Raw genomic sequence first — 144,179 nt, 5'->3', positions numbered from 1 at the left:
AGAGATGTCTAACTTTTTGTCTTTAAGCACAGTAAATTCCCTCTATACTGTCCCACACCAATAGAAAGTATAAGTAGAACCCTCCTCACCACATAGAAAAATTTAAAAGGCAACAAAAGCCAGTCTAAACTGTGTTTTCAGCACCTGTGATGAAGAGCAAATATTTTAAACTTAAATAATACAGGGACTAAAGAGGTTCTCAGTGGTTAGGGGCATAGGGGCTACAGAGGATCCTCAGTGGTTAGGAGCATGGGGGCTAGAGAGGTTCCTCAGTGGTTAGGAGCATGGGGGCTAGAGAGGTTCCTCAGTGGTTAGGAGCATGGGGGCTAGAGAGGTTCCTCAGAGGTTACGGGCACCGACTACTCCTCAGGAGGACCTGGGTTCCTTTTCTAGCACCCACATGGTTAACTCCAGTTCCAAGAGATCCAGACCCAATGTTCTCTGACTTCCATGGGTACCAGTAATACATGTGCACAGATATACATGCAATAAACACTCATGTACATAAAATAAAATAAATAAATCTGAAAAAAATACAGAATATAGCCAGTCTGTGGATCTGTCACAAAAGCTATCACAAAGAGGAATTACACACTAAGTCATGATATCTGAGATCCCAAAAGTCTCCACAAAGAGGAACCAGGCATAACTGTGTCACAGTCTTGGATGACAGTTAAATTCTAAAGTTAGCACTTAGAACTAAAATTAAATGCCATCAAGGTTACCCTTGAAAGTCCTTTGGAAAAGCACCATGTTGTATCTCTCTGTTGGGTCTAACACATCGAGTGTGCCTCTAATGGAAGAACTAACTACTATGGGTTTGGTGAAGACCAGGCTTTAGTTTCTGCTAAAAGGCTATATGGTGAGCTGAGAATGGCGCTCAGAGGTAAAATGCTTCTCTAGTGTGCATAAAACCCAGCTCAATCCCAAGCACTGTAAAATGTAAGTAATTAAATAATTGGTGGAGGTATGCCTATGGTCCCAGTTACTTGGAGGCTGCAGCAGGAAGGCCACTTGAACCCAGTTGTTCAGAGTTCAGCCTATACAATGCAGCAAGAGTCCATCTCTAAGAATGAATAGAGACTAGTGGTAACAACAGTGTTTTTTTTTTAATAAAACAAATATTAGAACCATACTTTGTGTCATGGGCAACATTCATACTCAGAAGAGCACATGAGAACTGAATTCATTTGCAAGCTTCGGCAAATACGGTGCAAACAAGATTAAGATTGATCATATTTTTCGTTTTTTTTTTATAGCTAAACATTTTATTTTATGGAATTGGACTCAGTTCTCAAGAGGAAAAGAGTGGGAAAGAAGTGGCCACTGTGACCCTGAGGTTGGTATATCATTCATTTGAAGGTTATTTGGGTGTTTGGCTTCATCAGCAAATATATTCAGCTTAAAATCCAAGGAAACCTTTTTTTTCCCCTTAGATTTTCAGAAACACTCTAAAGATGGAGAGAGGAGAAGCTACCTCCAGAGTAGACAGTGCCACAGAAGAGGTTAACTAATGAAAATAACTAAAAATGCCCTCAGGTTGTTTCTCCCTGATTGAGTAGATAGCTTGGGGCACACGAAGAGTACACACGGCCATTGTGATAGACAGGATCCATATTTGGAAACACTGAGAAATTCAAGAAGGACCCTTCCCAGCTCCAGAGGCAGAATGGCTTATCCAGGGATGCAGGCTACTGGGACTGGGGCATCCAGAGGGTGCGCTGTGTGTCAACATGCAAAGCATCCAGAGGGCAACTCCCCTGGAGCACTAAGCAGCCATTCTTCTAGAAAGCCTGTTGGCCATGACTGCACCAGCATCAGAACCAGCCCAGGGTAGAAGAAGGTGACAGAGATCTGCTCTAAGCAGCCTCCACAACCTCCAGCTGTGGTCAGCAATACCTAGCACTGTGGTCCACGAATGAGCCTTCCCTTCCCTAGGTGAGAGACCAGGCATCAATGGGGCACGGCAATGAGCAAGAACGTGTGCATGTGTGCATGTGCGTGCCTGTGCAGAGCTGCAGTCTGGAAAGTAACTACAGCTAGAGACTGCAGCTAGGTGGGAATAGCGTGAGCCACTCCCCTGCTGAACCTGTGCTTTCAACAGACGGAGTGTCTGAGTGTGCTCAACTTTGTAAGCATTTCTCTTATGAGACTACCATAAAGGGGAATCTCTTTCCTCATCGTGAGAAGTCAGCATGGGCTGTGGAAGGTCAGACCATTTACCAGGCAGCCTGTGGTGAGAGGCCCCTGGAACTAGGGGCTGAGAAAAGGAGAACTCCGGCCCAGCTGGAGGTCAGGGTAATTGCTTCAGATTATGGTCGGCTTCCAAAATCAAAGCAGGGGTAGGTTGCATGCTGTGTTTAGTGGTAAAACAATCTCTCATTTTCACTGTGGATTCCTGGAGGGACATTTTTAAAATAGAAATTTGAGAACACTTGAATTATTCACTAGAGAAAAAAATAAAAAGGAAACCAATGAGGGCAAATTATGGTATTACAGGAGATTTCCAAGTTTAGGGACCAAAGACAAGGACTGCACGACCCCACAGAACAACATGAAGAGAGTGAGACAGAGGGACAGTCCATTTTAGCCTCCTCTTCATTTCTCCAGAAGACCTTATTCTCCTTGTAGCTAGGCAAATGGAGAAAAGGTCACTCCAAAGCCATATAACTCATTTTTTGACTTGTTCAAGCAAACATGTGACCAAACATGATACTGAAGACTCTAAGTAAATAAATGAATAAATAAATAAAATAAGTAAACAAGATGATAGTCAGCAAGATAGAGATTTGTATAATACAAACCTTAAGACACTGGAATAAGAAAGTGAAGAAGGTATCTGAAAACAGAAAAACCTGCTGTGCTTATGGATTGGTAGAACCAATCTAGGAAAAACAGCCATCCTACCAAAGTCTGCAGATTCAACATAATCCCCATCAAAAGTCCAACACAATCCTTCTCAGAACTTCAAAGGACAATTTTCAGCTTTATATGGAAATACAAAAAAAAAAAAGGATAGCCAAAACAAACCTGAATAATATGCATAATAAAGGAGCTAATGAGCTATTAGCATAGCAGATTTCAAGTTGTTCTAAGAGCTATAGTAATAAAAAAAACAACATGGTATTGACATAAAAACAAACATGTTGATCAATGCAATAAAAATGAAGACACAGACATAAAAGTCCACATACATGTGGATACCTGCTTTTTGACAAAAAAACAAATACACACTGAAAAAAAAAAGACAACATCTTCAACAACTGGTGCTGGTCAAACTGGGTGACTGCATGTAGAAAAATTGGAACATATCTATTGTATAACCCTGCACAAAACTCAATCCAAATAGGTCAAGAGTCTCGACCTAAGGCCAGATACCCTGAGTCATAGAAGAGAAAGTGGGGTGGGTAGTCTCGAACACATTAGCAAAGGAAAAGACTTCCTAAACAGAACACAAAACACAGGCACTGTCTTAGGGTTTCCATCGTTGTGAAGAGACACTGTGACCAAGCCAAGTCTTATAAAGAACAATATTTAATTGGTCTGGCTTACAGTTTCAGAGGTTTAATCCATTATCCTGGTGGCAGTAAGCATGCAGCATACAGGCTGGCTTGGTGCTGGGAATGGAACTGACAGTTTCTACATCTTGATCTGAAGGCAGCCAGGAGGAGACTGGAATGCCACAGTGGACAGAGCTTGAACATAGAGGACCTCAAAGCCTGCCCCCACAGTGACACACTTCCTCCAACATGGCCACACCGCCTAATAGTACCACTCCCCATGGGCCAAACCTATTCAAACCACCACAGTCACTAAGACCAACAACTTGTAATGGGATCTCATGAAACTGAAAAGCTTCTATATGGTAAAAGACACAATCACATATCTAACATATATAAAGAACTAAAAGAAAATTGAACATCAAGAAAGCAAATAACTCAATTAAAAGATGGGGTACAAGCCTGGTAGTGGTGGTACATGCCTTTAATCCTAGCACTTGGGAGGCAGAAGCAGGCAGATTTCTGAGTTCGGGGCCAGCCTGGTTTACAGAGTGAGTTCCAGGATAGCCAGGGCTACACAGAGAAACCCTGTCTTGAAAAACCAAAATAAATAAATAAATAAATAAATAAATAAATAAATAAATAAAAGATGGGGTACAGAATTAAACAAAGAACTCTCAAAAGATAAAACTCAATGGCTGAGAAACACTTTTGGAAAATGTTCAACAAACTGGGGGGGGGGTGTGGTGCAAGTTTACCCCATCACTTGGGAAACAGAGGAAGATAAACCTCTCAGTTTGAGGCCAGCCTGATCTACAGAGAAAGTTCCAGGACAGCTAGTACCACAAAGAGAAAGAAAAAAAAGAGGAGGAAGAGGAAGGGGAGCAACATGAGGAAGAGGAGGAGGACAAAGAGCAAGAGGGGGAAGGAGAAGGAAGGAAGAGGAGAAGAGGGAGGGGGAGAAGAGAGGGGGAAGAGCATATTCAATATCATCAGGGAAATCACAATTACTTTAAGATTTCATCTTACACCAGTGGGAATGACAATAAAGCAAATGACAAATGTATTAATCTAGTGAGGCTGTGAGAAAAGAGGAGTACATCCTGCTAGTGGGGTTGTCACCATGGAAATCAGAATGTCCGTTCTTCAGAAAGCTGGGGATTGATCTACCTCAAAATCCAGCTATACCAACCACTCTTGGGCATTCCAAAGGACTCTACACCCTACTACAGAGACACTTGTTCATCCATGTTCAATCCTGCTCTATTAATAATAGCCAGGAATTGAAAGCAGACCATATGTCTATCAGCTGATGAATGGACAGTGTAAACGTGGCACATCTACATGATGGAATATTTTCAGCTGTTAAGAAAAATGAAATTATGAAATTTGCAGGTAAGTGGATGGAGATAGAAAAAATAATAACCTGAGTAAGATAATCCATATACAAAAAGACAAATATTATATGTTTTCTCTTATATGCATGCTTCAATATGTATAACCACAGAGGTTAGATATCAAATAAGGAACTAGGAGAGGGGAGGGTCTCCCAAGGAAGTGGAAATAAATATATAGTTATGGAGAGATGGACTGGAGTACCAGAGCAGGAGGATTAAAAGTGGAGGGGACGAAAGAAAGGGTTAAGGGAAGGAATGTGGGGAGAGATAGTTAACACTAAGGACCATTTGAGGGGCCATATGGAAACCTATTACTGTAGAAGCTTCTAAAAATATATACATATACAAAAGAAATCTAAATGGAGTCACCAAATAATGGGGAGACAATGCCCCAAACTAGACATCTCTTACCATCAAATGAAACCTCCAGTGTCAGAAGTGGGTTACATCTGATTGAGTTGTTGGCCAAAGGGGACCATGGAAACTCCAAAACAAACCAGACTATTGCCAAGGCTACTATTTGTTCTCCACAACTTGAGGGCAAAGCCCTATTGCTGAAGACAGTACTTATATATGTCATCAAACATGGAGAAATTTAAACAGTGTCTGATTTGTGTCCACGGTACTGGAAGCAGCTGTGCCTGCTATCAGGAGGTAGATACTTACCCATCTTCAAACCCTCCAGTCTACAATAGTCACCAGCCTGCAAGATATGTTGGATGTTAGTGGCACAAATGTTGTGGAAATAACCAACCAACCACTGTCCAATCAGATTTAAGGCTCAGTCCATGAAATGGTACCCATATCTGTTACTGCTCAGGTAGCCAAGAACCTGAGAGTAGATAGGCCATGGACCTAAAGGAAAACCAGAGCTATTGTTCTGCTAATGGAAAATAGTAATAAAATGCCTCCTAAGGACATTCTGATAACGCATAGATGAGTGCCTTGCTCTGTCCTCATCAGAGAAACGTCCTCAATGCACGGTAGTTAGGAACCACTCTGTCTTAACAGAGGCCCACAGCTGGACCATGTGCAGAGAGTGGGGGATTTCGAAACACTCTGTACTACATGGGATGTCTTCATCAAAGTCCTCCAGTTAGGGCTCAGGAAGCTATGCAGAATAGGAGGCAGAAAGAGAGGATGGAGGACTCTGGGGAAGCAGTGTCTTCCAGATATAGTAGGGCTGGGGTATATGTGAACTCACAGAGACTGTGGCAGTGTGCACAAGGCCTGCACAGGTTTGAGTTCCAGCACTGAGAGCAGGAAGCAAAAACAGGTTCCCATCCCTAATACAGAAGCCATCTGTAACTGACACTCGCTTGCAAAAGGAAAAGTTAGTTTTCTCCAATGGAGTCTCAGCCACACAAAAGGCAGGCTCCATGCCCAGCAGTCAATGGTCAACACAAAGCTAACTCAATGGGGATTGTTTATGGTTTTTATTTCCTGGGTTTTGGTTGTTGTTGTTCTTGTTGTTAGTTTTCCGGGGTTTTTGTTTTGGATTGGTTTGGTTTGGTTTTTGTAGACTTTTTGTCTCATGATGCTTTATTTGGTGTTTTGTTTTGTTTTGTTTTGTTTTGTTTTGTTTTGTTTTGTTTTGTTGGTTTGGGGGGTTGTTTTGTATTGTCCTATTGATCTTGGCTTATATATTATGTTTTCCAGCTTTGTGGGGTTTATATGTCTGTGTTCTCTTGCATTTTGTTTCTTTGTTTGGGTTGTTTGGGGAGTTTGTTGTTGTTGTTGTTTGCATGTTTTGTTTTTTATTGGTGTGGGGGCGTATTTTTTGGGAGGAGTGGCTAAAGTGTGTGGAGGGTGAGGAGGTGGGTAAGATCTGAAAAGAGTTGGAAGAGGAAAAGCCATGATCAGAATACACTGTATGAAAACATTTTTTTTCACTATAAAACTTTTTTTTTTAAATGCAGCCACTCCTTTCTGAAAGCTTGCCTTAGTCTTAATCCTGGTCACTGACTGGCTTTCCTTAATACTGTGTATTGGTCTGTCTTTCTTTTCTATGACATCTGGAAGTAAGTACACTCGAAAAACCAAAAGAAAAAGAAAAAGGAAAAAGAAATGAAAGTAAGTACAATAATGAAAATAATACTGTAATACCACTGTGCTTTTGTGAGAAAATGGTGTGAGAAGATGGACAGTGAAACAAGTACCCAGACTCAGACTCCAGGGAAAGTCCCACTAAAGTAGAAAGCCACAAACCCTGAGATTGCCAGTGTGGCTCATGCTCCAGTCGTCTGCTTCTAGCAGAGAAGGATTGGACTAGCCTTAGAGCCTGAGGCATGGGGTGAGAGGAAAGAACTTTAGGATAAAGGACAAGAGCTTCCCACACCTCATATATGGCTTTCCAGCAAAGCACAGCTGCAACAAATGCAGGAAATTCCGAAACAGAAAGCAATGAGGACACGCCCAGTCAGAAATGTCCAGGGCATTCCGGATGCACATTCAAGGCGCCAACTCCTGATCTTTAACTCTACCCCCACCCACTTCCACTTACAGTTCTTTCCCACAAGCCATACCTTCATTGAAGGTACAGACAGACAATAGGGTAGCTCTGCTAAGGGACTTACCTCCCAGGGCCCCGCAACACAAAGCTACACTATGGACAAAGTTCCTGACGGATGAAGCAGAAGATCCGCTTCTTCATCTTTCTCTGAAGCCCGTTCCTCTACATAGGGGATCACCAGAGCCACAGTCCAAACTCACATCCCATGTAAATGCTGTCAGTTCCTGCCATCTGCAGGAACTGTGCAGTTCCCAATACCAATTTTTGAGAGATCACACGTGACCTATGGCTTCATTATTAGACCATAAATAAGAATGCAGCACTGTCTACACAAATGAACAAGCCAACTTCACCAAGCCCTTAACCAGGAGCACTATGTCCTGGGGAAATCATACTGGCTCAAGATGATGTGCATGGCGAGCAGCCTCCCTCTTCACAAGCCTGTAGTTTTCCACACACTAACCGAAAGGTAGGCTTATAAATAATTGGCTGACAGTAAAGTTATGTCATTTGTATTACTATAGTCATATACTACAATTAAATATCATGTTAGCTGATGAAGTATGATAACAAAAAGAGAGACTTCTTCAAAGATGCAATAAAACTCTTTCAAAGAACCAATAAACAAGAGTTGCTAAAAACAAGAGTTGCTAAAAAAAAAAATCTGCTGTTAAATTGAGTGTGAAAATAACCTAGATGATAGAAAATACTATTGATATTGATGATAGAAAATAACTAAATGCATAAAGATGTTCCAAGTGTTGTTTCACAAGTGTCTATAAGATCATGCTCCTGTTTAAAGAAACTAAAACCACCAGATTTGGCAGTACATGCTGTAATCCCAACACTCAGGAAGTAGAGGCAGGAGGACAGAGAGTTCAAGGCCATCCTCAACTACTTAATGAATTCAAGGGCAACATGGGATGTGTAAGACTCTGTCTCTAAAACCAAAACAGAAATCAGAAATCTCTAGTGGTTCCACTATGAGCAACACACACACACACACAAACACTACAAACATCCTGATCATTGATATTGTCATCATTTATTCAGTCATTCAGTAAATGTGTATAAAGAGTTCACTGTAGATCCAGATGCAAAATTAGAATACCAAGGGCAAAGCTGCCTGTCTCAGACATTGGAAAACCTTAGAGTCTCAGCAGGCAACAGGCAGATGAAGGGACACAGGACACTAATGCTCTTCTCTAGTTTCCTGGGGTAAGCCCCTAGGACAAAGACACATGCAGTGTTTACCTTAATCTGTAGACAGACTTGATTACAGCAGCAGTTGATTACACAGTACATTATTACATCCAAGTGTTATGGCTTTGAACCCCAAAATAATAGCATTTATTTAATTCAGTAGGAATTAGCTCTATGAAGAAAAATAGGTGATAGAAATTATCAAGAAAAAAATGAATGAGTGAATTCCAAATAAGTTTGAAGTGCCTACTGAAAGGTGTAGAACCAGCACATAGGCATGGCAGAGTACCCCATTAATCACAGCTCTTGGGAGACAGAGGCAGCTGGATCTCTCTGAGTTTCAGGTCAGCCTTGTCTACATTTGAAGTTGCCCACAGTCAGGGCTGTATAAAGAGACCTTATCTCAAAACAAAAGCTGGTCCACTGTGCACAGACTCCTCAGCCCTCAGCTGGAAGTTCTTCAGTTTGTACTATCTTTAAGTCCAGCAGGTTATAACGACCGGTTGCTTTCGTTTATGACACAATTATTTCATGAATGTAGCCTGTTGTCCTCAGGTGTCATACTAAGTCCTTAGGGATAAGAATTGGTTTTAATAAAGAGAAGGAAATACACACAAAGAACATTATGTTCTTACATGAAGTTTACCTTATTTGATCCAGAATAATGAAATAACAAGGTTTAAACAACCTTTTTTTCACCTTTCAGGCCCTCTGAGCCTAGAGTAGGTCTCAGTAAGCATTTGCTTGATTTACTATAAACAAATTAAGTATGTGCCTTGGACCCTGTGCCAGCTAGGGAAGACTACGGAACGTGCCCAGATTATAATTAATCGTGGCACCACTGGTTTATAACACAGGGTTTCTTCATTTTTTATTGCTTTTTTAATATCCAAAGCTCTACCTTTCTCTCTCACAGCCAGCTCTTACAAATTTGTTGTATTTTCATATTTCCATAATGACACCTGCTGGTAGCAGGAGAGTGAGCCAACACAGAAAGGAGGCTCAGAGATGCGCCTGTGTGTGCACAGTGCATCTCAAGGACGCCAGACGCCCGAGTGCTAAGAGCCGATGAAGGCAGGTGCTGCTCCAACAGTTTTTCAGCCAGAATTAAAACTGTGTCCTGTGACCTCAGTCTAAAGCACAGCTGATGCAATGAAGTATTTATTATTCAGGACCTCAAAATCATCAATTCACCTGCTACATATCACGTTCTGCTTCCAAGTTGGCATTCAAAAAAAAAAAAAGAACCCAGCAAATTAAGCAATTATCTTTCTGTTAAACTCTTCCTCTTCTTTTATATAATCAATTACTGGATCAAGGTTGAAGTGGCCCAAAGGACAGTGAATGGGGTACTTGTCTCACTGGAAACCTCCAGGTCATCTCACCCTAGGGAATTTCCTTATTAGGAAAGAAATGCAGCAATACCATCCACTCTAGCTATGCTGCTGTGTGTTCTGCAGTGCCAGCCACCCTATACCGTAAGCTTGAGGATGGGCAGTGTGGTTCTCCCTTCTCCTGGGGCTCATCACCACCAGCCCTCGAGGACAAAGGAAGCAGAGGTGGTGAACGGAGTTCGGACAGCTGTATGACAGACGGACTTTCAGAAACTGCCGCATGACAATTGTATTGTCCCAGGAATAGGGTATGTAAGGGCCTTTAGAGGTACAGGTGGAAAGACCTAATTGGTTGTCATCATACAGTACCTAATTATCATGTGGGTGGGAAGCTGGAGCGGGTCTCGTGTGCTGTCTTATGCAGCTCTGCACAAGGTCTCTCTTCAGACACCGCCAGGCCCCTATGTTCAGGACACTCTCCAGACCAAGTTGGGCAGAGAGAGGGAAGTCTCACTGAGAAAGGAAGGAGTCCTCCATTTTGCATGAGCCATCCAGTCATGGGGACTGTGACCTTAATAGTGGGGTTCTCTAACAGGGCAGCATCCAGCCTGCCTTCCCTCCTCAGGGTGCACAGGCAGGTACACAGGAAGTGCTGCTGAATATGTTTAGTCACACAAGTGGATCTGAGGGGTTCACATGCGTGCCAAAACATCACTGAGTAAACCTTGCCCAGACACCAGGATGTTCAGCAGATAGAGTGGGCTTGCTTGACCATACTTAAGTATATTCATTTAACTAGGTAGCTCAGGAGGCAGGAAAAGTCACCAAATAAGCTGTGTGCACACAGGATTCTTCAAGAGTTAATAGGTAACGTATCGTTTATTAGGACAAATTATACAGACATTTTCTTGTTTAACCAGCAATCAGTCTTGAATAAAACCAGTCATGTGTGCCAGTGATAGGGACAGAAGCAGGCTCAGAACATTTTTTTTTCCTCACAAGTTAGAGACCACGGAGACCTTCACTCAGCTGATGTCCACTTGTGGGTTTTGGGGTTTGTTTTATTTCTGTTTCTATTTTTTGCCTTTGTATATATGTGAACTTCTTAGACATTCCTGGACTTTCTTCACCTTGATTCCCTTCACACGGACCAGGAATGGCTCACAGGCAAAGTAGAATTTTCTGATTCCCCATTTCAAATTTATTTCCCTTCCCTCAGAACACTGGGGTAAGAGACAGAATTATTATGGGTATTAATCAGAAGCTGCGATTTGCTTTCAACAAGGAAAACCCTTTGGGCACTTTAAAAGGCTCTCTTTTTACTCCCACTGACTGTAGATAATAAATCAATTCAACAAATGTGACAAACAACTACTGTGCCAACGCTGGCCGACGCTGTTCTGCAGACCTCGGGGCCTCTCCTCAAAGAGTCAAGTTCATGGTCTAGGATTAGATGTGTCCTGCACACAAGTCACCACAGCCCTGATGTCGACTTCCATGCCCATCCCCACCTCACTGGGGCTACCTCTGTAGCATGTGACAGAGACTCGTGTGGCAGGAAGAATGTGCTATTCTGGGGTCCCATAACACTGTGGGATGCCCTCCAGTAAACCATATTTCTCAGATCCCTGCTATTCATGGAAATCCATAATCTGCTTAAGCTTCCTTCATAATCTTGGGATCATTCATCAGTGATTCGAATGGAAAGATGAAGCTGAATATGAAAAAAAAAAAAAAAGTGGTTCAGGGTGATGGGCCTCAGGGGCCGTATCACATGATCATGACTAAGCGCATGCTCACAGAGGACACACTGAGCTGGAGTTTATGCAGTCACTAGGAGCACCTCAGTCTTTGCTTGGCAATCAGGGAAAATACTGCAGCCATGCATTCTTGTCTGTTTAGAGATAAGAATCGCCGGGGGGAAGCCCCAGGTATTCTCCTAATACTCATATCAAAGTTCATTTTCAAAAGGTCAATATTTCTTTGCCTGGGTCTCTGACCTAAAATAAGCTTTGTAAACCATCATAGCAAAGCCGAGGAAAATAATGTACCTTTAAATCTCAAGACGATACATAAAGTATCATCATCAAGACTCCGCAGCTGAGGGAATAAAAAGTTCAGAGAGGCTGAGGAGCTTGCTGGTGCCCCACTGCTCATAAATGGTAGAGTTAAGGCCACACCTCCCCTAACAGCAAGCTGCCTCCTCTACACCAGGCAGGACAGTGGCTGCTGCCGAATGGGGAGGGGGCTTTATGGAGCCTAAGATTACACAGACCTTTCTGCCAGTGTGTGTGTGTGTGTGTGTGTGTGTGTGTGTGTGTGTGTGTGTATTCTCATTCTGTGTCTGGATCTATAATAGTAAATTCTTTCATACATGTTTACTGAATGGCTGTATAAATGATAACAATATCAATGGTCAGGATGTTTGTAGTGTTTCAGTGTGTGTGTGTGTGTGTGTGTGTGTGTGTTGCTCATAGTGAACCACTAAGTGATTTCTGGTTTCAGTTTTGGTTTTAGAGACAGAGTCTTACGTACCCCAGGTTGTCCTTGAATTCATTAAGAAGTTGAGGATAGCCTTAAACTCTCAGTCCTCCTGCTTCCTTGAAAATTCTTTACAGGACTTGTTCCCGTTGTTTCTGTCACTTTGTTCCCAATAAAAAGACTTTATCCTAGGATATTTATGCTGGGTCACACTGCCAAAGCTCTGTGTGATGTGGCTGCAGACATATTCCCAGGGCAGGATCTTCAGCTTTCCAAATTCACTGTTAACGCTAGCCTCACAAAGAACTGGTTAGTAAGCCTGGCAAACATGGTGAGCGCTACAGAAGCACACAAGCATTGTCCAAGCCCTGGATACCATGTTTCCTGCTGTTCTTCCTACTCCTGACAGCAGTGACCAAATCATACCAAGGAAGAAATTTCAGAGCTTAAAACTAAGGACTAGAAAGGAGAACCAGGAATCAAAGCGGCCGCTGACAGCCCTGCCTGCTCAACACTCTTGTAGTCTGCCATTTTCCTGGAGCTGTTCTACATCCATTTCAGCAAACCAATTTAACCATTACTTCAGAATCAGGGCCAGGGTGCTCAGTAAGTGAGCTGTTAGCCTTGTTCAATCCAAGGCTAACCCAAGGACCTGAGTTCAATCCCTGGAACCTACCTTAAAACAAACCAAAAGGTAGGTATAAGTGTCAGTGTTAGGAGTTAGAAATGGGCAGATCCCCGAGACTGTTTGGCCGATCAGACTATTCTACTTGGTAAGCTACGGGCCGGTGAGAAAGCCTACCTAAAAAAGAAGAAAAAAAAGGAAAGAAAACAAGATGGGAGACAGATAAAGGTGCTTGCCATTAAACCTATAGACCTGAGTTTGATCCCCCAAAACCACAAGGTAGAAGTAAAGAACCAAGCCTTCCCAGCCATGCTCTGACCTCTGACCTCCACATCTGTACCATACCACTCATATGCATTCACACATGTACACATACACACATACTAAATAAGCATTAAGAATAGTATTTTAAAAAATAGAAATAAGGTGGATAGCACCGGCCATTGTTTTCTGGCTTCCACATACTCTCATGCATGTGCACATGAACCCTTGTATATACACACATATCTGCATGCACACAAACAATCACACACACAAATAATATGAAACTCTTCCTATAAAAAGTTATAATGACCAGGAAAAGAAATGTCTAGTTTCTATAGGCCTCTGAGCACATAGTACTTGGATAAATCTGTACATCAACACACCACCACCACAAAAGAAAACAAAATCCCCCTACAACCATTAACCTGGTACCTTCCAGACGATGAGTAAGTCTTGCAATGCCCCTTGGAGTGGGTGACTTCACATTTCTACCAGATCTGAGTAGGTTCAGACAACAAGGAGAGGCTGGGGATGGGTGTTTTCACCTTTTTCCTGAGCCCTATCCTCTGTGGACTGGCTGTTTCTTAAACTACACACAAGAAAAGCTTTAGACATCGGCGTTACTCTTGTTTGAGGAGCACTGTTATTCACTTTCAATAAGGGAACAAAAAAGAGACCCGTGGGATTATAAGCGTGTGGGATAAAATGTCTATTTCAATCCAGTGGCTCTTTAGCAAAACCATGAGCACCATGGACTGCAACCCTGTCCCATGGCAGAAGACTGTCAAACCCATTTGCATGAAACTGCAAGAAACGGGTCTGGGCAAGCCCCTTATCAATGTTTCCCTTGCCCATACAGCATAGGACACAACATTAAGGCTCTAATAACATTGAAGTAGTTTTCTGATTATGAAATGTGCTTTTTAAGTTAGTTCAACACAATATTCTCTTTCCCCATACATATATTAGGATAATATTACAAGAGCTGTTCCTAGGGGGACACAGTCAAAGAAACCACTTGCCAATCAAAATTTATACATTCCAGTTAAAGCTAGAGAAAAATCCTTGATGAAAATTAACTCCTGAGACATGATTTAAGAACACAAAATCTTCCAGACATACTGCTTCATCCAGGGCTGGTATGTCCTGTATCATTTACCTCCTTAGATACTTTTTCCAATCAAGACTATACAAAACTACTGGATTAACTAATAGTGAACACAGAGTAAGTGAACAAGAAATGTTTGATAAATGAATGAGTGAGTGAATGAATGAATGAATGAATACCATCACAAAAATACTAAGTAGTTATAATTCAAAAGGTTTACATATAGAATCATACCTGACTTCCCTCAAAAATACCATTCCTGGAGGCTGAAGAGATGGCTTGGCAGTTAAGAGCACCAGTTGCTCTTTCAGAGGACTTAGGTTTGATTCCCAGCACCCACATGGCTCCTCATAACCGTCTGTAATTCCAATCAACGGCATCTGATGCCCTCCTCTGGTCTTTGCAGGCACTGCATGCACACGGTGCACAGGCAGCTACGCTGGCAGAACACAAAACAAACCAAAAAATAAAAAATAAAAAAAAATACAAGTTAAAAAATACCATTCGTTTATAGCTTCAAAATATTTTAATATATTTATTGTCAAATCAGCTAATGAATAGCAGTTAAGGGTTATAGATAACTTGGTGATTAAAAGTACTGACAGCTCTTCCAGAGGACCCAGGTTCTATTCCTAGCACCAATATGGCCGCTCATAAAACTCTGTAACTTCAGTCAGAACAAGGTCCAGTGCCCTCTTCTGGCCTCTTCTGGTACTTCATGCACATGGAGCACAGACATGCAGACCCATACACATAAAATAAATAAAATTTTCAATTAAAAATGTACGTAGTCAGAGAAGCTACACTCAAGAAGCATGTCTCACCAGCATGGTTGCCTAAACAAGAACTGAACAGATGACATCAATAGGAAGCTAGTGTGGGAGGGGGGAAAACTCACAAGCCCTCAAGCCTAAACAAAGAACGAGAGGCAACTGAGGACTCCTCAGTTCAGAGTGAATAGTCTTCCCAAGGAAGAGCCCACCAAGTAGTTGTCCTATACCAACTGGTCAGCCCTGAAATCATACACAAAGGTAGCATCAGACGAACTGAGTAGGTTATATGTATAAATTTAAGAATCTATGCATGTATGCAATAACTAAGAAAAAGAGGCCATACATTTGAGAGAGAGCAAAGGGCTCATGCAAAGGTTTAGAGAAAGGAAAGGGGATGGGGAAATTATATAATTGCATTATAACCCAAAAACAACAACAATAATAATAAATATATAAACAGTACTTAAACATCTGCACATCTGTCCAATTTAAATACCATTGCATGGTGTCTAGTTTATGAATTTCATGAAATTAAAAACACTGTGTAAATCCTGCCAGGATCAGGCACTAGGAGACAGCAATAAAAACTCATGGGCTTCTGCTTTAAGTTATTCCACATTCTCTTTATAACCAAACCATTCACAAGACATTCTTCCCTATGCTGATGTGTTGAGCTTTTTCTTTTCGACTACAATCGATTTGACCAAAATCACCATATTTGGGGAACGTTTCCCCTCCTGTTGCCCTCGGCTGTGGAATCCTCTGCTATACAGTTCAGTTAGATGCCTTCACACTTCACAAGTAGCCTGTCTTTGCAAGAGTTTGGAAATGTTTTTGAAAAAGAATTATAACAATGTTCTCACTATCTACAGAAAACGCTGGATTGCTTAAGCCAGACACAGCCACTCCATAGAGCTGACCTTCTGATCCTGGGAGCCTTTCATGTCTAAATCTTCATCAGAGTCAATGGCAGTGTTGTGTATGCAGAGGCTGCAGGGTCAAGTTCAGACGCTTCAGTGCTCTGTAGCCAAGTGGGATAGCCAGCTGAATCTGGTTGAGTTTTTTTGTTTTTTGTTTTTTAATCTTTTCTGATGCTTTGAAGTTTGGGAGAGCAGTGTAATAGTGTCAGGATTTGTGGGAGGGGTCTTTGCATAATCCTTGATAAGATATTCATATGGCTCCAAACATTGGCAAGAATCTCCAGCATCGTGTATACATATATATTGGTGGTGTTTTCCTTTTTTTTTTTTTAATGTAGAAACTATTCAAAATGTATTTCAAGACAATGTAAACTTGTAATAAGAGCAGGCTGTATGCCCAGGTAGGATGTTCCCAAAACCATTGCAGATAGATATATCTTTGTCTTATTTTGAAAAGAAAAAAATTTTAATTAAAAAAAATTAAAACAAACAAACAAAAAAACCTCATAACAGCCCTCAGCATGGAATATAGAAGGGTGGTTATCAGTGGCTGGGAGGGGAGGGTTGGCTGCAGGTTTAAAGGGGCATTGTCTCATTTTTAAAAGATGAAGAGAGTTTTGTGGTGAATGGCAGTGAATGGTTGCCCAGCAGTGTCGATAGCCTAACGCCACTGCATGGGCACTTAACCAGTCAAAATGGTAATGTTCGCATTTTTTTTTTGTTTTGTTTTTTGTTTTTCAAGACAGGGTTTCTCTGTATAGCCCTGGCTGTCCTGGAACTCACTTTGTAGACCAGGCTGGCCTCGAACTCAGAAATCCACCTGCCTCTGCCTCCCAAGTGCTGGGATTAAAGGCGTGCGCCACCACACCCGGCTGTTTTAGACATATTTTTTAAAAGGTTTACACAATTTAGAATCGGGGGGGTTAGAAGTCTCGAGGCTAGACAGCCCCCACATGGTTCGCCTACATCTGACATCTCTTCACCGTTTCCCCTTAACTGAGTTTGTGAAAAGAAGCTAACTAGAACACCACCTTGCCTCACCCTACCTGACAGGGCAACTCCCTCGGTGGAAACGAGTAGAAACTCGATCCTGGTTCCTACAGACTTAGTCTTAGCATACTAATCCCACAAACACTTTTCAAGGCAAGGATAACTGCCATGCCATCGTCGCCATCAGGGCCTCTGGAAGAGAGGTGGTCCAGCTGTGACCCTGTGTCACCAAGAGCCTCCACTGGATGCCAGCTCCTTACTACTAACTGGAAACTGAGATTCATTTCCTGGGGTTTTGACCTGGGCATGAAGAAGTGACAAAGTGAGCGAGGAGTGTGGTCGTAGGAGGAGTTGGGGGAGTAAAAGGAAGAGAGGTGATCAGAGCTGTAACTAGGGGGAGGGAGCGGTATGCCATTATGCCGTGAGAACTAGGGCTGTGGAGATGGCTCTCAGTTTGCAAAGTGCTTGCTCTAGAAACCCAGGGCCTGATTTTGATTCCACATAAAGCTGATCTTAGTGGCACGATTTGTAATCCCAGCACTGGAAAGTCAGGGACACAGAAGAATCCCAGGGGTTCACTGACCAGCCAGCCTAGCCGAAATGGCAAGCCCCGGATCCCAGTGACAGGCCCTGTCCCTTAATTAATTAATTAATTAAGTGGGGTCAGTGTCTCCCAGGTGCTGGTAGGGCCTTCACCAGAATGTAGAACAGTGAGTGATTCTCAAATCTGTGGGGTGCAACCCTGGACCCTTTCACAGGGGTTACCTAAGAACATTGGAAACATCAGATATCTACATTATGATTCTTAGTGGTAGCAACAAAAATAATCTTATGGTTCAGGGGATCACCACATGAGGAACTGTATTAAATAAAGGGTTTGGGTGCATCCTCTGACCCTCAGCACCTTCCCGGCTATAAGACTAAGAAAGTCAAGAGGGAAGCCACCACACACACACACACACACACACACACACACACACACCTGTAAGAAGCTGAGAGGAACCTGGAAACGGGTTCTTCTGCCCCTCTACAACCGTGAGAAGACTGGTGCGTCTCGGGAGTCATCTCCTTCCTGCATAGGTGTGCCTAGAGTTGTTCCACAGGCCCACCGGGTATTATCAGAACCAGAGAAGGTGTACAGCGATTGGGAAAGATGTCTTCAGAGCAGATAAAGCCGAACAATGCCAAGGACACACCCTCTTGGCAGCTACCAACCCCCACCCCATGACCCAGAGTCTACCTCCACAGCCACCACAACCAGCTGGATACCAACCCAGGGACATTCCAGCAGGGTGCAGTTCCAGGGCTATGACTGCCTTGTATGTGTGAACTGAGCGTGATCAGAGGGGGTGGGTATGGCTGATGGGGTGGCCCAGGCTGTGGGCATAGGTGACATGGAGGTGAGGTGATGCTGGGTCTCACCATGTATTCCAGGGCAGCCTCATACTGGAGAACTTTACGCTTTACTTAGCTCTGGAAGAAATTGAGCTACTCTCTTCTCCAGCCTCCGTGCTCACCCCTCAAGCTTGGGGTCCCGGTTCCTCTCGGGACTTGGGCAAGCTGTGGTTGCCTGACCTCATCAGCCTCCGTGTTCCTCAGCACGGTATATTCAAGGAACTAGACTCCTTTCCCACTTCCTGGCCTCACGATGTCTGTGGCCTGGGAGTCGTCGGGACTACCAACCCCCAGGTCATAGAAGGGCCTTTGCCCCAATTTCTTGTTAATTTGCTTTGTAGAAGAGTTCTGGGACAGCAGCCAATCACAAGCCTCTCATTAAATCAGTCAGTACCAGGAGGGAGGATTGAGGACAAGGTAGATGGCTCCTGAGGAGCAACACCTGAGGCTGCTCTCTCTAACCTCCAGAACTACACGTTTGCTGAGGTATTGTGAAGGTGGAACAAACAGAAGAAATGTAAACACGGTATTTACTAGCTGGGAAATGAAGCCCGCCGTTTGAACCATATGCATGGTGGGCTGATTGTCCCAACCCCCACCCCACACTATTAGAATTCAGACAACCTCTGTTGTCCAAATAACTATTGCTTTTTAAAAGAAATCTCTTGATTTTAGCAGGATTCCTGCAGACAAAGAGACACTGAATTAAGATATAAAAATCTCTAAATTCTCTCCTTTTTGCTATTCTGGCAAATGAGAACTGAGGGTCAAGGCCTTCATTTGTCGGCACAGCCAATCCAAAGAAGTGTTTTGGGCTGGAGGTCTTCCTGGTAGACTGCTTGCTTAGCACCTGAGTCCCGAGTTCAGACTCCTGCATGGGATTTAGGGAGAGAGGCAGGGCAGTATTTTGTACTTTTAGGATTACAAAATGAAATGATCTCATTAAAACAGATCTCCAGGGTTTCAAGTGAAAAATCATTGGGCAAACAGCAAGAAATTTATATATATATATATATATATATATATATATATATATCAGATAAATACAGGAAGAGATAATGGTCTTGCTTGTAACAGCAATAACATAAGGAAAACTAGTAAGTGATTTTCTTTTTTCAGAATGACAAATTCTAAAACGACTGACAAGAGTGATTCCATTGGGGAGAATGTATTGAAACAGACACCTTTTGTTAATAATTGTGAACAGGTGGCTTGGGTGTATTTGAGCATTCACCAGCGGTCTTAGTTAGGGTTCCATTGCTGTGAACAGACACCATGACCAAGTGTAAAAGCCAACATTTAATTGGGACTGGCTTACAGGTTCAGAGGTTCATTCCATTATCATCAAGGCCGGGGTGTGGCAGCATCCAGGCAGATGAGAGACTGGAGGAGCTGAAAGTTCTATGTCTTGATCCAAAGGCCAACAGGAGAAAACTGACTTCCAGGAAGCTAGGAGGAAGGTCTCAAAGCCCACCCCAACAGTGACACACTTACTCCAACAAGGCCACACCTCCTAACAATGCCACTCCCAGTCAAGCACATTCAAATCACCACACCAGTAAACTCCACTGTTTCCAGCTGTGGAGTCAACTTGAACAAATTTTACTTGAACAGAAGGGACAAAGGCATGTTGTGTGGTCCTTCATAATGAAACCTCAGAGATCACCCGTGTCCACAAGTAGGAGATTGGGGTCAGGTGTCTTTGTTTTGGTTTTCTGTGGTGCGGCAATGGTACCCAGGACCTGGAAGGCAAAAACTTTACCCCTGAGCTACATCTCAGCCCCAGAAGTTGAGTAAATAAGCTATTGTTTTCACTCATTTGACATTACTGATTGAAGACCTGCCCAGTGCAAGGTTGTATTTTAAATATAATACCGACAATGCAGGCATTAAGACAGTGATTTAGGCACACAGTTATTAATTAGTGTGGAGAAAGGTTACAGGAGAGCTTGTATGGAATTTCCATAAAATTATGTTTATATTTAATTTTAGATCCTTACGTCACATACATTTATATGTAAATACATATGCATAGAGAAACCTATAGGAAAGATTGCCAGCATGCTATCATATTACCAATGTTAATTCACTAGGGGTTTGACACTGTTGTTCCTAATATTTCTATTTTTTTTCCATAGCTTAACTATTTCACAACAAACCTGTGTAACTTTTATGGTCCTGCAGTATTAGGGAGATATTTATCTTGAAAGGAAAGAGAGAACCCTGCGTGCAACGTAATCATCTTAATATGCAGAAGAAAATACCAGACAGCCACAGAATCCCAGAAATCCAGCTGCTGTTCTAACAAGACAGAAAAGCAGATGTTTGCCCACAAGGATGAGGTAAATAGGAATGAAGCACAATGTCTCCATAGAACAGTGCACAATGCAGCTGGCTGCACTCCACTAAACGAGAAACCCGCGCCAGCAAAGTCCCCAAAGACTGCAAAGGCTAAAAACTAGTAACAAGCGACCCATCGCGCACAAGGCTGTTACAGGGCTTGTGTCGCAATGCTGCTCCTTTAATAGTGTCTATGGTTGCTTTCTAAACTCTAGATAGCATTCTATTTTCCTTCAAAAATAATTTCCCATGCACCCCCCTGTCCTCTTAATCCTGGAAGACAGGATTCATTAGCACAGGTAGTAAAGACATATCCTTGTTTAAAAGCTAAAATATACTTGGCTTTGCCTGCCTTATTATTATCTTGGCCAAGGTATCTAGTACATATCAATAGCATGAGTGTAATCCACAGATACTTTATTATTCTGCCGTTATAAATAGAATCAACAGGATATGCACCACAGAGACAGAGAAACTGCAACGCAGACATAGGCCAGGATTCTGTGAGAAACTCTCCCATGTGCCCTGTGGGTCCAAACACATGAGGTTCTGGTCAACATGAACCTACATCAACAGACCATCTGTCGGACCTGACACCCGTGCCAGGAAGAAACATTCAGATTTCCCATGTTAAAAGTTGTAGAATGATTACTTAAAACCAGGGGTCCCTGTCATAGGAGCTAAAGTAAGTCTTGGGGTGAACGGCTTAACTTCTGTTCCGTTGTTTACGCTGACGTGATCCATTTCCATTTCCCACTCTGCTCTGTGTCCATCCTTAGACAGCAGCTTCCATAATCCCATATAGAGCTGCAACTCTGGGTCTTTAAGACAGACAGATCAAGACAGAGAAGTAAGCAAACACCTCGCTTTCGTGGTTTTTATGATAAAAGTTAAAAATTAAATAATGACATTGAGTTCAGTCAAACAGAACTAAGCAAGGACTGGAGTCTTTCGTTGGGCCAACTCTGAGTCCTGAACTCACTCTCTCTCTCTCTCTCTCTCTCTCTCTCTCTCTCTCTCTCTCTCTCTCTCTCTCTCCAACATTGCAGCTCTGAGTAAATGTCCTGTGCACAAGACAGAACCTTCCCATGGACCTGTAGGATGCATCAAGCGTTCTAGATTTGTCCTTTTGAATTTCTTTTAGGCATCAGGATAGCCTGCCAGCAGATTGTTTAAAGCCAAGGTGGGGGGGGGTGGATATTCTGTAACACATGAGTTTTCTGGTTCTAAGAAGAACAAGTAAAGACTGTTGCCCACACCAAGCATCATGTGGCCATCCTGAGCAGAGCCAGAAGGCTTGTATTACCTGTACGAGAAGCTCCTGACTCTCTCCAGCTTGTTGTGTTCTATAGATGAAAAATGCAATCCCCCAGCAGATCCCGGAAGTAGCTACAGGTCAGTGAGGTAGTAAAGGAATATAGGAAGTGCCAAGAAGAGCAGACTGCATATCTCGGGTGTGCAGGTTAAAGCATGCAAGTCCAGTTCCCTCTACCAGGGGACAAAAAAGCAAACCTGGCCCCAAAGAAAACTGAACACCAGGCCCCCACTTGGCTTCCAAAGCGTGTTCTCACTGTAGCCACCTCTGTGTTTGAATGGAGCACTACAGGAAATGATTTAAAAAGGAAGACCATTTGCCTGCCAGTGGTGGTGCACGCCTTTAATCCCAGCTCTCAGGAGGCAGACACAGGTGGATCTGAGTTCAAACACCAGCCAAGTCTACAGAGAGAGTTCTAGGACAGCCAGGACTACACAGAAAAAATCCTTGTATAAGATAAAATAAAATAGCATACTTGACACATTCATTAGAATAATGTTGCACAGTAAAAGACTACTTTCATTTTTTTTAAACCAGGCATCTTTTCTTTAGAGTGTTCATTTTTATTTTATGTGCATTGTTGTTTTTCCTGCATGCATGTCCATGTGAGGATGTTGGAACCCCTGGAATTGGAGTTATAGACAATTATGAGCTGCCATGTGGGTTCTCTAGAAGAGCAGCCAGTGTTCTTAACCACTGAGCCATCTCTCCATCCTTACTTTCGATTTCTTCAGTGATACTTTTGTAAAATAACATGTGAAGTAAAGTTTGTAACTGTTTTAGGACTGGGACTGTAGCTCAATTCATAGAGTGCCTGACCAGCCTATCCAAGGCCCTAGGTTCCATACCCAATATGTCCCCATGTGTGATAGCATAGGCCTAGAACTTCAGTTGAAAGGTGGGGGCAAAAGAAGCAGAAATTCAAGATCATTCTAATACTACATACTACTGAGTTCAACACCAGCCAAAGCTGCAAGAGCCTGTTTGTTTGTTTGTTTGTTTAAGTAAATAGGTAGGTAGGTAGGTAGGCAAGTAAAATGGATGGTTAGATAGACAGAATAATCTCAAACCATTTTTAAATAGTTGGAATAAAAAAAAGTCTAAACTAAAAGTTAAGGTAGGGGGATGAGAAAGATACCTCAGTGTGTAAAGTACTTGAGCTCAGCTCCTCAGCTCCCACACAAAAGCCTGGTTTGGTAAAAAGAAATGAGAGATGAGGAGCTGAGGAAAGAGGGGCCCTTAGTCAGCCAACCCAGCTGAAATGGTTCAATTTCAGTGAGAATCTCTCTCTCTCTCTCTCTCTCTCTCTCTCTCTCTCTCTCTCTCTCTCTCTCTCTCATACACACACACTATTGTTTAATTTTTTCTGAAAGTCTACAAAAGGCAACAAGTAATAAATATATGCTTGATGCCACTAATCAAGAGTAATACCAAAACCATAGTAGCTACAATCTCACACCCACTAGGATGGCTGCTGCCAAAGGAATGGAAAGGAAGGGCTAGCCAGGAAGGGGAGAAGCTGAAACTCAGGTGCAGTTACTATGGACAACTGTATGGAAATTCCTCAAAAAAAAAAAAAAGAAAAAAAGAAAAGAAAAGAAAATGAAAACTAGAACCATCATAAATCCTAAGCATTCCACAACTGGACCAAGATGCACAGGAAATGAAATCAACATGTCGAGGAGATAACAGGGCTCTCATGGTCACTGCAGCATTGTTTGGCAATAGTCCCGAGGTGGAGGCAAACCAAATATGAATATGAATGACAGATAGACAAAAAAGTGGTATTTTCATACAAATGGAATATTAAACAACCTTTGGGAAAGAGAGAAATCCTGTCAGATTGCACAGCATATATGAAGCTGGCAGACATCATGCCAAGTAAAATAAACCAATCATGAAAAAAACAAATACCACATGATTCTGTTCACATGAAGTATTTTAAGTGGCCAAAAATCATAGAAACAAAACGTTGAAGGGGAGTGGGCCAAACACTAAGGGGAGGGGAGAGAGGGAGTTAGTACCCAGAGGGCTGAGCATACTTACACACAGTTAGGAAGGTAAATTTAATATTAAGATTGGGATATTGTGTGAGTGTGTGCTGGGGATATACATGTTGGTGTGTGTGTACACGTGTACATAATTGCACTGAACCTGGAGATCCTGGTTTTCTCCCTACTGCTGTATCAAACATCATAACCAAAAGCTACTTGGGGATGAAGGGGTTTATTTGGCTTACACGTCCACACCACAGTCCATGATGAAGGGAAGTCAGAACAAGAACTCAATGAAGGAATCTGGAAGTCAGAAGTGATGCCGAGGCCATGGAAAAATTCTGCATACAAGACGGCAGGGCCACATCAATAAATTTAGACGTGCTACAGACAATCCAACCAAGGCATTTTCTCAGTTACAACTCCTCTTTCTAGATGACTCTAGTTTGTGTCAAGTTGAAAAGCAAATTAGCCATACCACTGGAGTGCATCAAGTTGGATAGACTAGCTGGCAAATGAGCTCCACAGATCTGCCAATCCCTGCCTCTCGGTCGTGGGTGGGAAGGCAGATGCAACTCTCTGCTGTTGGTGTCTCTTGTGGGCCTTGTGGCTCCACACTCTAGTCTTCATGTGCATATGACAAGCAACTGACCAGCTGCTATGTCCCCACCTCTGGGGGATTGCTGTGCTGCTGTTGTCTTGCTTTGTTTTGTTCACCATTAAAAATGCACAAACAGGGCTAGAGAGATGGCTCGGCGGTTAAGAGCACTGACTGCTCTTCCAGAGGTCCTGAGTTCAATTCCCAGCAACCACATGGTGGCTCACAACCATCTGTAATGGGATCCAATGCCCTCATCTGGTGTGTCTGAAGACAGCGACAGTGTACTCATATACATCAAATAAATAAATAAATAAATAAATCTTTTTATAATGCACAGACCAAAAGAAAAAGAAAGAACACCTCCTACCATCTCTACAAAGAAAGAAAGAAAAAATGTTGAAACATTACAGCTTATGTCTAAATGACATATCTTCTACAATTTCCAAAAGAAAAACCGTTCTTTAAAATGTGAAGATCTCTTAGATTATGTGTTGGGAGGTTGAAGGCCCTTATCCCCATGGAAATCAAGAACATTAAATATTCAGGATCGTCCTCTCAAAGGAATGGACATACAACCTGTTCTTTCATCAGAAAGCTAGGAATTGAAAGTGGTTAATAGCCTAGTTCTCTGCATTATCGTATGAACCAGGCCATATCAAGCTCCCACAATGAGGACCAGAGATACCTAATAATCTAAATGACCCTTACATTATCTGTACAGCCAGAGGCTTCCCCAAGCTCCCACAACCAGAACCAGAGGTTGCTAATATCCCAAAAGACCTCTAAGCTATTTATATGACCAATACCAGGTGAGGTCCTTCCTTGGGCCTTTCAGCTAGTACGGGTAGGCTATTTCCAGAACCCATCATCTTGAAAAAAATGACATGTATCCTGAGTTGAGTTTCAGTGTAATTTATGCTTTCTTATTCATTGCAGAATGTATTACAGCAGAACATTTTTTTCCAAATTATATTGTGTTTAAATATAGTGGCATTAAACCCCTGGTATCAGACTCCCCGAAGTTTAATCAACATTAATAAATCAATCTGGAATAATTTTCATTCTCACCTCTTTGCAGATCCCTGCCTGCCTTTACACCTGCAAAGACCCCCTCAGTTGTATATAGGAAATAAACTGAACTTTTTTTTTCCAAGGTAGGCTTTCTCAGTATAGCCTTGGCTGTCCTGGAACTCAGAGATCTGCTTGTCTCTACCTCTCAAGCTCGGGGATTAAAAGCATGTGCCATTACTATGCAACCAAAAAAATAAGCTAAATTTTTAAAAGCAAGATCTCCAATACACAGTGGGATGTTTTAGTTTATGCAATTATGCTTACCCTCTTAGGGTACCATTTACATCTATATATTTGTCACTATTGTGCTAACACAATTTGGGGTTGTCAAGAAGACTAGAAAAACTCCTTCATCCCATTACACTAAATAAGCTCTTTGAGATCTCACCTAGCTCAGCCTGGAAATACAGGTTTGTATTTCCAACTAACATAGAAGCTAAGGATTACAGGTTCGAGTCCAGCCTGAGCAACTTAGCATGACACTGTCTTAAAATATGAAATGAGAAAAGGGATTTCATGTGGCTCCAGCATAGAGCAGGTGTGTAACAGTCCCACATATGTAAGACCCTGGGTTTAATCCCAATGCCATATAAAAGAAAAAAAAATCAGTAAAAGTCATTGGTTATCTGGTGTTGTAGATACACACAAGAGACTCATACACCCTCCTTCAAAATATTTGTGTTGGCACGGATGAGTCCTATAAAATGAAGAATACTTTATTTTTCTTTTCTGGAGTCCTCAAACACTTTTCTTTTCCATTTATATAGCTTATTTGAATAATAAAAAAGTACCTCTTCCGGTAAGTTTTTGAAAGAAAAGGGCATGTGTGGGTCAGAAAGAATGGCTATTCACTGTTTCATTACAGAAAAGGCAGCAGTGTGAGATTCAGAATCTACATATTATCTTTCATTAATTCTTTCATTCACTAAATACTTATTGAGCACAACTTTGTGCCACTTGAGTTTGCAAATGGAGAAGCCAGGGTAGGGGGGCTGAGAGATAAGAACAAGGAGTTCCCTTCCACCCGAGTGGTCCAGGGCTGGAGCAAGGACAGAGAGTCCAGAGGAAGCACAAGACTGACTGCAGCTCGGATGTATGCCAGAAGGATATGGCTGGGGGGTATCCAGGTGTAAGAAGAGGGACTAGTAAGCTCTTCAAGTACATGAATTGGGTTATGGTATAGAGACTGGTGACCTGCTGAGCTCTGGCCATGGTCGCTGAGGACAAAGGGAAATGACCTTTAACTTGGATGGGGTCATCAGGGGGGTTTGTTAGACCCAGAGACCAGCAAGGCAGAACAGGTAAAGAAAAATCCCTGACTCCTAGCCCATGTGGTGGAAGGAAAGAACCCTCTGACCTCCACATTCATCACACACAATTTTTAAAGAATAACGTTATAAAAAATAATATAATAAAAATAATAATAAAGTAGTACAAAATGTAATAGGGGAAGAACACACCAATGGAAGTGAACTCTGAGCTCAGGCTGGAGTCACAGGAGCCTGGAGGTGGGAGTGAGAGCTGAGAAGCAGCTTCTAGGAGGGGGAGGCAGGGGGATGACTGAACGCTGAGGATCAGTACAGTGAGAGAGTGCGTGGAGTCCAGAGCAACTTGGAAGTAGAAATCTCACTCTGAGTTTCCCACAATGTCTCGCTCTTCATTATACTTTCTGGACGGCCATTGGATGACATCACACTCAACTGTACATTTTGTGAAAGTCTGTCTTGTCTGATATTTGGAAGGCAAGCTGTCCAAGGCACCCATCAGCCGTGATGAAACAGCGGGTCGCGCTGGCTGACTTGGAAGGACACACATCTCTAGTCATTCATCAGCTAACCAGTGACAGATGCAAATACTACAGACGCACTTCCAACGCTCCCAATCGTTCATCAAGCACAGCACGTAGTACTCATTCCTTATCCCGAAGAGGGTCTGACCCAAACTGGCAGTTTCTATTTAAATCCCAGGCAATTGGAAAGACCTCCGAATGCCAAAGTGTTTAAGAACAGCTGGGTTCCCATGCCTTAAAGAAATAGGCATGGGTACCACACAGCAGTTTTCTCTGAAAGTGTTTGTGTGGGTTTTTTTTTTTCTTCAAAACATATTACCTAGAAATCTTATGATAGGGACTAGAGAGGTAGCTCAGACGTTGAAAACACTGGCTGCTCTTGCAGAGGGCCTGGGTTTGACTTCTGAGCACCCACACAGATGGTTCACAACCATCTGCAACTTCAGTTCTAAGGGAGCTGAAGCCCTCTTCTGGCCTCCAAGGGCATCCTACATAGAAATGATGCACAGATATAAATAAACAAACAAACAATAAAAAGAAGTGTTCTTCAAGACCTTGTTTCCCAGATACACTCTTGCCCCGTGGCTTTCCTTCCTGAACGCATGCCTTCTTCAAACACATACTTTACTTTTATGTATCTCAACTGCAGGTCAAATTCTATTCTTAAGGACCAAGAAGAGTGCTGTGGTGACAGACGCATGCATGTCCCTGCATACATTTGTGAGTTGAGTGTAGTTGGAACATGTCTTTAATTTATCATCGTATTGCTCAGAGACTGGCCTTAGCCACTGATTGAAGAGGTATTTTGAATCCGTTGTCAAGAACAAATTGTTGCCATCTGTAAAATAAACGACTGAAGGTATGGCTAACATAACGAAAGTCAAGAATCCAGATGGGTCAGGAGAGAGATACTGTCAAAATCAAAATCTTGCTTTTGTCTCTGTCCAACTTCCATGAATGGAGAGACAGTTCAGGCAGCAATGACAGCGCAGAGAGGCTTTGCCTCCCACTGTGGCACCAAAAGGAAGAGTCCCATGGCGCCTTTGCCTTGCAATATAGGATCCAGGAGTGTCAGATGGAGGGTGGATCCCCTGGTCTTGCCCCCAGCCTGGCTCCTCCAGCTCCAACAACTGTAAACTAAAGCAACACAAAGTCATGTCCAATTCACTGAATGAAGAGAAGCCAAAAGTGCACATAATCGGAATCTTACCGTACTGGCACCAACATCTTCTTATAGCTGGGGAAATTCAGATGACAGGAATAAAAGGTCTGTCTACTCAGCATAAATTGAACAGGGATTGGTCTTTTTTTTTTTCCGTCTGGCTGAATTGTGATTGGAAACAATTATGAAGTGTTGGAACCTTACACCGAGCTGTTCCTTTATTCTGATATTTACAATACATATGCTGTCGGGACCCACATTGCCTGCTGAGGGTAATTCTGGACAGCAATTAATAAGTACATTGCCAGGAGTCAAACACACGCCATCCTGGTTGCAGGTCGCTCCTGCCCAGCACCTATTGCTGCTCTTTTATAACTAATTACTGCTGCATACTCTCATCATAGACTGAAACACACACACACACACGGTGGAGTGCTACATGTCTGTCTCAAAACACTACCTATTAGTAAGCTTTGTTTTCTAAGAAAAGGGCAGAACAGTTCAGCTGATACTCACAGAAACTAAAGATTAGATGGACTGTCAGCTTTCCAAACTGTTTCAGAATAAAATATATAGAAAATAATTCATGTTTTCTAAAGTGAAATAAATCAATCAAAGTAGTTAATAGAAGCACTATAATCCAGGCACCTAAAACATAAAAACCACATACGATATAAAATAAAAGAGAAACACAGAGAATTTAAATGTATCAATCAAAGTGTTAGTGGTTTGTTCTAAAGTCAAATTGAAGTCTTTTTTCCCCTGAATTTTGTAAAAATTTTGGAATGAACGTGTATTTTATAATATCCTTTTACATGTATTTTACATGTCCTTATAACAAGACAAGAAGACATGAAATGCTATCCTTAAGACACACAAATTTTTTAAAATTGTGCACTTGGTTAAGACAAGGGATTTGTTTTTCACGTCCTATTAGCACTTAGCTTACTGTCAGAGGCATCCACTTTTTCCTTTCTTCCCTCTTTATTTTTCAGTGCTAGGGATTGAACACGGGGCCTCACTTGTGCTAGACAAGCCTCATTCCCAGACAGGCAGTCACTTTTAACTGCAAGGCAGCGTTGCCCTGAGGCTTAAGATATTCAGTTTCTAGAGATGCACTCACATCAAGTCCTGCTTGACCCTCGTGTCTCCTAAAGACTCGGAGCGTCTGACAAGAGGAAGGGCCACATTTCCCAAAACGCTAGTGGATGATCACATATAAAAACTGATTCTTCTAACTGCCCTATCTAGTGTTTTCCATGACTCAGTGCTGCTGTGTTTTGAGCAAGAATCGCTGAAGCCACAACAAAAACAGTACTTGAGGAAACTGGCAGGCAGGAAAGGAACACACAGATGAAATGTGTGCACGGCTCACAGCAAACTGTAAAATCCAGCACGAAGCCAGATTCCACTCTCAGAATGCCACAAGCCTTTCAGAAAATCCTATCTGGAGGAATGATTAGATTGCGTTTAGCGAGATACTTCAGCTTGATTTTTTTTTATTTTAATAGTAACACAATTCAAAACTTAAATGAAAACATCTGGTTTCGTTTTCTTTACTGATTAGGATAACAAGAGACTCTGAGACATGAGCATAACCCTGCCATTTATTTGATATGCAAATAAAGTTCCTGGCTTGTGTGCAAGTTTTATACTTCGACTATGCCTTCAGAGCTAATTACTTCTCATATCCCCTCCTGGATGCAGAGCAGGCTTGAAGAATAGCTATTCATTAAGAAACTAACTCATCGTTTTTTGCAAAAATGGCTACAGGCAGAGCCACCCTTCCAAGTATACTCTAATTAATTAAAATCCAGATGGGTGAGATAGACGTCAGTTCTGATTCTTCCTCTTCCCTTTCCCCAAAGGCTGTGACCCAAACCCAAAGGTCAAAGGTCAATGGAGAGGAGGAGGGGACTACGTGGCTTGCTTGGTGGCATAAGACCCATTTCTATCACTGATATAAAGTAGGTCCAGACTTCCCCCGAATCTGTCTTCACAATGCCTTCTCACCAACCATGCCCATTCACTCCCCCCAAGACAATGAAAAAAAACAAAAAACAAAACCCCACAATCCTTATCCTTTCATGGAGTCTGCTGTGACAGGGGTCAGATATTTCCATCCTTGCTAATGAAAGCCTTGATTGGACTCTGCGTGTCTCGAAGCCAAATGCCATTCTGGATCTCAACAATGCTCAGGGACCTGTTCTAGCGCAGCCTCTGACTTAAAGCTTCTCTTCACAGGGTATGACCTCCTGGGTGAGTCGTGAGTGGTCACTGACCAAGGCAGAGCACCAGCCCGCTAAGTGTTCATCCACGTCAGGCAAGTTGACACTTCAGAAAATGAAACTTCATCCAACTTGATTTGATCAGGCACAAATATACTTTAATTATGTCTGGACCAGCAGGAGATGCCGAGACTGACAGAGTGGTAGAGCATTTACTTAACATGCACGAAGCCCTGGGTTCCTTCTCTAATAGTGCAAAAATAACCCAAGACTGAGAAAGAGAGAGCCCAAATAATGGGTCCCAAATGTATATTTTACAGTCAAGTGTCATGGTTTCATTTCACAGTATTCCTAAGTTTGAAGTGGGAGGAGGCAAAAAACACAACATATACCTTCACTTATTTAGCAAAGAGTAAATAACTAGAGGGGAAAATGAGCTGTAAATCACAGTCAAGTGAGCGTCAAACAATAAACGAGCCAGTTCAGCAAGCCAGGATTCAGCATGTTGTGTAACACACTCAAACTGACAACCGATTTCATTTCGACAGAGGACACAGCTTACACCACTAGATTTGCATTCCTGCACAAGTCTGCATTCTCTCCCCTCCCAGAACTGCATAACAGCAACTGTGATTTCTTTTTAATTTTTACTTTTATTATTCTTTAATGTGTGTGTGTGTGTGTCCGCATGTGGGTGAGTGAGGTGCCTGACCTCAGAAGCCAGAGGCTTTGGGTCCCCTGAGCTGGAGTTGCTGGCGCTGGGGACAGAGCTCTAGTCCTCTGCTGGAGAAGTTCACACTCTTAACTGCTGAGCCATCTCTCCAGCCCCAACCATTGTTATTTATAACCCATCTACGTTCATAGCGGCCAATAACATCATAAAATGCCTGCTAAACAAATCAACTAGATTCAGTTCTCTTTCAAGTACTCACCAATCAACCTAGCTCGTACTTTAGCCGGTAATAAACTGGCAAATCACATGTAAAAAACACAGTTTCATTAGTGAAAAACAGTCCCGTGCTGAACATTTAAAGCCACATCTGTTTTGCTTACCATAACTATAATAAGTAAAACAGAAGAAAAAAAAAAAAAAAAAGAGGCAGAGGAACAGTTGAGCTGCGACAGTCCCAGACATGATTGACCTATTGAGCCGCCATCACCCTCACATTTTCCCCCACTTAAGGCCCATCATGACGAGGAAGACAAAAAAAAAAAAAAAGAAGAAGGAAGTCTAGTGAGTTCTGAGACTCTGAAAAGGAGAAAGAAAAGAACGGTTTTGCTTAATTCAAGTATTGAGTAAATAGTGTTGCTTAATTATTTTTAAAAAGAGACACTAATGGCTATTCTTTAGTCATGTGTTTAATTTGTAAGAATGAGGCTACACAATAAGACACTTGTCCCACATGGAAGCTGCTTTGCTCGTCAAAACCAAACAGCACCATCCACCTACCCCAGCTCCATCACAACACTGGTAATAAGGTCCTCACCTGACTTCTTAAAGGCCAACCAGTGGAAGCAGATGTCAAGCCTAAAACCTGCCAAGAGGGAAAAGCACAAGGTGAAAATGTATCCCCATTATAGAAATAAGTAAAATATATATTCAAGAAATAGATGATTCTGGAAATAAGAGTATTGATACATTCTCAAATGGTTGCTCTGTTGCTTTGCAAGGACAAGTGTGGTGGGAGGTGCTTGTAATCCCAGCACCTGAGAGGCAGGAAGACCAGGAATTCAGGGTTCTCCTTAGCTACCCAGCAAGCTGCTGCTGGCCAGAACTACATGAGATCCTACGTCAACTAAAAATAAATAACTAGAAAAGGAAAACAATTTTTCATTACTGCATGAGCCCTCAGTCATCAAGTTCACACTCCACCCCAGGCACCAGGAATGTTCCAAGAACCCACAGGAAAAAAACAAAACAAAACAAAACAAAACCCAGATTTGTAAACATGTCTGGTATTGACCTCCCAAGCGGTGAGTCTATTTATGTATCCATGATTAAGTGGATACAAGAAGCCCAGATAAAACCGTATTGCCTATTTCTCCAATCAATATTTCAAAACAATTAAATCAGTGTTCATTAATATCGACAGTCTAGCAACAATGACCAAAGATCCCCAAGCTGGCCCTGGCCACCACCTGCCTTCTCCAGGAAGCTGTAACCGACGACGCTGACCGTCCCGGTGAATGCAATTAGAAATCACGCAGAAACAACAGAAATATGTACAAATGGCACAATTTTCCCTGCAACTGGGGGTAGGTGGGGAGGGGCCTTTAATTTTCACCCAATTTGGCTTTTCTTGCCTATAATTTGCAATACTGCCAAGCTACAAGTTAAAGACTGTGCCAGGTTTTCAGTTTTGTAAGCAAAGAAAGAAAAGTCAGCACTCTCTCTTTAAGTGGGGCGAGTGTGTACGTGTGCCTCTGTGTCTATACCTGATGAAACCAGTAACATGTGAGGTTCTTATTAAAGATTCCCCAAATTCCCCACTTCTCACTTGTGTGCTCGGTTCCTGTCATCCTGATGAAACTGAGAAGGACACGGAGAAATGCTGTTTTCAGTTACAAATGCCGGGATCACAGCTGCGCGACTTAGGCAGGAGCTCCTGGCCGCCTGCCCTTCTGGGTCCTCATCCTCACATGACTCACATCACAGGGACAGCAAAGTGAATACCTTCATCCTGCACAAGAATAAACCTCATGTCTAGAAAGGGCCCCAGAGCAAACTGACAGTCAGAGGCAGCTAGCTGCTCAGAGGCAGCAGAGGTCACAGTGACACTGGTGGAGAGCTGGGGTAGAGGCTGAGTCCCTGAGCTCAGGAAGGCTTTCCAGAAGCTCTCTGCCAGCATTACAACAGGAGACAGGCCAGTCAGCCCTCCCCAGACTTCACTGCTCTGTAAGGAAAACAAGATACTGAGATGGACTTTCAACTGTAAATTCTGGAAAAGGTACGCTGGGCCTTTTAAACCTCAGCTCTGTTCCCAAAGCCTGGGCACGGGGTAGCGGGGCAGCGATAGAAGCAACCACATGGAAGCTAGCTTAGGTGCGAGGAAAGAGATTCAACGTACATTGTCTGTACAGTCTACTTTGGTGCAGCCATTCATGAAGACAATTTGACCCCCTGAATTAAAGGTCCGAAGAAGTATGCCTGCCATAGTACTCAGACAAAGACACACACAGGTACTCAGTGCAGCATTACCTATGATGGAAAAAGGCTGGAAAGTAGCCCAAATGTTTAATAAGAATTTTATTAAACCAAGTATGGAAGTGTGGTGTATATATATACAAATATACATTCATATATATAAACATATATACATATATACCCAAGTATAGTACACACACATACTGTGCATATATATATATATATATATATATATATATATAGTGGCACATGCTTTTAATTCTACCACTCTGAGAGGTCAGTCTGGCCTACCTAGCAAGTTCTAAGCCATCAGAGCCACATAGTGAGACTCTGTCTGAAAATAAGTAAATAAAAATGTGGTGTCTTCTTTCCTAGATTATGGCATGTAACTTTAAAAAAAAAAAAAAACATGTTATTGACCAATATTTAGTGGTATAAGTAATATTCAAGGCTATAAAAGTTAAAAAGCACTGGGCATGGTGGTGCACGCCTTTAATCCCAGCACTTGGGAGGCAGAGGCAGGCGGATTTCTGAGTTCGAGGCCAGCCTGGTCTACAGAGTGAGTTCCAGGACAGCCAGGGCTGTCTAGAGAAACCCTGTCTCAAAAAACAAAAAAAACAAAACAAAAAAAAAAAGCATATTTGCTTATACTTCATTGTAAGATACAAAGGAGAAGATGGTACCTAGCATGCAGGTGGTCCTGAGTTTGATTCACCACAGGGGGGCCAGGGGTTGACATCAATAAGAGCATTCATTACCTCTAAGTCAGAGGTTCCCAACCTGTTCGTGGAAACCCCTTTGGGGGTCACATATCATACATTATGATTCATAAGAGTAGCAAAATTACACTTATGAAGTAGCTGCGAAAATAAAGTTTTGGTTGGGAGTTAGAATAACATGAAGAACTATGTTAAAAGGTGGCAGTATTAGGAAGGTTAAGAACAACTGGTCTGGAAAGATAGTAAGAGAAGCAAACTTGGAGTCCAGGGAATTGGTTCAGTGTAAGTGCCCACTGCACTGAAAAGTGAACCAGGATCCTGTACCGCATTAGGCAGCTCCATGGGACCCACTTTCCTGTTTTGTTACCTTGAGCATCTGCGCACATACTCATACCAACATACACATGAGTAAAAACAAAATTTTAAAGCAAAAGTAAATTTTATTTCCTTTTTTATGACTTTCTGTATTTTTCAAACTTCTTACAATGAAAATATATTTGCATAAGCAGGTGAAAAATGAACTAATTTTTAAAAATCAGCCACATGAGTTATTCTTGCAAAGAAATGGCTTCTTCCATTTTGCCTTAGCGATGCAACTTGACTGCCTCCCAGCACCTAAAAAAGCCAGCCTGAACTTCCCCAAGTTCTCAGTCTTCGTCCCCAAGTCCTTTTCCTGAGTTAGCATTGGCAAAGAGTTATAGAAAATTAGACCATAAGAACCAAGTGTCTCCTAAGTTTCAATTTAAGTAAATGAGAATGTGTGTGGTCCAAGAATTTGTTAGTGAAAATGAACACCCAGGGGGGATTATCTTGCCTTTGATCTAAGCTGATGAAAGTGTTGGTGTTTCATTCCTTGATTACAACTGGATTCAAAAAGGATGGTATTCTGTTAGTTTATCCATTCAGTTGTTAAATGCTACATACCTCTTGTGTGGTGACATGGTGCCAGGTCTGCAATACAAAGAAGGAAGGGCTAGTCTCTCATAGGCCAATGATACAACTTCCTTACGGTCACCTTCAGCTATAGCTGTTCTCCCTTACTTACTAGCCTTTTGGTCAAAGTTTTATTTGAAAAGGCTGGGGAAAAATGGCTCAGCAATTTTTTTTTTTTTTTTTTTTTTTTTTTTTTTTTTTTTTTGGTTTTTCGAGACAGGGTTTCTCTGTGTAGCCCTGACTGTCCTGGAGCTCACTTTGTAGACCAGGCTGGCCTCGAACTCAGAAATCCGCCTGCCTCTGCCTCCCAAGTGCTGGGATTAAAGGTGGGCTCAGCAATTAAGAGAGCACATTGCCTGTGCAGAGGACCCAAGATGAGTTCGGTTCCCAGCATTCATACTAAGCAGCTCACAACTACCTATAACATCAGATCCCGAGGACCTGACGCTCGCTCCTCTGGCCTCCAAGAGACAAGAGATTTAGGGCCTTGTTTCTTAATGGAAAACCCAGGCTCCACCTCTAGTAAATTTCCCTCTAGAGGAGTGATGTGAATTGTACAGTTTTGGATTTTTTGTTTTTGTTTTTCAAGACAGGGTTTCTCTGTGTAGCCCTGGGTGTCCTGAAACTATCTCTGTGTACCAGGCTGGCCTCAAACTCAGAGATCCTCCTGCCTCTGCTTCCCAAGTGCTGGGATTAAAGGTGAGCACCGCTACTGCCTGGCATGAATTGCTGTTTTAACAAGTTACCTTGATGTCTTCCAGGTCTGAGAAACAGGAAAAAAAAAAAAAAAACCTGGACAGATGCAGCTCAGTATATTCTTAGATCCAAAAAGACTTTGGACACCTGCTATGGCACATTTTATAATATGCTGTAACCTATGTCATCCATGGCCGCTCTGGAGACTTCCCATCAGATTTGCCCATACCAGGGTTGATTCCCTACTTGGTCATATGCTCAGACTCTTACCTGTCTTTGCAGGCGAATGACACCACATCCTTTTAACATTGTAAGGGACCATGAAGCTGGCGGGTGTTTGGTTTGGAGGCGTCTTGTCTTGTTGTTTGGTTGGTTGGTTTGGAACATGCTGTGTTTTGAATGTGACATATACCCATGCTATAGCTACGTGCTCGAGCATTTGGGGGGCCCTTGTTCCCCATCTTGTGGCTATACTTTGGAAGGTTATTTATTGAACCTGGAGGAGGAGCCTCCCTGGAAGAAGTGAGTCACTGGAGCCTTGGGTTTTCGTAGCTCACCCCCACTTCCTGTGCACTATCTTTTTTTTTTTTTTAATCTGCTGAAAGGTGACCGGCTGCCTTCCTCACACTCCCACCAGCAAACATCTTTGTCCTTTTGACACAAACCTAGACATTATCTGGAAAGAAGGGATTTTTTTTTCAATTTTATTTTATTAGATATTTTCTTCATCTACATTTCAAATGCTATCCTGAAAGTTCCCTATACCCTACCCCCACCCTGTTCCCCTACCCACCCACTCCCACTTCTTGGCCCTGGTGTTCCCCTGTACTGGGGCATTGAGAAAATGCCTCCATAGCGTTGCCTGTAGGCAAAGCAACTGTGGAGCTACTGTGGAGCATTTGCTTGATGATTGACATGGAGGGCCCAACTCCTTGTAGCTGGTGCTGCTCCTGGTTAGGTGGGCCTGGGTTCTATATGGAAGCTGAGCAAGCCAAGGGGAGCAAGCAGGACAGCAGCACTCCTCTGTATCCGTTCCCACCTTGGGCTCCTGCCTTGTCTTTCCTCAGTGATGTGCCTCAGTGTTGGATGATGAAATGGACCCTTTCCTTCCCAGGTTGCTTTTGACCATGGTGTTTATTACAGTATTAGGACATACACCTCTGGGTACCATGCAATACCATGGCTCTGCATGCTTCACTTCCCACGCCAGTGGAGAGATTCCAAACTAATCCCCTCCCACATTTCCACTCTGCTCCACACACAGTTCCTCTGCTCTCTGTGTTCCAAGGATACCATCTTGTAATTAGCCATCCTCACTTCACCCTGGCCATGCACAACCTCCCCACCCCACCCCCACCCCCCCTGTCTGTCCCCCATTAGAGCATCTCTCCACTGTTTCTCTATAGAAAACAAGAATCTGGATTGTAAACTCTATGGGGACAAGAGCTGTCTTGTTCACTCTCCCAAGCCTGGGTTTCACATGCAGCAGCTACTTAATAAGCAACATAATTGTTAGCTGAATTACCTTCTTCTGGCAAGTGGGGACGAGAACAAACACTTGACCAAAGGATGAATAGAAAGGAAACAGGAAGAAACTTAAATACAGTATATTCAGTCAGGAGAATGTGCACTTCGATCTGAGCTTGGTCTCAGCTCTGGTCCTGTACTCTCCACTTCTAGATGGTCTTACCAGCCTTCCTCTGACACTGGGCAAGAACTACCTTAATGTCCCATACACACACACACACACAGGGTGGGGGGCTGTCCTGTCTGATGGATACATTCATGCTTCTCTTAGGGTCACATGGTACTCCTTTCCAAGTGGGCCACAGCAGTCTCTTACCACAGGGTAGTCCACTTGCCCAACACAGGCAAAACTTCTCCTAGTGACCCAGCATGTGATCAACACCCTCTCTCCCAAAAAAGGTGAGTACCCTTTCATGTATTTCTCAGGGAATGTAGGCCTCACTAGAAGGAGAGAACAAAATTTTAAATGTACTTGGACAGCCCCACACTCGGACTACTCAGAAGGCCATGGGCCTTACGTTCACTGATTACAAATTTGGGAAACTTAGGTAATGCTTGGTCAAAGAAGAAACAGGAGCTAACTTCTGCCCAGAGGTTAATGGGTCCTGGAAATACCCTTGTGAATTCTCTACCTAAATTTAGTCTGGTGTCTGAGGCTTCCCTTCAACCCTCTTGAGGTAATCCCTAGGGGATCTTAGGCAAGACCTTCTCCAGTGCCTAGAAGGCCTAGGCCTCTGAACTTCCTTGTCTAGCAACTTTGAGTCAGGCAGGATTCCCTTCTCCCAGTGGGCTCCAGGGCTTCGGGGACCCTCACTCTGAGTGCTTCTGCTGACTGGCCATTACTGGCAGGATACAGAGAAAAGAGTTCTTCCCTTCTCCTTACCCGAATTGTTTGAGCTCTGAAGTTTGAGAAGCAGTTTCCCCTGCGAGCCCCTCGCTCTCGGGCCAAGCCGCTCAAATACCTGCGGCTTTGCCGCTGCGTGGGAGCCCGCGTGGGTTTTTCTCGGCTGTCGCTTCTTCATTCCCCTGGCTCCGTCCGTATACCTGCATAGCTGCGGAGCACCCAAGGAGCCAAACAGGGAGGTAAGGACACTGTCAGTTCCGGCAGACGCGACCGAGTTGGACCCCCATGTACTCAAATGGGAAAGCTCTACGAAGGCAATCCGGGCTGCGGGGGTGCGGTGGAGTCCAGGGCCGAGCTCAAATCTCAGTTCTCAAAAATAAGACTATATCCTGGTCACGCTGACGCAAAGACCCCAAGTGACCGCAAGTAATCGTGCGCTGGCCCTCCCTGCGCTGCGTCCAGTTTGAACTAGACACAGGGATCCACGATTCTCCCGCAAGGAGGACTTTGACCGGGCTCCGGCCTGAGCCCCAGACCACAGCTCCCAGAATGACTCAAACGTTTCGGGTTTTCCCCCCCCCACCCCCCAATTGCGAAGCAGACGTGCTGCTCTGAACTTCCCATGACCTCCTCCGCACCGCGCTCACCGCTCCGCGCAAGAAGGAACCCGGCGCGGGAAGTCACGGGCGAACCTCAGGATTGCAGACCATTGGGATGGAGACTGGAGATAAGTGCAGAAAACTTGTGTGTGGTACACTTTTCTAGAACTAGCGAACCCATCAAAAGAGATGGTCCTAGGGTTGCAAATGCGTCCCTCTATATGTAAAGAGATGTCTTAAGGGCACGTGTGTGCAAACATTGACACCAAGTTCTTATCACGCATGACGCTTAAATTTTGTTGTAGTGTTGGAGATAAATGGCGCTGAGTCCAAGCACGCATCTCTGAAAGAGTTCCACACTGATTAGGTGCGACTCTTCTTTCCCGAGTGGATAGCCTGAATCCAGGGAACTGAGACCTGTTGCAGTGAGAGGTCACCTGCTATACTCACCCAGTCGTTTGGAGAGAGAGAGAGAGAGAGAGAGAGAGAGAGAGAGAGAGAGAGAGAGAGAGAGAGAGAGAGAGAGCAGTGTTAATCCTCTGCTATTTAGAGAGCAGTGCAAAGTTGTCAGGAAACTCACTTTCTGTTTACTCCCAGTGAAAGGGCCACAAAGAAAAGAATCCAGGACTAGGTGACGCTGAGCAATGTCACAAAGTGGCTCCAGCCAGCTCTCAGCCTCCAGTGTCTCCACACCCAGGACAGGAGGAGGGCGTAGGTGGGTTTTCCCAGCTCGTGGGTGTTAAACGCTTTCTCCAGTTTCCGATTTTATGCTTTTAAAAATGCACTTAAACCTCTATCAAAAAGAAAATCGGGCAAATTGCTTAGAAATACAAATTGCGCTCTGATCGATACAAGGTCAAGATAGGTCAGCAGTGGGCAGAGGCGGCTCCACCAGAGATGTTAGAAATGAGTAACAACCCACAAATTTCGTTCTTACTAAAGAAGTGGGTAAAGGGAATCAAAGGGTAATAGTTACTATTACAGTCACTGAAAAACTCCAATTAATTTAATGTGTTTCAGATTTATATGTATGTAATCACAGTACTTTTATTCTGCCTAGCTATTTCCATTAAGTTTTAATATCTTATTAAAGTTCCCTGGGTAAATTTTGAGTTTTTATGTGAGCGGAGATTACCTTAACCAGAAGCAAAGTTTAACATAATTTCCTTAGACACGGTTAAGTCTGTATCTTCTGCCAACATTTTTAAATGCAGGAAGAAGTGAAAGGAGGTGAGGAGACAAAATTCTAGGTAAGCACCTACTACGTGCAGGCACCGGATAAGACTAGCTTAAACGTTTTATTTCACATTAATAACTGTCTATCCGTAAAAGATCTTTTTTAAAAACCTGAAATGTCCATCTTCTTCCTCCAAACTAAAGTGTACAGCTTACATAATTTTATTTTATTCGCAAGAATTTCGTTTTTAATACTTCCTTATTGGAAGTGAAAAACAGCCAAAGAAAATGAAAAGATCCATACTTAGTAATATTTAAGGTTTGGTTTTTTTTTTTTTTTTCAAAAAACGGACTACACCGTTTAGCATTCGTATTTGTCCAACAACAAAAAAAAAAAAAAAAAAAAAAAAAAAAAAAAAAGCGGAGTTGTGGCTTAGCTCATGGTGATTTTCTCCTAACTCTTTCAGTTCCTGTAAAAATAAAGCCCTATCAGTATTGGGAAGGAGACCGGGCTTGTAATTAGGAACACATCCTTGTTGGGGGCGAAGGGAGGTACGGAGGGAAGAAAGGTGAGAGACAGAGAGACAAGAGACAGAGAGAGCGCTGCTCACACACAAACAATGCACAATTAACTGTGGCTGTACATTAAAAGGAACTAAAAACTTTGTTTTTGCGAGGGTATGTAAACTGCGGCGTAGAAGCTAAGGTGAGAGGGTTATGCATTGTTGTAGGAGATATGATTAAAGCAAGTACCTGAAAAAGAAAAATAAGACAGAAAGTAATAGTGAAGAAAGGGGAGGGGGAGAGGAGAGAATCAGGTGAGAACAAGAAACAGCAGCCGGGAGCTGTGGGAAGCCGTCAAATCTCCAAATTTTCAGTTCTTTTAATTAATGGGATGGGGGGAGGTCTCACTATAATTGGGAATAAATGGTTGTCTGATGGAAGTCTGTTAGTTATTCTATTTGTGCTGGGGAGGGGGGGGGTGTTTGTTTTTCCAGATTCTCAAAAAAGTTATTTCGAGATACAACCAAATGTTTTGACTGGGTGATCGAAAGCCAGGAGAAGCATTTCCTGCTGTAATTCCCGGGAGGTGACCAGCCTTGCACCCAACGCACCCCACGCCCGGCAGCCTGAGGAGTAGCGCCCTGCAACCCACGCCTGGGCAAGCGCGATGGGGAACACAGAGTTCAGTTCGGAGGCCTGGCTTTAGGCTTGCTTTGGTTTTCTTCGGGAAGGGGAAATGGGCGTAGTTGTGTGTGGATTTTCACTTTACAAACTTGGGAAACTGGGTGGTTTTCAACTGGGCTTCTGGTGGCCGAGGCTCCCTTGCCTCTCCGGGTGTCACAGGAGCGCGAGGCGAGAGGCGCTACTTTCGACGAGCCTCCCTCTCCCCAGCCTTGAATAGGGACGCGCCTCCGCCGACTTTGAAGGCGACTTGGCGACCTCAGTGCCCGGTGGCTCGGCACCGGTCCAGCCCCGCTCAGGGAGAAGCCCACGTGGGAGTCTCTTCCCTCGAAGCGAGTCAGTACCCAAGCACTCCCTGGACGCCGAGTTCAGGGGCTCCCTGCTGCGGGCCCCTTCTTTACTCACTCTCGTTTTCTTTGGAAGCATCCTCCCCCCCCCCCCGCCCCTCTCCCTGTAGCAAACACTCTGACCTGCAGCCTCCGCTTGCTCCCTGCTGAACCCACCGGCCCCCCATCCCCGGGACCCTACCCCGACATCTTGTGAACTGTGTCAGCGTCCCCACACCCCACCGCGTCGCGCCTTTTTTTTTTTTTTTTTTTTTTTTTTTTTTTCCCGCTTCAAGGTTTCCTGGACTGAGTGGGCGGAAAACGGAGGCGGTTCGGCTCCTGCACCTCTTTGCAGCCCCTAGCCCACGCCGCCGAACCCTCGCCAGAAACCCGCTGGATTGTGAAAGAACCCGGTGGTGGGCGGGGGTGGAACGCTACCCGGGGACTTGGGGAGTGTTTGGCACAGTCTCGGGTACACTAACGTTTCCCCCAGGGGAGTTTTCTTCGCCTCGCAGCCAGCACGAGGTGTCGGAGGTTTTTAGTAACTAACCGCGAAGGCAGTCTCTTGTCCCTTTCTCCAGCTTCAGGACATCTGATCTACATCCTTAAACTTTCTCCTTTTGGTTGAAGTCAGCCGCAGCTTAGCGACCTCGGCTGAGGCCGCGGAGAGCTCGCTGCTGGAAGGTTAACTCAAAAGCTCGGCGCCCAGAGGTCGCCTGAGGCCCTGTGGGTCGAGGCCAGGCGCGCTGTTTGCAGGAGGAATTCCAGGACGACTCTAGCAGGGCACGCAGCCGGCTAAAACAGGCGTTCCCTTCTCCAGACCATATTCCTCATAAAATCTAAAGCCAGATGCATCGCTTGGGCCATGCTCCCATTTCACCTCGAAAGGCGTGGATTTATTTCCAAACTGGACTCCACAACAAGGTGTCTGACGCGGGTTTCAGTGGCGAGCGCAAAAGACAGGGGTTTTGATGGACTCCACAAAGGGATGGCAGTTTGGGCATTTAAGTCTTAACTTTAGCTCAGGCAAAACATTAGTTATGAATGCATGGATTTTTTTTTTTTTACTAAAAAACGTAGAGTGTGTGTATGTGTGTGTGTGTTTTAAAGCGCGTGCTTTTTGTTTAGAAAGAATGGAGGGCAAGACCAACTTCACAATCACAGACGCCCACTTTAACAGCAACACCCCTGGAACCCGATCACGAAAACACGTCATTTGCAAGAGTAAGAAAACTAGTCATATAATAAGACCAAAAGACGAACTTGTTAAACGCAGACCTTTTTATAATCTCTTGAGTCAAAACTAGCTTTTGTGCTGGATATTTTTATTTTATTTTATTTTATTAAGAAATGGGGGAAAGCTAAAAAGAGAGCGTCAGGGTCTATTTCCTAGGTAGCTTGCCTCACTCATATAGAGGGAAAAGAGGATAGAGTGGGCCTTCCCTTTCAGTTAGGGCTTTCTGATGTTTACCAAGAGGGTTTGGGGGTAGAAACATCTGCCTTTCCAGGTTTCGACCAAGAGAACTTCACACGACGCGGCTCTGAAAGGCAAGGCCATTTTTTTTTTTTTTAGTTCTGTGGTTAAATTATTGGCGAAGCCGAGTCTGAACAATGCAAATACGCACAGGACTCCTAGTTTTGGGTTTTACAGAGCAAATGACCTCAGTGCGGAAAGCAAAGCGCCTCTGAGCAGCTGGAAGGGTAATGGCTGTCTGCTAAGTCCTTAGTCAGGTGTGGGTGAGCAGGGCGAGCACTCCAGCAAAGGGTTTCCACTTTCAACTCCCCGAGACTCTGCCGGTCTTTCTCACACTTGCCCAGACCTACAGATACTGCTGCAACAAAGGTGTTACTAAACAGAATAAAGTGTGTGGTAAAGAAAGTATGGGGGTGGGGTGAGAGTGGAAGCTGTTTCAAGGCAGTGTTGTTTCTCTGTGGGGGAAGAAGGGGAAGCGAGGACAGATTTTAGCTGACTAGATTGACACCAGCTGCCATTCCTGAGCGCCCCAGTTGTGTTTGGTTACCTTCACCTCCAAAGATGCCTTCCCTGAACTGCTAAAGTCGGCCCACCCGCCTCTTTGAAACTTGCGGGAGGCCGCCTTTGTCACTGCAATGGCTTCTATGAGAGAAGAGGGATACCACTAGTCTCGTGAAGTCTTTTAAATTGTATAGAACTTTGGTTATTTGCGTGTGGGCGGGATGCTTATCCAATTTCAGCGGGGCAAGAATTCCGTGGGCCTCAAGTCCCAAGAGGCCTTTGCGCGCCCTCGCCTGTGCTCCTGCCTGATACCCTGCTAAGACAACTGCCACTAGAACCCAAACTCGCTCCAGTGTCACACTCCTTTACTTCTGCAGGGTATCAGTCTTCAACGTCGAGACCCAGACCAAACTCTCCATGCAAGATTGATGTACTATCCATGTTCGCTTTTCCGGAGATGGGAGTTTGGGGGGAGGGGGAACCTTCGCAACCTAGGACAGATCCTGGCAACTCCTGGGCTTCCTTCGGGAACAGCTCCCCCACCCCCAACCCCACCTCGGTCAATCTTTGCGACCCTACACTTAGGTCTGCCACCGCTGCCCTGAGGGAAGTGGCTGTGGCTGCTGCGCCTGAAGTGGTTTCGTTTTGATTCCCTTCCCTCCTCTCCGCAGCTAGGAAGACCGTGAATGAACAAAGTGGGGGCGGAAAGCCGGTGTCTTAACAAAATAGCTGAGCCTCTGAGCCTTAGTCTGAGGACCGGGTAGGGCAACCATGACCACGCCTTGACAAACTCTGACCCTTGCAAGGGTGGGAAGGACCAGGAAGCCCTGACTTGTTTACTAAATGCAAAGAATCGTAATTTGTAGCTATTGCTGCAACCAAAGTGTCAAAGAAACGAATTTGCATTCATAAGAGGTTTGTTTTCTAAAGGCTGAGAAAAGAACAGGGTACAAGGACGGGGAGGTGAGTAGCTAGGGCCTTTGGATAAATTGCAGAGGATGGGGAAGAATGAGCTTCTGCCCTAGGCTCTGCACGCCGCCAGGTGTGGGCGACCAAAGCCTACCAGGCCTGCAGTCCCAAACTTTAGAAAGGAAGCAAGTGCTGCAAAAGTTCACTTTACATTGTCTCACTTCCCTCTTTTAGCAAGCACACACACAGCAAACTTGGAAGCCACGTTCTAAGCTTTAGAATCTAAAGTTTCTCCTTAAAAAAAAAAAGAAAGAAAGAAAGAGAGAAAGCAAGAAAAGAAATAGAAATAGAAAGAAAGCGGGCCTAAATCTGGAAAGGTTTCTCAACTCTAGGCAAATCTATTTCCTCCCCAACTCACTCTTGGAAAAGCTCTACCAGGTTTGGACCCACCCTTATACCTAACTTCCAAGCCCCTCACGGGCACAGTAGGTGCCCGTGCTGAGGCGTGGTGGTGGTCCGAACTTGGGGCCGGGGAGTGGGATGGGGGGGAGTTCTTCTAGACTGTTTACCCCTTTCCAGTTGCCGGGAAAGGTCCGACGCGTTTCCTGTTCTCATCCGAGCTTAGCCTTTTTTCCTGAACCAGTGATCTGGTAGCTAATTTATATTCTGATCCTGAAAAGTACAACTGCGTTCTGAAATCAACTACTTAGGAAAGGGAGTAGAAGCTACGGAAGTTAACCACGCTTAGACTAACCACTTATGTTTGGCTTAATTGTAAGGCCTTCCTTTGGTGTTTATCGCACTTTTTGTTTACACCGAGCCCTCCGCCTAGGCTTTAGGCCAGCGGGGCGCTCAGTTTCACTTCGGGGTTTGGAGGGGCCTATCACTTCGTCTTCAGGGTTTAAAGGCAACTTGTAATGGTTTGCCCCAATCACTCCTGTAACCAAAGAGTAAGTCCTCAAGAACGGCGTTCCCTTGTCAAGGGGTCGGATGCGCAAATGCCTGGGGCTTTAAGCAGCTGGGAAAGCGAGAAGGAAGCTAGCGTGAAGCTAGCTGCACCTGCGGATCCAGAGCGTCCGCCCCGCGCTTCCCGCGCCCCGCGCTTTTGCCTGGGAGCTGCTGCGAGCCACCCCCGCACCCCTCACGCCCGTTGGCCAGGGGAGCGAGGCCTAGCAAGCGGACGCCTGCGGGAGCCGCCGCACGTAGGGGGCACAGGGTCTTGTCCAGGCCGTGGGCTTCAAAGCGAGGCCCAAACGCGCGCGCTCTCTGCAAGTAGGGCGGTGGCGCTCCCAGAGACGGAGGGGGGTAGAGACGCCCGAGCGAGCGAGCGGCACGCTCGGGGCCACTCCGCGCGCAAGGCGCGGGTCCGGGGGAAATTCCGCCCCCAACCCCCGTCGAGTGGTCAGAGCGCGGGTCCCCAGGTCGTGCACACCACCCGGGCATGCGACCCCAGCCACGAGCAGGGGAGCGCCGCAGGGCGGAGGCCGCTGCCACGGAACCAGGCGAGCGGCGCACAGCCCCAGGGAGCTGGTTTTCCCGAGAGGGCACGTGACGGGGTTGGCAGCGCTCGGGCCCGGGCGGGGGGAGGGGGAAGTGGCGAGCAGGAGGCCCGGGGGCGGGCGGCTGGCGCGCTGTGTACTTAGGTCGTGTGCTGGGGCTTTTCTCTCCTGGGAGCGGGCCGAGGGGCGGGGGAGGGGCCACCGCTCCGCCTTCTTCTTTTCGCAATGTTGACGCAATCTATAAATAGTGGAACAAAAGGACCAACTTCCTCGGAGCTTTGCTGAAACTGCACAAAAAAATCGAGCTGGGGGGTTCCCTGGTCCCCGATGTTGGGGCGGAGAGCGCGGCGCCCAGGGAGGGGGCGGCGCAGACCGGCCTAGGGGACACCTGGTCGAGCGCAGCCGCCGCTCCGCTCGAGCCCTGCGCTCCAGTGCCCCCACTGGCTGGAGAGCTCGCCCAGACCAGGGGTCTTCCTCCGTCGCTGACAGGTCAGTGCGCACCGCCCCTTTCGACTCAAGGCTGCTTTTCTCCCTCCTCCAGCCTCCACTTTTAGAAGGGAACCGGGGCGGGGGGCGGGGGGTAAGGAAATAGAACGAGGAGCAGCAGCGACAGAAAAAAAAAAAAAAAAGCAAAGCTGTAACCCCGGCGTGCACGGAGCGACGAGAGTGAGGGGCTCCAGGAGGCGATCTGCGCGTGGCCCCCACGGGAGACGGAGCTGGCAGAGCAGGCGGGCAGATCGGGCCACAGGGTGAGAGGAGGGGGCTCCCGGGAGGCCGTGCTTGTCTCTCGGTCCCCTTTGAACGCAGACTTGCAGAGTCCGCCTGGTCCACGGTGGGAGGAATGAGTGGAGAATTGTCGCCGCCGCCACTGCACCCCCGAGGCCCACGCACCCTGAGCGCCTAAATTTGGGGACAGGGTGGGAGGGGGGGCACCCTGCGCCCAGGGAGCAAGGACCTGAACTCGGGAGCCCGCTGCGTCGCCGTTGGGGAGGGCGGAGCTGGCGCTGTTGACAGCGGTGAGGGAGCAGGGAGGGCGAAAGTTGGGGAGAGGAGGCGGGAGAGGTGGGAGTCTGGTTGAAAAGGGGGGGAGGGAGCGCGCGCGCGGGATTCTGAGGGGCGTGGATCACGTGATGGGCAGCCACCCCCGCTACAGGCTGGCGGTAGGGTGACGTCACCACCCTGCCTGCAGGGGGTGGCACTTCCGTTTTCTTCCCCCCCCCCCCCCCCAGGCTGCTGCTCCCAAGCTTCTGCACCCTCCTGAGGGTGGGCAATAGTCTGAGGTCATCAGGTGCTTTGGCAACAACCGGGGGTCGAGCAGTGAGGGCTAGGTCTGAAGCTCGAGCCGGGCTGCCCCTCGACGCGCCCCATTGTGTGTGCAGTGGGCGAGGGCGGTGCCGGGTGCCGGGCCCCCCGCGGCTCCCAGCTCCAAAAGGGCGGAGTCTGGCCACTAGCTGGTTCCTGAGTCCAGACTTCGAGATCCCAGCGACTAGGGTCTTACACGCCTGACTAGCCCTCTGGGCGCCTGGTGGTTAGAAGCCAGTTCTATGGCTCTGGTCCATGGCCCAGCTTGATGGGTGTGTGGTCAATCTGTCACCACTGGAGCGACTCGATTCCAGCAGTCCTTAAGAGCTATTTTGAGTAAACTCTGGGTTTTGGTGACTCAGCTCGGTGAGCGGCGCTATTTATAGGTAGATGAGTTAAGAGCGGGGAAATACGCTTCACTAGGATCGGTCCGCCCTATTATAGCAAAGATCTCTATTAAGAAGCAACAATTTAAAGTCTTAGGAAAGAAAAATACTTGATTCTTAGAATCGTGTTGTAAGGAGAAGACTTAGAACAGTGAAAGTGGAACATTTCCCGGAGTAAATGGAGAATTTGGGGACAGTCATGACCATTAACTGGCTTTTGGGTGTAGGTTACTGTCTCTCCTAGACACCTGCAACATAGAATACCCATATTAGAATGATACAAGGGAAACTAAATGCTGGCAAAGTCCCTGCACTATATTCTGTAACAGGAAGGAATGTGTGATATTTATCTAGTGTCAAAAGTCTGGTCTGGTGGGAATTTTATGTTTATCACCCAATTTCTTCCAAGAAAGTACAACAAAAACGTGTGCTTTTCTTCCCTGGTGTATAAATGTACCACTAGTACGTTATTACTTGTTGGGGTGTTATGATTTTAATTTTTACATTCCCACATTCCTTCAGCCTCCGCTTTAGAAATCCAAGAGGCATATGCTATGAGAAAGAGTGTGGGGTTGTCTGTCGGGTGGGCAGAGTTGAGTGAGCTCTCCTAGCCTCTGCAGCTTTCCATAGGTAGTGTCACCTGGGGTGTCTCTTGAAAGAAAGATGGTGACTTCCTCGGTGGTTAGGTCAGCTAAGAATAAAAGTGTCCAAAAGACTACAGAGTACACACTGGGGCCTGCAAGATAGATGTGGGTACTGGTACGGGTGCTGGGTGGGAGTTGAAAAGAGGTGAGAGGGAAGCTGGACAGATGATCAGGGCCTTCATGATTCAGAATAACCATGCTGAGGAATTTGTATTTGTACCTGAATGGGCATTTTTATTTTTTTAGCCTTTTAGGATGAGCAGATATGCTTTGAGAAAAAAAAAAAAGCAATAGGTGGTGGTTATTTTTTGTTTGTTTTTTCCTCCTACAAGTCAACAGAAAAAGCACAGGATTTCAAAGGGTTGCTCTGCTTTGTGATGCCTCAGCTCAAAACCTGCAAGAAGGGAAAACCTCCAAAAGATGTCTGATGGATGTGACAATTGGTCACATAGGCCTTGTGAGGATCTGGGAGGCTTAGAGATGGGATGTAAAAGGATTGTGAGCTAAGATAGAACCTGTTAGAACCACCTGCTATGTACCCAAGAGAAGTCATTAGCTGTTTGAGGTCAAGGGATGCGCAGTCTTGTCTTTGGGTGAGTGGACCTCGGGGTAAACACATTTTTTACACTATGGGGGAACCTTTCCCAGGGAGGTTGGTGTAAAGTCCGGATCTCTGAAGTCACCAAAATATAAGTGGTAGCTAAAGCCATGGGGGAGGCTAAGAGGACCGGGAGGCTAGTTAGCCAGGAACTCCAAGGAACACTCACACTTAGTGCAAGTCTAGAGCAGGAGGAGGCTTTAAAGGACAAGGCTAAGTAAAAGAAATAGTGTCCTTAGTGTCTGGCTGTAGTCCTCCATGGCGCTAATCCTCGGTGCATGGCTATAGTTCTGTAGGCCGTCCATCCTGCTACCCAAAAATAAAGAGAAACCTGCTGCTTCCTTCATAAGACCAAAAAGAGCCAGGCATGATGCTTAGTGCCTGTAATCCACTCAGGAGGCTGAGGCAAGAGGACTACTGTGATCTCAAGACCGGCACGCAATACAGACTATGACTGTCTCAAAAACAATGGGACTGGAAAGACTTCCGCTCTTAGTGGAGAGGAAAGCGTAAGAGTTGCATGTCCTTTTCCCATTTTCACAGTAAATGCTAAGTCAACACTTACCAGGTAAATGATTGGCTTCATATATCTAAAGAACTAAAAGTAACACTCATATCAGGGTAAATAAAATGTCCTTTATAACCTGGCATCTCTTACAGTTTGCCTTAAGCTTCTATTACTTATGTATCTTTGGTGTTAGATTAAATTTGCTTCTCTTTTAGAGATAAAAATAGTGACTGGGCTATTTTAATAATTAATATTTCTCTTAAGGCAACTCAGATTACTTTTCTAGTTGCATAATTATATTTACGAGTCAAAGCCCTATACAGTCATGCTACACACATTTTAAAATAAGTACATTGCAGGGCTGGAGAGATGGCTCGGCTGTTAAGAGCATGTGTAAGGTCTTCCAAAAGACTGGAGTTTGCCTCTCAGCACCCATGCTGGGAAAATTGCCTGTGACTCTGATTCCAGGGACACCTGGTACCTCTGGCCACTGTGGCACCTGCACGCACATATGTGCACACTCGCACACACACACAAATACAAATAATTGAAAATAGCAAAAATCTTTAAAAAATAAATACACCCATATAGTGAGAAAATATGAGTCTTTTGTAGATCACTTGATGGGTTTTTTTTTAAGTAGCTTCTTAAAAAATCCTTTTTAAAGTTTCGTATACAGCAGTGATTTTTATTTTTTAATGGACACAGCATTCGCATTACATTAACATACTTTGTTATCAGGCCCCAAACCTTCTGACTTCTCTGTGATGTCACAGCTGCCATGGAGGCAGCCCAGAGGAACTGAAGTAAACACTTTCAGATGACATAATGCAGCCCTGAAGGAGGAACAACCTCAACCAAACCCTACCCTATATGCAGCTTTTCCATGTGCTGGAGTGCTTGCAACCTTGGTGTGATGGCTAGTCTTGGTTGTCAACTACACCTGGAATTAACTAAAACCCAAATGGCTGGGAACGCCCGTGAGGGATTTTTTCTTAATTAAATCATTTGAGGTGAGAAGACCCACTTCTAATCTGGATCTTTGAGATAGAAAGATATACATCTAATCCAGATATTCTGGGATGAGATCTACCTTTAATCTGGGCCACACCTTCTACTGGCAGCCTATAAAAAGAACCTGAAAAACGGAAGCTTGTTCTTGCTCTCCTAGCAAGTCAGTTCCTTCTCTGGCATTAGACCAGCTGAGACATTTAATCTTGTGGACTGAACAACTACTGGATTTGTGGATCTTCCATTGGTAAACAGCCATTGTTGGCCTAGGTGGACCACAGCCTATAAGCCATTCTATATATACACATATCATTCTGAAGTTCTGTTCCTCTAGAGAACCTTGACTGATACAGATTTTTAGTACCAGAAGTGAGTCTAGAGCAACAAAAGTATACAGATGAGTTTTGTTTTTTTTTAAGTATCTGGATTTAGGCTTTCTAATTTGCCAACGAATTACTGCAGCCTCTCCTGGAAACTCCGAGATTACTGAAAGCCTGTGGTGTGAACTATTTTACAAGCTTAAGGAGACAAATGTATTTGATTATCTTGATTGACCAGTTGAGAGAAGCAACAGATTTAGTGAGTCTGTACATAAAACTGGAAAAATGAGGATGCGGGTTGGTTGTTCCTAGCATCTCCGGATAAATCGACAAAGGAAAGGAATGAGCTCTGTGATTAAAAAACAACAACAACAAAGACATTAACCAACATCTAGCATTTTGAAATCTGTTGGAGGAAAATGAACCCAGTGATAAAATGGTCAGCTCCAATGCACAGAAGCAGTCTAAAGGTTTATAAGTGCGCCCTGGAAGTGAATCTTCTCTCCAGCAGCCATTACAGCTCCCATTATAGAAAATCAAACTGAAGCCCTCGTCATAAGGTTAGCCAAATTACAATGAAAATTCAAATCATAGCATTTGGAGGATATCAGCTGTTAAAGTAAGGGCATTAACTGGTAAAGCATGGATCGATCCTGTAACAAGGGGAGGAGCTGTATGGGAATGAGAGGATCCTATTGAATCTGAGATCTCTGAACCCTGAGATTCTCCAGGGTTTTATCTCACCTGAAGTCTGCAGCCTCAGCAGATGTACCCCTGCCCTCTCTCCCACCCCCTGAAATACTGCCTTCCCCCTGAAATACTGCCTTTTCTGACTTTGACTAGGGAAATTAACGCTTCGTCATCTGGTAACCCAGCAGTGAGTTTCTCTGAGAAAAATGACAGATGAGACATTACTGCTATCCCTCAGTACCCACCAATAGCTGCCTCTAGATCCATAGCCAATTAAGACTAAGCAGGCCCCAGAGAGGAGCTAGAAAGTAGTCCATGAGGAGGGGCACTATACTACTAAAGAGCTGAAGGAGTGTTAATTTATTCAGGCAGAGATATGGAGGATATGTGTGGGAATGGATTTCAAGGCGTTGGATAATGGTGGAAAGAATGTAAAACTGGACCCAGAGTTTATTAATATGGGCCCAGTGGGTTGAGATTCTAGTTTAATATGGGAGTAAGCCAGTAAGCAGCACCCTTCCTTGGTCCATGCATCAGCTCCTGCCTCCAGATTCATACCCAATTTGAGTCCCTGTCCCAACTTCCTTCAATGATAGATTATGATAGTGTAAGCAAAATAAGCCCCTTTCCCCCCAACTTGCTTTTTATCAAAGCAATAGTAACTCTAACTAGGGCACCTGGCTATAGAATGACTGCACATTAACAATAACACAAGGGCTGGAAAGATGGCTTAGCAGTTAATAGCACTGACTGCTCTTCCAAAGGTCTTTGAGTTCAATTCCCAGCAACCATTTGGTTGCTCACAACCATCTGTAAATGGCATCCAATACACCCTTCTGGTGTGTGTCTGAAGACAGCTACAGTGTACTCATATAAATAAAAATAAATAAATCTTTTTTAAAAAATACTTTACAAAAAACAATAACATGAAAGGAAACCGGAAGTGGGGCCATCTAGTTCTTGATGACTCAATGTCTCAGATGGAGTAAGAATTGAGGAAATCATTTCAAAGTAGCTATCTAATGAGTGTTTTTCTTTTTTTAACTGAGTTCAAGTCTACAAACTGAGTTGCAGAACAACCAGGACTACACAGAGAAACCCTGTCTCAATTAAAAAAAAAAAAAAAAGGAGAGAGGGTATAACACTATACTACAGTAAAACTGGCACACTAAGGGTCTTAGTTCCTTTTCTATTACTGTGTTAAGGCTCTGTGACCAAGGCAAAATCCTTATTTGTGACTTACAATTCCTAAGAGTTAGGCTCCATGGCCATCATGGCACGAAGCATGGCAGCAGGCAATCAGGCATGGTGCTGGAGCAGTAACAGAGAACTCATTATTGAGACACAATCAGGAGACAGGAAGGAGGGAGAATGAGAGACTGACAGACACATGGACACACTGGGGATAGCTTGGGCTTTTCGAACCTCAAACCTCACCCCCAGAGAGACACCTCCTCCAACAAGGCCATACCTTCCAATCCTTCCCCAAAAGTTCCAAGAACTGGGAACCAATCATTCAAATATATAAGCCTTTGGGGGCAGTTCCTATTCAAACCACACTTACAGCTAAAAGCAACAAGTCAAGTGTATGGCCTAACTGTTCATTAAATAGAATAATTCAAACTCTTTGTGTTATTTTTCTTTACCTTTCTATGGTAAAGAAATCTTTCTATGGGCTAAAGAATCCAATTTGGAGTATTTGTAGTATATGTTCCCATGCATGTGCATGTAGAATTCAGAAGAAAAATGTTTAGGTATTGTATTTTGCTCTCGTCCTTGGCTTTTGAGACAGTCTCTCACTGAACCTGAAGCTTGCTATTTTGACAAGATTGGCCAGCCAGCAAGTTCTAGGATATATGTCTCCAAGTACCAACACAGGAGTTAGAGACAGTGCCGGGTGTGGTCATGCCAAGTTTCATGTGGTTCTGGGGGTTCAGCCTTGGGTCCTCTTGCTTGGATAGCAAATGTTCTTGTTTGCTGAGCCATCTCCTCAGCCCCTGTGGTTTATTTTGTTTTAAAGGAATATTTCCAAGGTCAACTAAGATACATATTTTTTATCATGTGAGCACTTGCTTAAGTTAAATGTAAGCCTTGATGTGTTCATTATGAAGATGACCAAAAATTCATGGATGGAGTTTGAAGAGAAATTATTGATCATTTAGGAAAATATTTCTGTGCCACAAATGACCTTAGTTACTAAATATTGAAAGTAAAAATAGTGCTATTATCTATATATTTCAAAATTAGAATCACCTTCATGAAAAGTATGATTATAAGATGTTTTATATTTAGTTCTTTTGTGTAACCTTAATTTTATTGGTCATTTGGCTTTGATCTATGTTCAGATGCTATTTTTGCCATATGTACACACACACATATACATATAGAATGTAATGCTTTTATGTGTGTATGTTCAGATGCTATTTTTGCCATATATACATATATACACACACACATAGTAATGTTTTTATGTGTGTATGTGTTTCTGTGTGCCGTGTACCATGTAGAGGTCAGAGGACGGCCTGCAGGAGTCCAGCCCCTTCCTTCCACCGTGTGGGTCCCAAGGATCAGACTGAGACATCAGGCTTGCCTCAGTCACCTTTGCCCACTGAACCAGCTTGTTGACTGCTTTTCCCATTAACTCCTGGTGGTAGTCACTTAGATAGTTTAGGGTTCTGCTACCTTTGATGAAAACTGCAGATATTTTTTATTTCCTGATGAATAATTGCTTAGCGGAAGGATAAGATCAGCTTGATGTCTTCCTTGCTTGTGAGTGACTGTGTCTTCTGTCCAGAGGTCTGAAAAGGTTTTCCTTCCTTCCTTCCTCCTGAGCATCTGCTTATCCACAGTGAAGTATGGGTGCACATGCCTATAATCCCAGGTCTAAAGGTGTGCAGGCCGGAGGATCTGGAGCTCAAGGGCAACATCAGCCTGGCCGACGTAGAACCTTATCTCACTCAAACAACAAAAATAGCTTAACCAGGATATGCCTCCGATTTGAAGATTATATGCCCATTTGTTTAAGCATTTTCTGCAGATACAGTTTGTTCACTAGTTTGGGAAATGCTCTTCTGTTACATTCTTGAGTGCAATTTTTTATTTCACTTGTCGCGTTATGTAGTAGATGAGTGCTTATATAGTGTGTCTTTTTGTCTCACTTGGATAGTGTCTTCCTTGTAGTGACTTTGGTCTGTTTCCTACAGTATTTGTTTCAAGTCCTGCAGCTCCTTAACTCTACCTGTTTCCTGGAACTTACTGAATACCTTAACTCTGAGCCAGGCACCTTTGCCTCTATAAAGTTTATATTATATTGCAGTGAGGAAACAGCTTAGTGTGGCAGGGAGTGGGGCTGAGACAACCCCAGATTAGAAACTAGAAAGCAGGAGATACTTCCAGTACTTCTCAGCCTGTGGATCTAACCCCCAGGGGCCACACATCAGACATCCTGCATATCAGATGTTTACATTACAATTCATAACAGTAGCAAAGTGACAGTTATGAGTAGCAGGGAAAATCATTTTATGGCTGGGGGTCACCACAACATGAGGAACTGTATTAAAGGGCCCCAGCATTAGGAAGGCTGAGAAGCACTGCTTTCGATCGAGTTGTTAGAAGGCTGTAAGTCTGACTTTGAAAAGAGACCTGAATACAGAGAGGAAGTGAACCTGGCAAAGACCCAGGCATCTTAGATACAGAGAATGGTGTCTACAAAGGCCCTGTGGGAGAGCACTGTGTGCAAGGCAGGGAGGAGAGCCAGTCTAAGTATCTTGCTCGGTGATATAGTGCTTGCTTCCCAGGCCATGCATAAGGTTCAGGCCTCATAACAATAATAGTAATTTTTTAAGAAGCCAAATGAGTTAAAAGGGAAAAGATGGAAGGGTATAGAAAAAGATGGGTTTAATCACAAAAATCGTAGGCCATGGCAAAGTTTGCGTTTGGTTCTAATTGTGAGAAGCATGCAGGTGGCCTCTGCTGAGTAGGAACCGCGCACAGAGCAGAAAGAGTTGTATCTCTCCTGGAGCGGTAGCACACACCTTAGTCCCAGCACTCAGAGGCAGGACATAGGCAGGAGACTCTCCACGCCTGTGTGGGACCAGCTCCTGGGGAAGTGAACCGCACTGCATGGAGTTTGACTGCACTTACTCCATTGCCAGACACTGCTCTAAGGGTGGGAAAGCACAACCTGGGATGTGGGAAAGCTGAAGCCGGTATTCCTGGGCACCCAGTAGATGCCTGGGACCCACACAGAGGAGTCAGGAACAAAGCGTGGGGGTCCACCGGCCACTTGGAGGCCAGGATTGTTGGGGGCCCTTGGGATGAGGATGGAGTCTAACCTGGGACCAGGGCTGGGAGCTCTGTGGTGATTATCCTTAGCTTGACTGTGGTTGGCTAGAGACCTTCTACAGGCAATGGTTCTCTAGGCAAAGGCTTTCTCCATGCTCCCCCCATGGCCACCGTGATAGATGAGACAGCCCTTGGTTCCACATTATTTATTGGTTGTTGTTAGTGGAAAATGGATGCATACCAACTTCTCAGGATGGACTAGAGATTAATTACCTTTTGCAGGGCCTCTAGGTACCTCATTAGCATGGAGAACTCTGTTCTGGGCCTACATAACCACAGGTCACAGCTCCTTATGTGGGAAGTGTGGCATGTGTTCCAGGCCAGGAGTTCGGCAGGGAACAGGGAGCTGTCTACCATCTCAGGTATGTACTCTGAGTTTCCGGGAACTCAGACCCATTCTACCAAGTTTCCTGGCATGGTCCACTGTCTCACAAGTCTGAGGCCAGTCTGTTTACATAGTAAGTTCTAGACAAGCCAGGGCCACATAGTGGGCAATGTCCCTATCTCAGGGCAGGGGATGGAAGGAGAAACATTTGTAAGACTAACAAAATAATGGAGCAACCTGTGTTAGCAGTTACTATCCTCTTGCTACTAAGAAACCATGGAGAGATGCGAGGGGGAGGTGCCAGCCACTTGCCACCCTGCACCTGAGGACAGCTGAGGTGATCCTTCGGGGGACTGTAACTGAAGCAGTGTTTATAGGTTCTCATCCCTCTCCTGACTCTCCCTCTGCCTCTCCTTATTCTTGACTGATAGAACAGAAGGAATTCTGTTGGAGATATGGAATTAGGTTTTTGAGAGCACCACCCACAGGAACACAGAAACAGATCTCAAGAGGGTTGTTGCTGAGAGGTGACAGTAAACTGCCACAACGAGGAGTTGATGGTTTCAAGTTTGTTTGCTTTTTGACCTAGCCACTTGACTACAATTGTGCAGCTTATTGATATCTAATAAGATATAAAAGAAATATGAATTATAAAAGAAGCAGGATGTGTCTTAAATGTGCTAGTTTGGAGGTCTTTATTACATTTAAGTGGAGTTGCTGGCCAAACCAATGAGTTAGAATCTAGAACTCAACAGAAGTATCAGGGACAGAACACAAGTTCTAAGACTCCTAAGAGCATAGATACCATAAAACATAAAAATAGCAAATGTGGGTGAGATGACCTTGGGGGAAAATGAATCCCCACAAACAAGGGAAAAAAGATATGGAAAAATTATATGCCTGGGGGCTCCCCAACATTCATGAAGAAGAAATTATCTAGAAGAGAGTTTGTAATGGTTACTTTTCTATTGTTACAATAAGACACTGTGACCAAGGCAGCTCATAAAATTGCTTAATTGGGCTTAAGTTCCAGAGGGCTAGAATGCATGGTGGCAGAGCTGAAATAAAGCAGGTAGCAGGAACAGCTAAGAGCTTACATCTCAAACTGCAGGCACTACGGACGGATGGATGGAAGGAAGCTTTTGAAACTTTAAAGCCCACCCCAGTGATATGCCTCCAATAAGACCACGCCTCCAAATCCTTTCAGACAGTTCCACCAACTGGGGACCATGCATTCAAATGGGCATGCCTATGGGAGCCATGCTCATTCAAGCTACCACATTCTACTGCCCTGTCCCCAAAGTTTCTTGGCCATATCATAATGGAAACTACATTTAGTCCCATTTTTAAAATCTCCATAGTCTTTCAGTGACAGTCTCAACACTGTTTAAACTGTTTAAAAGTACAAAACCCAATATTTCTTCTGAGACTCAAGACAATCTCTTAATTGCATCCCCCATCAAAAAAGTTAATTACATGCTTAAAACATACGGTGGCACTGAATATACATTACTGTTCCAAAAGGGAAGAACCTGAGTGTAGTGAGGACATACTGGCCCAAAACAAGACTGAACCCTATCAGAGCAAGCTCTGAATCGGGTAGCTCAGTGTCCAGTGTTAAAAGACTTAAATGATTCTACCCCTCCGGCTTTGCTGCCTGTAGTGTACCCACTCCCTACCTTCCCGGTCTCTTACCCTCCTTTCTTGGACTGGTTCCACTCCTTGTGCGAAGCTCTCCTTGGCTTGACTGAACTTCATTTTCTTTTTTCAGGTTACTGTCTATGTAAGAATGTAGGGGAAGAGGGAGTATGCTCCATCAGTAAAAGTCCTTACCCTGAAAGCATGGAGACTTAGCTTTACTCCCCAGAGCCCCATATTTAAAAGGGCTGGGCATATCTACACTGGTGCTTGCTAGCAGCAGAAGTCTAGCTAAATGGGTGAGCTCCATGTTCGATGAGAGACCTTGTCTCAAAACAAACAAAGATAGAAAAGGAGAATAAAGTGAGAAGTAACAGAGAAAAATAGTGGCAGCCTCCATACTCACAAACATGTGAGACATACACACAATATACCAATATAAAAGGAATACGGCAGAGAAGAGGTCCTAGTGCTGTTATATATTATTATTATTATGGCTACCATTTACAAAATACAAACCAGGAGGAGTGCTAGACACTAGCACTGTTGCTAAAACTGTAACAATCCTATAAGGTAAGCACTGTCAGAGGTTATTTCCACAAGAAACCCATTTTTTTTACTGGTAACATCAGATCACAGAATCTTACCTGAAGCTGACATTTAACCAAAATAAAGAAGGTAATAAGAAATTTTCTTAGCCGGGAGTGGTGGCGCATGCCTTTAATCCCAGCACTCGGGAGGCAGAGGCAGGCGGATTTCTGAGTTCGAGGCCAGCCTGGTCTACAAAGTGAGTTCCAGGACAGCCAGGGCTATACAGAGAAACCCTGTCTCGAAAAACCAAAAAAGGGCTGGTGAGATGGCTCAGTGGGTAAGAGCACCCGACTGCTCTTCCGAAGGTCCAGAGTTCAAATCCCAGCAACCACATGGTGGCTCACAACCATCCGCAACGAGATCTGGCGCCCTCTTCTGGAATGTCTGAAGACAGCTACAGTGTACTTACATATAATAAATAAATTTAAAAAAAAAAAAAAAAAAGAAAAACCAAAAAAAAAAAAAAAGAAATTTTCTTGAGGCTGGAGAAACACCTCAGCAGTTAAGAGTACTATTGCCCTTGTAGAAGCCCAGGTTTAGTTCCCAGAACCCACAAGAGAGCTTACTCCATCTGTAAGTCCAGTTCCAGAGGACCTGAAAGTCCCCAGGAACACATATGGTACATTAATATCCAAGCAGGCAAAACACATAAATCTAAAAAACATAAGCAAAAAAAAAATTTTAAAGACAATCTATAATTCTGTTTTTACTGAAAATTAACATGCAAGAGACTCTTCTTGGGCCAGCCATATGGCTCATGGGTAACTGCACTCATCACGCAAGGCTGGCAGATGACTTAAGTCTCTGGAACCCATAATGGAAGGAAAACACCAACTCTGAGAACGTGTGCTCTGACTTCCACACCTATGCATCGGCACGTGAGAGTGCACACTTTCCGTCCAACGTGTTTCTAAGTCTTGAAGTTGCTCCTGGGCAGCTCTCCAGTGTCAGTTTAGAGTCTGAAGGAACATCCAAGTTAAAAATGACTTCCGGCATACTATGGCTTGTACCAGGGCATCACAGTCATATATGACAGGGTGCTGGTTAAGAAAAGGAAGAGATAAAGTCTCACAACAGAAGTTGTTAGAATAGCTGAGAAAAAATATCCTTATAGCTGAGGACAGTATGCTCCAATTTACCTACCTAGCTATTTGGAGAAGAGGGGGCTCTTAACGAATTTGTTACAGACACAAAACCAGTGATGGTTACATATTAAACAAATCCAAGAAAAAGACCTGGTCATTTCATTTTCTTACAAGTTTTTTTTAAGATTTGATTTTTTTTCTAAATGACATTTTGTTTTCTAACTATTTTTCCTAAGTGTATGTGTGAGTGTATTTGGCCTGTGGAGGCCAGGAGAAGATGTCAGATTCCCTGAAACTGGAATTACAGACAACTGTGAGCTGATCAGTGAGCACTGGGGACAGAACTCCTCCAGAAGAGCAGTGAGCACTGAGTCACCTCTGCAGCCTTCCTCTTAGGGTTTTTAATGAACACCATGTCACCAGTCTGTTCCTGCAAACACACAAAGTGCCCTTATACTTCTTAGTGCTCATCCACAGTACCCACGAGTAGTGGGAATCAGTTTGGTTACGCTGTTATCACACTTCTGGGAGGGATGTTTACACACACACCTACAGCCTCAACTAGGAAATATGTTCACACATGTTATAAAATAAATGGTGCCCATTAAAATTGTGCACTATAGGGGCATCGAGGGTAAACTAATTGCTGTGATCAACTAAAAAATAATTAATGGCTCCAATTTGTTTCTTCCTGAAGTAAATGAATAGGTCAGTATGGCGTTTTGGAGGCATTTCTTCACAGAGGCTTTTAGAACTGAATGCTCCAAGATTTCCTTGAGATCTTCTGTTCTAGTCTGTTGAGAGACTTACAGCGCTTTTCATTGTTTTGGACAGGGTTTCATGTATCCCTGGCTGGCCTAGAACCTGATATATAGCTGAAGGTGATCTGCAACTCCCTGAGTGCCTGGACTATCAGCATGTACCACTACAGCCAGTTTATGTGGTATTAGGGACTAAGCCCAAGGCTTTGAGCATGTAAGGCAACTGCTGTTCCAGCTAAGCTACACCCTCAGCCCACAAAGATTTTTTAGGGAAGGATCTCAAAGTAATAGACATCGTTCCATTCTCACTACACTGACTACAGTTTAGTCAAATAATGACTATACCTATTAGGGAAAAGAGTGTCTCTGATATGGCCAAAAAGTGAGAACACGGCTCTTGCTGTCTAGTTAGGAACCGTTACTTGCTTGGGTGTTCACTACCACCACTGCCATACACAGATTCTCAAGTGGAAAGTAGCCACTGAAAAAATAAATTCTCAAACTCAGTGGTTTTTTTTTTTGTTTGTTTGTTTGTTTGTTTAATTAGTATTGTGTGGCGGAACATCTGAAATGGGAAGTCTGCTATGTAAATGTCAGTAGAGCCAAAAAAAAAAATCTATAGTTGAGGTTTAATATTTCTCATGGTTTCGTGTTAGTGTGTGCTTTTATATGCACTAGAAAAGACTTCGAATGAAGATGGTACTCTCCGACAGCCTATCACACTCCAGGAACCTGTGAAGCACCCTAAACATTGGCACTTGGGTGGAGGCAGAGAAAAGGACTAACAGACTGCTGTGCCATGCCATCACTAGAACCTGCTTTAGTAGTCACTGCGTGGCTTTATCGTTGCTGGGTGACGGGTGGAGAGGGAAGCCGCCTGAGAGTGACTTTCTCTCACTTAAACTACTTGAAAATCTATTATAGAAAACATGAGTTACACTTTCACAGCCTTATTCTGGCACCTCAGCAATCCTCTCACTGGGTCGTAACACATCAGTTCCTTCCTGAGGCAACAAGGGATAGTTTAAGGATCGTACAGAGCCAGGGTAATGTATCCCGGGTACTTCTCTGAAAAGAAGTAGAGATTTTCTTAAAGCAAATTATTCATGTAAACTATGTGACATGATTCCCATAAAAATTTCTATGAAACTGCCAAGACTTAAATGACTAGTGTACAGTTTTTATATTTATTACTGAAAAAAAATCTTACCAATATATAAATGCTTTTATACCTTTATATGCTTTTTCTTAGGAAAGTTCCTTGGTTTTAAGCAGAATATTGAGGAATGTATTAAAATCATACATTATATGAATAAAATAGCAAAAATACAGTTTTTGTGTCTAAGTTCTCTTGAAAGAGCATAGACTCAGAATATGTCTGTCTACTGATAGTGTCTATTTTTCTTCTTCTTCTTCTTCCTTTTCCTTCTTCCTCCACATTCTTTTTCCTCTTCCTTCTCCTCTTATGTAAAAGAAAATAATAATAAATAATAATAATAAATATATAAGAAAAGCACACACATGTAAAATGAAGTCAAAGCTATTAAGTAATTGCTAAGAATGTGTAATATGAAGTGACTGAAAACTGAAATTTATAGGAGAATGTGGGGAGTGAGAAAGGGGCTTTCTAAATAAGGTCTCCCTATATAGATGGAAGGCTGGGTACAAACTCATAGCTTTCGCCTTCCATGAGCACATCACCACACCCAGCTCAGGCAAATTTTATATATGCAACAGAGTGTGTGTATGTATATGTCTAATTTTAAAGCAGTAATGGACTTGGATTACCAGAGAAAAAGGTTAATCAGATTTATTGACTCTGTGCTTAGTAAGGTTCCACACACTAGAAATAGCAATGAGCAAAACTGCCCACGAGGAGGAAGGTTGTTACTTCACAAGCACGTTGATAGGCATTTTGATAATAGGAATGAATACTAGAAAGAAGCCAGGCGTAGTCATTCACATCTGTGACACTCAGAGGGCTAAAGTAGGAGGAACAAGAGTTTGAGGCTACCCTCGGCTAGAATGAGCTGGCTGTGCAGTGAGAGTCTATCAGAGGACAAGTAGAGAAGGGAATGGGAAGGGAGGTGGTAATGGACTCATATTAAGAGGCCTTCAGTGTTGCGTAAGTTGTTTGGTAAATCAAGCTAAGCTGTTGGCTTGGTTTACAGTATGGTTTTCTTCACTTGTGTGCTTTTCCTTACCCTAGGAACTAAAAAACTCTGCATAATACAAAATAAATATTGCCCATATCAGGAATCCCAGCTGAGGTATGAGGTAAGCAAAGCTTCAATCTTCTATCTCCTTATCACCCCAGTGGCTAACAGTTTACTATGAATGAGAGCTGTAGAAAGGGCCTTGTGTTCAGCGTGTGTCCTTGTAGTCCTGCAGTCCTGGTCTCTGGGGGCTCTACTAATCTGCTTTCTTTCCTGGTGGGGTCATTTAAAAGAAAAATGGGATTATCATATTTAAGTTCACTTTTCCCAGGGAACCAGGTTTTCCTTATTCACCTAGTTACACTTCCCTCAAGTGTCTGATCCAAGTGTTTCTTTCTGTACAGGTTGGTGTAGTAAGGGAAAGGGCTAGGGTGTCTACCAAGAGGCAAGCGGCTGTCTGTGAGGAAGCAGTAACCAAAAGGAAGAACAAGTTTAGCAATGGTTTATCTTTCATCCATGGGGAGGGGAAAAAAATGAGGAAATGAACACAAGATTGTTACTCTGAAGATGTAAAATCTTATCACCTACAGCTGATAATTTGGAAAAGATATCTTCAGATGATTGGGACAGGGCTCAACAGATCTTGATAGCAAGCTATCAGACCTGTTGTTAAATATGTGAAGGTTACTATAACGTAGAAATTGAAATCCTAGGGACTGAAGAGAGAGTGGAATGAAACACCAAATGGCTCCACATGAACTTTGATTCTAAGATGAACTGAATTTCAGACTAATCACATACATACCATGTGACTCCCCATTTATGGAGTCCTAAAACATGCAAACTAATCTATAATCATAGCCAACCAATGACTCCCCGAGAAAAGGGGTGGGAGGAGGCAGGACAATGAAGAGGATGAGAGCACTCTCAGAGATGATAAATTTCATCAGATTTATTTCAGTTTCGTGACTGATTGAGTAAGAACAGTTATCTTTGTATCATTCCTAGTCTTGGAAGGCATTGTTAGACATAGGTTATCTCTGAGCCGTTGTACACTTTTGGGTTTTTTGGCTTTTTGGTTTTTTGTAGCTGTTCTCAAGATTTTCTCTTTATCACCGGTTCTGAACACTTTGGTTACATGTACTTCAGGGAAGTTTCTTACTGCTTCTGAGTATTTAGAATATGTGTTGTAGTTTCCAGCAAATTCAAAAGATTGGGCCAATATTTTTTCAAATTTCTGTTCTATGGGTGTGTTTCTTCCCCTTTGTTCACTCCCATCACATGTATGTGTATGAGACCCCTGGAAATTTATCTCACAGCTCACTGATTCTCTTGTCATTAAAATTTAGTGTCTTCATTCTTTCTTTCTTTCTTTTTTGTTTGTTTGTTTGGGTGGGTTGGAAAGTGCAAGTGGGTGGGTGGGTGGGTGAGGTGTGACCTTTGAGATCAGAAAGTGTCAGATCTCCCAGTGCTGGGGTTTTTAGGCAGTTGTGAGATGTCCCATGTGAATGCTGGGAACCCAACTCAGGGCCTCTGCAAGAGAGGTACTGGCTCTTAACTGCTGAGCCTTCTCTTCTCAGCTCTTTGACTAGGAATTTGACTTTGACTTTGACTTTCTGGGGCTGGGTCTTCACATTCACTAGTCTTCTGCCATGTCTAATATGCCCTGAATCATAGTTAGTTGATTTTATTCATTCCCAAAATTACAGCTTTCGTCTCCAAAATTTTGTTTTTGAAAATGTCCTATATGTCTGCTATTCAATCATGTAGGTCATTACTATAATACTGTTTTATGCCCCTTTCAGCTAATTCAGCATGAATGTCCATAGAAGGTCATTTTCATTTGATTGACTGTTCTCATTATGGGTCATTTTTCTAACTTCATTATGTACCCAACAATCTTTACTTAGATACTAGGCATGTTGCTAGACATTCTCCTATTTCTGTAAACATTTCTGAGTTCTGTTCTGGGATGCAATTACGTTGCTTAGAAAAGCTTGATCCTTTGGTCTTACAATTTTGTCATAGAGTTCAGCCTACAGCTCACTGCTCTGGGAGTGCTGCAAAGGCTGAATACTAACCCTTTAAGGTTCAGACCTAGATAAGCAAAAGGCTTCCTAGCTGGCCCTAGAGCATATGTAACTCCATTTCTGATTTAAAAAATAAAACACCTTTCATTAAAATTATACTCCAAAAAAATGAAGTGTGAGAAATCAAGAACCCTGAACATTCCAACAACTCTTCCTGTGAGTAAAAGCGATTTTGGATTAACAACTGCCCTATAGCAGTACATAAAAGTGTGAACATAGTGCTTAAGACATGAGTATGATGAACACACTCGACCGTACAGGCCCCTTAACCTGTCTAAGCCTGTGTTGACACCTGTAAAACACCATGGTATTTTACAAAGTAATCTAGAAGACAGAAAACTGTTAGTCCCACCAAACTAAAATATGCTGATATCAAGAGACCTATACAGCTTCATTAGATACTATTCCCTTTCCTGTCTCCTGCAGTTTCCAAATGGTTTTAAAAAAAAAAAATCATCTAGGGCTGGAGAGATGGCTCAGCAGTTAGGAGCACTAATTGCTCTTCCAAAGGTCCTGAGTTCAAATCCCAGCAACCACATGTTGGCTCACAACCCTCCATATTGAGATCTAATGCCCTCTTCTGTGGTGTCTGAAGAGAGCTACAGTGTACTTACATATAATAAATAAAGAAAACTTTGGGCCAGAGCAAGCAGGCTAGAGAGAGAAGAATAAGTGTCTGAAGATAGCTACAGTGTACTTACATATTATAAATAAATAAATCTATTTTAAAAATCATCTAGAGGGTGGAAAGGGAAAAGGGAAAGGGTAGGTGATGTAATTCTATTTTGATTAAAAATGTATAAAAGTTTAAAAAAGAAGCCGGGTGTAGGGGTGCATGTTTTTAATCCTAGCACTTGGGAGACAGAGGCAGGTAGACTTCTGAGTTCAAGGCAGGGCTATACAGAAAAACCCTCTCGAAAAACCTAAATAAATAAATACATAAAGGAAAAAATGAATCATCTGAAACATTCACAAATTAAAAACTACAACTATGGAGACTATCTCATAAGATACTTGCTTGGTTCCTTACAGTTCAGCCATTAGTGTGCATGTGTAAGCTTATTAATACCAGATTCTAGAGTTGGTTGTTTTAAATTAAATATTAAGAATAATACTATTTCAAACAGATTCCAATACCAAATTAAGTTCTACCTGCTTCATTTATAGACACTGAGCAGGCACAAAGCAACAAGAATTTATTCTTAAACCTATAGCTGACAGCATATTCTAATGTTCTAAACAAAATCACCTTTACAGAACAAAACCGGGTAACTTGGCTCTCTTTAGATTTTCCCTTTAGAAGTATTTTAGAGTCTAGGAATCTTAGGAGTCAGAAACCGCCTCTAAACAGTCTTGTGATCTTATTCTTCTATCAATGAAAGAATCATTTAAAAGTAATTTTATTCTAGCCTTTTCACTTCCAATACCACACTCTTATTTTTTTTTTCTAAAATTACCCTGACTACAGCTCTATGCCTGATGTGGACAAACATTCCCCTTTGCTTTTTGGGAAGCACACACAGTTTTGCTTGTGTGTCTTTCCTAGGGTAGTATGTTCAATGTGAGATCTGCCCTCTTAACAGACCACAGAAATGTTCTTACTGTATTCTGAGACTCGGGGTACTTTAGAGTTACCTCCTGCCAGAAGAAAGGACAACCAAGAGAGTGAAGGCTGGTCATTCTTCAGAGGTGTGGGTGGTGGTATGAGGATAGGCAGGGATGAGCTCTGTCTTATTATAATTGAAAGGAGCTTGCTTTTGGAGGTTGGATGCTGTGTGTAGCAACCTTGACTAAGCTCAGAGAACCGGCCGCACTACTAGCCCCCACCCAGAGAATATTGGGTTCATGGATGAAAAACACAGACACACACAGTTGTTCAATTTCAACTTGCACAATTTTTGGCACAATTGCTGGGCCCTACTTATCTCCTGCCTGGAGAAGCAGGTCCTTATCAACACTCTTAGCTCCACACCTCTCCACCTGCCCTCAACTTTAGTTGCTCAGTTACATTTAATCACCGCTCAACAGCCCCAACTGCCCACCTGTAGAAGTGGCCTATGGCCACTCCACCTGAGATCTCACATGGCTGCTTGTCTTTTCTCTCTCCGAAGCATGGTGACCTCTTCCTCTGCTTTCCTTGCTTGTGGGGACCACGAAGTCCCGCCCACTCCTTACGCCCAGCACTTGGCCCATGGCTTCTTTACTGATAGATCAAGAACCAGTCGGGGATCAGGAGATTAGCATCAGCCCCATCCCGACACTTGGATCCATATTTCACTTCAGGTGTTACCATCCTTTGTCAAAGTGGGCAACACTCCCTTTATGTTACAGCTGGGGGTGAAGACTAATGTTATTTTACAGCCAGACAGTTCGCCAAGCCGGGCTGAGTGTTAAATGTCTGCAATTTCATCAGTTAGGAAGCTGAGGCAGGGGATCATGATTTACAGGCCAGCCTTTGCTACACGGTGAGACCTTGTCTCAAAAAAAAAAAAAAAAAAAAAGTCAGAATTCATAGACAGCTGAAAACAAATTACTATTCTTTGGAAAAATAGGGTATGGCTCTATCCATAACATTAAATCACTCTGTTTGCACAGTAAGACTGTTTTGTGCACTTGTTATGATGAAGTGTGAGATAATACAAAAGGATGCTTCTGAACATTCATTCTGAATTCTCAGTTTCTATGACACATTCATGTTCAAGGAAGATAAGCATCAATTAGTCTGTTGCACAGTCTACTATAAATAGCCTTGGCTAAGCTGTAAAGAAAACTAAAAGGGTCACATTATACAACCACAGAATGGCCTAGAACCTTGCCTCTAAAAGTCCAGCTTGGAACACAGCAGGGTGGGGAGTGGGGCTGTTTCTATGTGCCTAGAGGATTAAAAGCCACTGGGGGAGGGAAAGACTGAGGGGGTGGGGCTCTACCTAAAATATCATGTTTACACTGAGACTGAAAAAACTGCGTCATCATTATATATACAACAATGGAGCATTTACACTAAATTTAGAACAAAACATAACGATAAAGAAAATTTAGTTTGGGGTCAGTTTTTAAGGCACTCGTTCACTCTTCTAGTAACCATATTTGGGGGGTGGGAGATGGAGAAGAGGTTCAGTAGTCTTAATGACTTCCAAAATTTGCTAGATGAAGACAGATAGCAATGGGGGTTATTTACATTATTACAATATATTTAGTACCACAAAACTGGAAATTTAAGTTTTACCACAATTTAAAACCTAAGGGGGAAAAAAAAAACCCTTACTCAAATTGAATGTTGTTAACACATGTGAAAGTTTTGATTTAGTATGCATTTTTAAATTGGCCAGTATTATTTTAGCTCATGAATCACCTCTTACTCTGCCTGTGAAGTGTGCGTGTGTCAGTGTGTGTGTGTGTGTGTGTGTGTCTGTGTGTCTCTGTGTGTGTGTGTTTATGTGTATAGAATAGGTGGTTATGACCTGTCCGACATAGATGCTAAGAAGCTAGTAAGTACTCTTAACCACTGAGTTATCTCTCTGGACCTGATTCCACATTTTTAAAGCATACATCATCAAACGCCCTTGTGAAGAACATTGACTTAGCCATCTTCACTCCTGGGGCTGTCAGCATGCATGCATGTCTGAGTACTCACTATTCTGTCCAAGTTCCCAATTCCAATCAGAGATGGAATAAAAATGCACGATTAAAACACTATAATAGTTGAGATAAAGAAAAATAGTTTCTCTCTGAAACTATTCCCTACCAAAACATTTATTTTTAAGATATCCTTACTAGAGGCTGGTGAGATGGCTCAGAGGTTAAGAGTGCTGACTGCTCTTCCGAAGGTACTGAGTTCAAATCCCAGCAACCACATGGTGGCTCACAACCCTCTGTAACTAGATCTGACGCCCTCTTCTGGAGTGTCTGAACACAGCTACAGTGTACTTACATATAATAAATAAATCTTAAAAAAAAGATATTCTTACTATTATCTCACTGTAGCAAGGAAAACCTGGAATTAATAAACATACTCCAAAATGATTAAAATAAATGCAATTTCATGGCAACCCTTAAATCGTTTCTTAGGACAGAGGCTCTTTCTCTCTCCAAGTCTTTCCTACTTTGCTCTCTAGTTGATGGCTGAAAGATGAAACCTTCTAGTCCATAAAATATTAAGCTGTAATTTCCTGAAAAATATAAACAAACAATAGTATTCAGTAATCCCAAAGAGATAAAATTAAGTAAATTTTGAGACAGTTTTCTTATATAGCCCAGGCTAGCTTTGAACCCTTTGATCTTCTGATCTCTGTCCTAAGTGTTAGAATTGGCTTGTGTGCCACCACCAACTAATAATGTTGTTGGTACTATAAAAATGTTATTGATATTATAAAAAGACAAACATGAGGCCTTCTTTTGTCAATTGAAAAGAGATGGAAAGGAGGTTTTTTTATTGTTAAATGGTTTTCAGCAAACAATGTCTTCCAATTATTCCTACTGATTCCAATCATCCACAATCTTCTTTAATATATATGCATTAGGTAATTCAAGGGGAAATGACCCCCCCAAAAAACTGGACATAATATATTTTTATAGCATGTGATTTGAAAGTAATCTTGCACTTTAACAACTGTACACACCACGTCTTTTGTATCTGTAAGATGCAGAAGAGCACATGTCAAAGGGAGTCAGACAGTAAGTAACTGTAATCCCAGTACTTGGGAGGCTGAAGCAGGAGGATCGAAAGCTTGAGGATAAGCTTGGCTACAAAATAAGACCCTGACTGCAAAAGGAAAACCATGGGGGAGGAGGTGGGGTGAGGAAAGAGAGAGGACTGGAGGACCATCAGACCAGCACGAAGTCCTCAAGCCTGTTGTGTAGCCTTGCAGTGTATTAAAAGCCTATAGCTAAGGCAAAGCAACTTTGTGTTGTTTCACAAATGGTGTAACATCTAATTTAAACATCTCTATATTTGTTTTTCATATACTTCTCTTCTAATATGGGAAGATAAAGTAAATTGATTAAATTACATAACGTCTTGTTTCCTGTCACATTTACCATGTGTTTTATAGTTTCTTTCAGTAGAGCACGGTATTTACTCTCCTGACTTCTCAGATGTAATCTGACATTTTCTATACATCGTGAAGTTTTATTCTTCAATTAAAAGTCTTTTACAGCTGGGCGTGGTGGCGCACGCCTTTAATCCCAGCACTCAGGAGGCAGAGGCAGGCGGATTTCTGTGTTCGAGGCCAGACTGGTCTACAGGACAGCCAGGGCTATATAGAGAAACCTTGTCTCGAAAAACCATTTCTAAAAAAAAAAAGTCTTTTACATTTATTTTGTGTGCATGTGTGTACAATATGGGAGAAGGTGTCTGGAGATTAAGCTCAGGTCATCTGGTTTGACAGCAAGCACCTTGTGTCCCTCCATTTTTTTAAAACTTTAGTTTTACAAAAGTAGCATGGTAACTTTATCAAAGTACAGGGTGCCGAGACTGACAGTGGGCCACATGAGTGACACTACTCAAGGGCCTCAATTTTTTTTGTAAATAAATTGACAAGAGCAGATTCATTTTTATTATTTATGAGTCTAAATTTGCTTCCCCAAATATAGGAATCTTAATAGATGGGACAAAAAGTGAGTATCAACTGTTGGGATATATTCCAGAACATATAAATCTGGCTGTCACTTTTTGAGAGGGGTCCTGTCCTGTTAAATTACAGTCTAACCCGCAAAAAGGGTTAAATCATGAAACTACTAAGGAAGCGTCAGAGCGTCCATTGAGGCTGTGGGGATTAGCAAGTGGGGACTCAGTTGTCATCCAGACTGAAAGCAATATTTAAAGGTTGTCACAAGTGAGTGGAACATGTTTGTTTTCATAGCTTCAGGGGCTACTTGGACAATAGGTGCAGAGGGAATGAGGTTTTAACTCTAGGATTCTGTGGTTCCAATCCCAAATAGGCTCTGTCCCTTCTAGTTTCTCACAAGGTTTACATTAGATTACATTACATCATTACATTATGTTACATGGCAGTGTTTACAAAGCACTGTTTACTGCCATGTCCAAAGTCAGCATTTCTACATCAATTTTAGAAAGTAAATAACTGAAAGAAATGAGCTCCTTATCGGTGGAGAGTAAAAAAGTTAATTAGCCTTCAAATCATAATTTTTAATTTTAAATGAATTTTACTATGGTCCATGGTGGTTTGTAGGAAAGAACGTGAAGGCAAGATGACACATACAGGAAAAGAAAAATAAAGAACTCTTAGGCCTGTATGCTGAACAGAATTAGAGTTGGAAATGCTGTAGATATGAGTTTGCACTTCTAGAAACTAGGGCTATAAACAATGCAATGTTAATTTCCCAAGACAGAAATACACTTCCTGGCACGTATGTAAATACCCACCACCGCTGTGCAACTTAGTCTAATCAACTTTAGAAGTCACACGACAAAGTCATGAAACAAATCTATCCAACTGACAAAATAAATCTACATCTAAACAATATGTTCTCTTAATATGATCATCTAAGTCTACAGAGATAGCTCAGTTGGTAAAGTACTTGCCTTGAAGGCATGACCAGAACTCACATTAAAAACAACACAGGCATGGTATGTGCAGTTGTATTCCAGCATCGGGAAAGTGAAGATGGGTATATCCCTGGGGCTAGTTTCAAGCTCAAAAAAAAAAAAAAAATGAAGAAAGAAAGAAAAAAGAAAAAGAGAGAGAGAAAGAAAGAGGGAGGGAGGGAGGGAGAAAGGAAAGGAAAGGAAAGGAAAGGAAAACGAAACAGTGGACAGGACCCAGACCCAAACAGTGGCACTCAGTGTTGTCCTCTGGCTTCCACAGGTAGATTCATACACTTGCATCTGCCCTTGCCACAGGATAAAGCATACAATCCCATATCACCAAGGACCAGCCTCAGCTTGGAGAGGGGTTCTCAGGAAGGGGTTCCTAGGAGTAGCAAAACCAAATAACTCAAAGTCAAATTGTGGGTCCAAGCTGAAGGCCTACATTCTGCTCAAGACACCTTTCCAGATTGCTCTCTGTATTCTGCTCTGCTACTGACAGCTTTCTCTTACTATTGTAAAACTCTCTGGGTAGCTTGTCTCTTGCAGATCAAAAGCCCACTTTTTATTTTACATATCCATTCAGTCTTTACCCCCACCCCCACCCCGGTTTTTGATTCCCCCTGAATCAACATCCCATGACCTCAGCCCCTTGATTCTTAGAGACTTCAAGCTTACAGACAGTAAGATAGTTGAGTGGGACTCCACCCTGAAATTACTATTCCAACCATGCCTGGATCAGGCTGACCCTCTGGAATCCACTTTGTAAGCATAGATAAACAAAACTGGGTGGGATCTTGCCTTGTAGCCACCACTCCCGATCTCTTTATCTCCTTCCTTAGTACCTTTCTAACAAACTGGCTCATAGTGCAAGCTGTCTCTGTTCCTTTAGATCTGTGAAGCTCCTTATACAATTCATATTGCATCCTTATAGTTTACATAGTTGAGAAATTATATATTTCTAAATTCATGTTTTCAGTGTTCTTTCTCACAGCCTTAGGGGCTGTCCTGACTTTCACAGCCTCAAGGTCACAGCATTCTACTATTTTGCCATCCCCTCCTGGACTCTTACTGTCTCTGATTATCACGGAGATATTAACCTTGGCAGAGAGGGCAATCCTTGAAGGAGGAATGTGAAAATATGTACACTATTATACAAACAAACCTTACGCCCACAGCAATCATCAATACTTGTGGAGGCCAACGCCCTACTGGCTCCATTCCAGGGGCAGGAAACCATGCCATACTGTCCTTAACATGGCCAAGCCATACTGGGCACCATACTATATAAATACCCTCTGAGAAGGATTTCTTTCTAAGAAAGGGATATTTGCTATAGGGGAGAAATAATCTAAGTTATTTGAACAAACTAAATATCAGCCTAAAATAAATTTCAAATTTAAGTGGAATGCTTAGATGAGTAAATCCACAGGACAAGCTCTCCATATTCCTACTGACAAATTAGCGTGTGATCTCTAGGTATATAATGTCAGTGGTAGACTGGATGCTCTCTTTAACCAGGTCTTCATCTGGAGATTTGACACTCTGTAGACTTTAAAAAAAGAATCTAAAAAACAGCCTATGAATCTCTATAAGCAAATCAGTACACTACAATACTTAGTATTGACTGTTCATTTTTCTACCACATGGAAAATGGGAGTTTGCTGGCCAGTGAGGTGGCTTGGTGGGTAAAGACACTTGCTGCCAAGACTGATGACCTTAGCTTGGTTCCCTGGAACTGACATGGTATGAGGAGAGAACCATATGCATTTGGCAAACGTGAGGCCCCTCCCCATGACACATAACACATATAAATGCTTTAAAAACAAACAAAGACAATGGCTGGTTACATGTTTCCTATTGCTGTGCAGTTACACAATTAGAAAGTTAATGGCTGTAAACAGTTTTGAAGGTCAGGAATCCAAAATGAGTCTCAGTATCACAAAACTAAGGAGGCGGCAGAGTTGCGATCCCTCTGAAGGCTCTGTGAAACCCCCTTTTAGCTCACAAGCTATTCCTTGGCTCCAAACCTTCCATCTTCAAACCTGGTTGAGCCTTTTTCACCTCTCAGCACTGCCACCTCTCTGATGCTTCTTCTACCACACTTACAAGACCGACAGTGATGGGAGTCTACTCAGGCAATCTAGGACCACAGAGTCTTCTTCTACCACACTTACAAGACCGACAGTGATGGGAGTCGACTCAGGCAATCTAGGACCACAGAGTGGCCTTACTTTCAAACGGAACTTGAATTCTTTCTTGACATGTTGGTTATGTAATTAGGTTCCGGAGATGAAGACACAGCTATCTTTGGACGTTCTGGTAGGGCGTTTGTTTAGCCAGAGAGATAGCTCAGTGGGTAAAGTGCTTGCTGCCAAACCTAACAACTTAAGTTCAATTCCAAAAACCATGTGGTCCTTTGGCCTCCAAATGCACTCACTCTATGGCACTTTTGCACACCTCCCCCCACCAAAAATCCCTCTTTATATCCAGTGTGAGCTCCCTGTATTACACTGCTTTCACAACACCCTGTACTTTCTTGTTACTGCTGAGAGTTGTGATTTGTAAGATTATTAATGTCTGGTTTTACTCACTAGGTTAGACCGTAGGAGGAAAAAGTGTGGTTGTTTTATTCACCCTTAACATACTTGATAACTAACAAAAATATAAAATCCATGCAGCACAGAGTTAGTGCTGAGTAGTTACCTGGGAATATTTACCTGCATGCTGACAAATAATTCCTTTTTCTTTTATACCTTATTTCACTCTTGTTGCCTCCTCTCCTCCAAGTTCCAGTGCTCGCTCAATAATTTGCCTGGACAGTTTTCTCCAAAGGAGTTTCTCCATACCTCTGTTCTCTGAGTAACCTCATTAAGAAAATTTGTGGATTCCTCTCAAAGATTCATTTTATTTTTAATTGTGTGTGTGTATTTGTATGTTTTTTATGTGAATGCAATGCTGAGATGAAAGTATTTATATGTTTATTTATTTTTACAAAACAATAGAGGAACTGAACTCAGGTCCTCTTTTTTTTTTTTTTTTTTTTTTTTTTTTTTTTTTGGTTTTTCGAGACAGGGTTTCTCTGTATAGCCCTGGCTGTCCTGGAACTCACTTTGTAGACCAGGCTGGCCTCGAACTCAGAAATCCTCCTGCCTCTGCCTCCCGAGTGCTGGGATTAAAGGCGTACGCCACCACGCCCGGCGTAGGTCCTCTTTAAGAGCAGTAATTATTCCCTCGTAACCTCTGAGCCACCTCTCCAGCCCTTCATTTAGAAAGTACATTTCTAAAATACAGATCTCAATATTGGGCAGAGCAGTGGTAGTTCATGCCTTTAATCCCAGCACTCAAGAGGCAGAGGCAGGTGGATCTCTGTGAGTTCAAGCCTGGTCTACAGAGCTACTTCCAGGACAGCCAGGGTATACAGAGAAACCCTGTCTCTGAAAAAAACAAACAAACAAAAGCAAAGACAAAAATCAACCAAATTAATTTAAGATTTTCCAATTTTATCAATATAAAAATAGCACATAAAACCATTAATGGTCTAACCTCTATCCAGTTGAGCAGGCTGACTTTTACTCTTGGCTTTCAACGATACCCAAGCTACAAACTATAGTAGACTATACAGCTATCTGAAATGCCAGGTTCTTCTCAACTGTTCCATTTTCTTACACTCTAATGATTCTACTTAAAATGCTTTCTACGGCCTACCTCTCCTTTACCTTGTATACTAACATAACTTATTCTAATCCTAGTATGCTCTCTACCAAGCTTATTTCGACACACAGTCTAATTACTACCTCCTTCAAGTTTCCTGTGTTACCCATTTCCATGGATTACATGATCTTCCTCTATTTTTAGGCTATAATTGTTTGGAAATTTTATCTTTCACTGTATATTCAAGTGTCTACTAAAAGAGATTACTCTTTTTTGTCTCCATCTCCGATTCTAGTTTGAATTCTGGTAAATGTTTGTTCCATTCTCTATGAGAACATATGTTAAAACCCACAAAGAGATTACTTCTAGGAAATATTCCAATCAGTTGATAAAACATTAAATTAAAAGGGCATATGTATAAAAATGTTCATTTCAGAATCTTAATACCAAAAACTAGAAATAAGCTAAATGTCCAGGAATAGAAAATTCTAATGATATATCTCAGAGCATTCTAAAATAAAGATTGTGAAAATTATATAGTAGCTCATATGTTTATGGCATGTTAAGTGAAAAGGGATTAAGAGGACTATGAAACTATATAATTATGTATATAGACACTGACTAAAAGGGAACATGAAAACTATATGAATTGATGGTGTGACTTCATTTCTTCCTTGTGCCCCTTCCCCCACCCCTTTCGGTTTTTCAGGGCCAGGTTTCTCTGTGTAGCCCTGGCTGTCCTAGAACTCCTTCTATAGACCAGATGCCTTGAGCTCATGGAGTCCTACCTGCCTCTGAGGGCTGGGGGATTTCATTTCTTTTATCTAGAACGTCATGTCACTATAGTTCTCTTTAAACTATATGTAATTTAAAATTAAATTTATATCCTTTACAGATTGTAAGATTTGTATATAAATATTTGTGAGCATACACACACACACACAAATATATTTTTCAGGACTGTCTCCTACAAGCTGCAAGAAGCAGATAATCCAGTCCCAGTAAGCATACTGAACCTTGCTCCCTAAGATCATTTTCCACTAACATGGAAACAGGCCTCTTAAAAAGGAAAAGGCTTATTCCATGGAAAAGCAAACTTAAGTAAGAGATAAAAATGTACTATCTCATTATACAAGCAACTAAGGGAGTGCTTTTTAAAAATAAAAATGAAGTAATGTTAACAGAAGCTACAAAAGAAAGTGCTTCTACTAGCTACACATAAGACAATTTGAATATCAAAATAATTATATAGTTTAACCTTAGAGGTGAAAGGCAATGGTATATGTAACCTACCCGAAGTGATTCAGAAAAACAGTACACAAATATACAAATAAAATATGGGCAGAGTGGCTGGAGAGATGGGTCAGCACTTAAGAACACTTGTGGCTTTTGTACAGGATCTTTGTTTGGGTCCCAGCACCCACAGGTTGGCTCACAACTCCAGTTCCAGAGGCTCTGATACTGTCTGTCTTCTGACCTCTAAAGGCACCAGACATAACATGATGTACATAGGCAAAATATGCACATAAAAATCTGAATTTTGAAAACTATTTGTAGATGGACATCATAAATGAGAATAAGCAAATACAGAAGTAGAAACAGGAATTCAAATGTGCTCATGTAGATAATGTATAAGCAATTATGAATGCTGAACATAAAAGGAACTTCTGATGAGTGGGATATAATGTCCCCACAAACTGCTTTCTATTTCCAGGAAGGAAAAAAAGAGTAACTACACAGTGGTCACATATTGACAAGGGGATCCAAATTATGATCATCAGTGAGCAATACATGGGTGTGTGTCATGTTCTACAAGTGACACTCTGAGGGACAGGCAACAGAGTCTGTGCATTAGAACACTGAAATGCATAGTCTCCACCTAACTGTAAGGAAGCATGGAGTGAACATTCTTCTGAAAAATGTGTGACTCTGTACTCTTCAAACACATCAAGGACTTACGAGACAAAGAGTGGAAATTTTCCAGAGCAAAGGATGCTAAAAGAAATAGGACAATTAAAAGCATTCCCTGGCCGAGACAGGCACCTGTCAGGGAGGGAAGAATACTATAAAGGACCAACCTCAAAAATTGTAACATGATGGTAAAAATACTGTTCAAGTGTACGTTTATCAGGCTGTCAGGAAATGCACTCCCAGGAATATAGACATGAAGAGCTAAGACCCATGTTTGCCTGCGAAAAGTTCAGAAGAAAGGGGGGGGGGCACAGGCAAGTAATGTATATTTAGGGAGAAAGAGAACTTGTTTCCCTACAAGAGGCAGCAAATGATCTAATAACATTTTATAGATTTGAAACTCTAGTTGGTTTTTTACCAACAGGAACATAAAAGGGTGCTGAAAACTGGGTACAGTGGTATGCACCTTTACTTCCCATACTGGGAAAACAACAGGTAGAGCTCTGAATTCAAGGTCAACCTGGTCTATATAGTGAGTTCCAAGACAACCAGAGCTATTATAGAGGAGCCTGTCTAGGAGAAAACAAAAAGCAAGAACGATAAACCTAAACCTGCAAACCGCTAAATAGTGTTTAAATCTGTTGTTTTCAAGTTACCGTTCAAAATGGTTTCTGATTCTGACATTGAGTCTCTCTTGAATGAGGATGCTTTTACAGTTTTTAACTAAATAAGTTAATATCCTGAAGCCAGTGTTCCATCAGTTGCACTTCCTATGTGAAACAGTAGGAAGGCGGGGTTGGGGGCTGAGATGTCAAGACCTGTTTTCCATAGTATCCACATTTACCGTTCGCTCGCTGGTGATTGCATTCCTACTCTCTGACAGGAGTATACAGAGTATTGCTGTATACAGAGACTTAAACTGAGTGGGTGGAAGTGGGCAGACGGAGATGATAACGCCTTTCTAGAATACAGATGGAAATGTACACCCTGATACCCAAATACTAATTACTACCTAAAGAGTGGGATTCGTTAGACTCATAAGGTGTGACATGTTTTGGAGTTGTAAAATTCAGATTGGACATTCTTCCAAGTTTTTAAATCCTGAGTGTGATGATCTGATAGAAAAATCTCCCCTTTTTCCCCTTTGAAATGTAACTCGGGAATGTGCACCCTCTTGTGGTGGAAAGATCATTTTCCCCAGTGGCTTTCTGCTGACGCACAGAGCTTTGTTACTGGAGTTTGGTTTCTCCCATTTTAATGACTCAATGAGGATTTGTGGTTTGTTAAGATTTTAAACGAAATGGGACTTAAATATTCTAAATGAGATCGCCATACAAGTTTTAGTCGGAGCAAATGTAGATAGCTGAACACTATTCAGCTATGTCAGTCTTGATCTTGGTTGCTAAAGTCTCTTCTTTTCCAGTTGTACCTCACTAATGCAAACCATGGAAGCCTTCCTTCTCCAGTGCACTTCCTCTTTGGTGCTTAAGTTTCATATCCACGGCTGTAACGGACATAATAACAAGATGTATCTTTTTTTATGTTCAACTGTTACAATTCTGCAGGGTGTGGTGGCACAAACCTGTAATCCCATCACTCAACTGAAGTGGACTGAAGCAGGATTATCAGCCTGAGCCTGGGCTACAAAATTGAGTTCTAGGCCAGCCTCAAAGCCATAAAGAAGATATTTTTTAAAGTTACAATTCATCACAAGTTGTTCTTATAATAAAAACTAGAGCAAACATAGTAATATCCCTGATTTTTAAACTGTTGGGTTCTTTTTTGGAAAGCAACATTTGATAAGGCTGGAGAGAGTGCTCAGCAATTAAGAGCACTTGTTGATTTTGCCGAGGACCCAGGCTTAGTTTTAGCATAGTTCCAGGAAATCCCTCCTCTCTTGATGTTTGAAGGCACATATAAGATGCACATACACACATGTAAACAAAACACTCACACAAAGTCATTTTTTTAAAAATCCATGAGAATTAAGGGAAACATAACCAAACACAGCCCTATAGTCATTTAGGAGCAATAGCAGTTTTTCTTTTTAAAATCTTAATTAGCCTAGTGGAAAGGACAATGTCTTGCAAGCAAAGGATCAAAAGATGCTTTTGTAAGAAAAATTAAAATATTAACTTCATAATTTTTTTGTCCTGTTATAGAGTCATTTTTAAAGGCGGTTTACCTAGCTTGCTCTCACCAGCTGTAAGACGGCAGAATTTATAATCGGAACATCAGGTTTCATCAGCCATAAAACAAAAATAATACCTACTTCATAGAGGTGTTGTGGGCAGTGAGACGCCTGATCCACAAAACGTTTGATAACAACGTGTACCACCTTATCAGTACCCAGTGGCTCTTACAACTTTTTCAGGGCTTCATACAACGGGAAACCTATCTGGTGAGTCCATAATTTACTCTAGCACTTTTTTTTTTCTTTTGGAAAAGTACCCTAGTGACGTCCAAAAGATTGTACATCTTCGGCTCCAATCCAGAACCGAAAGCTCCGTCTCCAGTTCAGAATCCAAAGGCTTGTGCATGGTGGGCAGGTCGCACGCCTCGAGGTCTGGGGTGGAGGGAAACGTCGGGGTGTGACAGCCGCCCCCTGGTCGTGTGATTGAACCGTAAAATTCCTACCTCGTGAGGTGGTTCTAGGCTTAGGTGTGACAGATCTGGGAGGCGCTGGCGGAGGGCGAGAACACGACAGCGATGCGCGGTTTTAAGTTCCTGAGCGGCCACCCAGGGCTCGAAGGCGCACTCGGTGGCTTGGAGTTTAGTTAAAAGCGATTTTTGTCTCTTTTTTTTTTTTTTTTACGAAACGTTTAAGATAGTCCCTGATTTGTTTCATCACTAGTGTGTCACCGGAGTAGTGTCCGAAAGCTGACCACCTCCACTGCCGCACAGGGGCCACGCAGGCACACACAGGAGCGCAAGACACAGCGGGGACTGGAACCAAGGAAGTAGAGAGCCTTGCGCCACGACGATCCTGCGCATGTGCCGGGGGAGAGGGAGGTAGAAGTTTCCGCATGCGCAGCAGGGTCGCGCGGGGGTGGTTGGGGGGGAGGCAGGGACAGCTGTGGGGCCGGCCCGCGTTCCCGGCATGCCCCGGGGCGGCGGGGTTGGCTCTAACGAATTTGAATGAGGAGTCTCAGCGCTTTCGGCGCCATTTTCGAGTGATGCCTGATCTCATCAATCTAGCGGGAGGGAAGGGATAACCTGTCCGAGCGTAGCGCGACGCTAGGATCGCGCCGGAAAATCCCCCAAAAATCATCAAAAAAATTAACTTACACCAGAGGGCAGTCGGCGGGGCTTCGCCAGATGCGGCGCAGTCGGTAAGAGCCTCAAGTAGCAAAGCGGGTCTCGGGAGGCGGCAGCGACGGGACCGGAGGACCGTGAGGGGAGCAGGGACCGGACTCGGGGTCTGCCCTCACTTTCGCAGCAGAAGCTCCCTCAGGGGATCCGGCCGCTGTAACTTGGGTGTCCTCGGATGGGCGGCGTCCGGCCGCGCTCGGGTGGCGGGAGCGCGGAGCTGGGGGAGGGGAGGCACGGTTTGAGCGGGACACGGCCGAGCGGCCGCCGCCCGACCTGTCAGCGCGAGCGGCCGGGGAGCTAGGCCGGCGCAGCAGGTTAGTCCGCGCCCCGCGACAGGCGCCCGCCCGCCCGCCCTCCCCGGTGTGCACGGCGGTCCGGGCGCAGGCCGTCTCCTGCCGGGAAACTTGGGTCGCGGGAGAGACCGCTGCCCGCGGCCCCCGAGGTGCGCTGCGGAGTGCGGGGAAGAAGCGGCGCCGGCCGGGCCGATCTCGGCCCCGGGCGCAGCGGATGGATGGATGGCCGCATCCAGCTGGATCATTTTGTCGTGGCTCTCCCGGCGGTCCCCTCTCTCGCTCGAGGGGGAGGGGTGTCGGGGTGAAGGGAAGGACGGGGCTGCGAGCTTGCGATTTCCTGGCGTCGGGCTCTTAGAAGACTTTTTCCTTCTCCGGTCCTTGAAACGCAGCGTCTCAAGGAAAAGTAGCGTGGAACTTGGTGTCTCCTGCGGACAAGCCTTTGCACCTACGATTTAACGGTCATTTTGCAGTCCTCAACTTTCCTTGGGAACTCCTGACGCTGAGGCGGAAGAAAGCGGAGTTGTCTTTCCTTGGGGGGGGGGGGTTCTTTTCTTTCTTTTCTTTCTTTCTTTCTTTTTCTTCGTTGGCTGTTGGCTTTTTGTCAACCCAGAGTCGACAGCTCTTAATGAGCCAGTGACAGCTTTGAGTTTAGGTAATGCTCGCTAGGTACTAGTCTTTGTGAAGAGTCCACGTTAAACTCTTGTGTCGCTTTCCTCCCTCAGCACCCCTAAGATTAACCCTTAGCTCCTGGGACGTCCTGCGGGAGGGTCGCACGGACCTGCCTTAGGGATCCTCTGCGTATGCTTTCGCTGCAGCTTCTCGGTTATTCGCCGAGGACTCAGGCTTCCGGGGACCCTCTGTGACTTGCTAGTCGGAGCAGGCCCCCTACAGAGCTTTCTCCCTCTGGAATTTTATCAGAACCCTGGATTTGGTGTGTGTCTATGAAAACTGGGGGACCCGCCCTCATTTAGATCCCTTCCAGAAGAGTAGGAGCGCAAATGTGATGTTTTTCAAATTGAGTCTAACGGAGCTCCCAAACGCCGGGCTTCTTACCCACTGATTGGCTGGAAGGAAGCGGGACTGGGGGGTTTGAATGTTGATCCCAGAGCTGATAATTCTTGACCTACCGAAAAACTATGTTAAGTCAGAGAACTATTCAAATAAATACAAAATGTAAGATCGGAGTTTTTTTTTTTAAGTTTGTACATAATAGAGTTGTTTCTTCCGTAAAAGCCTTTCAGATGGTTCTGAAATATATATATTTAAATGTAAAACTAAAGAGGCTGTTTTCAGAAAACTGTATTTCTGCTGTTGCAGTTATAAGACATTTCTGTTCTTCATTGATTGAAAACTTCTCCGAAGGATCTAAGGTGTTTGGTTTTTCCTTTGATAAATTTTTTCCGTCTCAGCCTTCATGTATTTATTGGATACATATTATGGGAGAATTGTTTGTTTCATTTTGATGAAAGTGAACTTTAAATTATGTATTCTATATTTTTTTTGTAAAAATTGAATGTATTCTTAGAACTTTGCAAATCTGTTTTAAATGTTTTCTAACTCGGCCATTGCAGTGGATTTAAAAGCTTAGTTTACGAATCATTTATGTTTCTTAGTTGAGAATATAACAAGTAAATGTGCACAGGTGAGCATATATATTAATGCATTCCTTTTACAAATTCATTATGAGAGAATGTGTTGTATCGAGCAGTGCATATGTGTTGGTTTCTTTGATTTCAGTTAGTTTTTGTTTAGTGTTACTTGAGACAGGCGTCAATATTTATTACCCTGCTTGTCATTCCTTTTAATTCCATCTTGATAATAGACAGGGTGTGGTTTTCAAAGAGTAGATGATTTTGAAAGGAATTTTTAAATTTTTATATCTTACAAATAGTTGAAATTTTGAGGCATTATTTAAATTTAATATAAACATGCATTTAGAAATATTCAAATGAAAACATTTTCATAAATGTATAGGACTGTAAATTAATTTATAATAAATACATTCTATTTTGTATTACTTTCATGATAATTATGTTTTCTGAACACATAATCTTTCTTTTTTTCAGAATCTTTTTATCTTGGATCTTTTCATAAAATTTTCCTAAAATTATTTATAAAATTTGATTTATTAAATTATACATCTCATTTCTATTCTGCATGTAATCATATGTAAACCCTGTCTTTTTACTGTTGGTTTGTTTTTGTATTTTAATTTTTATTCAAATTACGTGACTGGAAGAGAATTATGGGAGTGGAGAAAATCTTTAAATTATTTTTTTGACACTTCCATTTTGGGATTTGTATTATATTAGGCCATAATTGAAGATATTTTTTCTTTCATTTGTTTGTTTTACCAACTTTTTAAAAGTGATATTCTTTATTTAAACTAATTCTCGTATTGATTTAGAATACACTAGCACCTAAATAAATTTCACAACATTCAAAATATTTTCATGTTTTATGTAATACTAGGTAGAAGGGAGAATTCCAGTAGATATATACCTACTTATTTAAATGTTTATATGCAGTTATCTGTAATTTTCTACAGATTACTATTAGATTACTCTAATTTTCTATTCTTTTGTGAAAGCTGCAAAAGTTATTTATTACCACAGGAAAACAGCACTGAGGAATGGTGTTGATATAGCTCTCCCGGCACTCCATTTACTATTGTAGGAGAGTGGAACAAAAGTATCAGTTTCCCTGGTAGCATTGATTTTCATTTGTTTGTTCTTTATACTAGTTCCAATTAAAGGTCTAATTTTAGACAATTAAAAAAAGCCTATTAACTTGTCTTCAGTGTACATTTACAAAATTTAGCCTCAAGTTTTTGTATACCATTAAGTTAGTATCTGTTTTACTGATTATTAGGAACCAAAACTAAGGATAAAAATTTCAAGGGAGTATTCATGTTCTGATTCCCATGTTTTCTTCTCTTTTGTGTGCTGCTTTTTAATTTTTGTTTCCTGAAGACTTGTGTACAAGTCTTATTCGTGTATTTATTTGTGTTTAGTAACTAAAAAGAATGTTGACAAAGTCTTCAGTATAGAACTATTGGTCAGCTGGTTGAGTTTACAGAAAGAAATTTCCAGACTATATTGAATATTTCTTCAATAAGCTTTCAACAACTAGATTTTAAATTTACAGTTATGGAAATGAAGTTAATCTCAAATCATAAGATATTTCTAACCTTAAAAGGGCTTTTGTCTTTTTTATTTTCCTTTGTTTAATGATACTTAATCCCCACGTTGATTTCCTTTTAACCCCTTTTATGAGAAACATAGTATGATTATAATTAGAACAGCACATTTTAGAAAGAATTGTAAGACTATGCATCGTTTACCCTTTTTATTTTCTTAATTGCACAAATTTAGAAACTATATGCTTTGCAATTAATTTCAGCGTATAATTAGATTTCAGATTTTGACTTGCTGTAACTTTGTGGTCTCAAATCTCATAAAACTAAAGGAAATCAGTAATAAAATACCACTTTGTTTCAACTAAGTGTTGAGAAATGAAATGAAGCACTTACTTTCGAGAGATTACACTATTAGAACCTTACACCGGGTCTTAATTGTCTTAAGAGTGATAATGTATATTTAAAAATGTTGCTTTTATGTAATATCTGATTGTTGGTGTGTACAAATGATCATAAATTCTGTAAATAATGCTTTCTGGTAATTACGTTTTTTTGGGTTTTTGCCTTTATAAAAGATGCTTTAATGGATTTTTCTTTGAGACAGGTTTCAAGTAATGGAGTTAATAAATACATGTGTGTGTGTGTGTGTGTGTGTGATTTATTCTTAATACTTTTCTCGAAGTTCTGAATCTAATGTGCTCTTATTTGAGCAAAGAAATGTTACACAGGAAAGATTTGTAATGTTTTCTATGTATAAACAATAAACTAATAAATAAGTTTTACTTTGAGATTTTTTTCTTTCAGTCATAAACATTTTATATCCAAACCTTTTGTTCTTTATTATCAAGTATTCTTATACTGCTTAAAAACATATTACTATATGAAAGTTTAACATTAATTTTTAATTGTTTTATATTTAAGGTTGTGGTACCTATATTTCAATGCACTCATATATTAAAAAAAAAAACTTTATCTTTTGAAAAATAGCTTTTTCCCATTAAACAATCAAATATTTAGCAACAGACATAATGGAGCTATTGGTATTCATTATTTAATTTCTCGCTTCAGCCACTCTTAAATAAAAGTAGAAAACTCCTACAAAGCATTATGGCTCATATGTAGTATATTTACCCCTTTGGTAATTTAATAATTTGTTCTTTTAATATAGTTGTTACCTGTTAAGTCATTAAGATCCAGAAAGGGTGAAACAAATGAAAACAATAAATAAAGTTGCATTTTCACCTCGATTTGGAAGCAGTAAAAGGCTAGTCTAGTAGTGGTCCATTTATTTCTCAATTGTTTAAAATTTTTAAATTGGTAGAACTGTAATAAAAGATTTGTAAATGTTTCACTCAAGTATAGCAGTACTAAAGGTGAGAATAATAGCAATTTGTCATCATTGATTCATTTAGTAATTTTAGGGGAAAGGTAGTCAAATTGTATCTTTATCCTTACATACTTTTAAGCTATACAGATTTTAGAATTACAAAGAATATTTTTATACTCTTTCTCAGTTCTTTCATAGCTACTTTGAAAATGAATGTCATACAGAGAAACAAAAGCAGAAACTTGCCTGATTATTTTTTTTCTTGGAAGAAACTTTGGGTGATAATGCCTATTACTTGTTTTTAATAAGTTATTTTTTGTTCTTAAAACATTTTCAGAGTAGTGGTTCTTTGAGCATTGTCAAGATGGATTAGATCAACTAGAAGGAACTACAGGAGATATTTATCTGTTGAGTGTCTTCATGCAGTAATACATGCCATTTTTATTGCAGATTTTAACCGTTAGAAGAGTACCAGTTCTGGAAAACAACCAAAGTTTCTTTGATTGAATGCCCATGTAATGCATTGGAATATGATAGGCGATTAAGGTATACTAATGTTGTGTGTGTTTGTTTGTTTGTTTTTCTTAATTCTACAGCCTACCCAAGAACTTGCTATGGATTCTAAGCTGGCCTAGAACTACTAATTTTTCTGCTTCAACCTCTTCCTTAGTGCTGGAATTGTAAATATGTGCCAGTAAATATGCTTTATACTAACAAATTTTCAGAACCTATTATTATATATCTTTGTAATATAATTGGACTTAATAGTAATTCTGAAACCTTTGAATGAATTAAAATCAATAAGCAAAGAATAAACAAATCTTGTGAATTGGCTGAATCTAAGTGTCTGGCTTGTTAAAATTCTAGATTTTTAAGAACATAGTTATGTTGTAGATCTATCTGAATTTACCTCCCCCCACCCACCCCTAATAAAGAACAAAGTCTATATGGTGATTTTTCTTTTCCCTGGGGGTGTTACTACAGTGTGCTAGGTAAGGTATTTAATTATGTAGTGGACTTTATTCTTACAAAATGAAGTGTTTTAAAGTCAAGTGGAATTTAGTACTTGGCTGTTTGACAAGTGGAGAAGTAGAGTCTAAAAATTAGATAAGATTAATGAAAATATTTTAAGAAAATTTGAAGTATTCCAAGTACCTTCCTAACCAAGTCACAGCTTGGTTGAGCTGAAACAGCCCTGCTTTCTTAAGCAGGGATAAGTATTTTACTCATATATACTCAGTGCATTGCTAATATCAAACGTTACAGCACTCTAAAGATCAAATTACAGAACACTTACACTTTCGATAACTACTACCTTATTCTCAAATACTTATTGTCCATTTTTCTAACATTGTTTTACTTGATTTTTATATTTACTTGAGCATTCCAGATAGTGTTCAGCTTAAATTGTTATTTCCTAGATGGTAATCTGGTATAAAAATGAATATATTGATATTATTACTAAATATTACTTGGTTAGTTTTTTTTTTTCTAATAAAGTATTAGCCATAAGTTTCAATGATATTTGCTAAATAAAATGACAGTTGCTAAACTACAACTACTTCTCTTTAGAATTGTTGACTATGTACTGACTGAATATAAGTAACAAATAATAAATCCCAAAGCCTTGCTTTTCTTAAGTGCAATTTAATCTTAAGACTAAAGTACAGTTTTCCTGCCCATAAAACCTTTTTCTTTAAATAGTTTAAATATTTTAGAACACATTCTTAGGTGTATTTAAGAATGCTAGAGTGTCAAGATCCTTATTAAAATACTAATAAACGCCGGGCATGGTGGCACACGCCTTTAATCCCAGCACTTGGGAGGCGGAGGCAGGTGGATTTCTGAGTTCGAGGCCAACCTGGTCTACAGAGTGAGTTCCAGGACAGCCACAGCTATACAGAGAAACCCTGTCTTGGAAAAACAAAAAAACAACAACAAAAAAAAATACTAATAAACTGGAGTTTGATATTTTTATATTATGAGATAGATAATCCAGAAATGCACATCTGTTAATAATTGAGGTAAAATAGAAATGTTAAATTAAGACAAAACAGTTTTGATGTGTGAAGAATGAATAGACTTTCCCTCTATCTTACCCAGTGTTTTTAGGTTAGAGAGTAGTAAGGTGAAAATGGAGTGTCTTGGGGGTTGACAGGGATCGACATTTAATTTATATCTTTTAATGCAGATAATTGACACAGTTTTAATGAGTTAAATGAGGGAGAAAGCAGTATATGAGTTTATAGTGTAGGTGAAGATTTAAATGCGTGGTTGTTTTGAATTTAGAGTCTAAAATTTATGTACCTGAGAGTCTTAGAATTTATTGTTTAAACCAAATATTTGACATCATGTCATTGTTCTCTCTACAATTATAAACTGACTTATGAACATAGGAAATTTAGCTTGTTAAATAATTTAGTATCTTTTGAAAGTGATAGTAGAGATACTAAAATTTTCCTTATAGTTGACCACTTCTGACACAGTAAGAAACCTTAATTTGGCTAATAATAAAAGCTATTACAATTATAAATGATTAGGTGGCCTTTAACCACCCTTTAAAGGACATGTTGTAAATCAAATTTGCAAATCTTTCCAATTCTCTCCTAAAATGTGGTTTATTAGGTAAGAATTTGAGGACAGAGATTTATTGAATTGATTTAAATGTTTTAGTTAAGATTGTTCTCCAGTTATAGTTAGTTATATCTTGAATATAGTATTTTTACTTTCAGTTAAAGGCATGATCAGGGTTTCAGGAAAAATAATTGCCCTTAAAGTACAGTTGTACTATCATTATTTCTATCTTACTGAGATGTTTACGTTACAATGAAGAAATATTTTAATAAACTAGGATGGGGCTAATTTAACATTTGTTGATGAGAGGCCTTAAAATTATTGTAATTTATAATGCTAGTTCATAAACTTTCATTTGAAATGTCAGAATTGTTTTCTTTGATAGAGATTTTAAAGTATTGCAAAGATTTGCTAAATAATAATAAAATTAACTTGAACATTTTAAATGTTTGTGTGAAGCAGTTTTGTACATGTATATATATTTTATGGTTTTCTAAAAGTAACAAATATCCCTCATTTTTTTTTCAAAATAAGCCCTAATGTATCAGAACTGATGCTTTCTGATCGACACTTTTCAACAGGCAATGTTGAGTTAATTCTAAGTCTTCAAAAAAATTTTAAATATGACTTTGAAATATAATTTCTGTTCTCAGCATTATGAACCCCACTTTGGACATTTCATTATCAGATATTAACTAGGTTAATGTTATTTTGCTATTTTGATATAATTTGAAAGAAAATATGCAGCATTTTTCAAATGTGATTTCTAAAATTAACCCATTACTATTTCTATATATCTAAATATTATAAATTGGGTGGTTGTGGCACATGCTTATAATCCCAGTACTTCAGAGGCAAGGCTGGAGGATTTCTGTAAGTTTGAGGCTGGCCTGTTGTACTTAGTGAGTTCTAGGACAGCCAAAGCTACACGGAGAAACTTGGAAAAGAAAACAACAAAAATAAGCAACTCAATGTTATAAATTATATTACAAATACCTTTCATACTAAATAAGTATATTCAAAATTACCATGCTATCCTATAAATTTTTAATAGTTTATTTCTAACATTCTTCACTGATAATTTAAGTGGAAAAAAATTTATTCATTTTGATAAAAGAATGCAGTTATTTTATTGTTTTTGCAAAATACCTAAATTTACTATATTGCTACATTTCATACTTTTAATTTTTAATTTCAAGAGTAGGTATTACTTAAATTTAATATCTAGTTCTAATCTATATTATTTTGTTTTTTAATAATATCCAAACTAGTGTTTATGAATCAGTACTTAAAGTGTTGAAAGATAACTTGCATTTAAAGTTGAGGTCCTATAAATACCATTTTAAAGTATTTTAACAGAATAAACGTTCCTATTTATCTTGTAACTTAATAACTTTGGGCCTAAGTATTTAGCTGTAATATATTTAACATAGTTTACAATGGGAATTTTTTGATATTTGTGATTTTTAAATTTTTATCTTATTACTGTGTGTATGGTGGGGGTGGTACATGCACAGGGCTCAGAGAACAGTTGAGTTGGGACCTTCAACTGTACATATTTCAGGGATGAAACTCAGATTGTTGTAGGAGGCAATACTTCAGCTGTGGGTTTTGTTAACTCTTTTAGGCTAGGTCTAAGAAGTATTATTACAAGTGGTAGAGCACATGCCAAGGCCCCAGATCAATTCCTGAAAGGAAAAAATATATATATTGGCTGAATACTTAATGCTGTATTTATTTTTTGCCTTTCTAGAGATTGAACCAAAAGCCTTGTACTAGCAAACACTCTGCCACAAAGCTATATGTCCAGTGGTTGAGTCTTAGGGTGGTGGTGCTGTTGTGGGTTTTTTTGGTGAGAGGAGGTAGTTGGTTGATTTTTGCTTTCTAAGTAGTATATTGCGGTCGTGTGCCTGGGAGGAAACCAGGGCATTTTGTGAGCAAAAGTACGATTTTAATTTTTTTTATTGGAATTTGTACAACTATGGAAGTGTGTGCACTCACTCTGATAAACTGTTAGAACTCTTCGCAGAGATTTGATAATCCAGTAGTTAAATGCAGCCTTAGAAACTGAAGACTGTTAACGTGTTAACTTTACCTTGTAGGTTCCCTTTCTAATAGCCAAAACAGTAATTTTGTCTTCTTTCTCCACCTTACCCCTTTTAAATTCCTTCTTAAATAATTTTATCCTGTGATACAAGTGTGCTTGTTAAATAAAGTGTACAGAGCCGGGCGTGGTGGCGCACGCCTTTAATCCCAGCACTCGGGAGGCAGAGGCAGGCGGATTTCTGAGTTCGAGGCCAGCCTGGTCTACAAAGTGAGTGCCAGGACAGCCAGGGCTACACAGAGAAACCCTGTCTCGAAAAAAACCAAAAAAAAAAAAAAAGTGTACAGAAGCACTTCTTTTCTCAGAGTTAGATGCAAATGTTTTGCTTTTTAAATAGTAGGAGCATCCTGGGGAAGAAGCAAGTGTCTTAGAAGAATTGAAGTTGGGTGATGGCTGTTGCTTGTCAGCTAGCTGTACTGCCTCGTGCTGTTAGTGTGTAATCATAGTGGATAGGAAGTGGCACACAAGTGGAAAGGCTTCCCATATGTGCTTTGAGGAATGGTTGTTTTGAAAGATACTTTCTTTTCAGTGCATCCTTAGGAGAATAGTAAATATTTGTGGGTTTTGGACTTTTTTAACTGTTTATTCAATGGTGTTATATTTCATTTTTATTCCAGAAATTTCACGTTAGAGTTGAAAATTCTAATTCATTATCAGAACTTTTTTTTTTTTTTTTTTTTTTTTTTTTTTTGTGAAACTGTTTTGGGACAAATTTTACCTGTGTTAGATATGCACTAAAAGCAGAAGAGAATGATCACTTAAGAAAAACTGCTGGCTAGAGAAATGGCTCAAAAGTTAAAAGAGAGCACTTGCTGCTCTTTCAGAGGACCCAGATTCAGTTCCCAGAACCCACATGGCAGCTTACAGCCCCAGTTCTGTGCTTTTTTTATACTTTTAAGCTAATAGAATAAGAAGACTTAACTAATAATTAAGTTGTTTGTACCACAGATTCAGATATATATTTGAAAAAGAAAAGTTGTGGCCACTATGGAATATTTCTTTCACGGTATGTCTTTAAGGACATTATCTTCCTTTTGTAGCCTCATATAAAGAAGGCTGAATTATTGTTAGCTTCACTATAATAAAAACATTCTATAATTCATGTTGTCAGTCATTAGAACCAACAGAGGCCAGAGGTGAAGTGAAAATGTACAAGTTGTTATACTTTTTTCTTACCCTTAAACTTTTATATTTCTAGTCATACTTGTATTTCTTTTTTTCTTTCTTTCTTTTTCTTTTTCCTTTTTTTTTTTTTTTTTTTTTTTTTTTTTTTTTTTGGTTTTTTGGTTTTTTGGTTTTTTGAGACAGGGTTTCTCTGTGTAGCCCTGGCTGTCCTGGAACTCACTTTGTAGACCAGGCTGGCCTCGAACTCAGAAATCTGCCTGCTTCTGCCTCCCGAGTGCTGGGATTAAAGGCGTGCACCACCACGCCCAGCCATACTTGTATTTCTTAAAGTGATACAATATCCTGTTCTGTATCTTTTAGACTTTGTAATTTCAAGTGATATAGTTTTGTAGACTTGTACAAGTTTAATTTAAACTTGCTTCAGCCTACATGTTTTTGTCCTCTTTGGTCTGTATAATTACAGTCCTAGGTAAGTGAATACTAGATCTCTGTTAAAGTTCTGGTTTCAGTTATAAGACTTTGGTGGAAAACTACAAGTGATGTTTGTTTTTGTTAATCGGTGTCCTAAGTTAAAGCCTGACATTTGCAGTTGTATTTTTTAAAGATACTCATCATTTCTCTTTCGTTGTCTTCATTAAAATTGTTTCTGATCCATCTCCATGCTTCATGTTTGCTTTGCCAGTCAGAGTAAACCACTTCTTAATTGTTATTACTAACAAAAATAGCTTTTGTCATATGGTATGTTTATCTGAGTTAATTGAGACCACAGTCTATTCTGATATTGTGAAATTAAGCATATTAACTGTAAGTTGTAATTGCTTTTTTAGGCTAGTACTGTTTTTAATATGTTAATGTAGTTTGACAGATAGACATACTAATATTGCCTATGCTTAACCTAAAAGTTAGCTGCATAATCTTCTCTTGAAAGTATCTTCTACCCTGATTGACTCCTGCTAAAAAATGTCTGTCGACTGGCTAGTAAAATAAGCTAAAATAAAGCATTTTTCCTGACCTGATACTGGGTATCCACAATTTATACTTTTTACAAGCTCTAAAAGATTTTTCCTCTTTCTTTCTCTCATTTCTTTTCTTTCTTTTTAAAAAGAATACCACAAATGAGATGGGGCAGGGGTGGGAAGGATTGTTCATACCAAACCATTTACATCAGGCTTTATCATCCCCAGCCACTGGTAATCTTGGATCTACAAAATTCAGTTTCTAATTAGAAAGCTTATCATTTCTACAACACTTCTAAATGTTGGTATTTTCTCAGTCATGTGAAGAATAATTCATTATCAGAACTTTTTTTTTTTTTTTTTTTTTTTTTTTTGTGAAACTGTTTTGGGACAAATTTTACCTGTGTTAGATATGCACTAAAAGCAGAAGAGAATGATCACTTAAGAAAAACTGCTGGCTAGAGAAATGGCTCAAAAGTTAAAAGAGAGCACTTGCTGCTCTTTCAGAGGACCCAGATTCAGTTCCCAGAACCCACATGGCAGCTTACAGCCCCAGTTCCAGGGAACAAAAAAAAAAAAAAACTTTTCTGGCCTCCATGGGCACTAGGCATGCAAGAAGTACATAGACACATACACAGGCAAAGCACACAAAAACATGAAAGAGATGTGAAGACTAAAAGGAAAATAAAAATAAAACTCAACACTTTAAAAAAAATGTTAATTTCTAACTAGAAGTAGCTTTTTTTTGAAATGTATTTTCAGATGTTGGGAAAATTTGTAGTTTGTGGGGCACTTGGTGACTTTATAGTGCAGTTGAAGTTACAGTAGATCCCCCCTTTATATGTTGTGACATAGTCTCATAAACTAAATATAATTTTTTTAATGTATAGGAATCAAAAAGCAGTGATTGCTAGCATCAATTGAAAATGTTGTTGCTTATGTAATAAGATCAAATTTTAAAGTCTTTACTCTTTTTTTCCTAGGTTTAACAATGTTAAAATGAAGATATTACTAAAATGACCCTCTAAATAGCCCAACAATTATTATTTTGTAAGTATTGGTTTCTAGCTCCTTCCTTCCTCAGTGACCCATCACCACTGCAACGAAGACTTGTGTTTGGTATCATATTTCCATATATCTGATAATCTTTCTATTTATTCTTGAATAACTTAAATTGCCCATTAACTCTCTATTCATGTTTGATATTAATTTAGAACAAGAATGATTTCATTGCCTCAGGAAACTTTACTAGTGTGGAAAGTATTTAATAGAAAGACCCTGTTATCTCCAAGTCTGAAATCACAATATTAAGTCCTTTCTTTAAAGTTTACAAATAAGCAAAGATTTTTTTTTAAGGCTTATACATTTCTTTATTTAATTTGTGAGTTTAACTGCATGTATATATGTGTAAGTGTATGGTCCTGATATGCAGGAGAGATGGAGACCAAGGTCATCCGTAACAATTGAGTGAAATTCAGGACAGCCCTGCTTATATGATCCCTTGTATGGACAGGGGGCAGTTGGGGGACTGTAAAATTTAAACAGTTATACCAGGGTCTGAATTTTGGTGGAGTGTATATTCATTTTCTTTGTCTGAGACAGCTTATCTGCCTAGCCTTGAATCTGTATAGTAATCCTTCTGCTTCCATCTCTAGAGTGCCAAAATTATAGGGATGTTCCACTCACAACACTTAGCCACCCACCTGCTTTGGGTAGGAATTTAAATTTGCAAATATAACAATCTAATACAATGTGATTTTTTTTCACTTTTAGGCATAAATGCACTGGAATAATATCCTCAGAACATTTAGTGTGAATTATTGTTGTCATCTTCTGTTCTGAAATTTGAGCTTTTTAAAATAATGTATGAGTGTTCTGCCTTCGTGTATGTCTGTGCAGTGCGTGCTGGAGGAAGTGCTTAGGCTCCGTGTGGGTGCTGGGAATTGAACCTGGGTCTTTTACAACAACAAAATGCTCTTAACCTCTGAGTAACTCTGCAGCCTTGAAACTTGAATTTCAAAAATTTCCACGTAAAAAATGAGCAAATTGACATGCATATTCAGTTGTTAGCGCTCACCACATCTGACTTGGCCTAAACTATCAGTTTAGTTTTCCTTTCATAGCCATTAAATAAATTTTGGGTATTTTGTTGTTGTTGTTGTTGTCATTTTTGTTAGAACAATTTCTTTTGCAAATATGTTACATAAGCTCATTTTCCTAGAAAAAAATCACATGGAAATGGAATTTTTAAGTATTTAGTAGTATGCCCTACAAATGATTCTGTCACTTTTCACATATCAAATTTTAGAACTGGGAATTTAAAATGTTTAGAGAAGAAACAGTTCCAAAGATTTTATAGTGGCATTATTGCTACATCAAAGATAATATTAACATACCCAGCTTTTAACTTCCTAAATTTGTTGCAATATTTCATACCTTTAGCTTTGCTATTTAAGTAGATTCTTTGTGCCCTGGCAATTGTTGCTCTGTCATCAGAACTTAAACCTGGTAGTGTTTTCTCCGTGTTCTTAGACAACTTCATAAGATGGCTATGGTTCAGAAGCGTCCTACAAAGGCTTCTATGTATGTTAATGGTTAATTTGCAGACAGGGAACCAGAAAGGGTCAGTGTACTAGAATAACAGCCATGGGAGACACTCAAAGGACAGAATGTGAGGGTTCTTACCTCAGATTCTGTATTCTGTCATTGTGCTCCAACAAATTACCGGTTGCTTATTATTAAATTCAAAAAGTATCTCATTATTCTGATGCAGTCAAGATGATGATATAGCTTGGGCAACATGCCTATAAATGTTTGTGAAGTGCTAAGCTTTATGGAAACAAGATGAATTAATTTTAGAAGTTTTATAAGGTAAAAAGTAAATGTTTCTAAAGAAAAATATTAATGGAAACAAATAGAGTTGAAGGGGGAAATAGGACAATTTGGTTTGATCTATCTTCTTAAATTGTTGTAAAATTCTGTTTTCTTATACAAATAATATTTATTTCAGGTATTTAAAGATTGCCATGTATTCCTATGTACACTCAAGTTACCTTCTTAAGCAAAACATTTAGTTTACTTTTCAGAATGGCTTTTTTTTTCCTTTTAAGAACATTAGTAAAAAGTTGAACTATGTAAAAACCCAACAAAGAAAATTATTTTGGTCCTTAGGCCAAAATATAAACCACTGAATTTGGAATGGGGCATGATGGTGCACGCCTTTAATCCTAGCATGCAGGAGGGAAAACAGGCAGATAGATCTCTGAGTTCCAGTCCAGCCTGGTCTATAGAGTGAATTGCAGGACAGCAGCCACTGTCCTCAAAACCTCTCTCAAAAAACCACTGAATTTGAAATTATAATCATTGCATAAAGCTAAAGGACAAAATCACTTTTAGCAGCTTTTATCTTTAATTATTTTCAGACTTTTTTTTTTAAGCTGGCACACTTGAAAGCAAAGGTTTGAAGATTTAAAGACGTTTTGATATTTCAGATGACCAAACATGAACGGGAATGGAGAAATGGCATTGGCCCACTAGAAAACGTTTGCTACACAGTAATCTAGTTTGAATGGAAAATCTGGTATGAACTGGAATAATAAAAACAGTTCTTTGTCCCCTGCTAAACAGAAAAGAGTCTTTTTAATAGTGTAAGAAAACCTAGATATTCACACACATAAAATGAAGTTGGAACTTATGTAGTAAACATTTTGTTTCAGCTAAGTCAAAGTCCTGTCGTATAAAATGATACTCCTTTAAAGGAATAGCCTTTTTAACTGAGAAACATACAAATGGTTACTTAGGCTTGAGCTACAGGATTTCTGATATATCCTTTTAGGAAATCAAATAGACCTGTTATCCTAAGATGATGTTCTGGGTAATAATAAATGACACTGAACTCAGAATAACTATTCCAATATTGAGATAAATCTTGAGTGTTCATGTGTAGATGGGGGTTATATATTTTGGGGAATATATTTCATGTGTATGTCTTCTAAATATTTTGCTAGTATAAATTTCTTGAAACTGAGCTCTTACATGTTTGTTCTTACATGTTTCCTTTAACATGAAGCTTTGTCCTGTGGATTTGGCTTTGAAGGGTGTGCTGCTCTTAATAAGGTAAAAACCAAATTTTGTAACTATTTCATGTGTTAATAAGCACATTCAAAAGTTGTTAGTTCATGGAAAAATGACTTGCTTTTCTCATTTCATAACTACAATAAATTACAGCACTGTATTAAGTTTTCTGTACGCTTTTATTAAACTTATGATATGGAAATACTTTTTATTCTGCTGAAAGCCTATAAAATTATGCACATACCAGTGTTAGATTTTTTCAAACATGGATTTTATGTATTCTGCTTTTTCCTAAAAAGATTTTTTGTAAATTACAAAAAATTAGATGCTATGAGTTTTCAAAAACAAACCCTTGGAGTAAAGTAGCAGCACATAATGGTTTGTGGATGTTGAAAAGGTGCAGGCCATATTGTGCTGCCTCAAAATACAAGGATCTGATCTTCTGAAGAAAGTACCTGTCTTTTTATTCATAGCTCCTATGATGGCAATGTCAGCAGTGCCTTAGCAGCACGTAAATATTGGCGTTAAGATCTGAAATTACCTCCAGTATTGACTGTGCTGCTGAAGTAAGGTTGGCAATACTCTACAACTGTAATTCAATGTGTATTAATGTTACTTGTGTGTTTACAAGTTTTTCTAATTGCATTAGTGATTTTATGTTTGGTATGATTCTGTAATGATGTTAGTAACAACGCTCTACATATTGTGTCTGTTAAAATACTATATAATTGTGGGATGGTAATGCAGCTCAGTTGGTCCAGTGCTTCTCGCTAGCATGCACAAGGCCATGGGTTTTAGCCTTACCACTGCATACCAGGTACACTTGTAATCCTAGAACTGAGGAAGTGGAAAAAAGAGAATTAGAGGCTTAACATCATCCTTGGCCATAAAGCAAGTCTAAGACCTATGTAAGGATCTGTCTTTTAAAAAACAAACAAAACATAATGACTTCTGTGTCTGTGAGGAATTGATTATAGGACTTCTAGATACCCAGATTTGTAAATGCTTGGGTCTCCTGTATAAAATGTCTGCTCGTGACCAGTCCATATCCTCCCTTATATTTATTTAAACTTATCTCTACATTGTTTTTAATGTGTAGTGCAGTGGGATGTTAACATGGATAGTTGTATTGTTCAAGTTATTCTCGTAATGACAAGAAAAAACTGGACAATTCAGTACAAATGCAGTTTTTGTCCAAGAAATAATTTTTTTGGTTTGGTCTTTTGAGCCTGGGTCTCACCATGTAGACCAGGCTGCCACGAAACTCACTAAGATCCTCTTGCCTCTGCCTCCCAAATTCTTTGTTTAAAACTGTAGGCCCCAATGCCTGGCTATCCAAATGTTTTGAATGTGTGGTTGGTTGGATCCACAGATGGAGCACTAACTAATGATATAACAAGTATTTTTAAGTCTTGAATACCTTTCCAGAGTTTCTTAAGAGCTACAGTGGTAGAGTATATACCTAGTACAACCAAGTCTCGAGTTCTCTTTCCAGCATTTCCATATAAAAGTTCATTTGAAAGAGTTTAGGAAGTACCAAATTCTACATGAATTTAAACTTATATTATTGCTTATAATAGAAAAATATTTTTCTCTTGATTTGAAGTTTTCTTTAGATACAGATAAAGTTTGAAATGCTACAGATTATAACATAATCTTTAGTATAATGCGTCTAAATATTTCATTTTAAATGAAGGAGAAAAACACTAAAATGTGTATGTTGAATTTTTACACTTTAAATTTAGAAGAATCCTTAGAATAGCTGACCTTTTTATTGGTTAATTGAGGAAACAATCTGAAATTTAATTTGCAGCCTATGACGTATTAGGGTATAAATCCTTTATCTTCTAACTTAATAATTACTGTTTTTCTTATTTTTTACTAAAATGTTTAACAGGAGATTTTTAACAAGTCAAAAGTATGAAAGACATCTGTGCCTTAATTTTTAACTTCAGATTAAAGCTAACATAGTTATTAATTTTATAAATATATTCAGAATATTTTAATTATTTAAAAGGAAATGTTCTTTTAACTATCCCATGTGCTTTATTTTAAATATTTTAAGTCATTATTTTAAAATGTTCAAGAAAACACATTATCTCACAATAATGTCCTCTAACTCTGTCATTACTTCTCACAAGGAGTCTCTGACTTTTCAGATTCAGTGTAAAGTTTAAATACATCTTCACTGACTTGGAAATCGAGAGTTCATTTCTATCTTTGTGACTATTTTTGAATCATAAATAGTAGCAAAATTAAAGTTATACACATTTACATTAATAACTAGTTATCTTTCAAGAAAATAATTAGACGTGGATGTTCTTTTGTGACCTAGAGTTTTACACATACCATTTTACAAGTTAACATTCTAATTAAAATTGGTTTGTTTGGTTTTGTTTTTTTCCTTTTGCAAAGGAATATTACTATCCTTGTATGATAAATTTTTTCTCAGTGTTGTTTCTCATTAAATACCATCCAAAAAGAAAAGAAAATGTCCTTAATTGTTTTAAATAGATTTGGATCCAGCACGTATTTATACATACTACTTACATATCTTGGAGAAGAAATGAAAGACCGTTAATGCATTCCATCTTCCAAGAAGTTAAGGGGTAACTTAGAATGAGTTTATTTCTAATACCTGGAACCTTTTACTGCACAGCTTATTCGTCCACCAGAAACTGAAGGGGTCATGTTCTTGGCTTGTATGTTTATGAAGTATGTCCTAGGCACGGCAGTTTCCAATTCCTCTGTTCCTTTTTTACTTTCTGTTGTTTTGTTTTCCTTTGGTTTTCTTTGTTTTCTTTCAGTGTGTAGTCATTAAGCCCAGAACCTCAGAGGGCTCTACTACTAAACCATATACCAATACCAAAACCGGAAAATATTGATGCTACTTTTGTGCTGAATATTCCTCAGCCTTACCTTACTAATGCTTATGCCCAATGGATCTTCCTTCATGAAGCACCCTCTCCTCCCCCCATTTATCTTCGGTGATTCTAATAAATAATACCTTTGGAAAATGATAGTGTGCATGTTTCTTCACTGTGTATTATAATATTTAGCAATGCTGATATGTAAACTTTCCCTGTGTAATATTTAAAATACCATTTTAGTGTGAATCAATGAAATCTAATATTGCACTGAAATAAAGAGAAAATTTAAATTGTTTCTTTAAAGAATTTATAAGTTTTAATAATTACAGATTTTATATCAATTTTTATATTTTCTTTTCTAGTGATATGAAAATATTAAATGTTTGTCAGATAGCATTAAAAATATACTTGAAGTGAAATGTGGTACCCACATGTAAGCCCAGCCCTGTTTAATTAAACCAAAAAGTACAAAAACAGCCAGGCATGGTGACACACACCTTTAATTGGGATTGAAGCACTCAAGGCAGAGGCAAGTAGATTTCTGTGAGTTCAATGTCAGCCTGGGCAGCATATTTGAGATTTATAGTATTTACATAGTGAGAGATAAAAATTTATTCTATTTCAGTGCTGAAGATCATACCAAAACCAAACAGATAAGTCCCTGGCATTCATGGAGTTTACAGTACTGATGGGTAGTCGATGAATACCAGGATGAAGAAAAATATTACAGTTTTATGTTCTGTTGGAAAATTAAGGAAGCAAGATGGGCCGGGCAGTGGTGGCGCACGCCTTTAGTCCCAGCACTTGGGAGGCAGAGGCAGGCGGATTTCTGAGTTCAAGGACAGCCAAGGCTACACAGAGAAACCCTGTCTCGAAAAAAAAAAAAAAAAAAAAAAGAAGCAAGATGGGAGCGGTAGTTACTGCTATTTGAAAGTTTTGGTTTTCTGAGTAGTTGAAATCACAAATATAAAGATTTGGAAGCTAACACATTTGGGGTGTTTACGGGGACAGCAAAGCATATATAGAAAACAGAAGAGTGAGTTATAGTAATAGAATGGAAACCTGTTAGAAGTTGGGGCTGATGAGTCTGCTAGGAAAGGCTCCTGTAAAGCCAAGCCTGGTGACTGACTGAGTTCAGTTCCCCAGAGTTCTACATGATCGAGGCAGAGAAGGGACTCAATTAAGGGGAGTGTGTGTGTTTGGTGTTAATATAAAATTTGGTTTTAGTACTTTAGGGTAACTTAGACATTAAAATAAAATTCAGTCTTAGTGTTGTAGGAAAATCCAAACAATTACATGCTCCTTAACCTTTTGGCTTTTACAAATGGAAGAAAATGTTTTTATTCTGACTCAGTAGCCTCCAAGACCATTAAGAGAACGGGGAGAAATGTTTAAATGAGTGATTAACCAGGTTTTTATTAATAGTGCTTTGTTGGCTCTCACATTGTTTTCCTCTTGATCAGTTAGCAAGAGTCAAAGTAAACGGTTCCAAGAAACACTGAATTTGTTCATGTTTGTCAGCGGCCCAAACAGCCATAGTCTTTTAATTTCTCCAGTTTGGGAATTGCTGTACCTAAGTGCCTAGTTATTTCTCATTTCTTAGTTAAGTCTCAACTAAGGATTTTTCTTTTTTTGCATCTGTGTTAGTCTAAAATTTTTATCACCTTCAATGTATATCACTAATTTAATTTTCTTTTTTTTTAATTTTTTTTAGAATTTTAGGTTTTTTTTTTTTAAGATTTATTTATTTATTATATGTAAGTACACTGTAGCTGTCTTCAGACACTCCAGAAGAGGGAGTCAGATCTCGTTGTGGATGGTTGTGAGCTGCCATGTGGTTGCTGGAATTTGAACTCCGGACCTTCAGAAGAGCAGTCGGGTCTCTAACCCACTGAGCCATCTTACCAGCCCTTAATTTTCTAAAACACTGCCCTTTCCTGCAGAATAAAATTCAAAGTCCACAGTATATCATGCATCAGTCTTTCTAAGTTATTAAAAAAAATTTTTTTCAGATAATTAACTCTAAGCTTTTTATTTTTAAAGGCCCCTCCATGTGCATGCATTATTGTGTGGGCATGTCCCATGTGGCCATGAAGGGCACAAACTTTGTGTGTTCTTCCCTTTGACATTTAAAAGAATTCCAGGGATCAAACTCGAGTCACCAAGTTATACAGCAAGTACCTTTACTAAATACACCATCTTGTTGGTTCCCTGTCTCTGGTATATTTTAAATTTTAGACCAGATCTCTCATGTGTGCCAAGTATTTCTTGAGCAGCAGTTAACTATTCCCATGAGCTGAACAAAGACTCAGCCATGCATGGTGGCACACACCTTTGATCCCAGTGCTCAGGAGGCAGAGACAGGTGGATCTCTGAGTTCAAGGCCAGTGTGGTCTACAAAGTGAGTTCCGAGACAGCCAGAGCTAGATCCTTGTCTCTGAAAACTGAAAGAAAAGTAAAAAGAAAATGCCCAAAAGTAAAGCTTTGCAATAATAGCTATCATAAGTTTTTTAAATTAGTGATTCTGATTTGCTTAGGAACCTCCAAACTGAGGAATTTGTAGTATTATAAGTTGCTAATTTGTCTATCTTAGCTTGTATATCTGTAGCAGCAACAGCTCAGGTTTGAGATCAGGCTAAGTTCTGAAAAAGGAAAATACAATCAGAAATGTCCTTTCTAGAAAGTGGTATGTTGGTGTAACTCAAGAGAATTTTGCAATGATTTTAAATATCTTCTCTAGAAGTTCTGTGTTGGTATAACTCTAGAAAACTTTCTAATGCCTTCAAATAGTTGTCAGGAAGTCAGGTCTAAAAGAAACTGGGGAAATGGCTAACTGTGGTGTCTATTAGTATACCAAAGAGCATGCTTGCCTCCAAGCACTCAGCCTAGAAAGCACCTGTTACAGAATCCATGCTGGTATCCTAGCTCTTCTCAGCTTTTCTCACCCAATCCTTACCTTAAAGTTCTTCAATTCATGGGCTTCCCTTCCTCCAGCTTTTCATTCCTATATAACCATGCCATTTGAGCCATGTACTCTTTGGGCTCTCAGTCCTAGCCTCTTGCTTCCCTCCCACTAAGGCCCATTCATTCTGCTGGCCATACTTTCTCTCCCTACTCTGGACTCTTCTAGATGACTCCAGCTGTGCTCTCCCTTATAATCTACAAACCCTCTCCTCAACCATACCCTGGACCAGTCATGTCCTCATCTCAGACACTACTTTTCTGGTAAGAAACTGAATTCTTTCAATGCTTGCTTCCTTATACCAGATTGTGTTGGTTTCTCTATAGTCAATTTGAAGGATTAAATTTGAATTCTGTAAATAAAGATTCTGAAAAACTAGCATACAAATTCTTCATTTATGAAAATTAAACTATTGCTAATAAACATTTGTTTTCCCAAACTGTTTGTCATTGGAAGTCTTTCATATATGGCTAAGGTTAAATCACATGTAGAGTATTGGTATAAACCAATTGAAAGAAAGGAAAAATATGAAATATTCGGGTGTCTTAAGAAGCAGCCAGAGGAACTACAAGGCCTTTTAGGGGGAAAAAAAAATTTATTGCAATGAAGGACAAAATTGAGGTGAGTAAGCTTCCAGAAGGGAAATAAACTACAACAGCCCATCTACCAACTATGGAGTATGTATTATGGTAATGACTATGTCATAAGGGCCTTAGAATTGATGAAATGGGAAGGACATTTTAAAGGCTTCTTGAAATGAAGAAATGTGATACATCGGCTTGAACATCAAAATTCTTATCTTGGGGCTGGAGAGATGGCTCAGTAGTTAAGAGGACTGACTGCTCTTCTAGAGGTCCTAAGTTCAATCCCCAGCAACCACACGATGGCTCACAGCCATCCATAATGGGATCCGATGACCTCTTCTGGTGTGTCTGAAGAAGAGTGTACTCATATAAAACAAATTATTTTTTTTTAAAATCTTACCTTATATTTTTAGGTCTTCACACTACTCAGTACTTAGTGTGTTAGAAATAAGGAAGGTGATAAAGAATGCCTGTAAGGTAAGCTTGAATGAGGCAGTGTTAAGCACAGGTTGTCATCAGTATTTCACAGTGGTACTAGATGTCCCACTGTTAGGATTGTTCTCAGGTCCCACAATAGCATAATCTTCCCATAAGAAAATGATGTTTGTCCTCAATAGATATATGCTACTTATAGGATATAGTTGCTCATTTCTAGATCTTAAAGTACATAGGTTTTATCCTACTTACATGACATCCTTCTGGGAGCTCATCATTGTCTAGCAACACACCCTTGCCATTGATGAACTGAACTACCTAGAAACACCGAATATGTGTTCTGAGTACCTCCTGTCAGCTTATAGCGATGCTTAATTGCTGGCTTCACTCTGCCTTTCACAGTAAGGAAAGTGGTACTTAGACTGTAGAAATTTTGGGGGGTATTGATGCAAAAAAAGTAATGTTACCTACATGCAACTAGTTTTATTACATCATATAGTATGATTCTGTATTTCTTACTAGCCTGTTAGTGAAATGTGCTTGAACCCATATCTTTTGTTTTTGTTTTTTCAAGACAGGGTTTCTCTGTGTAGCCCTGGCTGTCCTGGAACTCACTTTATAGACCAGGCTGGCCTCGAACTCAGAAATCCACCTGCCTCTGCCTCCCAAGTGCTGGGATTAAAGGCATGTACCACCACCACCCTGCCTGAACCCATGATATCTTAGCTCATTAATGACTAATGTTGTAAATAGGGCTTTTAATTCCACACTCCATTCAGTAAATGTTAGTTCTGTTATTTAATAAAATATAACAGTATTAGTGTGGCTAGCCAAATAAGGACAACTTGTTGGTCAGCTAGCATGAAATTGTTCAATAAGAATTTTCAGTCCTCAGTTAAGTAAAATTTATAGGTCACCAACATCAGTTTCACTGAAAGCCAAAATGTGCGTGAAACTTGTGGAATATTTCATAAATAGAACAATCCTTATAAGGATTCTTTATTTCTCATAAAGATGACACAGTGGGATAAAGTTCACAAAGCTTATTTACCTCTATCTAGTATTTCAAAGCTAAGAGGATCTATGGTAATATATATTTTAAATCTTCAGAAAACTCTAGAAGAATAAAAGTGGTTCCCAGATGTTCTTGCAAAAATATTAAAGCACTTTGGAGATAAGGAATTCCAGTTTTGCTCTCACCTCAAAATTAAAGGTTTTAAATGTATTAAACACCTTTAATCCCAGCACTTGGGAGGCAGAGGCAGGCGGATTTCTGAGTTCGAGGCCAGCCTGGTCTACAAAGTGAGTTCCAGGACAGCCAAAGCTATAGAGAGAAACCCTGTCTCAAAAAATAAAACAAAAATGTATTAAGTACATTAGGTTCTTAGTGTGGGTCAGGAAAACATTTAAAAGTGTTAAAAACCTAAAGTATTAACATATTTGCTAGATGTGGTGGTGCACACCTTTAATCCCAGTGTTTGTGAGGCAGAGGCATGCAGATCTCTGAGTTTGAGAGCAACATTGATATAACATAGTAGATATTAATGCCTAATACTCAAATGTTTAACAGCAACTTCAAAAGCAAATCATAAACGTACTTTTATCAGTGTTTTTAGATTTATATTTACATAATTGAAAACATGAGATTTTTGTTTTTGGTTTTTTTGTTTTTTTTTCGAGACAGGGTTTCTCTGTATAGCCCTGGCTGTCCTGGAACTCACTTTGTAGACCAGGCTGCCTCTGCCTCCCAAGTGCTGGAAATAAAGGCGTGTGCCACCACACCCGGCAAGAATTATTACAGAAATAGTAAAATGAGGTTTTTTTTATTTATTTCATAGTACTTTCAACCTGTTATTTGCTCATTTAAGGAAAACATCATGCTAGGTTTTTAAAAATTAGAATTAAGATTAATTAAAGAACCTACAGAATAATATGCAAAGTGAAACAAATATCCATGAGATTGTTTAGATGATTCTACACATAAAAATCTGCAAGTTACTTGTTTAACCTTATTTTAAAGGTTTCAGACAATGTAGCTTCCATTTTCATTCAACAAGGCAGACACAATATTCATTGATCTAATAATTTATCTTTTTCAAAGACACTTGCCTCTGTTACTAGTCTTTAGTGTCACCAGGATGTATTTCCTTAGCATAATAATTGAGCATGTATGAGAACTTTTAAGATTGCCTCCTTTTAGTAAAGAAGGATATGAAAATAAAGGAGAGGAGTGGGCATGATACAGTGTAAGTCATTTGTACGTTGAAGATGTAGCTTAGAAGAATATTTATCTAATATGTGCAACACCCTGGGGTTTATTCCCAAGCACTAAAAACCATAGATTTGTGGGGGAAAGTTTGCTAAGGAAATACTTGTGTGGCTTGGTAACTTCCAAGGAAATAAGAATGTAAACAAGTTTAAACTTTTCTGTCCTAGAGTTCAGGGTGGTCTCGAAAATTGTCTGTGCTGCTGGTTAGCTGTGAACCTTAACCAAATTTGAGAATTTGGATCCTGTCATGTCCTGAAACTTTTAGTCCTAAATAAGGATCAACTTTCAAAAAAATTATATTTATATATATTTAATATGATAACATGATACAAGCAAAAGGGGAAACTTGAAGCTATGTGGAAAATGTGATGTCACCACGTGATTCTGGAATTCTATGTTTAACTTGGCCATAATACAAAACTTGGATTTGTTATTTTTTCCTTAAAGCAAAATTACCTCCACTGGACCTTGGAGAATAGGTACAAAAGAGAAGACATGGTAAGTATTGTGCACACCTGAAGTTTATTACTGAAAGCATAACAGGATTCTGTCTCCAAGAAGAATAAATAAATAATAAAATAAGATCTAACAATCACCAAACAGGAAAATAAATAAAACCTTTTAAATTTTTTATCAGACAAAATATTTAGTTTGTAGTAGGGAGTTATGCAGTGCAGTTAATTGAAGTTTACATTCACTATTAACTTTCAAGTGTCTAAATGCATTAATAGAAACTGCAGTATTTGTGTCATCTTAAAGTATTATTTAATAAGATCTTTTGATAAATTCTTGTAAAGTATAATGCATGTGTAGAAATTTTGAGAATTGCACTGACTTAAATCATGTAACCCCAGTATTTTTGTATACTTGTGTATGTAATCCCTCCTGGCCTGGAGCTCAGAGGTCTGTCTACCTTGCCTTGTCTCCTGAGTGCTGAAATTGAAGAGTACAAGCTGGGAATGCAGCTCAGTTGCCAGAGCGCTTGACTGGCATTCAGGACGCTGGAGGGTTGATCTTCAGGATCTCAGAAACTGGGCCTAGTGGTACACAGCACTCCAAGAGTACAATCAGGATAGACCTCAGATATATAAGATCCTATCTCCTCCTCCCCCCACCCCCAAGGAGGAAGAAATTGGGTTACTAATTTGGCATTAAAGGTTCAACTTGAAGAATTACACTCCTTTAAGCTAACTAATCAAAATTGTACTAACTTCACAGTTCATTTCAAAGATGCACAACCAATATTCCAAATTACAAGTGATTTCAGTTAAAATATATTGGTTGTGAACTGGGAAATTGCATCAATCAGAGGAGTTGAATTATCAAAAATCACTTTTGTTGATGACCTATAATGCCATCTATGCAATAGTTTATAGCATGGCTTTGTTTATACAATGGAGAGATTGCTGAGAGTCAATTCCAGGGCATCAGTTATACTAGGAAAACATGCTACACCCTCGTCCCTTTAAAAAAAAAAAAATATATATATATATATACATATTCCTGTTGGTTTGTGTTTGATATTAAAGGTGTTGGACATTTGTAATTTAGCCAAAAGTCAAGTATCAACCCAACAAATAATAGTTTCTGTGGTAAAACAGTTTCCTTTCTGTCTTAATCTGCTCTATGACTTGTTCTCTAGATGTGAGTTTTGAAACCATGGATACCACACACCCCCTCCCCACAGAAAGGCAGGGGTGGAGTTTGGGGGGTTGGAGAACTGACCAAACCACTTAGAGCATGTGAAGAAGGAAATAAACTAGAAACAGAAAGACATTGTACAAAACAATGTCTGGCAACAGCTCACTTAGTAGACAAAGTGCCACATGAGTTAATCCCCTCAGTACAAAACTGTAAGTAATTTGAAGCACTTATACAGAGATTGGGCAGTTGCCAGTAGAAATGTCTTTGATGCTAGGGATGTGGCTCAGCTAGTCTGCCTAACATACACAAAAGCCCTGAGTTTGATCACTAGCACCCAAAACAGCAATGGGTGTGCTGGCCTATACCTATAGTTTTGGCATTTGAATGGTAGAGTTGGCAGAATGATAAGTTCAATTTGTCTTCAGCTATATAAGGTTGACATTAAGCTAGCCTATAGAAAACCCCATACCCCCAAAAGAAAAAGTCTTTGTTTTATAAGTTGTGGCCTACCAACTTTCAAAGTATAGGACACAATGCGTTCTCAGATATCCTGGTTTATAGTAGTTTTGGTTTTTGTTTGTTTGCTCGTTGAGGCAGGGTCTTTGTAGTACTGCCTGGCCTGGGACTCACTATGCTGACAAAGCTGTCCTGGAATTCATGAAGTCTTATAGCAAGGAAGTTGGACATGATTATTTTTGTCTCCTAAGAGTAAAAAATATCTAAATTAAATAGTAGCAATAAGAACAGAACTGATCCTGAAGCAAAGTGATACCTGCGTGTGTCCTAGCCATTGGGAGGTGAAGGAAGGAAGGGGGAAACACAGCATGTCAAGGTAAAAAACGTGCAACATTATTAAGATAGAAGGGAGGTAGAAGGAGCCCGTTCTTGTTCTGGAAGGTGACAGTGATGTTACTGAAGGATGACAAGCATGAGAAACCACCTGAAACACTGAGCCTTTCACAATATTACGTTTGAACTGATAGTTCGGCATTTATTTTTAAAATGTTTTGATTAAAGGTCATTGGCTTTACCAAGCTAAGACTGAAAAGTTCCAGATAGACAGACAAATTTGGCAATAATTCAAATAAAGCCAATGAGAGTAGGCAAGTTCACTGAAACTCTGTAGTGAGGACAATTAATTTCTTAAAAAAAAAAAAAAAAAAGCCAGGTGGTGGTGGCGCACGTCTTTAATCCCAGCACTTAGGAGGCAGAGGCAAGCGGATTTCTGAGTTCGAGGCCAGCCTGGTCTACAGAGTGAGTTCCAGGACAGCCAGGGCTACACAGAGAAACCCTGTCTCGAAAAACCAAAAAAAAAAGAAAGGTGATAGGACTAAGGAGACGGTTCAGAGGTTTAAAGCACTTGCTCTTACAGAGGACCAGGGTTTAGTTCCAACACCTTCATCATGGTTCATAACCATCAGACACGCAGGCAAGACCCTCAGAAAGTAAATCTTTAAAGGAATCGAATAAAATTCTATATAGTTATAAACATTTATGAAAATAAACTATTTTATTACACAAAAAAATATTAAATAATCCCACTACTGAAAATTTTTTTTGTAAAAGTGTATGTCAAGTATATATTTGTTGGAAAATCCCTACACTGTGTCTGTTGAGGGTCTATGAGCAAAATGTGTTAAACTTTACTTTTTAAGAAACTGAGGAATTAAAGTCTAACTTTGATCAGTTTAAAAGACCATGAAATTTACATGGTTTTAATTTTTCAAGTGAAAAGCCAAATAATGGAAATTGGGGTGTGGGGTGCCAGTCTCCAGGTTCAAGAAACACTAAGACAAAGATCTTCCTAATAAAAGAACTGTAATGAAAGAAATTTAGCCAGTTGTAGTGGCACACACTTGTAATTCCAGCACTTGGGAGGCAGAGGCAGGCAGATTTCTGTGAGTTCAAGGCCACTCTGGTCTGCAAGAGTTCCAGGCGGCCAGGACTGTTACAAAGAGAAACTCTGTCTCAAAAAAACAAATTAAATAGACAGAAATTTGGAAACCAGAAAGACAAATTGTCTAAAACTACAACTGGCATTTCAAAGGAGATTTAGCAAGAGATTCCAGAAGATGAACAAAAATAAATTTAATTGACTCATTCTTAAGTATGTTTCTTCAAAAGTAAATTGGGGAGAGAAAATAATCACACAGATTATTGAAATCAGGATTCCAGGTTTTTGTAACAGTTCAGTAGTTAAAAGCACTTGTGGGCCAGAGAGAGACCTTGGCACTGACTGCTCTTCCTAATCCTGAGTTCAAATCCCAGCAACCACATGGTGGCTCCCAACCATCTGTAATGAGATCTGACTCCCTCTTCTGGAGTGTCTGAAGACAGCTACAGTGTACTTACATATAATAAGTAAATCTTAAAAAAAAAAAAAAAAGGTGGGGAAGGAAGGAAGAAAAAAGAAGGAAGGAAGGCAAGCAGGCAGGCACTTGTTACTTTTACAGAGGACCTAGATTCAACTCTCGGCACCCACATGGTAACTGACAGCTATAACTCCAGGTCCAGAGGAGCCAATGTCTTCTGACTTCTGAACACAGACAGTACACAGGCATACATGCAAACAAAACTTGTATAGCTAAAATAAACGTTTAAAAAATGTGAAAAATTAAAAACCTTTTTAAGATTTATTTTATGTATGTGAGTACACTGTAGCTGTACAGATGGTTGTAAGCCTTCATATGGTTGAGAATTGAAATTTTTTGTTTGTTTGTTTTGTTTTTTCGAGACAGGATTTCTCTGTGTAGCCCTGGCTGTCCTGGAACTCACTCTGTAGACCAGGCTGGCCTCGAACTCAGAAATCCGCCTGCCTCTACCTCCCAAGTGCTGGGATTAAAGGCGGGAATTGAATTTTTAAGACCTCTGCTCACTCAGGTCGGCCCCACTTGCTCCAGTCAACTCTGCTGACTCGGTCCCTGGTCGCTCCAGGCCAAAGATGTATTTATTATACATAGTACACTGTAGCTGACTTTAGACGCAACAGAAGAGCGCGTCAGATCTAATTATGGGTGGTTGTGAGCCACCATGAGGTTGCTGGGATTTTAACTAGGGACCTTTGGAAGAGCAGTCAGTGCTCTTACCCACTGAGTCATCTCACCAGTCCCTAAAAACAAATCTTAAATCTACATGACTATCCCTGGGATGCACTTTGTCACCAGGAAGATAGTAAACTTCTGTAACTTTCCATATAGTAGCTAATACAATACTAAAATTTGCTCTTGGTAATCTTTTTGTTGTTTTCTTTAACAACAAAGCAACTATCAAATGTTTCTATGGATAGATACCTCTAACGGAACTGTTTCTGTCACTTGTGAGAATCAGCACAAACAGAAAGCAAAGCTGGTGTGTCAGATACAAGCAGTGTAGAAAAAAAATCAGACGTGAGCAAACTCTGTATTTTTCAAATTGTCCTAAACAATCTTCTACTTTAGATTCTTGGTTTCATGTGTATTTTAAAGGCTGCTCAAATTAGTTCCTGTTTTATCACAAGGTAAGGGCTACAGTGTTTAACCCAGGTTTTAGTAGCACCCTTCAGAAAACTTTACGGGAAGAATTAACTTTGTAAGTCATTGAGTTCAAGAAGAATCAGAAGCTAAAACCTTCCATGCCTAGTCAGAAATAAAACTGGATGATGGAAAGAAACTTGAACGTAATTTAGAAAATACAAGAGGCCCAACTATTAATGGCTCTATTAGGACTGAACGCTTAGCATGCCATTATGGTGTTTATTCGTTAGCTGAGATGATAGTATTTGGGATTTGTGAGATCAAGGTTTTCAGTGTTGCTGGATGTACTGGGTGGTTCTGGGTCAGCTTGACACAAATTAGAATCATCAGAGAAAGAAACCATGAGAAAATGACTCCATGAGATCCAGCTGTAAGGCATTTTCTCAATTAGTAATCAATGGGGAAGGGCTCAACCCATTTTGGATGGGCCATCACTGGTCTGGTGGTCTTAGGTTCTGTTCTGTAAGAAAACAAGCTGAACAAGCCATGAGAAACAAGCCAGTCAGCAGCACTCCTCCATTCGCCTCTTCATCAACTCTCAACCTCCAGGTTCCTGCCGTGTTTGAGTTCCTTTAGTGATGAGCAGCAATGTGGAAGTGTAAGCTAAGTAAACCCTTTCTTCCCCAACTTGGTTTTTAGTTATGGTGTTTCCTTGCAGCAATAGAAACCCCAACTGAGACACTGAACAAGATAGGTTTTTTCTGGTTTTTTGTTTTTGTTTTTGGCACTTTTCTTATAACTTAAAATAATTTGAGGCTTGAGAGATGGCTTACTGGCTAAAAGCACTTAATACCTTTCCAGTGGACCCAAGTTTAGTTCCCAGAACACCATGTCAGGTGGCTCACAACTACCTGTGACTTCCATACCAAGGAATTGAATACCATCTTCTTGACTCCTTAGGCACATAAATAAAAATAAGTATTTAAAAAATAAGTGAATTCCTTGAAGAAGATTTAATTGGTGACTATATGAAAATGTCTGCCTTCCTTTCTGAAAGACTCATGCTGATGTCCCAGTTACTGTTCCACTCATACAGTGAAGCAGAGGAGCTCACTGAGATGACATGCTTCCAGATGGGATAAAACAATGAATGAACTCTGCTCATTCTGAAAATATACTTTCCCTAATGAGGAATACATATTTCTAAAGTATGGGCAATTTACAGGGTAATGGTGGCACACACCTTTAATTCTAGAAATCAGGAGAAAGAGGTTAGGTAAATCTCTGGCCAGCCTAGTCTACAGCTTGAGAGTGTGTGTGTGTGTGTGTATATATATACATACATACATACTTGGGTATATATCCATGGAAATTATAATATGTGACATTTGTTTGTACTAAGTAATATTCTTAGCATGGAGGACCTTACTGTACAGGACAATAATCCCTGTCCTGCTACAGTTACCAGCACAATTTATAATATGGTCATTAAAAAGAAAATTCTATTTCTAAACTCAAAATTGTCATCTGCAAATGTGAATGACTAAGAACATGTTAATAGCATCTTAAACCTTTCATGTTTTTGTCCTTGCTAAACTGAGATAGAATATTGTCTTTTACTTATCAGTTTTTATTAATCTTATCAACAAACACCATAAAGAATTAAACAGCATATGGATGTCAGTTATATTCAATTAGTTAAATCACACAGAATGCAAAAATTTACCAAAATAATATTTTCCTGTAGAGTGTAAGAAAAGTACACCTGGGCTGGTGAGATGGCTCAGTGGGTAAGAACACTGACTGCTCTTCCGAAGGTCCTGAGTTCAAATCCCAGCAACCACATGGTGGCTCATAACCATCTGTAACGAGATCTGACACCCTCTTCTGGTGTGTCTAAAGACAGCTACAGTGTACTTACATATAATAATAAATAAATCTTTAAAAAAAAATGTACACCTAACTCATCCTTTTCAAAACTAAAACAATTCACTAAAGTAAGTTTCAGCCAGGCAGTGGTGGCACACACCTTTAATCCTAGCACTCAAAGGCTTTTCAGATTTATTTATTTTATGTATATGAGTACACTGTAGCTATACTGATGGTTGTGAGCCATCATGTGGTTGCTGGGACCTCTCTTCACTCCAGTTGGCTCCACTTGCTCCGGTGTACACTGTAGCTGTCTTCAGACACTCCAGAGGGCGTCAGATCTCATTACAGATGGTTGGGAGCCACCATGTGGTTGCTGGGATTTGAACTCCGGACCTTCGGAAGAGCAGTCAGTGCTCTTAAAGGCTGAGCCATCTCTCCAGCACAAGATTTATTTATTTATTTATTTATTTATTTTTATGGAAGCCACCAGTTCTACAGAAATGAGAGGATAGATGCTAACAAAACAGGAATTCCTTCTTAAGACTCCCTTGCTTTTGGACCAATACCATAGTCTTTGACCTAAACATTACTAAAAGAATTCTACTTCTCATAAGTTTTTGAGGTACTCTTTAAAAAGGTTGAGGGTTTTTTTTCTTCCCCACAATTTAAATTTCACAAATTTGAGCCACCCTTACGAATGTTATTACCAAGTTTTTCATTGTTAAGGTGGTACAGTAAGACTTCTGTCAGTATGAACAGTAGGCCTTATTACTATGCCACAAGACTGGCCACAATCTTGGGCATACACACAGTCTTTGAGATATGGCTTCTCTTCCCCCAACCCCCACCCCCCTTTTTTTTTCCCAAGGCAGGGTTTCTCCATGTAGCCTTGGTTGTCCTGGAACTCACAGAGCTATACACCCGACCCCACCCCCACCCTGTCCCACCTCACCCAGTGCTGGGATTAAAGGTGTGTGCTACCACCCCTGGGCTACAGCTGCCTCCTTTTCAATGTTTGTTTATTTTGTGTTGGTTTAGCCTTTCCTTCTTTCTCCCCTCCCACTCCCTCTGCTCCTTTCAACAGATTTGCACCACAGTGTTTCAATAACAAGGCTGATGACTTGAGTATGAAAGCTGTGAATCAGGATGCCAGGCAAACAGATGGATGACATTCTAGTTAAATGATCAGGTAACATCACAGCATGCGGAATGCAGCACAAATATGTCCATCACATTTACTTTTTTTTTTCTTGATGCTCAGAGGTCCCACATTGTCTCCAGTCCCTTCATTGTATTTTCTCTGAGCCCATCTCAGGGAACTTTTTGATCTCCAGTAGCATCAATCATTGTGTTACCTCCCAGATCTTCTATGCTGAAGGCATGCAACCCCTTGGGGTTGTCTTTCTGGACCTGAAGGTCCACCATAGCTTTGTTGGTACAGTAAAACTTCTAAGAACTTAAATTCTTTAATGTAGAACTTGTTGTAAGCCAGGGTAACCAAGTGCTGCTGTCAAGGGAGCAATGGTAATGACTGCAGTCCACTCAACTTGCACTGTTGAGTAAGAGATGAGAGCCACATTTACCAGGAAACTTTTTCCAATGTTGTACTGTACCTCTGTACCTAGATATGACCAAAATAAACTGCCTGGTGTCAGGCTCAAGTTTGAACCAACACAGGCTCACTAAATCCTGCTGAACTGGATCTCCTCCTCGCCTCACATGGATGGTTACTCTACCAGCCCTGGTATTTGCAGGGACCCCCACAAAAGTGTAAGCCAAATAAACTCCTCCCCAATTGGCTTTTGGTCATGGTGTTTCATGGTAGCCATAGTAACCCTACCTAAGAAAAATTTTTAAAATATGTTCTTGAATGACTTGCATACTTTGAAGTGCATACACATAACAGCTTTTCACTCAACTACAAGCAAGCACTAGGAGCCTTTTGATGAAGTACTTTCTCCTTTAGGTGTTATCCTAGTGTTTAACACAAATAAAACACAAGAGAGAAAGTTATGTGCATTTTGTTGTTGTTTTGTTTTGTTTTTCGAGACAGGGTTTCTCTGTGTAGCTCTGGCTGTCCTGGAACTCACTCTGTAGACCAGGCTGGCCTTGAACTCAGAAATCCGCCTGCCTCTGCCTCCCAAGTGCTGAAGTTATGTGTACTTTATTGTTCCAGTGTTTTCCACCAGATGCAGACATTGTATGATTGATGAGTTTGGCACAATACTGTATGTATAGTAGTATTAGAAACTTTTCATAGAACTTATATTTAAGTGAAGCAAACCTTGGGTTTTTTTGTTTGTTTTATTGGTTTTTTTTTGTTTGTTTGTTTGTTTGTTTGTTTTGTTTTTCGAGACAGGGTTTCTCTGTATAGCCCTGGCTGTCCTGGAACTCACTTTGTAGACCAGGCTGGCCTCGAACTCAGAAATCCGCCTGCCTCTGCCTCCCAAGTGCTGGGATTAAAGGCGTGCGCCACCACCACCCGGCTTGAAACCTGGTTTTATGATGATATATGTCTATACAGAAGGATCATCTGCTGAGGAGTACAATCATAGTCATAGAGGGCTTACTTTGTATGCATGAGGGTTCAATCACTGACTGGTGGTTTCAATAGGTGTGGCTCCCAATAGACTCATGTGTTTGAACGCTTGGCCCATAGGGAGTAGGGACTACTAGGAGGTGTGGCCTTGTTTGAGGAAGCATGTCCCTATGGAGGTGGGCTTTGAAGTCTCCTATGCTCAAGCTATGCTCAGGGTGATACAGTTTCCTTCTGTTGTCTAAGGATCAAGATTTAGAACTCTTGGCTTTTCCAGCACCTTGTCCATCTGGATACTACCATGCTGACCACTGTGATGATAATGAACTAAATCTCTGAAACTGTAAGCCAGCCACAATTAAATGTTTTCCTTATAAAAACATGACATTGCCATGGTCATGGTGTCTCCTTATAGCAATAGAACTCTAAGGCACTGACACTGCAGAGAAGCAAAAGGCAAGGGAGAAAACAAGGCCCTGGAGAAGAGAGGGGTTTGAAAGCAAGTGACCCATGATCATTATCATTAATAACAGTTACTGAATGCCTACCACATGCCGGGCAACATAATGAGAACTTTGTCTCCTTTAACCACCTCCTCATAGGCCTGTGAGGGGAGCTACTTTTTTTTGTCCCTAGTTAATAGATAAAAATTAAAACACAGAAATGTCTCAATTAAGTCACATAGCTAATAAATGACTAAACTAGGATTAGACACAGTCCAAGTCCAGAGCCCATTTCTAAAAACTATGAGGGTTCATGGCAAAAGAAGCAAGGGCCAGAGCACAAAGTCCAGTGCTGATTTAAGAGAAGAGGCACTGTGGCTTTAAGCACTGCTCGAGGAACCCAAAGTTACACAGTACAGATCTGACAGACAGCCCCCGATATGGAATGTCCAAAGAACAGTGTCACTTCTGAGATGGTGCTGGCATGGTGGTAATTTCTGATTTGGGTGTTTTACTCATCCCAAGGACTTGAGGGCTTTTTATCCTTTCAAAGACATAACATTCACTTTTTTCTCCAGAGGCCGGTGTTCTAGTGCTGACCAGATGAAAGCCTTCCTTTAATAAAGTGTCCACCAGTAGGCCCAAGACATTTGTTCCGTTGGCCAATTTTCGATTATCAGGCTTTATGGAAATGTACCTGAGGCATAAAAGAAGTAATCAATTACAAAGCATTCCTTTAATAACAAAACTACACATAGAAATTATTCACACCCTCAAATAAAGGCATCCTACCTTTCTCTTCTGTTTTCGTTGTTGGTTTTTTTGTTTCGTTTTGTTTTGTTTGAGAGAGTTATACTGTGTACCATGATTGCCTCAAATTCATGATCCTTCTGCCTCAAACAAAATGCTAGTATTACAGATGTGCACCCCAGGCTTGGCAACACCTTTTTTTGTTTGTTTTTTTTATACAGTCTTTGTATCCCAGGCTGGACTTCATTTCATAGACCATACTGGCTTCTTTTTGTTTGTTTGTTTTGTTTTGTTTTTTGTGACAGGGTTTCTCTGTATAGCCCTGGCTGTCCTAGAACTCACTCTGTAGACCAGACTGGCCTCGAACTCAGAAATCCGCCTGCCTCTGCCTCGCAAGTGCTGGGATTAAAGGTGTGAGCCACCACCATGCCCAGCCTATGCTGGCTTCAGAGTCACCTTCAGATTTGCCTGCCTCTCCTTCCCAAGTGCTAGGATTAAAGACTTAGGCCATCCTGCCTTGCCTGGCTCATGATCTTTTTTTAAAAACAGATTTTCTTTTGAGTCTTCATTTTCAAATTTAAATCAGTAACTGAATATTACCATGCTTCCGACTCACCTCAATTACATTTAAGAATATAGTTGAAAATGTCAGCTTTTTCATTGAAATTTTCTGGATTGGTCAACTTGGTCAAAGAATTAAACTTTTTTGTTGTTGTTGTTAATATAGAGTAACACATTTCCAGTTTTTCATTTCTCTTTAACCCAATTTGACTAAATTGATTTGTTTCTGCTAACACTGTATTTTTATAATTTTCCACGAACTCTAATCATTCATTAGTACTGCCATTGTAATTTGAGATTTATTCCTGTCAACCAGTCTTTTCAGGTTAAAATCTGAAGGTACAAAATGCTAAGGCTCCAATTTATTGCTATCTTTTCATCAATAGCTACCTGTTATTGAAGAGAAAATATAGTAGTCAAAATCTGATTGAAAATGCAAAACCCTTTACCTACCCACTAAGTATTCTACAATGTCAGCACATATACCCACGTTTGCTTTAATGATGGCATTATAGCACAGAAAGTATCTGTCATCAAGGATATTTTTGTGACTTCCCACTGTTCTAAAACTGTGAAATGAGGCTTAGGTTAGTGTCAGGTAGACACTCTATAGTTTCAAGGGGGTAAAACAATGTTTGAGCACAGCCCTAGCCATGAACTGAGGGCATGGCTGAAATGGTGACTACTAGAGGCCAAGTTCAGAAACTTTTTACTGGCAAAGAAAACAACAACCAGCTAAAAATTATCAAGCTACAAAGCACATTTCAAGCAAGGTTTATTGTGTTTGGTACAAAATTTTAACAGTAGTAAAGCACTTCATCTTCCAAGTTCAGACGTAAATTCTACAACCTAGAAACATTTGTCAGAAAGTCGCAGCCTATCATAGGAGGACTAGGATACAAATAGCAAGTAGTAGGTACTTACAAAAAAGTAGAATGTTCTTACAATAACTCACTGAGCTAAAACTACTGTATCTGATTCCCTCTGAGGTCAAATTGAAAAGGATCTCATACATATAAGAAATGGATGAACTAAAGAAAAGGAGAATGGGAGCTTGCATTTCTAGTGCTGCAGATAGAGCCCAAGGCTTCGCAGTGCACCCCAGGCAAGGGACTCTCCCACTAAGCACTATCACCACACCTCCCCCCCCCTCCCCCACACCTTAGTTTTTTAAAAAAATTTAAGGGCAACTATGCTTTTTCATCTAGTTTAAAAAAGGAGAGATCAGAAAATGGCTACAGAAGAAACTCTAGAATCCTGAGGCCATAACTTGAACTAAAGTGTATTGTCACATGGATGGGCATCTAAAGTATATTGTCACATGGATGGACATCTAAAGTATATTGTCTCATGGATAGACATCTAAAGTATATTGTCTCATGGATGGACATCTAAAGTATATTGTCACATGAATGGACATCTAAAGATACAAACCAAGAACCCGAGAGACCTACCAACACACTGAAGCCAGCCAGGCTTATTCTATCACATCCACCATCTAAAACATCTGAACAAACAAGACCAAAAACTAGCTAAGATAAGTCATGGCCAACTAGTCATATACTCAATCACCATTCATGTTCATGTCAATTTTGGGAGAGGGGTGTCGAGACAGGGTTTCTCTGTGAAGCCCTGGCTGTCCTGGAACTCACTCTGTAGACCAGGCTGGCCTCGAACTCAGAAATCCACATGTCTCTGCCTCCCAAGTGCTGGGATTAAAGGAGTGCGCCACCACTGCCTGGCTTGTTCATGTCATTTTATAGATTCTATATCTATCCTGAAACTGGCACTCTGTAAATTAAACTCCAGAAGAAACTTCAAACTTCAAACAACCAAAAATCCCACCACAAGCTGGGTGAGGGCTATAATCTCATACTCAGAAGGCAGATGCAGGAGGATGACACTCAAGGCCAACCAGGGCTAGGAGACCCATCTCAAAAAATTACCTGTTATGAAAATTTAATGTCTCTTTTTAAGATTGAGTTGAAAATAAATAAGTCTTCGCTGTTCCAAACATGTAACAAAAAGCTAGGAGTCAAGCCGGGCATGGTGGCACATGTCTTTAATCCCAGCACTCGGGAGGCAGAGGGAGGCGGATTTCTAAGTTCGAGGCCAGCCGGGTCTACAAAGTGAGTTCCAGGACAGCTGGGACTACACAGAGAAACCCTGCCTCAAAAAAACCAAAAAAAAAAAAAAAAAAAAATCAGAAGAAGAAGGTCAGGAGTCACTTGGTACAGTATATATGCAATGATCCACCCTCAGTTTCTAATCTTGTTTCTGAAGATAATTTATTATTTCCAAGACATCTTTTCACCTATATGTGTCTTTATTATTATTCCTCTTACTTAAGTATTTCCTCCCCAGTGAAAATAAAGAACAAAATTTAAAAGTTTGGTAAAAGGATCTTTTTCTTCATGGTCTATTTGATTGGTACTCATTTCCAAAATGTTTCAATTTATTTGGAAGACCAAGAAATAAGGAAGTGTATACACTTAGGTACACTGCCCACTGTCCTCTAGTTGGTAGCTGAGACTAAGGGGCATCCTGTGGAGGAAGGCTCTCCCTGATGGCTACTGTACAGGCTAAAATGTGTCTCTCTTCCAAAAGTGACTTGCTTTTAAATACTCTAAATAATGAATGCATGAAAACTATTTTCCTTCTAAAAATTAAAACCAACTTTCACAGTTGATAATAATGGTACACAGCACTAAGACATTTTTAACAGGGGGTGAGGTAGTGTGTCTCTGACTACAGGGCAGAAATCAACCTTTGATTCCAGCAGAGGCAGGTGTGGCGGTGGTCCTCACCTGCATAAAAATATTCTTCTCCACTGAAGAAAAGCAGCAAACTGAATCATTCTAAACCATTCCTTAGCAATGGAATATAATCCACAGAATCAGTTTCGGTTGTAACCACACAGAGCAGTTTCTAGTTTCCCTGGGCAGGGCTGGTTTATTACCTGTTCAACAGTACCTTAGTCTGTAAGTGTCCACGTTTAGAAAATGACTACTTGTTCTATTGAACATTAGTCTAAACTTTTTTTTTTCTTTTGCCAAGAGGAGTTTTAATTAGGCATAAAGAATTTTCAATTTGGAGAGAAAATGTCAGAAAACTGGAATAGAGGAGATGCTTCAGCATTCAAAATACCTGACTCCAGCTTGGTTCTCAGCAGTGCCATCGGAGCCACAGTGGAAAAGCAGATCGTGGTGAGAAGGTCTTTGTGGAGGTAAAGCCAGAGGGGAGTTCCTGTTCCCGGGCAGTGCTGTGGGTCGCTCCACAAACATTGTAATCCTCCCACTTAGCATCTCGATTGTTTTGCTGCAAGAGCCAAACACTCTGAAGAAGGCTTGAGTATTTTGGTTTAGGAAATGGACCTCCATGACAGCAGATCTTGATTGGAGCAGGGATTGGCTTAAGAGATCAACAAGAGAATCAAGTTCATAGAAAAGAGCCTCTCTCTGAAGCCTATGATGGTCTGAAAAGTCCGAGGGTAACAGAAGCTCATGATTTCTCAAAAAATCTAAAATGAAACTAAATAAAGCACCATCTCTGTCCACAAAAATCTGGCCATCAACTGTCTTGAACTCTTGGTCTCTGCCATCTAACATGCCTGCCAAGCGAGAGGCAGGGAACTGCTTGAGGGTAGAGAGCCTCATTGTGAATATCCTCCCTCCCACATTCAAAGTGACTAGGTCCTGACCACTCATCCTGCCTAGCTTCACACTAGTGGCTACAGACCAATAACACAGACTCATAAAAACTCTCTAACTCAACCTGCTACCATCCACGCTTTATATGATTAGGAAACAGGGGAGTGGAGATAGAAAACTAGATGTAAATTCCAAGGTAACTATTGTCAAGACAAATAGTGTATCCATAGCTGTGTTTGCAAGTGTGAGTTGCTTGGGAACTTGAAGTATGTAAATTGAAAGAGCAGCAAGTGAAACAGAATGTCAGTATATCTCATGTTTTCAAATAGATCCCTTTCTTCCTGTCTCCTGCTGTCTCCAGCACTGAAGAAATCATTCTCCATTGAAACCCTAAAGTAAACCAGTATTTCAATGTAATCAGGAGCAGAAAACCACTCTCTCTGCAGACATTTGCCACGCCCTTGTGGCCAAGATAAAATTTATAGAAAACACTATCTGGTTTTAGAACCCCCTTAGTAATTTAATAGCTAGATCGTGACTCATGTTAAGAATGCGCAGCACCATCTCATGGCTGGTTGGGTACAGCAGACACTTTCCTGGGCCAGCTTCTCATCCCTCTTCTCCACCAAAACTGAAGGATGAGGCCCAGATTTGGCTAAAATCCATTTCACTCCGTGGGCCTTCAAGAGCCTATTCTATTCATGAGAAAAACAAGGCTGACTAAAAGCAGTTAAGGGTGGGTTATTTTGTTTTCATTTGACTTCTAAGCAAGGAGAGAAGAGTCAGTACTTCTGTCCTGTGAGCATCATTCTCTCTCTTAGTGAGCAGAGAGGATAGCATCAGCCTCACCTGGTGGCTAACAAATGGTCTCTTCTATTAACACAGATTGTCAGGGTAGTCTTACTACACTTGAATTTCTGCAGGAATAGTCAACTGGGTTGCTTATACAGTTAAGGTGACACTTTGCAACACAATCCCAACATTAGGTACCAGTTAAAAGATGGCTTTCCCAACTCCTGCCCTTCCCACATGCGCAGCTTATGCACATTAAAGTGTACTTTAGTGAAAAATTCACAAGGACAAAGGTCATTGTGATTCCAATACTTGTGAGACTCTACTAGATGAAGCTTGTCAAAAATAGAAGAGGGAAAGATATACAAGATACTGTCACAAGAAATTAATAACTCCTCTAAAACCAACTTGGGAATCCAATGTTTTATGGTCTTTCCTTGTTTTAAAATTTTCAGTCAGAAGAGCATCTTTGCCTTCACAGTACACTTGCTGACTCAGCACTCCATTACCTGCATCCACGATTTGGTGTTAGCTCAGGTGTGCTCTAACTCACAGATGTAGTGTGAACTCACATACTCTATGTTACAGAGGTGGTGTTAGCTCAGGTGTGCTCTCACCTCACTTGCTGGCTCTCTTGCTTATTTCTTGTCGTAGTTGGTTTCAAAGTTCCAGACTTAAGGGATCACCAATGAGATACAGACACACCCCCTTCCTCTTATCACAGCACAAACTCAGCCAATTTAGAGAAACAATATTTATTTTAAAACTGTCTTTAAGAAGGAAGGGAAGGTTTAGGACTACTAAACTTCAAATGACATTAAAGAAATATTTTAAAAAGAAATAGACTGAAATCTTGATCAGATCTGAATTATTCCTGTGTTCTCCAACAATCCCATCAAGAAGCAGAACTGTGTAATTGATAGACTTTATAATAGTTTGTATTTGCATATAAATTCTGCTACATTGTTCAGTGCCACCAAACTAACATTTTTTACTCTTTCACCCAAAATGAAAAACCCATCTGTCATCTGTTCCCAGTAAAAAACCGATTGTTCTATAAAATCAGCTGATTTAGTCAGGTAAGAATTGAAGCTTGAAAGATAGTCTTTCCAAGTTGCCAATTCATCAAGTGGAGACCACTCCAGGAATACAGTGGGGCCAAAGAATATGAGGAGACCCAGTAAAACTACCATCATGAGCAGCAGATAGGGGTACCAGGGAATCTTGCTAGTGAGCACACCTGTGTCTTGAGGCAAAGACAGTTTATCCACATCAACTAGTTTAATGTCTCCCCACTGACTGGTATCAAAGTTCTTCATTAAAGGGCTTGTGGGCAAATTAGAATGTGGCAAAGGAGTTTCCTTGATTACTTTGATTTTCTCCCTGAACTCTTGCATCTGTTGCAAAAATATAATAGGTTCTGAGACATCTTTGAAAGCCTCAGCAATGTTGAAGGCCATCCGCTGCTCCTGTAGAATAGTGTTGATTTTGTTGATCTCCGGGTCATAGGTCTGCATAACTGCAAGCTTCATAGTTTCAAAGTCAGACAGGATTTCATTCTTCTTTTGATCCAAGGTGTGCTGTAACTTCTCAAAAAACTCCTTTACTTTATCTGAATCCTTCGTGAGTAACTGGAGGGCTTTCCTCTTGTTTGTTTCTAAAGTATCCAAGCGGGAAAGAGCATCTCCCCGGCGCCAAGTCTCAAAACTCTGAAAGAGGGACTCAAAGGCATTCCTTTCTCGAGCGTAGGCATCTTCAATAGAGGAGAAGACATGCTTGGTGTGTTCGCCTCGAGTAGCACAGATCCCACAAATCAGCTGCATATCAGTTACACAGAAAATGTTGAGAGGCTGCCCCAAATGTCCTTTACACACTGGCATTTTGGGAGAAATCTTGATTTTGTTGTATTTCTCCACGATACCCTTTAGGGAGTAATTGACCTGCAGACTATTGACTCCAGTAGCTGAGGTTTCCTTACGGCAGGTAGGACACTTGAATGGAGATGGTCTCCACAGGGAATTCCTCACATTCCCCTCTAAGAGCCCTTCTAAGCATTTTTTGCAGAAGTTGTGTGAGCAGGGCAACACTCGGGGGTCATCAAACAAACTGCAGCAAATTGGGCACGTGAGGTCTTCCTCAAGCAGCTCCATCACATCCTGCCACCGAGAAAGAAACGTTTAGTTCTGGTGAGCCACTCTGGAATCAGTAGAAAACATCCTCTTTCCCAATAAAATGATCTCCTCCTGAAACAACCGAAGAATATATGGGAGACACTTGGGGAAGGCCTGGATGCTGAGGCACATTTAACTCACTGGGACAAGAGCACTCCTGCACACAAGGCCTTTGTGACAGCCTCCCAACAACAGCCTTTGCTGAAACAGGGTTAGGCCTGGGACAACCGCAAACTGAGCCAACGGGACCCAACATTGTTTTAAAACAGAGCTGACTACTAGAAGTCGGAAACAAAGAGTCTCACTGTCTGTGACAGAATGGGCTCTTTACTTCGGGCCCACAAATATGAAATGGTATGCTACTTAAAGACAGAAGCACACATATAAACCCAAGCATGCACTCTCTTCTAGCTTTTACTGGAAACGAGCATATTTTTTATTTCAAAGACAAGATTACAATTTATCCACATCAACTAGTTTAATGTCCTCCCACAAACTGGTATCAAAGGGCTTGTGGGCAAATCAGAGGGTGGAAAGGAGTGGCCTTGACCACTTTGATTCATAGTGTAAGAAGCACAAGAGTTGTAGGGCAACCTTGACTAGAGAATTAAATGAGGTAGATTTTCACTGTTGATGCCTGGGAGAATTTTTATATTTCTATTGGTTGGTTGTAACAATCAAACTCATCCTATCTCTTCTATGTTACATCTCTCTCTCGGGCAGAAACCTATGTGTTCCTCTTCCAGAGAGCTAGTGAAGCCAAAAGCATTCTCATAATGATGGGCTACACCGACTGACATTTACCAACTGTGTCAAAGCTACAGAAGCTAGGTAGACACTGCTGGAACTTTAACGGGAATCAAACAAGTCTATAAGAAGCACTGAGCTGTGCCACTACCCAATCAGTGTTCTTCCAGAGCACACAAACGGAAGGGGGAGGAGCTTTCCAATGAGAACTGTTGTGTGATTAATCAAAGAGGCTGACTAAAGCACACACCTATAATCCCAATACTCAGAAAGACAGAGAAAGAAGGATATCAGCGCAAGGCCAACAAGGCTTCAAAGCAAGTACCAACCCAGTCTGGATCATGAGACCCCATTTCAGAAACAAATAATAAAAGCTTGATGAAGCTGCAAAAATTACTCATTTTATCAAATCCTTGTTCTTGAATACTTAACTATACACAAAGGCACTTGTGTGGCCAGTGGGTGCGGTCAGAAAGGAGTACAGGCTCACGTGACTCCGCTACAAGCTGAGACAGCTGCTGTTATTAGGAAAACAATGGAAGCCAGCAGTATGTAGATTTAGGTAGCTGACAAATCCTGAAAATGAATAAAATGAGCTGGGTACTTCCAGGAACACAATACTTCTGGACCATGAAAAGGGAAAAGGCTGGGTTTTTATGTTAAAATTTAAATTTTTGCAAAATGTACTTATAATCTTCCCATTAAAGATGCTGATAAATAGTAAAGTTAACAAATGCGAGGGTTATTGGGGATTATATAATGAAATATGTCAATGTTTGGCGGTCTCGGTAATAATGTTATAAATCATAGAGAGAAGACTTGTTTAAAATATAGTGTGGCTCAGTGGGAGAGCACTTGTCAAGACCCTGAGTTCAATTCCCAATACTGCAGAAATAAAAAATAAGTATGATCTCATACGCTACTGTATGACAAAAATACTATTTGTTGAGATTTGGTTACAGTATTGAAGAAGAACAACAAATTATCTCAAAACATTTCTACTCCCTTTATCAACTACAAATCTGTGTAACACCAGATTTTTCTTGTGCGTGTATCAAAATAATTAGAACAGTTATTTTCAATCAAACAAAATACCCAGAGCTGGTAACAGCTCAAAAGCTGTTAGCAAGCACCCTTGACATGCCCTAGGCTAACCACCAGTGCAGCATTCCCAAGTCCCCCAAAGACAGAAAGCTGTCAATCTAAAAAGAATGCCGCCTTTTTCAAAGTAGGGGAGCTATTTTTACTAAATTATTTTTTTGGTAACATACAATGACTTTTATCAGTGTTGCTTTAAATGAGTTTAACATGTTTTAGAGACCTCAGATTTCATTTCTAATATAGTACTAATGTATATTTATATATGTAGTATATTATATATAGTACTCAATTCAAATTTGCTAATGTACCTTAACCTCTAAGACCTCCAAAATCAGTAATAAGTATTTCTCTATTCAGGTGACTGAGGGATACAAAAATATTACCAAAATAACAAACTAGGATGGAATACTTGGCACTCTACTGGCCATCAGACAACCATCTGTGGTTGGAGTTAGGGATTAAGCTCAGCAGTGCACACGATGAGCAGAGCATACCACTGAGCAGTGCACATGCCCAGGCACACTAATTCTCTCTGTGGCATGTGTGTGCAGTGCATGTACACTGCCTGCAGAAGGCTGAGGCCAGCACTGGTGTCTTTCCTCAGTCTTCTCCACCTTTCCTTGTTTGCAGTGGGATCGCTTGCTGACTCAGCTATGCTTTCTTTTCTTTTTTTTTTTTTTTTTTTTCGAGACAGGGTTTCTCTGTATAGCTCTGGCTGTCCTGGAACTCACTTTGTAGACCAGGCTGGCCTCGAACTCAGAAATCCGCCTGCCTCTGCCTCCCAAGTGCTGGGATCAAAGGCGTGCGCCACCACCGCCCGGCTCAGCTATGCTTTCTTGTTGTTTTCTTGAGACAGGGTTTTTCTGTGTAGCCCTGGCTGTCCTGGAACTCACTTTGTAGACTAGGCTGGCCTGAAACTCAAAGATCAACCTGCCTCTGCCTCCCTAGTGCTGGGATGAAGAGCGTGTACCACTGACACCCAACTTGAAAGGGATTGTCAGGTGTTCTTCTAAACAGAGTGTATATGGCTGCACATGGTGGCACATGTCTTTAATCCCAGCACTTGGGAGGAAGACTGATAACCTGAACTTGGTCTACATAGCCACCCTGTCTTAAAAAAAAAAGTAAAAATGGTGTGTGGGGGTGTGGGGGGTGTATATACCAGTCATGTGCGCACATGTGGGCACCCACCCATCCACCCACCTACACACACACACACACACACACACACACACACACGCACAAGCACACACACAAGTTTGTACAAACAGATCCTGGTTTCTAAAACACTCCGCCTCTCCACATATGTCCTCACCTTAGCAAACACTGAACAGGTCTCATTGTTACAGTTTTCGCCTGGACTTAAAAAGTAAACCAACTTAAGTCAGTTACTAGAAGCACGCATCACGTATCTTGAGAACAAAGGGGCAGGAATAAAATGTAAGTTCTGGGCTTAAACCCAAAGTAGCTAACCAACCCCCCAACTTCCGGAGGAAAAACATGGGGCCTGACTCTCCTTGCCCTTCTATCACCAAAGAACAGACCTTGAATTTGCAAACTTCTAGGATTCAAAACTACCCAGAAAGTAAGTCAAAAACTTAGTATTCTAACCCAGGCATCGTGGCAGACACCTTAAGCCAAACCCAGCACTCTGAATGCAGAGGAAGGCAGATAGTTGTGTTAGTTCAAGGCCAGCCTGGTCTAACTAGGAAACTGTCACAAAAAGGAAAAGGGGGAAAAAAAGATGATTTTCCTATGTTAGGAGCTGAGAATATGCTAATGGCAGAGGTGTACTTAGCATGCTAAAGGCACTGGGATATATTCCCAAAACAAAGTTATTCACAAAACAAAGTTTACTCCATAGAGTTCTAAAAATCTCTTATAGTTTTCACAAATATGTTTTATCTTTTATAAAATGAGGATCTTTACAATACTATCTTCATATTACTTGAAAATAAATACAACTAGGGTACCAGAAACAAGGAAGCATGAACTGGGGTGGGTCAGATACCCTTTCACTTTTGCACAGAGCAGGGCTGAGGTTGCAGCTCACTGAAAGCACTTGCCCAGTGTGAGCAATTTCCAGACCTACCAGAAAATACACGGATGGAAAGAACAGTTAGGAAGGAAGGCTGAAGACATGGGTCTTCTGGGCCTGGACCTGTTACTTTCAGTGTAAAACACTGACCAAAATCAACTGACACTTGAAGGTTACAATCCATCACTGAGGTAAGTCAGGGCAGGAACTCAAGGCAAAACAAACTGCTCACTATTCCCCACAACAATGCCTTCCACCATGGATCCCACTCCCAACCAGAAAGTGCAGCAGACACCATCAAGAATGTGGATGGCTGCCTGTCTATAATGGGCTCCTGCTTAGCTGGTTCATCAGCCTAAAGATAGAGCTGCCCACAGTGTGCCCAGTGTAAATGAAGGCATATCCACAGACCAATCTGAAAAACAATTACTCAGTTCAGATTGTTTTCAGGTGATATTAGGCTGTGTGAAACTGGTGCTTAGCATTAAATAGGGCAGAGGTGTAATTCCCGGGTAGACTGTGATAGCATACTCCAAGGTGTAATTTAAAGCAAAAAAAAAAGGGGGGGGGCATAATTGATTAACAGCCCCATTGAGTCCTAGCACAAAGAATGCCTATATATTGACATTCTGTTTTAAAAGCACTCCTCATACAAATGTCTAGAAAGCTGCAGGAATCTACAGCCCTGTTCTACAGTCCCAGTAGCTGGATAACTAAGACAAACCACACAGAAGAAATGCTGCTGGATCCCTTTGATTCCTTTAGAGCATACTTTTATTAAATTATCTATAGTAGTTGCCAAAAAAAAAAAAAAGAATGGCAAGCATGGATTTTTGAATCCATGAGTTTTGAAATATGAAAAGAACAAAGGTCACCTATTATTAAAGGAGGTGGTGAAGATATATTTATTCTTTGTATTTCCATCTGGAATGGTCCTAGGACTAATAAAATCGGGTATTTTTCCCCTTCATAAATACCAGAACATAAAGAAAAATAATACGGTTTACCTTTGTTCCAGGCAAGTATATGCTTTTAGCAAGCTTATTATATTTTCTGTGGAGAGAGCCAGTTCGTTTTCCCTCACGTTTTGACGGTAAAACTGGAGAACACTGTAGAGAAAGGAGAAAGAGTGTCACACGCACAGAGCTCATTCTTGGACCCCTCCTGGCCAGGGGGCCTCCCCAGCGGCCCGCGGACCTTCCCGACCGCGACAGTAGCACCGCTGCCGCCAAGCCGTGCCGCCCGTCACCGCCCACGCAGGTGTTCCCCGGCCGCGGGCGCGGGGCCAGCGATTCCGGGCCCCCGGTTCCTACCCGGAGCACACTGCTCACCTCCACCAGCCAACTGGGGCCCGGTTGCGCCGGTGCAAAATGGACACGGCGACCACGCCCTCTGCTTCCCGCTGTCCCGCGCCTGCGCACCGCCTAGGTCGCCCAGCCTCTGGGTAAGTGCTCTGGTGACGCCCACGCGCCGAGTTTGGATTGCTGTATTTTTTTGTTGTTGTTGTTACTTGCATTTTTCAGGAACAACAAATACAAAAACACAGCCCAACCCTTCACACCACTTTGCCTGCTTTTCAGGACCCAGCGGGCCCGGCGATCTCTAAGTAGAACACCATTGACCCAACTGTATGTACAGAAAGGCACTACTACGGTCCCCCTCAGAGGCAGGAACTTTTAACTGGTTTTAAAATATCTCAAGAAAGAAAGAAAGAATAAAGAAAAGCCAAAATAAAATAAAATATCTCGCCCTGACTTCCTTATTTCCACCTCCTATGCGGAGACCGTGGTTACAGAGGATGAAAAAGATGGTTCCTATCCAAACTTGAAAGCCCGAGGTAAATGCAGGCTGATGTGTGCTGGAGGAGCACGTCTACTCCTGCTTGGGTAGGCCTGGGCCTTTAGGAGAGCAAATTTGGGGAAAGCGCGGTTCCAAGTCATGGAAAAGCCCCTCTTGCCCCCTTCCCCCCATTGCCTGTGGTCCCGGCTAAACCAATCCCTGTAATTTCTAATTTAGTCCTCACGAGAACGTTACAGTGGAACCAAGAGCCTTATCCTCTAAATGAACAGGTTTTCTACAAGGTGGAAAACCAAGCCGCAGCTGTGGAGGGTTTCCTCAAATTCCAAGGGCACGTGTAACCGTTTATGTATACCAATAAAGACACGTGAAACGTAAACTGGGGTAAAAACCTGCTAGCTCGGGGAGGTAGCTTCATTTTCTAAACTATATACAAAATATATACTATTTATAAGCCTAATCCTACAACTAAACTTCCAGCTCTTTAGAAACTTGTCACTCTATGGAGCTAATCTACTTTTCTCTTGAGTTCCTCCAAACCCAGCAGGGCTCCTTAGCGCCCTTTCCTAGATTTCCGTTTTACCTGAGTCCTGCCTGTACTCCACTGTTAGCCCAAACGCAAAGGATGACCCCTATCTCTTAACTGAAGCTCCTTCCATAAAGGCCAAAAAACAAAGGAGTGGGGGCCTCCATCCAACGGCTATAAAAAGAAGCCTCTAGCTCCTCCCCTACACCCTTGGCAGGCTGAACCACTTCACCACCAAGATGGGGGGAGGGGCTCCAAGACAAGTCCGTAGGAGCCAAACCACTTCACCTTTACAGTGGCTCAGGGCCACCCAACCGACACTGCCTCAGGTCAGAGAAAAGACCACAAGACTTCTCCCAAGCAATTTGCCTTAGCGTTCTTACCTAAGGAAGTTTCCTGAGGCACAGCCAAGCTGCTTCTTGTTAGGACACACCTAACTGCAACTGATAACACAATATCTACCTAGGCTTTGATGGTTTGCTAACAGGGTTTTGTTTTGTTTTGTTTTGTTTTTGATTTTTTGAGACAGGATTTCTCTGTATAGCTTTGGCTGTCTTGGAACAGGCAGGCAGATTTCTGAGTTCAAGGCCACCCTGGTCTACAGAGTGAGTTCCAGGACAGCCAGGGCTATACCGAGAAACCCTGTCTCGAAGAAAAAAAAAAAAGATGACTGAATGAGGAGGCTTGGGGTGTGGCTCAATCAGTGGTCGAGTGCTTTCCCATTGATTTCAAAACCCCGGATTGATCAAGCCCAAGAACAATCACACAAAAAGCCTGTAAAAATATAAATGGCTAATAATCACAAGGAAAGCAGTTCTTCCTCACCGATAATCAAATGCCAAGGAAAGCATTGCTATAGGTCATAGCAATTTAAAATGCAGTCATGTGGCAAAGACATGACAGTCACAGTGATAGAGCTGCTGAGTAGGCAGTGTCTGACAGCAGGCATGAAAGAGGGGATAGATATCCATCCTTACAGCCTGGGAGAAGAAACAGGAAAAAGCGGCATAAACTGGGGAAAGAACCTGAATGCCCAGGGCTGGGCGTCGTCCTAACAAGTCCTGAAAAGAACAAGCTGAGCCCTGCCCCACAGTCCATGAGCACCAGGTAACAATGACACACTGTAAATTTCAAAAGGGTGGAGACTATCACAAATCGGACTAGTGTACTTACCCTGATGTCTATACATGTATAAATCAGTGAGGTACTCCAGGAAGACGCATGTACACAGATCTATCCCTTTTTAATTAAATTTTAAAATACAAAAAGAAGAAAAGGAAATTGAGCCTTGAAAATGACTAGAATCTTTCCAGTCATGGCACTGATGGTGATGGCTTTAGAAAAAGAGAAATCCATGTCTGGAGCTGAGACTAGAAGTAGGTATGTGAGGATGAAGTGTTCGTAGGATGTGTTTGCTTTGCACAAAGACTGTAGCAGATGCTGTTGGGGAGCGATCACTGTGGGGGAAACTGGGACTTGGAAAGCTTGCTGACCTACTCAGTCACACAGGCCAGTCTTTATTCCACTGTGAAGGGCAGAGGAGGATTGAGGACAACACACAGAGAGTTTGAAATGCTCTTCCTGGGAGAATGGCAGGAAAGAGATGGCAACCCATGGTGACAGATGTCAGTGTTTACGGCAAAGGCCAGCTCCAAGGCTTCACTTGGAAGAATGTCCCCAGGTGACTGTAAGGATCAGAAATAAAGCTACCCACCCTAACCCAGATGAGGACACTATCCTTTCCTTAATCCCAGCGATGGCGGAGGTGCCTCATATAAAACTGATAATGTGAGGCTCTGGTTAACGTTGGGTTACATGTTGAGTCATGGATATCTGTGCTCGCTGAGGATCCTTGAGAAAATCCCTTTTACAGTGATGATTGCAGGAGACAGAATCCAAACAGATCACAGCATCCCATTTTGGTCTTTAAAAACATCTATCTTTATGTATGATTATTCATATATGAAATGTACATGTTATGTTTTTTATATCATTCACCCAATACTAAGTTGGCTTGTGTCCATGTAAACAAAGTGGTTAAACTGGCCCAGCCTCCTTTTGGCTTATAGTAAAAGTAAAAGTTTAAGGGAAAGGTTCTTTTTTTTTTTTTTTTTTAAGATTTTTTGTGTCAGGCAGTGGTGGCGCACACCTTTAATCCCAGCACTCAGGAGGCAGAAGCAGGCAGATTTTTGAGTTTGAGGCCAGCCTGGTCTACAAAGTGAGTTCCAGGACAGCCAGGGCTATACAGAGAAACCTTGTCTCGAAAAACAAAAAAAAGAACAAAAAAAAAAAGATTTTTTTGTTTATTATTATGAATAAGTACACTGTAGCTGTCTTCAGACACACCCGAAGAGGGAGTCAGATGTCGGTGCTCTTACCTGATGAGCTATCTCACCAGCCCGAGGGAAAAGGTTCTAACCCCAATTGCCCCAACAGCCTAAGTAAACTTGGCCCACATGACCAGTACGCCAAGGACAAAGAGAAGATGATCAATATGAACACTTGGGTAACCGAGTAGAGGGGATTAATGGCCCTGAATCTTTCTTTGGGGGAATTAATGTGAGTTTTTGTTTGCTTATTTGCTTGTTTGATTGTGTTTATTTTTCGAGACAGGGTTTCTCTATGTAGCCCTGGCTATCCTGGAACTCACTCTGTAGACCAGACTGGCCTTATATGCAGAGGTCCACCTGCCTCTGCTTCCTGACTGCTGAGATTAATGTTGTGCCACCACCACCCAGCTAATCAGGAGTCTTTAATTTCAATTTAAAAATACTTTTAAAAGATTAGATACACAGCCAGAGAGATGGCTGGGCAGTTTAGAGCCCTTCCTAAGTTGCTCTTGCAGAGGACCAGGTTGATTCCTGGCATCTTCATGGTGGCTCACAAATATCTGTGACTCCAGCTCCAGGGGATCTGGTGACTTCTCAAATTCTCAGGAACCAGGCACAAAGAGCTTTCTTCTAAAGTCTCATTTCCAATTCTATGTAGTTTAGGTAAGAAGTAAGATTTGGTTATCTCTGTAAGAAAGCTCTGACTGGGGCTGGCTCGGTGTGTAAGAGCACTGACTGTTCTTCTGAAGGTCCTGAGTTCAAATCCCAGCTACCACATGATGGCTCACAACTACCCATAATGAGATCTGACGCCCTCTTCTGGTGCATCAGAAGACAGCTACAGTGTACTATGTATAATAATAAATACATGAATGCTCACAACCATCTGTACAACTATAGTGTACTCACATATAAAATAAATAAATAAATCTTTAAAAATATTGGCACATTAATAAAAAACAACAGGCCAGAAAATGGTGGCACACGCCTTTAATCCTAGCACTGGGAGGCAGAGGCAGGCAGATTTCTGAGTTCTAGGCCAGCCTGGTCTACAGAGTGAGTTCCAGGACAGCCAGGGCTACACAAAGAAACCCTGTCTAGGAAAAAAAAAAAAAAGACAATCTTGTTTAAAGAAATTTAAAAATACTATATTACTCTCTAATTTCTTCTACTGTGTAGTTTTCCACTTCTCCAAATTAAATCTGATATAATACCAATATAAAACAACAGATCAACCCAGTATCCATGGATAAGAATTAAGATAATTTAAAAATTCAAGACTAATTTTTTTCTAAGAGTTAGAGCTAGCCACTCAACATTAGGTTATAACTGTACAATCAAGCTGAACAGAAGAAAAACAAAAATTAAAACTTAGCAGGCTGTTTAAATATTCCAACATAAGCAAGATGATCTCTTGCTAGCCACCCCCAGGACAGAAGAAGATTGGAAAAGTATGCAGAGCTTGGGAGACTTCTGCCTGAGATGCTGTCGGAAAAGATAGAATTCAAAAACTAATCCCAACATACAGAAACATTCGCAAAGTTCAAAAACCGAAACAACAAAACCCCAACCCCCTAACTGTCGTAGTTGAGTTTCTATTGCTGTGATGAACAGCATAACAAAAGCAACCTGGGGAGGGAAGGGTTATTATTTCAGCTTATCCGTCCATGTGGTTGTTCATTGGAGGAGGCATGGAGTGTATGTGACTGTAATACAGGGGACATAGAATCAGTCTAGTCTCCTGAAGATTTTATTTTTGATTGATTGATTGATTGGTTGGTTGGAGTTCGCCCTGTAGACCATGTTGGCCTGGTGTGGGCACTGGGAACAAGTCTCTCTCTCTCCCCTCCCTCTCAGTCTTAGTCTAGTTGTTTCATGTATTTTTTAGTGTGTACATTTTGGTTCTTCAAATGCCCGTCTTCTTTGTTACCCTTATCTCACTAGGCCAGGCACTGTTCTTGATTATTTTAACGTTTGGTATATTACTCTTTTTTTTTTTTTTTTGGTTTTTCGAGACAGGGTTTCTCTGTGTAGCCCTGGCTGTCCTGGCACTCACTTTGTAGACCAGGCTGGCCTCGAACTCAGAAATCCGCCTGCCTCTGCCTCCCGAGTGCTGGGATTAAAGGCGTGCGCCACCACGCCCGGCGGTATATTACTCTTAATATGTCACATTAATGGCAATTAAAAACAGTCAAAACCTGGATTATAAAGGCTAATAGGTTTTAATGATAAGATCCAGAAGTTTCTTCCTTATTAATTTTACTAGTTATCCCTCCCTCCTGAAGCACTTTCCCACCTACCACTCCATCTCATCTACACCAGATCCCAGGATGCCTTTCTCTGTAAAATGGAACATTACTATAGGTTAATAGAAACACATTATCCAGAGTTTGGTAACAGTCTCCCTTGATCATCTTCATCTCTGTGACAGCCACCCCTACTCACCTGGGCCTGGTTGTCATCTAACATCCTGTGCCTAAAAGATAAATACCTTCAAAGAGTTAACAAACCCTAGTTTACACCAACCAAAGGGCTAAGATTATTTAGACAATATCTAAGGCTCTACTACAAATGTCTTTGAAAAGTACCATGATTTCTTTGTTGTTACTGTAAAAGCTTCATCAAACTGTTACCACACTGAAATATGGAATTTGAGGTAACCTGTGTTCCTAGGCCAGGGTCAATCATCTCTAGTTCCAGAATAAACTCTCTTGTCCCCTTTGAAGTAGAGTTACATTTTTTGAGTCAACAGTTCATAAGGTGGGGAGTGATCAAGAAAGATACCCCACATCAACCTCTGGCTTCCACATACACACGGCTGCACACAAATACACAAACAGAGGGACCTTCCGCAGATACCTGTCAATGAGGACAAATGGAAGAAATGATGGGGGGAGGGGCTTCAAGAAGCCCTGTGAGTTTGTATGAAAATGGTAACACAGGACCGGCTAGCTGTGGGGGACACAGATCAATTTTACTTGAGGTCATTCAAGGGTTATATAGTTGGGGGCGGGGGTAGGAATAAAGGCTGAGGCAAATGTCACTATCTGAAGGCTTTCAGGTACCCAGATGCCTCGTTCGCACAGGAAATCATCCCGGAATCTCCAGTGCTAGCTGAATAGCTTCTGATCGGGAGAAAGGAAGTTGAACCTGGAATCGAAAGCTACTAGAAAGTTTGCAGGTAAACGCATATGTGGGTTAAAGGTCAGAAAAGGAGAAGCCCCGCTAGTGAAGGGAGTCCTCCATTTTGTAGCAAGCTCAGAAGACTCTTCAGACATGGTAGACGTCAACCTTTTTTGTTTCAGATTTAAAATTTCATTAAATTTCATAAGTTTATTGTTTCTAAGCTCAGCTCAGTGCACAAAGTTAATCTTTTTCTTCTTTTTTCATTTTTTTAAAGATTTATTTATTATTATATGTAAGTACACTGTAGCTGTCTTTAGACACACCAGAAGAGGCCATCAGATCTCATTACAGATGGTTGTGAGCCACCATGTGGTTGCTGGGATTTGAACTCTGGACCTTTGGAAGAGCAGTCAGTGCTCTTACCCACTGAGCCATCTCACCAGCCCCTCTTTTTTCATTTTTAAAATTAGATAATGTCTTTATTTACATTTCAAATTTTATCCCCTTTCCTCATGACTTCAACTTCAACCTTAATTAGCAGAGCAACACACACACAATATATATATATATATATATATATATATATATATATATATGCATGCCCTAAAGGAATATCCCCTGTAACCTTCTGTAACCTTGCAATATCATAGAGCTGTATCCTTGGCACTATTTTAAATAAACAGAACTCCCCAGAACTTGGAGTCAGAAGACTTGCAGTGGAGACCTGGGAATAGATATTCTTAAATAATACCAATTATCCTTAAATTATTGCCAGTTTGAGTTTCACCAGGCTGGAAAGTAACAAAGAAATAAACTTGAGCACATGGACTCTGTGGTCTGGCTTACTTCATGCTGGGGTCTCAGCCTAGCCTTGGGGTTTCCTGTCATCTTGGCACCTACCAACTATACTTATCTCCTCAGAAACACTTGAGCCCCACAGAGGTCTGTTACCAAAGTACAAGGTGGAACAGGAAGAGAGAAAAAAAGGTCTTTCCATTCCTGGTATTTTTCAAAGAGGTTCTTAGTTCTCAGCTACACTTAGAAACTAGCGGACAGTAACAGCTACAACATGACTTGACCACCCCATCTGCGTGTTGCTTGTCATCCCTTAGAGGGTGGGACCATGAAAGCATCTATAGGTATCTCAGTTCAACACCAGTGTACCATCAGGAGTGACTGTGTGCAAAGTCCTAGCCTCCTCTGTGTCCAGCTAGCACTTTGGCTTGTGTCTGTCATTCTCCTTCACTCTGTCATAGTGAATGGTAAGTTAAGATTTGGGACTCAGTCTCTAAACATCAGTGACAGCAAAGCAGGGCAAGCCACCCTGCCACACAACACAGCCTTCTAGTTAGCCACAAGGATCCCACCTTCAGAGACGCAAACTTCACAGATTAGGAAAGTAACAGGCGAGCTGGCGAGATGGCTCAGTGGTTAAGACCACTTGACTGCTCTTCCGAAGGAAGGTCCTGAGTTCAAATCCCAGCAACCACATGGTGGCTCACAACCACCCGTAATGAGATCTGATGCCCTCTTCTGGCGCATCTGAAGATTGCTACAGTGTACTTATGTATTATAATAAATAAATCTTAAAAAAAAAATAAAATAAAAGGAAAGTAACAGGCCAGATGTTTCCCTGCCTCTAACTGATCTTAATGAGACCTCTGTGACTCTCTGGGATACATGGACACCTTACCCCAAAATTCCTGTTAAAATTCCTGTTAACAGATAGGACTTAGCAGGTCAGTCAGTTTCAATATGGAAGCAGTCCTCAGACTATTCATGGTTTCCTTACATTTGGAAGGAGACACATGCCTTCTGCAGCTGTAGCACTCTGGGTCTGGGTTTAGAAACCTCTTTTAAGGAAGGAATGTTTCCAAAAGAAGCACCCAGGTCTACAGAGACACAGTCTCCATCTGTGACCAGCCTTCCATTGGACACTGCCTCTTCTCCGCCCGTATTCCCCACCTGCTATTTGATGATGCCGGTTCTCCATCACTGCTTCATTTACTTGAATTTTCCAAGTGGCAATGCCACTTACCTGACACACCATGGAACAATCGTCACTATGTAATCTCTGCACAGGAACATTATGTCTGTGTCTCATAGGCCAGCGGGCAAAGAGCAGGCCCTTATTAAACATCTGGTGAATAAAGAGGTTTGTGGATTAATAATGAGGAGGAGTTGTTCAGACAAAGCCGGAAACAGAGCCCACAACTAATTCTCCAAAGTGAAGCAATTCAGAAAAACAGGAAATTATGCAAACGTGAGAATAGAAAGGGTGTCCTCTGGAGTCTCCAGGAAGCCTCTCTTCAGATGTACTACAAATTAGAAAATCATAAATGTAAACAGACCTATAACCCAGAGTGAAATTGAAGCAGCAATGAAGTCTCCCAAGCAAAATGAAAAACAAACAAACACCACCACCACCCCCAAAAAACCAAACCAAAACCCCAAAACAAACAAATTAGGGCCAGACAGGTTCAGGGCAGAATCCTACCAGACCTTCAGAGAAGAATTAACACTGATACTCCTCAAAATTATTATGCAAAATAGCAACTGAAGGAGGAGCATTCCTAGTTATTTTATTTCATGTATGAGTACACTGTAGCTGTCTTCAGACACACCAGAAGAGGGCATCAGATCCCATTACAGATGGTTGTGAGCCACCATGTGGTTGCTGAGAATTGAACTCAAGACCTCTGGAAGAGCAGTCAGTGCTCTTAACAACTGAGCCATCTCTCCAGCCCCCTAACACACACTCTCTCTCCCATCCTCCCCCTCTCTCTCTCTCTCTCTCTCTCTCTCTCTCTCTCTCTCTCTCTCTCTCTCTCTAAATTATCAATACTTAAGTCCCACTATGACCCCAACAACAGAAAAGAAACTTATAGATCAATATATCTTAAGAACACATAGATGCAAAAAATTCAACAAGATTCTTGCAAACCAAATCCAATTAAACAAAACAATTATCCACCATGATCAACTAGGCTTTATCCTAGAGATACAGGGACAGTTCAACATATATAAACCAGTAAACATAAACTACCATATAAACAGACAGAAAAACAGTAACACATGCTCATCTCATTAGAGGTAGAAAGGCCTGTGACAAAATCCAACACCCCTTCATAATAAAAGTCCTGAAGAGATTAGGGGCACAAAATAAAGGCAATTTATATCAAGCCCACAGACAGCATCATTTTTAAATGAAGAGAAATATCAAAACATTTCTACTAAAATCAAGAACAAGACAAGGCTGCCCACTCTCTTTCTGACTATTCAATATAGCACTTGAAATCTTAGCTAGAGCAATAAAACAACTGAAGCCGGGCGTGGTGGCGCACGCCTTTAATCCCAGCACTTGGCAGGCAGAGACAGGCAGATTTCTCAGTTCGAGGCCAGTCTGGTCTACAAAGTGAGTTCCAGGACAGCCAGGGCTATACAGAGAAACCCTGTCTCAAAAAACCAAAAAAAAAAAAAAATAAATAAATAAATAAATAAATAAATAAATAAATAAGACAACTGAAGGAGATCAAGGGGGTACTAGTAGTTAAGAAAAAAAGTCAAAGTACCTTTAATTTCTGATGATAGGATTTTATACATAAGAGACCCTTAAAACCCCACCAGGAACCTTTTTCTTCTTCCCCCATCCTGCCCCTAGGAAACTTTTATAGCTGATAAACTCTTGCATTAGAGTGGCATGGCACCAAATTAACTCACACAAGCATACTGATAAATCAGGGAACAACACCTTTCTCACAATAGCCTCAAAAAATATCTTGGGATAGCTCTAACCAAGCAGGTGAAAGACTTACATAATTTAAGGCATTGAAGAAGACACCAGAAGATGTGAAAATCTCCCATACTCATAGATCAGTAGAATACAGTAAAAATGGCCATCCTGCCAAAAGCAATCTCAAAATTCAACACATTCCAAAAGAATCCCAACAAATTCTTCATATGGAAACACAGGATCACGAAAACAATCCTGAGTAATGAAACTGATGGAGGTATCACCATCCCAGAGTCCACGCGGGGCTACAGAGCCAGAGTGAGAAAGACAGCATGATATTTGCATAAAAACAGATACATTGATCAATGAGATTGATTTTTTTGACAGAAAGAAAAAGGAGGGAGGAAAGGAGAGAGGTGGAGAGAGAGAGAGAGAGAGAGAGAGAGAGAGAGAGAGAGAGAGAGAGGTGAAAAACGGGATAAATACAGTATCTGCTGCACTAAATGATTCTGGCCAACCTGGCTGGCTGCATGATTAACAGCAGTTCTCAACCTGTGGATTGTGAACCCTTTGGGACCTTTAGCAGGGGTCACTTAAGAATTTACATTATGATTCATAACAGTAGCAAAATTATAGTTCTGAAGTAGCAATGAAAATAATTTTCTGGTTGGTTGGGAGTGGGACTACAACACAAAGACCTGGGTTAAGGGATCACTGCATTAGGAAGGTTGAGAACCACTGCTATAGAAGAATACAAGAAGAACCACACTTACACCAATCTGCACAAAACTCTCAACTCCAAATGGATCAAGATATCTTCAACATAAGAGACAGGCAGATTTCTGAGTTCGAGGACAGCCTGGTCTACAAAGTGAGTTCCAGGACAGCCAGGGCTACACAGAGAAACCCTGTCTCGAAACCCACCCCACCAAAAAACAAAACAAAAAACAAAAAACAAAAACAGATAACTATACCAGAAAATAGTCTTGTACTTATTGGCACAGGAAAGGGGTTTCTTAGCAGGACACTGATAGCACAGACACCAAGACCTCATGACACTGAAAAGCTTCTGTATGGCAAAGGACATGGAGGCAAAATGGCAGCCTACAAAATGGGAATTACCAATTACACATCTTACAGAGGAGGGTTCATATCTAAAACATATAAAGACCTAAAGAGTGAGCATCAAGAATACAGATAACCCAATTTTAAAATGGAGTATAGAACTAAACAGATAGTTATCAAAAGATGGAACACAAGTGGCTGAGAAGAAACACTTTAAAAAAAAAAGTTCAAGCCGGGCGTGGTGGCCCACGCCTTTAATCCCAGCACTTGGGAGGCAGAGGCAGGCGGATTTCTGAGTTCGAGGTCAGCCTGGTCTACAAGGTGAGTGCCAGGACAGCCAAGGCTACACAGAGAAACCCTGTCTCGAAAAACCAAAAAAAAAAAAAAAAAAAAAAAAAGTTCAGTATCAGCAGGGAAATGTAAATTAAAACTACTTTGGGATTTCATCTTAAAGCTGTCAGAACACCCAAAGGTCATTAAAACATTTGACAGCACATTTGGATGTGGGGCAAAAGGAGTGACGCTCACTCATTGCTGGTGGGAGTATAAACTTGTACAGTCACTACGGAAATCAGTATGGTGGTTTTTTCAGGAAGCTGGGAATCTGTATACCTCAAGACCTAACTATACCACTCGTGAGCATAAACCCGAATGATTCTACATCAGACTTTGGAGATACTTCTTAATCTAGATTCTTTGCTGTTCTAGTCATAATAGTCAGAAATTGGATATAGCCTAGATATCCAACTGAGGAACCATGGACTATTGAATAGTATCAATCAGTTAAGAAAAATGGAATTATGAAATTTGTAGGTAAATGGAAGGAATGGGAGAAAATGGAGTGAAGTAACCCAGACCCAGGAAGACAAATATTGCACATTTTCTCATATATGGATAATAAACCATAGTGGAGTACAGGCATCTGGAGTCTAGAGGACGACGCGTGTGCTACAAAAGGCATGGCTGGAGAAGTGACCCAAGCCCTTGGAGGAACCCAGAAGATCGTGAGTTGGATCCCAGACATTGGGTGGTTGGAGATTGAGTTTTGCTTTTGATTGTGACTGTACCCTGATATTTTTCTCTCTTGAAGGAAGTTTTTTAGTGAAGCCCACAGTTAAGAGACTTTGAATTTTAAAAGATACTGGATATTTTAAAAGGGTTGAACTTTTTAAGCTTTAAGATGAAATCCCAAAGAGGTTAGACACCAAGTAAGGGACTACAGGAGAGAGGCTCCCCAGTGATGTGGAAGTAGAGGAATATTGTTATGAAGAGGCAAAAGTGGAAACAAGAAAGGAGGATTAAATAGGGAGGGGGATGGACGAGAAGGGTGAAGAGGGAGAACTGATGATGGATCATTCAAATCCTACTACTGTAGACGTTTCCTAAAACATACACATATATGGAGAGAATCTAAATGGAGTCACCAAAAAATAGGGGAGACAATGCCCCGATTAGACATTTTATGCTACTAAGTAAAATCTCCACTGGCAGGAATGGGTTACATCTTGTTGAGTTACTGGCTGAAGGGACCACCAAGAAAACCTCAAACATTAGGCCAAGACTATTGGTTCTCTCCACAACCTGCTAGTAAGGCCCTGTGGCTAAAGACAGCACTTACATAGGCCATCAAACCTGGAGCAAGCGCCTAAGTAGGAGCTTCACCCCTACTGACTAGTGAGTGTTCACTGTACGGAAAGAGACTCTGCACACTACTCGGGGAAAGATAATCAGTAGTATCTCCCAATGACCAACAACAGCCTGCAAGATAGACTTGTGTACACAAATGTTGAAATAACCAGCCACGTTCTGATAGGATTTTAAGGCCCACTTCATGAGGTAGAACACATACCTGACACTGCTAAATTGGCCAAGAACCAGGGAATAGATAGATCATGTGCCTAGGGGAAAACCTAATACTATTATTTCACTAAAGGAACACAGCAATAGAATAACTCCTAATGACACTCTGGACTATCCATAGGTCACAGCCTCAGTCAGCCATCATCAGAAAAGCTTCTCCTTGCAACAGATGGCAATGAACAGAGACCCACAACAGGACAATGTGCAACAAGTGGGGGACTTCATGAAAGCCTTCCCCTCAAGGCTCAGGTATCCATGCCGAAGAGGAGGTAGAAAAACGGAAAAAGTCACAGATTATGGATGTCTTCCAGATACAAGAGAACTCAGACACATGAACTCAGAGGCTGTGGTAGCTTGAAAAAGACCTACATAGGTTCAAACCAGATGGGGTCTTAGCCCTGAGCCAGTAGTAGATGTGAGCCCCAACTCCTAAGTAAGATGCTATCTGCATTTGACCCCCACTGACAAAGGAAAGTGGGACCTCCTTCAGAGGAGTCTCACTGGGTATATTAACTAAATTTCAGAACAGACTCCATGCAGGAGATGGCCAACACAAAATGAATTCAATATTTTTGTAGACCTTTTGTCGCATAGCTTTGGGGGGCATTTTTTTTTCTTACTCTTCTTTTCCTTGTTTATTTTGATTTCTGTTTTTGAATTTTTGTTGAAATTTGTGTGTGTGTGTGTTTATTTGAAGAGATAAAAACAATATAAAGTCCAGTGGGGGTAGAGAGGTGAGGAAGATCTGAGAGCAACTGGGAAAAACTGTCAAGTAGTTAGAGTAGTCATAGATTAAAGACAAAGAATTCCACACAATTATCACTTGTGAAAGTTGCTGACAGAGAGCTAATGTTTCTTTCTTTCTTCCTTTCTTTCTTTTTTGGTTTTTTGAGACAGGGTTTCTCTGTATAGTCCTGGCTGTCCTGGAAGTCACTCTGCAGACCAGGCTGGCCTTGAACTCAGAAATCCACCTGCCTCTGCCTCCCAAGTGCTGGGATTAAAGGCGTGCACCACCACCGCCTGGCCTAATATTTCTTTCATATATAGGTATTTTATATTAAAATAGCAATGAACCAGGCTTAATACCCAACTTCATATAACCTTGAGTGAGGCCCCGCTCCTTCCCCGGGAATTTGAGAATGTGTGTGTGTGTGTGTGTGTGTGTGTATGTGTGTGTGTGTGCGTGGGAGGGAGGGGGAGTCGTCAGCTTTCTCTTTCCAGCTTCACATAGCTTCTAGAGATGGAGTCAGGTTGCCAGGTTTGTGTGGCAAGTGCCTTTACCTACGGAGCCATCTCGAAAGCTCAAAACTGCTTCCAGTGAGATGTGTCTGCTGCCCTGTGCATCCCTCTGATCTAGAGTGTATCAGTTGTAACTCTATCAGGCACTCCTCTGGAATTACCTTGTGGTCTCATTTAGGTTCCTAACAACTCACTGAAGACCATAGCCTCAATACTCAACAAATCCTTTCTAAGACTCTGTCCCAGGGAGCCCACATCTATGATACTTTCTTCCCAGGGCTTCTTTCTTCTTCCTTCCTCCCTCCCTTCTTTCTCTCTCTCTCTCTCTCTCTCTCTCTCTCTCTCTCTCTCTCTCTCTCTCTCTCTCTCTCTCTCTTTCTCCTAATCCCCATGCATAAAACCTATATTAAAAATATTTAAGGGGTCTGGAGAGATGACTTGGAAGTTAAGAGCAATGGATGCCCTTGCAGAGGACCTAGGCTTGCTTCCCAGCACCGTGATCGCTCATGACCCTACAACTCCAGGTCCAGGAATCTGGTGTCCTAACTTCTTTGGGTTCCTGCATACACATGGTGTGCACCCAGGCACATCAGGCAAAACACACATACAGGGCCTGGCGAGATGGTTCAGTGGTTAAGAGCACCGACTGCTCTTCTGAAAGTCCAGAGTTCAAAAATCCCAGCAACCACATGGTGGCTCACAACCATCTGTAACAAAATCTGATGCCCACTTCTGGAGTGTCTGAAGACAGCTACAGTGTACTTACATATAATAAATAAATAAATCTTAAAAAAAAAAAAAAGACATACAAATAAAATAAAAGGAAATACTTGAGAAAAAACAGGTCTTTCAGTAAGCCCCAGCACGCTTCAGACTGGTTCACCTTGAAACTCTTTTCTGTGTCCAGGCCAAGGATCCAGTTCTATTGGACTGGATGGCCTAAAAGATTACAGGAGCTTTTCAGGCCGCTGGGCAGTGGACAGCTGTGCTGTTGGCCTTGCCATCTTGTTACTATTGATAGGTTTTATTTTACGAGTGAAGGAAGACAACAAGAATATATAACCCGATTTTGAAAGCCCTCTCTGGCCACAGCAGAGGGAGAGGGTGCTGCTGAGGTGGGGGTTGGGGATGGAGGAGCAGCTTCCGAGAGAAAGATTGTTTGAGCCAGGGTGAGAGGAAGGTTAAGTTTTCAATTGTATTTTGAGGTGGCAACTGATAGGACTCCTGAGTAAGTTGGTTGAGGCCTAAGAGGAGCTAGCTTCCAGGTTGGGCCTCAGTGGTGAATCTTGGTTGCTATGAGAGAGGAGATAGAAGACACTTCCATAGAGTCTGTTGCCCCAAAGAGAAATGTTTGCCCTGCTCCTTCAGAAAACAGAATTACAGAAATGCATCCCAGCTGAGAGGAAAGTCACTCTCTGCTGTTTGGTGTGCCCTCTCCTCCTGAGGGGTCCATTTCTACTGTAGTTAGCAGGAGTTTTGGACCGCTTAACTTTCAAACGGAGAAATAAAAGGCCTTGCATTTCAAAAGACTCGGAAGGCTCCTTCAGGTCATGTTTATTCATTCAGCACTCGGGAGGAATAACTAAAAGCTGAAATTACAAACTTCTGATTAAAAAACAACAGCAA

General features: G+C 41.2%; 2 protein-coding genes and 2 long non-coding RNA genes across 18 annotated transcripts; 1 reads left to right on the top strand and 3 right to left on the bottom strand.

The window, feature by feature from the left end:
• Window positions 1–28,531: 28,531 nt before the first annotated feature.
• LOC110309289 (uncharacterized) lies at window positions 28,532–80,433 on the bottom strand. Of its 2 annotated transcripts, XR_002379683.3 has the most exons (4): window positions 80,385–80,433; window positions 33,501–33,683; window positions 32,490–32,537; window positions 28,532–28,749 (listed from the first exon to the last, which is right to left on the bottom strand). It is a non-coding gene; the product is annotated as an uncharacterized LOC110309289 (long non-coding RNA). The 2 variants fall into 2 exon arrangements; XR_015044663.1 differs by lacking the exon at window positions 28,532–28,749 and having other exon boundaries at window positions 32,390–32,537.
• LOC110309290 (uncharacterized) lies at window positions 46,716–108,087 on the top strand. Of its 10 annotated transcripts, XR_015044657.1 has the most exons (7): window positions 46,716–47,024; window positions 49,754–50,033; window positions 50,715–51,864; window positions 62,948–63,015; window positions 79,259–79,497; window positions 85,618–85,713; window positions 92,910–108,087. It is a non-coding gene; the product is annotated as an uncharacterized LOC110309290 (long non-coding RNA). The 10 variants fall into 10 exon arrangements; XR_015044656.1 differs by lacking the exon at window positions 46,716–47,024 and having other exon boundaries at window positions 47,749–50,033; XR_015044658.1 differs by lacking the exons at window positions 46,716–47,024; window positions 79,259–79,497 and having other exon boundaries at window positions 47,750–50,033.
• Window positions 108,088–115,420: 7,333 nt separating this feature from the next.
• Window positions 115,421–121,043, bottom strand: Kcnrg (potassium channel regulator). Its single transcript, XM_021182488.3, has 2 exons — window positions 119,526–121,043; window positions 115,421–115,764 (listed from the first exon to the last, which is right to left on the bottom strand). Exons 1-2 carry the CDS (start codon window positions 120,131–120,133, stop codon window positions 115,530–115,532), a joined length of 843 nt encoding a protein of 280 aa, XP_021038147.1. The 5' UTR covers window positions 120,134–121,043; the 3' UTR covers window positions 115,421–115,529.
• A 15-nt stretch (window positions 121,044–121,058) lies between these two features.
• Trim13 (tripartite motif containing 13) lies at window positions 121,059–129,302 on the bottom strand. Of its 5 annotated transcripts, none has more exons than XM_085828711.1 (3): window positions 128,075–128,173; window positions 127,885–127,986; window positions 121,059–123,063 (listed from the first exon to the last, which is right to left on the bottom strand). In XM_085828711.1, the coding sequence occupies exon 3, from the start codon at window positions 122,968–122,970 to the stop codon at window positions 121,747–121,749; it is 1,224 nt and encodes a 407-aa protein (XP_085684837.1). In that variant the 5' UTR covers window positions 122,971–123,063; window positions 127,885–127,986; window positions 128,075–128,173; the 3' UTR covers window positions 121,059–121,746. The 5 variants fall into 5 exon arrangements, with proteins under 5 accessions (XP_085684837.1, XP_021037591.1, XP_021037592.1 ...); XM_021181932.2 differs by lacking the exon at window positions 128,075–128,173 and adding an exon at window positions 129,258–129,302 and having other exon boundaries at window positions 121,060–122,976; XM_021181933.3 differs by lacking the exon at window positions 128,075–128,173 and adding an exon at window positions 128,209–128,274 and having other exon boundaries at window positions 121,060–122,976.
• Between the last annotated feature and the right edge of the window lie 14,877 nt (window positions 129,303–144,179).

Source organism: Mus caroli, unplaced genomic scaffold, assembly GCF_978045245.1.
Source record: "Mus caroli unplaced genomic scaffold, Mus_caroli_1 scaffold_12, whole genome shotgun sequence".
Classification (NCBI taxonomy): Eukaryota; Metazoa; Chordata; class Mammalia; order Rodentia; family Muridae; genus Mus; species Mus caroli.
The sequence above is the reverse complement of the archived record's forward strand: the minus strand, read 5'-3'. Positions and strand labels throughout refer to the sequence as shown.

What these genes read in the sequence shown, in the direction of transcription:
- Kcnrg (XM_021182488.3), bottom strand. Translation starts at nt 120,133, where the DNA reads ATGAGTCTGTGTTATTGGTCTGTAGCCACTAGTGTGAAGCTAGGCAGG. An exon ending in GAGAACCAAGCTGGAGTCAG is followed by an intron (nt 115,765 to 119,525) that starts GTATTTTGAATG and finishes TTTATGCCTCAG; the next exon opens with GTACATTTCCATAAAGCCTG.
- Trim13 (XM_021181932.2), bottom strand. Translation starts at nt 122,970, where the DNA reads ATGGAGCTGCTTGAGGAAGACCTCACGTGCCCAATTTGCTGCAGTTTG.